The sequence below is a fragment of the Epinephelus fuscoguttatus genome, linkage group LG9 (assembly GCF_011397635.1).
Source record: "Epinephelus fuscoguttatus linkage group LG9, E.fuscoguttatus.final_Chr_v1".
NCBI lineage: Eukaryota > Metazoa > Chordata > Actinopteri > Perciformes > Serranidae > Epinephelus > Epinephelus fuscoguttatus.
In genome coordinates, this window is record NC_064760.1 from 7,509,155 (window position 1) to 7,653,333 (window position 144,179).

Below are 144,179 nucleotides of genomic sequence, written 5' to 3' on the forward strand. Positions count from 1 at the left end.
TGTGGAACGCAGCAGCGCGCCCCACGCCAAGTGACAACAACCAACCAATCACAGATGACAGGTGTCTTTCCCTTCTTCTGTAAATATTCGGTCTGATCAACACAGAGAAGTTGATCATGTTAGTGCAGGGCTACCCAGAGCTTTACATTTGTCCCACAGACGATAAGTCTACACACTTATAAACAACTCCTGGAAGAAGATCAGCTCTGCACTCAGGATTTCAGGTAAATAGGCTGTACGATGCTTGTTAAGGTTGCCTGGCAACCTCAGATGCAACCTACCACCTTGCTCTTGAAAACTGGCTGAAAAAAGGCACAAAAGTAGCGTCCAGCGCCCGACCCCGCGTTTTCCAAATGGTTAAAGATGCGGCATGTGTACGGCCCCGTATGGACCTCACAGCATGGAAGCAGTGTCATTAATCCCTGGATCATTCAGATAATTTTACAAGTGGCAGTTGAACCATTGAATGAGGTCCCATCTCCAACGCTGTAGCCAGGTCACTTTATACATCCATAGTTAGCCAACCCGGTCTCACTCTGATGTCATCGAAATCGGGCGCTTGTCCAGTGACATCGGGAGTCAGACATTGACAAAGCCATGACGGTGTGATACAGGGCCGGTCGCCGTTAACGCTGCCCAGCCGCAAACACCTGTAAATGTGTCCAACAAACATCAGCTTTCACCCAGGAGAGCAGTGTTCGCATCCTGTAAGATTATAAACCTTGTATTTTTATCCTAAACCCAACCATGTGTGTTTGTTGTTGAAAGAAAATAAACATCAATTTGCAGTGTTGCATCGAAGTAGTGCGTTTATTTTGAAAGAAGATGCATGTAACAGGCAGAACTTGACACGATGTCCCAGAACGTCGACAACCAACACACCCAGGGTACCTTGCTCGTCATATGTGCACGTGGAAAGCCCATGACCGAACGACGACATGTGACGAGGTTGGAGTGAGAATGTGTTGCTCATTAAGATCTAATTCTCTTTTTCATGAGAGACCTGTGGACAAAAACAACATATACAATCCAAATATAGACAGACGCACGTTAAACATATTTACACTTAAGAAAAGCGAGCGGTCTGTAAGTGTGATTGTTACTTTTTCAGGTGTACAAGTGGGCTAGACAATGTAACATCACAATTGAAGTTGGGTTTTCTGTGGTCAGTGAAAAGGAACAGCCTCAGTTACAGTCCTGTATTTAAGTGCAACCAAAGTGCAGATGTAACCTGGCAGGTTTTGCAGTGGAGCCTTATAAATGAACAACAAACAAATGTGCTCCCTTCTGTTTGTTACGGAGGTGGAGAAACTCTAAAAGCCCTCTGTACACTACCTGCTCAGCTGCAAAAACAGCAGACAGACACAGAGTCCAGCTGGTGAACATATTGGAGCATTTAGCAGCTAAACAGACATATATTCCCTCCAGGAGCTGGTGGAGACCAAAAACAGAGCTAAAAGAGAGGGAATATTGGAGCTACGTTCATTCGACACAAACAAGATGATAATGTTGCTCTGTAACTGCTGGCTGTGTTAAAATGCAGCTGTTTGCTGCCTAGTTCACCATATCAACCTTAAAAGGTGATGATATGTCAATGTTGTGTTCACAGGTTGTTTGCGCCACTACAAAGTTGCCGAAAAAAAACCAATACTTATCAACACTGGGCTTTAACCAAGTGGTTATCTCCAGGTCTGAAAAGTGAAGTCAATGTGCAAGTGCCTTAAAGCTGCATTCTTTCTAATGGCCAGCAGGGGGCGAACGAAGCAGTCTGTAAGAAAATGACCCTACTTCTCACTTGATTTATTACCTCAGTAAACATTTTCCTAATGAGTGTATAGTGCATATGATGCTTTCCTTTTAGTCCGATGCGGCCACTGACTCATTTTTAAGCTAACGTCATCAATTTAGCGGTGGTTTAGCTTAGCTTCCCTTTCTGTTGGCTTAACTGATCAACAGGCCACTCGCCAAGTTAATGAGACAGTGTTGCTGCAGAGACTTGGGTTCCCAGTCGGATCCACCCTCTTTACCAAATATGGTCTCTTGTGGAGTCAAAAAACAAGATGGCGATGGCCAAAATGCCAACTTCGAGGCTTCAAAACGGGAGTCCACAAAGCGATGGTTGACATCACGGTGGCAACGTCCACTTACAGCCTATGGCTTCCACCCCGTTCTAATGAAGGTGACAATTGGAAAAAATGTTTTGTACACTGGAAGTTTTTAGTCTGTTATTGAGTCCTAAAATCTTTTTTTTTTTAAAGAAAATTGAGGGATTTTTAAAGTTTCCGTCACCCAGTTTCAAGAGAAACTTGTCATTTTTTACTGTAATATCACTGTAATATTATACATTCATTTACTTCAAACATGGAAAACTGCACAGTATTCATAAGGAGGAAAAATATCTGACTTAAACATTTAAACAATCTGACACTGATAGTTTACTCCTGTATAGTTGCAAGCTTGTTAAAATGATGTCATCGGTGCATCAGATCCCTCAAAGAGGAAGTGTAATAAACAAGAAAGTCTGGTGAGACCTCGCTCTAATTTACTTTACGGCCTCCACAAACACAAACTGCAGCCTCAGCTGAGAGTGTGTGTCCCTTAAACAACCAGGATCACGGTCATAAAATCACACAGACGAGCTTCTCCCCAAACACTGGACGAGATGTTGAGTGGAGGTCAACAAACGTTTGTTTCAGACAACAAAATGACAACTTCCATTTGTTTCATTTCACAGAATCCCATTTAATGACACATTCTTTCCACCGAGCATCACAAGCAGGCAATTTTGGTACTTCTGTGTTTTAGGGCAGAGTGGCTCTGTGTCATACAGACTGCTGTCTGTTTGCAATTACACATAAACCAGTCTTCTGATTCTGACTCTCAGTTTCTGGGTTTTATTGTGATAGAAAACATAACAAGGGGAATTTTACAGCAAACCACTGTATTTTGCTTTCATGTTTATTTCAGTTGAATGTATTTATTTAGTCATTTATATTATTTTATATTTTGTGGCATCTGCACGGTGCAAGTATTTGAAAACTCCTCCTATACCAGCGACGTATTCTCAGAGAATGGTTCGTATGACATCCTACGAAAATTGTATGCAAAGCAATTTGGATGATATCCTGCGGATTTGTGCCCCATAAATGACGTTACGTCCTTAACGTACAGTTACGGAGGTTAGGTTTAGGACTCACAAGTTCACTTAGAGTTCGCATGGATCTGAACACGTGACCTCGGGGGAAAGTCCCGGGTGACAGTCAAGCAGTCAGGACTGCTTCCTTCATTAATGCTGTCAGCACATTAGTCATGATTGCAACCTTTCAAAATATGTGAGATATGTATGAATTTGGGTGGAAAACATGAGAAATCTGTGAGAACAGTCCGAATCCAGTGCGGTACATAAATGCAGTGTTTAATCAACTCAAAGAAACATTGTCTTGGAACATAATCCGGGCAGCAATTACTGTGTCGCCACAACCTAATTACGAAAACAATGTGGTAATATAAAAACATAATTTCTAGGAGACAGGGTTGCCTATTTTTGGTTCCCTTCTGTCTTTTATTTTTGGATCATAATTTCTTTTTAGCAAGGCTGAAAAATGGGGGCTTAAAAATTGCTTCCATTCCAAAAGTGTATTCAGCAAGTATGTTGGCAAACAGTTGCCTTTTTACACCTTCAGCAGTTAAATAGCAACATTATCATTTATATAAAGTCTTGTTTGTGTCCACCTGGCGAATGAACATCCAATATTATCTTTTGTTTTAGCTCTGTTTTGGTCTCCACCACTTCCTGAACAAAATATCTGGCTCTGTAGCCTTCATTTTCTATTACATACATTTGAGATCCCTGCTGTAAAAAAACCACCATCAATAAATTAATGACAATACAACATTATTTACACATGTATCTGCTCACTGTGCATCCAAACCTGAATCAAACTTGTACCTGGGCACCATGTGAAGTGAGATTCAGAAGCAAAGAAACATGATGTACTGTACGTGCTAAAAGCTAACCCATGTGGTGTTGTTGCCCCGCACACAAAGAAGCTGCCACTTTCATGTCACTGAGTGCTCAGTGTGTCAAACCTCTGGGCGGCAGAGTAAAAAGCATTTGGAATAAAAACTTCATGATTCAGAAAAGAGGGGAACAAGAATGAAGAATGACGCCTGTAAGTTGTTCTGTGGTGGTTATGTAACAGAAACACAACATGGTGATATTTTTACACTCAGTCCTGTGCCGAGGAACAAACATCACACACCTCGCTCACCTCGATCATCTCCGTCTGCAGATCTGTCATTAATGATGCACAAACTGTACGGACTGTTTTACAGTGCTCACGAGTTGGTTTCCATGTCCTAGATTCCAGGAGATGACATGTCGCTGTAAGATGCCTTTTGTGTTGTTTTAGAATCAATTATTCAGAGAGGTTATGAATTTACAATGAGACGTTTGTGTTGAATCTGAGAACAGAAAGTGTGGCGATGCCATGAGCTCACAGAGGCTCAGGTGCTTGACTCGTGATGAGAAGGAGAATTTATTCAGCTAATTCATTCATTCATTTTTAGATTATTTTATTCAGTAAAATCATTTCTTGTGTTAGCAACATTAGGAATAGAATGTTATGTTGTGCCAATCCAGTGGGTGGATGCTGAGGTCTTTTACTGTGTATGTGGCAGCTTTGACCTGCTGGTTGCACTGTATAAAAAGTCAGAACACCACCAATGTAATTAGGATTCATTCTCCGGGGACTGTGGCAACCTGTGCAGTTATTGTGAACATATTTCAGTCAGTGGTGGACCAACATTATAATTCCTAGATCTGTGCTGCAGGGGGAAAAAAGAGGAGAGGAAACAGGCTCTGTTTTATTGTTGTGATGAAGTAAGACTTTACGACTGTAACAATTAAAGCAATACTTCCAAACCTGTCGCACTCCGAAGTCGTTGAAATCCAGCGCTTGAGCAGTGACTTCTGGCATCAGACACCAATGGAAAAAGCCCTCCTTTAACGTCGGCATGATATACGGCTGGTCGTTGTTATAGCTTAACGGCCGACTCTATTTGAAAAAGACACCATGCATGTAACAAGTGGAAATCGACATGCTGTCCCTGAGCATCCAAAACTGATGCTAGAGGGGGTCATACAGTAGCATGAAGCGTAGGGCCACTGACCAAGCTGCCATATTTGACAAGATGGAGTAACAGACTGTAAAAATAATGGGCATAATTACCAGGACGTCACCTATTGATTTGTGGACTGCTGTTTCGGCTGTCCCAGTCAGAAGTGATCATATTTAGGCAAAAGGGTTAAGCTGTAAAGGAGCGAGGGGTGGATCGATCTCACCCAAATACTGCAACGACGCCTTGTAGACAGCACTGCGTCGACGTCGTAGCCTGACGTGCATCTCCCCAGAGAGGTAACTACAAGTCATGGTGACGCAGACCTCCTGTCTGTCTCTGTAAGCTGAAACCATTTCCCTCAGTGGAAACAAAGCTTTTATTTACTTTAATTTCACAGATAAGAAACAATAAATTGTGAAGACAATAAAGCCTCCACAAAAATAGCATTTTAACTCTTGTGTGTGATTTATCCTGGCTTCATATGAGCAGAGGAAAAGTCCACTAGCCGCTAAGCTAATTTACACTATGTAAAATGCCATAGGCTTGAGCTAATAATGTAAGCATTTGTTTGGCAAACATGTTTAGCATAAGACAGTTGTTTTGTCAGTGAACCTTGTGAATTGAAATGGAGATGAATTTTGTAACGTTACCTTTGTTAAATGTTGCTGTTGTCCCTGGCTTCATATGAGTAGAGGAAAAGTCCACTAGCTGCTAAGCTACTTTATACAATGTAAAATGCCATAGGCTTGTGCTAATAACGTTAGCATGTTGTATTTGTGGGGAAAATGTGTCCAGATAAAGACAAGTGTTTGTGAATGCTGTGAGTTATAGTGAAGCTGATTTGTGTACTTGTGTTTGAAACTGTCTCTATTAAGTCATGTTTAATGTGTGTTTAATGTGTGTTTTGAATCAACTAAACTTCACAGCACCTCACAGAAACCTCCACCGATGAAGTGAAGTGTTTTGGAGGTGTAACTGCCGCCCTTATATGCATAACTTTAAGCCTTAATAAAATGTAATTGGGTGAGTTATATGAAAATTCAACCCCTGTACAGTTGTCATTAATGTTAAAATTAACCATGGAGACCAAAACTGTTTTTTGTACCAGGCTGTAAACATGTTTACTTATGCTCTAAAGTTGGGTATTTGAACATAGGGGTTTATGGGGATTGACTGGAGCCAGTCTCAAGTGGCCTTTAGAGGAACTGTTTTTGCCACTTAGATGTTCTTCACATTTCAGCCTCAGAGGGTGCCGCTTCGTTGAGAGTGAGAACATGTTGACGTACTGTATTTCCAAATCTCAGCCATCACTGGGTGGGTAAACTGTAATCACAACACACAGAAATGTTTGACAACACTATGAAAACCAGAGCTGTAATATCCTGGAATTATCCTTTAAAGTCCAAATCAATCAACTTGACTTCTGACATAAAGCATTACATTTAATTACTGTATCTATTTTCATGGAAACTTTTTAATCAATATAACCTCTGTATACTGCTGTTTGAGAAGTCTGAAATAAATTTCATCTTTCTCAATATCCAGCTCATCGAGATATCATTGACAGTGACAGAGAAAGAAACAGCCTGCAGGCACACGGAGTTGAACCTTTGCTTTAATGCAGTGCACACATTAGCTTGGATGTTATGTTGTGCCACTCTTTTACACACACACACACACACACACACACACACACACACACACTCCAGGGACATAAATATTTCAGAGAGTGGTTGTTAGTTCCAGTCTGCTGGGCTGGACGAGCCCGTAGCGAAGCAGCAAACACCAGTTTCTAGAGTAGAGGGACACGAGTTCATGACCCATATAGAGGAAATAAAGTCAATAGAAGCAATCTGGCTTAATGATTTCATAGTTTGATGCACCTGGAGGAGGTCTTTTGGGGAGAAATTTAAAATTAGAAAATAAATAAAAGTGTTCAAGTTAGCAACACAGGTTGGTTTCTCTCTGTTAAAACTCATTTTAGATTCTATTATTTCTTTAATCTGTAATTTACTGTTGGCTGTCGTCTCAGATCAGCCTCAGTTTGACCTTTGACTCCCATCAAATCAATTAGTCTCATTATCTTCTTGAAGACACCAGATGTTCGATCACTTAGTAGTAGTAATGATTTATTTCATCAACATCAACATGTCGTTTCTTGAAGGTGTATTTATTGACTGCAACATCACATAACAAAAAAATTAAAAGGTTATCAAGGCTTTTTTCACCCTATATAGTTATTTCTCTATCGTATCTCCCCACCCAGTAGTTATATCATAATCATGGGAATCATCTGGACCGTCGTGCAAGAGGGAGCTGACGTGGAAGGCGAAGCTTTCGATTTACTGGTCCATCTACGTCCCAACCCTCACCTATGGTCATGAGCTCTGGGTAGTGACCGAAAGAATAAGGTCGCAGATACAAGTGGCCGAGATAGGGTAAGGAGATCAGACATTCGGAGAGTCGCTGCCCCTTCGCATCGAAAGGGGTCAGTTGAGGTGATTCTTGCATCTGATCAGGATCCTCCTGGGCGCCTCCCGTTGGAGGTGTTCTGGGCACTTCCCACTGGTAGGAGGCCCCAGGGCAGACCCAGAACACACTGGGGGGATTACATATCTCATCTGGCCTGGGAACGCCTTGGGGTCCCCCAGGAGGAGCTGGCAAGTGTTGCTGGGGAGAGGGACGTCGGGGGTGCTCTACTTGGCCTGCTGCCCCTGGATAAGTGCATGAAAATGGATGGATGGATTTTAATTATCCCCATCTGGGGTAATTGGTGTGGAAAATTAATAATCTTTAAGACACACCACTTTACACGGCCCACATTCACCAGGCTGTAAAGGCCCAGGCTTGGGCACACACCCACTGATTCATTGATTTCCACCTGTTGGAGATGACGTGAAAACAGTGAGAAAAAAAAGACTCAAGTTCAACGTTTGTCCCCTTACCTTTGTTTAGGTGGACGGGTCTCTCTCCAGGATAGCTGGACGCCGTTTCTTCTTTTTTCACAATTAAGAGTGAAACAGTCAAGACGGGTGCCATATCCGTGTTTTGCAGCTGTCTGTTTACATATGGTTGAGGCATAGCAGCTCGCTTGAGCCTGACTTAGTCGGGGGCAGTGTGCTGTGTCCCTGTAAAGGTTGGTTGCTGGCTCAAACCTGACTGGGTCAGGTGGCTGTGAGTGGTACAAACAGGAAAACCTGTAGCTGGTTTTCCGGTTTGCACCTGCGGAAGCTTCCGATTTACTGGTCCATCTATGTCCCAACCCTCACTTATGGTCATGAGCTCTGGGTAGTGACTGAATGAATGAAATCGCAGAAACAAGTGGCCAAAATGAGTTTCCTTCGTGGAGTGGCTGGGCTCAGCCTTAGAGATAGGGTGAGGAGCTCGGACATCTGGAGGGAGCTCGGAGTAGAGCTGCTGCTCCTGTGTCGAAAGGGATCAGTTGAGGTGGTTTGGGCATCTGATCAGGATCCTCCAGGGCGCCTCCTGCTGAAGGTGTTCTGGGCACGTCCCACTGGTAGGAGGCCCTGGAGCAGACCGGAAGGGTTACATATCTGGCCTGGGAAAGTCTTGGGGTCCTCCAGGAGGAGCTGGAAAGCATTACTGGGGAGAGGGACGTTTGGAATTCTTTGCTCGGCCTGCTGCCCTCACGGCCCAACTTCAGATCAGGGGTTGAAAATGGATGGATGGATGGATGGATGGATGGAAGCTTCCCACGTCCTCATAAAAATACATCTCCCTCCAGTAGAAGAATCATGGCACATAGAATCAAAACTAATGTATATCCTCCTCATATTTTATCAGTTAAGTGCATATGAATTGGAGTGGAACAGTATGTCAGTGTGTAAAACAAGATTTTAAGAGGCAGCATAAGGTTGTTGAACATATGATGGATGTTTCTGCAGCGCAGTTTGTCAATTAGTCATAAAGTATCATAAGCTAATTGGAAAAGATTCAAACTGTCCTTTAAAAAACATGACATTTTAATTTCAGTCCCTTCCTCCTATCAGACATATCACCTTTTCCCCCCTAAAGTAAGAATCTAAATATGCTTCCAAACTCCCGACATATTTATCATCATATCTCTCTGATCTGAGGAAAGCTACGCCGTGAAACACAACATCATTTTCTGCAGCTCAGTAGCCTTGGAACTGCCAAGTGTGCTCCCTCATTTTCTGAGGGGTCACTCATGTGAATCACACAGTTTGCCTGTCAACTGTTTGTGGAAAGGCCTGAGGATACTGAGCAGAGAAGACTTGTCCAGTCTGACAGGGAAAGGAGAAAATCTCTATTTACTCCAAAGGCCTCTCGGCTCTACAGCAGCCATCATAGAAAGGAAACATAATGTGAAAACTGACATGAGCGAGTAGAGCATACAAAGGAAATGAGATATGTTTCGTGATTGAGCCATCAGAGGAGAAATAGGCTTAATAAACCACCTACATCAGTGCAGAAAAGCAAAGTAACCTTAATCTCAAGTCTTTCAAAAGAAGCTACATTTACTGGACATTATCAGACTCATGCTGATAAAAACACAAACTATGAATTAAATCTACATATTTGACCACATATTTAATGTAAGAAAATTATTTTCTTAAAAACCTAAGAAAACCATTCTACATACCAACAGTATACAGGAACAATTTTCCTGCACAGCAAGGTAAATCAAGTTTGTTTTTGATTTCATTATCTAATAACGCTGCATGTTTTAGCCCTTTGCTAGCAAAATTAAAGTGTCCCTTTTATCCATTTCTCTAAAGTGCTAACAGCTTCAGATGGTACACCCTACCAAACTCAAATTTGAAACATAAGAAAGTTATAAATATTTAACTGTCTTTGTTTGCTAGCTTTGAAGCTAGCTAATATTATTTAGCATCTTAGCAAACAAAGTAGTGTTTGGTCATCTTCAGTAGCTGTGAATGAGGTCTTCCACACTCGTTTACATGATATTAGAGAAAATCGATTATTGTGTTAGTCCAACTAAAACCAGACTTTTACAACACCTGTTAAAATGTTAGTCCAACTGAAATCGTGCTAAATTGAATTTTTTAAAGTCGGACTAACACACAGATAATGCGATTGGGAGTCGAATTTCTCCTGCATGTATACAGTCAATCTGACCCACACTGGCCAAGGCACTCGGCACTAGTGACAGTTCATCAAAAGGATTCGTTCAAAAGATTTGTTCAGAGCTTTGTTAATGCTTGGCAGGAGGAGCTGCATAGTCTGACTCAGTCTCTGTTGCTTGGAGAAAACGGTCCCTTGAAAGTGTATCACTGAGAAGAAATGATTCGAATCACTCAGGGATCAGGGTTATGTCATTCATTGAGTGATTCGTTCACCGAGTGATTCGTCACACGGTAGGCAGTCCCTCCCTGCACCCTGGCTGCCTCGCGACTCACGACTGAGTCATTGTTCGCACGGACCGAATCAGCACTTCCACTCCCGGCCTGCACGCTCACCGCTGAGCTCAACTGAACTGAGAAATGAACGAATCAGTTCCGGAAGTGATTCCGGAAGTTCAGTACGTTCACTCAACAGATTCATTCTTTTGAACGATTCGTTCGCAAACGACACAACACTACTCAGCACATGCTCCAGTTTCTTCCCCGGGCTTTGACCCATAAGTCTATAGCATTAAATGTGTAACAGAAGAAGAAGCTGGTAACAACATCCCACAACAATCTACTTCCAGAGCTGTGCATATTTGGACTGACTAGATGAAACAGAGCTGTAAAGTTGTCCACCATGGTACCAGTTTGCAGCTAGCTAACTGTAAAAAGGTCCAATGCTAACAAGCTGAAAGGGGGCACATCGCCACCTATCATAGTGGAGTCGGATATACTTTGGTCAATAAATCGATTCCCCTCCCGTGCTTGTATACTGGGACAATAGTTCAGTTAAGATGAGCTATAACCATAGCTCGACTAGGCCATTTAACTGAACTACTGTCCTCTGACTGAAACTAGGAAACCCCACTGGAAGCAAGATGTAAGTGAAACATGAGCAGCGCTTCCTGTCATCCAATCCACACTGATTCTGTCTTCCTAAACATCTCAGCTCTTTGTCAGCAGGAGCTCCTGGGGAGCTGAGCCGGCAGCGCTAACCTGCCTTCATTAAGCTGACTGACAGCAGATATTTACTTCACCAAAACAGCTTTCATGTCAATGCAACTGGAAGAAATCAACAGTGTTTGTATGTATTGATTCGTTTATTTCCCACTGTAGTGAGGGAGGGGAAACTGCCTTTAATGAAACAGGTGAGTCCATGCAGACCAGTCCATGCAGACACAGCTAATAAGTTCAGTAAGTTGTTTGTGTGATTTCAACAGTGCATTAGCTTTACGAACGTGGCCTACGCTGTTGTGACCATTTATACTTGTGTGGTGGTGTGTGTGTGTGTGTGTCACTCTGCAGTTACACCTCCAAAACACTGGTCTGCAGCAGGGTTCCTGTGAAATGCGGTAAAGTTTCGTTGATTCAAAACACACATTAAACACACATTAAACATGACTTAATAGTGACACTAAGTACAAAAATCAGCTTCACTATAACTCACAGCATTTACAGACAAACACTTGTCTTTATCTGGACACATTTTCCCCACAAATACAACATGCTAACGTTATTAGCACAAGTCTATGGCATTTTACATTGTATAAATTAGCCTAGCAACAGCGGATATTTCCTCTGCTCATATGAAGCCAGGATAAATCACACACAAGACTTAAAATGTTATTTTGTGGAGGCTTTATTATCTTCACAATTAATTGTTTCTTATCTGTGAAATCAAAGTAAATAAAAGCTTTGTTTCCACTGAGGGAAATGGTTTCAGCTCACAGAAATAGACAGGAGGTCTGTGGCATATCTGTTCTGTAAGACGTGTGAGTGGCATGGATTGGCCGTAAGTCCAACATTCAGTCTCCTTTTAGCTCAGTTTCTGTCTCCACCATCCCCTGACCTAACTTTTTCTGCCTGCTGTTTGCTGCTGAGTCGGGAACATACACTGGATTTTTCGTTTGCATAGTTGGGTGCTAATTTTAAGGACTCAGTTACAGGGTTTGATAATTATATTATTTGACATACCCAGCATTTGCTTGCTGTGTGACGTTCAAAGCATTACATTACAGCAGAGCAGAGCGCTGGATTATGAAGGGGGCGAGTGCCACCACAAATCACCTCAATGAAAAATGATTCTATAAATAAATGGACAAACTAATCAGCTGTGAATGCTACCAAGGCACATGCCAGGTTTAATCTGTGTTCGCACAGTTTATCATTTCCCACAGTAACAGAAATTGATCATGCATCTGAACTATTTCTGCACTTCGTGGCTCATGAGCACACCCACAGATACATTTCCACATATATATGCACACTTGGGACACACACAAAGAAAACTCTTGGAGTGCCAGCATTGGCCCACCCTGTGATTGCAAATTAGCGCTTACAGGCCTGTAGCTTCGGGCTCCATGATTGCCAATTATGTTTTACTCAGCCACCATTCAGAGACTGAGTGAAGTGCTGTTGCATGAGTTATCATGGTCAGCATCCTCATTGTTCATAATTACCACATTATCATTCTGGGTGGTGAAATATTGATTTTGCTCGTCATTGTGCAGAAGTCATTCCCATAATATGACGTCGTATTTGCTCTGAGGGGACCTGTGCGGACATTTTGAGAGGTGGTGGCTGAATTTGAAAAAAAAAAAAAAAAAAAGACGTCCCCCTCCCCCGACTGTATTGTCTACTCACCTCATTCTAGTGTCAGCCATATTATACCAAATGAGATGCCATGTCAGGACACAGACAGGACTCATCCCTCATATGTATGCACCTGCACACACATGTTTACATCTCCTTGTGTGGTTTGTCATTTGCTTGATTCCCACGTATTGGATATTTATATTTGTTGAACAGACCTTGTACACAGCAGACATGTTGTCCCATCACAGCTGGAGAAGCACAGGTGTAATTGATAAGATGAATAACGAGTGCATCTAGCTGAGCTACTCTCTGGGTCCTGAATGCTAGCTCATTGTCATGGTTTACGGGGACACACAATGGAACAGACTTGTTAAGGAAATTTGTTTCACTGATGTTTTTCCTGCTATGAAAGGTCAAAATGTGTGCTGTGAAAAAGGTCTGTTATTTTTCAGTATTGTGATGTACCTGATCATCACTGAAACAGTTACTTATTCTCCATATTGGAGGGAGATTTCCACACTTTTAACATGACTTTTAGGCCAGGAAAGGATCTATTGAAACTTCTACAATGCTGTCATGTAATGCAGTAAATCCCCTGAAAAATAATTTTGACAAATATTTAAATCTAAAATTGTCTATTTGTGCCTTAGAAAATATTAAAATATATTTCATAAGTTAAAAAAAATATCTATCTGCAGATTATTTCACAGTTAATCAATTAATTTCTTCTCACTCCTTTTTGAATATATCCATTTTTTTCTCACTCTCTTTCATTTATTTTTTTCCTGTTCATTTGTTGCTATGCTTCTGTTATACTTGCTTTCCTTGGTTTTATATTATTTGCATATATTTGAAATAAACTTATCAAATCAAATCAATTGTTTAGTCTAAAAAATGTCAAAATTAAAAAAAAAAAAGCTCCAAAGAATGTCTTCAGATTGTTTCTTTTGTCCGACCAACAGTACAGAACCCAAATACTCTTCCTTTACCATCATAAATTACCAGAAAAAAACAGCAAATTCTCACATTTAAGAAGCTGGAACCAGAAAATCTTTGACATTTTTGCTTGAAAAATGACTGAAACAATTCATGGATTATTAAAAAATGTAGTTCCTAGTTTGAACCCCAGGGTGTGGGAGCCCTTCTGTGCAAAGTTTGCATGTTCTCCCTGTGTCAGTGTGGGTTTCCTCCAGGTGCTCCAGCTTCCTCCCACAGTCCAAAGACATGCAGGTTAATTGGTGAATCTAAATTGTCCGTAGGTGTGAATGTGAGTGTGCAAACAGTGCCCACTCATTAGTACTATATGTTAAAAACACAACCAAGTTATTTTCACATTACGTAAGTAAATGTTGACTCACATCTATATAGCTGCTTCCATCTGTAACAAAAGACACAGCAACAAAAGTTTTGGAGGTCATGTATAAGGAGTGTCTGCTGGAAGTTTCAGTCATCATTATTCAGCTGTTGGCTGCTGCTTTGAAACCAGCTTTATAACAAAGCTTCCTTTAGCTGCCTCCCTCAGCCTTTTCTCTCTTTGTGCTTCTGTCGCCTCTATTTATTGGGCACTGCCTCTGTAAACAATGTGCAACACCCAATATGAGCCTTTATTTATAGCTCAACATTAGCCCGAGCTAACCACAGTCAACAATTAGCCTTTTGTGCCGAGCAAATATGAGCACCAAGATGTCTAATACGACATGATGCCAAAGTAATGGCCTGAATACTGTCTGAAGAACATAGGCACAGACATCTTCCCCAAAGCTTACACAAATTTCAGTGACCTTTGCGGTAATTAGCTGATTTAGGGGGAACAAGTATCAGCAAAAAAACCCTTCAGCCCTAGTTTCAGTCAGACATGCAAAACAACCACAATAACTGCCTTCCATAGCTTAGTTGTTACACCACTGTGGAGCGGCAGCCAAGTCAGAGAGAAGAAGAGACACAAAGCAGAGAAGACATGGACCGGTCCAACTCAATTTTCTAAAGCAAACCTTGTGTCCCCGAGCCAAACCCCAATCACCAAATGTGCGTCATCGCGCTGTTAATAACAAGGTGGAGAATATTTCTGAATATTCACAAAAGAGGGAACAATCATGGCGGCTCATGCTGATCCAGCCTCCTGAGGACTATGACTTGGACCAGTTGGTATTTTGTCGGCAAAAGGACAGAAAAATTACTGCAATTATGTGAATTCAGCAGATTGGCGAGCGCAGGGGGAGGGGATATACACGTCGCTCTCGGTGTGAAAAATGGAATAAACAGAAACATGCGGCGTTGCAGTTTTCCTGTGGGGAGGGGGGAGGGGGGGCTTGTAACTTGGCTCCTGCTGATACTGGAATGGCAGTCAGATTGGAGAGTACTCGTGTTTTGCTGAGCACTCTCTAAGAACTGGCCACATAATATGTGTCTGTGTGCAACGTGGTATAAAAATATGCTTGTACTACTGAAGGCCTCTGACTGAAGGGTTCAGTCTTATTTATAGAGGTTCTATGAAACTAAACTGTAATGAACAGAGAAGGTGACGAACCAAAACTAATGCTGTGCCTCAAATTGGATACTTCTGTTAGTACACTTGCATGTAATGTACACACCTTGCACTTACACCCACCGGCCACTTTATTAACCTGTTGAACTGTTCGTAACACAAATAGCTAGTCAGCCAATCACATGGCAGCAACTCAATGCATTTAGGCATGTAGACATGGTGAAGACGAGCTGCTGAAGTTCAAACTGAGCATCAGAATGATGAAGAAAGTGATTTAAGTGACTTTGAACGTGACATGGTTGTTGGTGCCAGACGGGCTGGTCTGAGTATTGACTGGGATTTTCAGCACAACCATCTCTAGGGTTTACAGAGGAAGGTCCCAAAAAGAGAAAATATCCAGTGAGCCAAAATGCCTTATTGATGCCAGAGGTCAGGGGAGAATGGCCAGACTGGTTCAAGATGATAGAAAGGCAACAATAACTCAAATAAGCACTGGTTACAACCAAGGTGTGCAGAAGACCATCTCTGAAGCAACAACACCTTGTCCAACCTTGAAGCAGATGGGCTACAGCAGCAGAAGACCACACCAGGTGCCACTCCTGTCAGCTAACAACAGGAAACTGAGGCTACAATTCACACGGGTTTTCTCACCAAAACTGGACAATAGAAGATTGGAAAAACATTGCCTGGTCTGATGAGTCTGGATTTCTGCTGCCACATTCAGATGGTAGGGTCAGAATTTGGTGTAAACAACATGAAAGCATGGATCCATCCTGCCTTGTATCAATGGTTCAGGCTGCTGGTGGTGGTGTAATGGTGTGGGGGAGATTTTCTTGGCACACTTTGGGCCCCTTAGTACCAACGGAGCATGGTTTGAACACCACAGCCTACCTGAAGGCCAAAACACACCAGCGGTGTCATATGATGGCGGCGTCATTGACGCGAGTCAAGTGCCGCCTCTAACACACACAAAAAGCGTCGCGCTGCGGGGCGTCAACCAGATTTCTATTGCACACTCCAGTGTGCTAGCAACTCTGTGAGGCTGTACTTAGTCACAGCTCTGCTTTGAGCTAAGTGCACATGTAACATGCTAACACTGACAATGCTAACATGTTGATATTTGGCATGTAGGCATGATGTTTACTAAAGCCCCGTTTCCACCAAACACTTTCAGTACAGTACCTTTGGAACCAACAGTAACCCTTCTGACATGGTACCTAGACCCTAGGTCCATTTATCATTTCCATAGCAAACAGTTCTCTTAAATGTGGGCGGGGTTGTTGTCACTCACTGCTCCGTCCAGCACTCGCTGTATTTCCTCATCAGTGGTGACACAGATGGAAGTCTGCACCTTGTTCATCGTCCACAGAACGAGGCTGCACGTCGACATTTTCAGAACTAAATAAAACAGGCTGCAGGGAGAGTCTCTCTCCATGGGATATTTAAAAATAGCAGGTTTGTGCATTTAGTCCTTCTCAGGCAAGCTCAGGGGTTTAGTGTTGCCGGAGCCCACAGGAAGGTTTTTATTTTTCAATTGGGAGTTAGAACAAATGCAGTTCACATAACCCAACCGAAATTACTATTAATATACAGTGTATATATATATATATATTCAAACACAAGCTGAGGCTGATGATAGTGCCATTAGTTCTACAGATAGCTGGTCATAAACCAAAGCACTGGACAATAAGACATTTTGACCAGATGATGACATACACGAGAAGTTGAGGGACCACTAATTTATTAATCGATGGTGAAAACAATCGTTAGCTGCAGCTCTACAAGGTGAAACTCAAAACCCAGGCAGTTCATCTTCCTCCTGTCGTTCTCTTGCTTATTTTAGGAGCAGGCATTAGCAGATGATGTATCATGTAAGATCAATTGGAGTTTGTGATAACTCTGGAGGGCAATTCAATATATGGATTTGTTTCTCCCCTCTCTGCATCCACATGGGGCACCTCTGCGCACCCCACCCTGCATGGTAACACCAACACAACCACTCACACACCCAACACAGAAACTGGACAAAAACATTCAGTGAAGGAAGTTTATATAGCGCTCAATAATGGGAGTCCTTGGTGTAATATTTACTGATTTAAACACTCAGCAGGGAATCAAGCTTGATTTGTTACAGAATTGACAGCGGACAGCTGGTTTTATATAGAGAGTGTTTTGTTTTCCCCAATCAGCAGGCTTCCTACTGCTGTACTGCTGTTTTTCCTTACACTGTTATTATCTCAGTGCGGGGCTTATTTTGCTCTTCGATAAACCGAACAAAAAGATCATTATAATTTTCCTAAAATATTCCAAAAGGGACTTCTAATATGTTTGTGGGACTCAGTAATGAGGGTGTTTATTGGGACTTTATCAAACCTGGGCTTATTACTGCTGAGTTTTAAGACACTAGTATTTGGCTTGCAGTTTCTCTGTGATATTATAACTTAGACAGACACTTACACATTAATGGAATATGAATAACTTATGGGGTAATCAAGGAATGGACACATATTCTGACTTTTCTGGTGCTCATGGTTTCAGTAAAATGAAATCAACCAAGCTGTTGATATGTAGCTTCTCCATACTGGCAAAAGTTTAAACATTTATACTTATATGTGTGATCTAAACAGCTAACTAGAAGCTAGCTAACATTAGCTCAAGTGGGTAGTCAACAATCCAGTTTTATACGAATGAGACTTTGATTGTACTGCATGAGTTGTGTGAATTTGTAATGGATGTTTTGCTGTTGTTTAACGCCTATCCCTTTTACTTCAATTCAACAAGAATTATCTTATCTTTTTCGAGTAAAACAGTTTTCTTCAGGAACACAGTGTAACGCGGGATGAGAAAATGAAATAAAAATGTTCATTTAGGGGTGAAGTTTTCTTTTAAATTGTATTTTCTGGTCCAGTTGGAAGGAGGAGCAGTTTAAAATCTGCTGTTTTAGTGACAACATGCACTGTGCTGTACTGATATATACTCTTGTGCTGTATATCATGGTCAGATTAATCTGTTAGGGGGCCCCCGTCCCTCACATTTAGGAATGTGCACCATGTGAGCTCAATAATAAACTAAAATAACCAGGGGCAAAGTGGGCCCCTGGCTGCCTGGCTGGGATTCCAGTCGTGCTGCATATGTTGGTCATAATAAATAACTTTCACAGGCTTTGAACACTTGGATTCTGTGTTATCATTATTATGCAGTTAGACATGTCACCAGAGCCCTTTCACATCTTTTCCCTCTGCAAACCAGCCCTGATGTGCTAGTTGTATTAAGCTTTCTAAATCACAGTCATGCCTCTCACTGAGTCAATGTACAGTCATTCGTCTTCATCAAACAACGCCATCATTTATCTCAGTTAGACAATTGGCTTACTCTAAAAGTGAGGGCCACTCCTTGTGGTTTTGTAGCGTTTGCTACAAATTTGTTTGCACAATTACATTGTGACTCAAAATCAGAGATAATTATAATCACACCCTGCTGTCCCAGTACTTACACCATTAACGATATCTCTTGTAGTCTGGGTGCTCTATCTACTAACACCAAAAAGAGGCCCATAATCTGGGAGTCATTTTGACTCAGCACTCTGTGTGTTCCAGTCCCCATGTTACCATACTGTATAATATTCCAGTAAAAGATTTAGTACGTCCCAACACATAGTATATCAAATGCAGCATGCCAGAAATTGAGCATAGTGTTAGTTCAGACAGGAAACAATATCACATCCCAGCTACATCAGCTGATCTCAAACAGCCCAATCAACTGATGGAGCAGCTGATTGATGGAAGGGAGTCAGCTGATAGATCACATGATTCCTTTCTGTGCAATCAATTGGCTAATCTCATTCAGGGTGCCCTATTTAAACTGCTCTGGTCTGCCTACTGTTGCTGCTTCCTCTGCAAGCACCAGCTCCACCCCAGCTCCTCCTTTTCATGCTGTGTCTGACTTATCAATGTCATTTCTGTTTGTCACTGATGCTGCTCTGTTCTGTTCCCGGGGTGTCTTTGCTACTGCTCTTCCTGCCTTAGGTTTTCCATGTAGGCGCATGGAAGGGCAGGTAGACGTGCTCTCTCCGCCTTAGGCTCTCTGCACAGGCCCCAGGAAAGGCAGAGGGGCCCCAGAACAGAGCCATACCGCCAAATATAATACTGTAAATGGCAATAAAATTTTCTTTGACTAAAATGTTCCCGACTGAAATACCACTATGTTCTACTGCATCGGTCAGATTTTGCGTTATGCAAGCCAGCATGTTTTTCTGTCTATTCTGACCCACAATCCTCTGCGCAGTGGACGATACATCACATCAACTGAGCTGCAAACTGGTCTGGCATGTATACTACAACACTTTTGTTGTGTGCGCAGCGATTGTTATCAAAACTTTGTCGTCTGAACGCGGAACTTTACCAAAAAACGAAAATGAGACATTTTCAACGAATCGTTCTCGTGTAAACATGGCCTCAGTGACCTCTCTTTAATCTTGTCGTAAAACTCACTTTTATCATTTAGTGTTTTCTTAATGGATGGTATTCATTGTTACTTTTTATACTGTTTTATCCTGTTTTGTATTTTGTGCATGTTTTTTAGACTTATTATTGTTTTTATTGTAAAGCACTTTGTTGCTCTGAACAATGAACACTGAAGAATTCCAACTAAGTGAAGTTTCAGTTGGTTGTGATCTACCATCCTGACTGCTAGATGCCACTACATCCACCTAAATCTTACATACTGGTCCTTTACCCAGAGCCATGATCAATCTCTGACCTTAATCAAAGCGTTGACCTTGAATGCTGTGAGTCCCTGAACCTAACCATAAAAGGTGCAACAATGCCGCAGTCACCACGATCTTGTACTGCACCAGATTATTGGTTTTGTCCTTTGTCAGGTGTTGTGTCACACTCTGTTTCCACATTGATTCGTGTGAGCCTGCACATTAACCTGAACCAAACCTTCGCCCCATTCCCCATTAATCATCTCTGTGGCACCTAACCTTTAATGATAACCTTAATTAAACCCGGACTCCAAACACGGAGGGCAGCACTATTGGAAACACAATTTGAAGTGGAAACTGACTCCAGCACAAGAGTGGGATAGCTTCACCAGAGCTCAGACAGCATCAGCCGGGATCACTGTCAGTTATTAGAACCTACTGCAGCTACACCTCAAAGGAAAAGTCCCTGAAGTCCTACCTGGGGGAGTGATAAATAAGTTGTTAGATCAGCAGCCTCCAGTTCGATCAAAACACATCCCCGTGTGGATCCCTGCCGGAAGGAAGAAAAAAAAATCTCACATTTCTGCTACAACTTGCTCAGTTGCACTATTCCTTTTCTAAAGTGGCTTATGTAACAAATTTAATTTTGTTCTGCAGCTGAGGCTGAAATGCGCAGCAAACCGCAGGTCAGAGTGCTCACATCTCACTGAATTTCACTTGAGTTTAAAAACACAACAAGCTGTTTTGTTTGAGGGTGGGCTGTGATGAAACACAGACACAAAAAATGGACATGACACGACATGGCTGAGTTTCTTTTCTGCTTTTATTTCTCATTTCAGAATAAATCAGCACCACTCAGCCCAGAGGAAAATGTTGGTGTGGTACATCTCTGCAAACCACACATACATTTGTACATTTCATACTTATGTTGTCAACATTTCTAAAGTAACACAGTGCTGATCACATGTATACGAGCCGAGACCAACAAAACACAAAACAGGTCATTTTTTGCAAGACATGAGCGGCATTTTCAGCCATGATTGTGCCACCAGTGTGCCACTATAAAGCCAACCTGTTCCTCATTCCAAAGTCATCTGATACTGCCGCTTGGTCAGTGATTTCCTTGTCTGACACTAATGCAAAAAGGCATCCTTTTGCAGCGGTATGATATGTTGCTGGGCGTCATCAGTGGTAAACACCTCCAGACAGTATCAGTTTGAAATCCCACCAGATAACAATATGATTTAAAGGGAAATTTCGGTTTATTTCAACCTGTCTCCTATCGTCCTAAATTTGTTTCAAGTGACTAGTGACATAAAAATAATAGTTAGCATGTTAGCCGTTAGCCTAGATACAGCCGGGGCGCATAGTAGCTTCAGACCTGTTAAAACGTAAGTGAACGGGCGACCTTCAAGTGCAAAGTTAGTCCACTAAACAAGCTTTTTTTCCACAAAGACCGCCTCATATCGTTAGGATAAATGTCAGAGAACATATAGAAAACGACATGTAAACGTGTTGTCTTACCTCACTGGTGTGCTGCCATGTTTGTTTACCATCTAGCTCTGCTTTCCAAAGTGCGGCCGAAATCTCGCAAGTTCTAGATAAAGCCCAGCTGGATACTACTCCAGGTGGAGGCGTCTCGTCCTCGGTCACATCCAGACCTTGAAAATAAGGCTGCAACTGGTCCCATTCCTCGCAACAGAGGCATTCCTCTTCTGTGGGCACTGGGGCACAGCATTCACAGTCACACCACCAATCTCCAGAGCTACGCAGCCTTGCAGCAGCCATTCCTCCTCTCTCGTCCTCTACCTGTTGCGCCTCTCTCTCTCTCTCCTCCTCCGTTCTTCAATTTCACGAAGCTCTTCGTCAGTGTATTCTGACTCAAATAAATAAAGGCGGCCATCAAACTCTGCAAAATCAAATTCCTCCTCCACAAAGTCGAAGTCTGGCAAAAAGTCAGCCATTATTCTATAAATCTTTCATAAAATAAATGAATTAACATTTCAGGCTACTGTCCGGTCCTGCCTTCCAGCTGTTGCTGCTTGTTCTTGCGATATTTCGGCTGCACTTTGGAAAGCAGAGCTAAATGGTAAACAAACATGGCAGCACACCGGTAAGGTAAGACAACACGTTGTTTTCTATATGTTCTCTGACATTTATCCTAACGATATGAGGCGGTCTTGGTGGATAAAAAGCTTGTTTAGTGGACTAACTTTGCACTTGAAGGTTGCCCGTTCACTTACGTTTTAACAGGTCGGACGCTACTATGCGCCCCGGCTGTATCTAGGCTAATGGCTAACATGCTAACTATTATTTTTTATGTCACTAGTCACTTGAAACAAATTTAGGACGATAGGAGACAGGTTGAAATAAACCGAAATTTCCCTTTAAGGAGCTGGAAAGTCCCTATATCCAGTGGGTAGGTCCAACAAACATTGGACTTTCACCCAGGAGTCCACTGTTTGCTCCCTGTATGATTGTTAAGCCTAAACATGATGGGTTTTTTTCTCAACCTAGCCATGTGCTCTTGTTGCACAAGGAAAATAAACGTGACATCTATTGCACATATGTCTATCCTCATTTGCTCGTACTGAGGTTTCTACCAACTTTTTTTTCTCGTTAAAGGTTTTATTGGGGGAGGGGGGGTGGAGGTTTCCCTTATTCGCTGGGAGGGTCCAAGGACAGAAAGATGACTTATGCTGTGATGCCCTCTGAGGCAAATTGTGAATTGTGATACTGGGCTTTATTGATAAAATTTAATTGAATTAAATTGAATGTAACAGGCATTAATTGACACAGCATCCCAGAACAACCACAACAGACACAGGAGGATACCTAGCCCATCACACGTAGACATGAAAGTCCATTGACTAAATATTGATATTTGGAACCTGGTCTCACTCCAAAGTCATCAAAAACCAGCGCTTGGTCGGTGGAAACGTGGCGGGACAACAGTGAAAGGTAAGGCAGTGAAAGTCTGAGTATGGGAGCGATCACACCGAGATGAAACACTAGAAACGCGACAACAGTAAAACCATTGTTTTCCTATGATACGGCGCGTCTGACCGGCATTCAAGCGTCTTTTGTAGACACTTCTTTTTAGACGCACGTAGACGCTGAAAAGTTAAAATATTTTCAACTTTTTGAGCGTCAGACGCCAGTAGCTAGCGCGCATTGAATAAGCGCTTCCAGCGTTTCAAGCGTCTTTGAAGCATCTGCGTCTCTAGCGTCTCATTTTTGTGTGATCGCCCCCTATGGCAGGCGGCAGGTGTGGTGGATGGGTCCAACAACCACTGACTTTTACCTGGAAGGCTGGTGTTCGCTTCCCATAAGATTGTAAAGCCAAACATCAGACACCAAGAAAAAAACATTCTTTCACGTTGGCATGATAAGCGTCTGGTCGGCGTCTGGCGGTGGCAGGGGGAGACACGGGGGAACAACAGTCAAGGCAGCAGAAGTCTGAGTAGGGTGGATGGGAGCGGTGGTGGATGGGTCCAACAACCATCAACTTTCACCCAGGAAGGTGGTGTTCGCTTCCCATGTGACTGTAAAGCCAAACCCTGTTCTTTTCCCCTAAACCCAACCAGTTTCCTGTGAATTTATTCTGGAGACTGGGTTGAAGGACATTACTCAGAGATTGCTTGATAAAAACCCAGATTATCCTTCTTCACATTCAGGCTGCGAAATAAAGAAAAGCCTCCTCAAATTATTGTTTAAAGTAAAACATAATTCCAAAACACACACATCTGCCTGCTGCTCACTAACAATGACAACATCTGTCGTCTCAGCTGTGAGCTTCGAAACTCATCACAGCCTGGAAACGTTATTATTTCTAATAAATACTTTTTTCATTATTTCCCAGCTGATCTACAAACATACGTAACTAACTATGAATAATTTAATCAGTGTGGTAATGTGGGACAGAGGCTGCTCCAGTGTGTGGCTGATACTACCTGTGGCACTGATACCTTTCCATGAGTCAGGATTCTGTTGAGTTCAAGATATAGTTCATAAAGAGTAGGCTGATGCTTGTGTGTCCACTGCTGTATGAATCTGCACTGCTGTCCGAACCCACTCATCAACAGCCACGGGGTGAATGTTGCAAACACACAGCATCTCCTCCCTGACATGGAAAGCCTTGGTCAGAATGGAAACAGGGAGCTGACAAGTTTTACATCAGGTTTTTAAACATGAAAGATATTGCATCTCGTGTCAACTCCAAAAGCCATATTTCACTGTAGCATCAAAGAAACATCGGCAGCTTTCAACCCAGGAATGTTTGCACATTCTCTCTGTTACCAACCAGCCACCATGATGCATAAACACACGTTCACTAAAAAGTGTTTAGATTTTACCTTTCATCCTCAGATTTCTGGCTTTCTTAAAAATTAGTCGAAGTTGTTTTGATGCTGCTTTTAATAAAATATTTTTATGGCGGGATTTTATATGTTCTGTGAGATTGCGGAGGGACAAGGACGGCGGAAAAAAGAGGAACGTTCAGAGTGTTATGGGACTCATTATACATTTCAGTCAGGTCAATCAATTTATTTCATTTCACTGAGACGTCTACTCAGTATCAATACTGCTCTTCAGGAGGTCATGGGTACCATAAACAAACAAATAATAAAAAGTATTAAAACACATCAGTCAGTGCTGTGGGCAGGGCTGCAGCAAAACATATTTTAGCCACCTGGAAAGACCTAAAAGAATCAATACCAGTTTAATGCTGCTCTCAGACCTAGAGTTGTCTCCTTTGGTCTGAATCAGGGACTCATTTTGCTAAGTTGTATAATTGCCTAGAGTTGGTTCGTGTTCTCACGGCAGCATTTACAAGCGGACCAGATCAAATGCCTTGTGTGAGAAAGCTGCTCTTGATTGGTCAGAATTTCCATGTGGGAAAAATCCAGGAAGTAAAGCAAACGTTGAAGAAGAGTACACTTGCAAGATAAATGTGACACTTTCTAATGTCACAGTGGAGGGACAACTACGCAGGTTGATTTTAGCGCTGCTCATCGTGGACTATATTGCTGTCATTGTTCATTTTAGTCAAACCATACAGTTTGAAAACGAGGTGTTTTGATGCACACCTGAGTACGATTGCTGTGTTCACACCTGCCCAAACGAACCGCACTTAGGCTGGACTTAAACTTCCACATCGAATCAATGCTGTACCCCACACCATAGCCTGACTAACTTTACCTCGTGGTGACACAGACCTCCTGTCTATTTCTGTGAGCTGAAACCATTTCCCTCAGTGGAAACAAAGCTTTTATTTACTTTAATTTCACAGATAAGAAACAATAAATTGTGAAGACAATAAAGCCTCCACAAAAATATCATTTCAAGTCTTGTGTGTGATTTATCCTGGCTTCATATGAGCAGAGGAAATCTCTGCTTATCGCTAGGCTAATTTATACAATGTAAAATGCCATAGGCTGGTGCTAATAACGTTAGCATGTTGTATTTGTTTGGAAAACGTGTTTAGTATAAGACAGTTGTTTTTTCAGTGAACCGTGTGAGCTGTAATGGAGACAAATTTTGTAACATCACCTTTGTTAAATGTTGCTGTTGTCCCTGGCTTCATACGAGTAGAGGAAAAGTATGCTAGCTGCTAGGCTAATTAACATAATGTAAAATGCCATAGGCTTGTGCTAATAATGTTATATTGTTTGGAAAACATGTTTAGTATAAGACAGTTGCTTTGTCAGTGAACCTTGTGAGTTGTAATGGAGATGAATTTTGTAACGTTACCTTTGTTAAATGTTGCTGTTGTCCCTGGCTTCATATGAGTAGAGGAAATCTCTGCTAGCAGCTAGGCTAATTTATACAATGTAAAATGCCATAGGCTTGTGCTAATAACGTTAGCATGTTGTATTTGTGGGGAAGATGTGTCCAGATAAAGACAAGTGTTTGTCTGTGAATGCTTCGAGTTATAGTGAAGCTGATTTGTGTACTTGTGTTTGAAACGGTCATGTTTAATGTGTGTTTAATGTGTGTTTTGAATCAACTAAACTTCACAGCACTTCACAGAAACCCCATTGCAGACCAGTGTTTTTGGAGGTGTAACTGCAGAGTGACACAGACACACCACCACAAGTATAAATGCTGACAATAGTGTAGGCCACAGTGTACTCACGCACCAAACCAATTAAGGCAGTTTTGAAAGCACCCTGACACAGTGGACCTTTAAGGCATGGAAAAAAATTAACATTAGCATCCCATCTTGCTTGTTTTATGGTGTTTAAGTCGGGATTTTTATTATTTTTATTTTATTGATAAACTTTTAAATATATGTACTACCATAAGAGAAGTCAATGGAGATTAAATGTTTATTCTAAGAGAAGATAATAGATCATTTGCACTTATTTAACACTCAGTCAAACATTAGTAACCTCCTTATGGCGACACGTGGTGAAAACTCCAACTCCCAGCAGACGTTGCGCGGCTCATTATGGTGTATGCTCAGTATGCAGGGGAGAGAGATGTAGAGTGTTTGGAGGCGGAGAGTCAGTCGGCTCACTGTGGAGCTGTGTCGGGCAGCAGGAGGAGCCGCCACCGACACTAAACACCGATTCAAAGAAAAGACGCTTCCTAAATGCGATTTTACTCCTTTTAAACCGGAGGACACGGCTTTATACCTGAAGGCTTCTCATAACGTGGACAGAGAAGGAGCTGACTACGGAAACAGCAGCCTCCCCAAAACACACACCAAGAGGGAATCAGCGAGAGGTGAGAGGAAAACGGTTTGAAACTGTGGCCACAAACTGAACCGCTCCACAATTGGCTTAAATGAAGTTTAAGGGACAGTTTGTGTGGGCTGCAGTGACACCACAGGGTGTATTTAACATTTAATATTTGGGGGTTTTTCTCCTGAAAGCATGCAACTGTTCGCTGGGCTGTGTTTGTTAAAGAGGAGCCCCCATAGGTGTAAACTGTATCCCATCTGAAATGGGTGAGGTTTGTCTGGCCGTACAAAGACTTGTGCTGCCGGAGTGGATTCATGTCGTTTGATTGATTATTTGTCGCCTCTCGCCTGGAAACAACTGACTGTTGGTTTATTTCACATGTATGTGCTGAGCTTTGTGTCGGAGGGGCAGGGAGCGCCTTGGAAAAACAGAAAGGTGGCATGGCAGCCCGTGGTAAACCTTGTTATTTGGCAGCGGTACAAAGTAACCAGCAAGACTGTGTGTGTGTGTGTGTGTGTGTGTGTGTGTGTGTGTGTGTGTTTCTCCCTCTTTGAGTGTGTGTGTGTCTGGGCAATATTTGCATTTGCACCAATGTAGCGAGCAGACAGTGATGAAAGGCTGAATGAAAAGGTGGTTAAGCTTTAAAACAAAGCACCAGAAATCAAGAAGAGCTGACATTTTAATGCCATTTCCCCTCTTACACATCCATCATCATGGCACTTGAACACCACCTCCTAATCACACACTATCATATTTTCTGTTATAAAGATCTCTGCCACCTTAAAAACCCATTAACCCCCTTTTTTAGGTGGGGTTACATCGCACTTCCACCCTGTGAGTGCAGGGAAAAAGGGGTCCTCTCCTCTCATCTCCTCTCGTCTCCTCTTGTCTCTCCTCTTCTTTCCTTTCGTTTGGACTTTCCCCTTCTCCACAGTTCAGGACGGATGTGGCCTGTTTGGGATTTAAATCCACATAGGAAGGAAGGGGGGATCAGTGGATAGACTAGAGAAACTGGACGAACCCCTGCCAAGAATTCAGTTGTAGGGCAGGCGGGCGGTGATGTGGGATGTGGAGGATGAAAGCGACAAAACGTACCACCTTTTTGTTGCTGCAGGAACAGAGTTAACCCTTCTCTGTGGGCTGGAGAGTACCCACAACTGTGTGCATCATATAGTATAAAAGTGGCAAACTGTTGCAGCTTGTGTGGGAGATGTTTTGCTGCAGGAATATCTGCAACAGTAATGTGCATCGTAAGCCAATAACTGCACTGATTTACAACTTCCTCCCCTCCAAGACTGCATGTCAACAAACGTCTCCTCCAGTGAGACGGTGCATTAGCGTAAAGCATGAAGTTGCATTTGAAATGTGTCCTAATCTCGCCTTTATTTCTGTCTCCTGTTTTCCAGGGAAAGAGCCAGGCCTCGTGTGTTATTGGAGAGATTGACTCTGTCCTGGCAGTCTCCTCCATGTTAATGTAATGGAAACGCGCTTTGGTCACCCCCGGTAGCATCTGAAATGCATCAGCGGAAATATATCAGCAACTCCCATGGCTAATTGTATCAAGCGGTGGTGGCTTGAGTTTGCCAGTGGATGCACTCAAGAGCCGGGTGCCCTGCCATGCCCAGCGCCATGCTAAGGCGACACACTCATAATAACAAGGAGCACTCAGTTCATCCAGTGGGAAAGCTGTGGAAAAAGTTGGTGGAAAATCTATGGTTTGAGTCTCGATTTTGATTTCCTCCTTTTTTTTTTTTTTATTTTGACCTAGATATTCTGTAACGCACCGTAGCTCGCCTGCTTTTCCTGCCATCTGCAGCAGCTCTGCCTCCTCCTCTCTACTTTCACTCAAGTTGCATTCACTCGGGCTTTTTCTTAACATCAACGCCAAGGACGGTGAGACTGCAAGCTGCTCTCTGAGAGGCACATTTTCACCTGGCGAAATGGATGTTCAGATTTACAGCCGACCTTTGCTGGAGTTGAAAATGTGAGGGTCAGAATGGAGGGACCCCTATGAAGAGGAGGAATAGGTGGAACAGCAGCACGAGATCAAAATGGCCCAAACCAGTTTGCTGCAGGGGAAGCGCTTTTACTGCCGGGAGTGGGTCTTCCATAAGATCCAACATTGCCTCCAGGAGAAAACCAACAACCTCAGCGGAGTGACCAGCACTCCCAGCAAGCAGCCCCCGCTGACGCCCGGCGGGGGTGCGTCCAACCCCGGCACCTTGACAGCAGGATCCACAAAGTCAGGTAGCTCCTGGGGGGTGTTGCTGGTGGGGGGTCCAGGCAGCGGGAAAACAGCACTGTGCACGGAGCTGCTGTGGCCCACGTCAGCCCAGGGAACACACCGGGGTCTGCAGCAGCAGAGCCTGGCCTTCCACTTCTGCCGGGCGGACGACTCGGACACGCTGTGTGTCGGCGGGTTCATCCGAGGTCTGGTGGCTCAGATCTGCCGCAGCGGGCTGGTGCCGGGATATGAGGAGAAGGTGCGCGACCCAGCTGTGCAGAGCACTTTGCAGCCTGGAGAGTGTGAGAGGAACCCCACAGAGGCTTTCAAGAGGTAAGGACGAACATGCTCACACAGTTATCGCAACTTCCTTTCCTCCTACTTACTGTCAACTACAGTTAAACGATTTCACAGATAAGCTCGTCTTGAGACAGACGAGGAGCTGATCCATCAGGTGATGGTAGAGCTGGACAATATATTGATATTAATATCGTTAGGAGTCTAGATAACGTACTAAATTTTGGATATCTTAAGTGTCGTCTTTCTCTAGTTTTAAAGGCTGCATCACGGTAAAGTGATGTAAATGTCTGAGCCTATCAGACTGTTCTAGCTGTTGTATCATCTGCCTTTACCCACATAGTTATTATATCCACATTACTGATTTTTACTTGTTAAAAATATTGTGATATTTGACTTTCTCCTCATCACCTGGCTCTAAGTTATGGTTGTTTAGCTGCTCAATGGAGAATGAATCAATAGATAATTAAACAATTAATTGTCAGTTATCAAGCAAAACTGCCAAATAATTGTTTCCCAGAAATTAATATTTGTTGCTTCTCTCTTTTTTTATGAATATTTACCAGGGATGTGCACGATTAGTCGATAAAACACTGCTACCCTCACTGGACGTCACCAAAAACACCATCAAAATATGATTTGATTATTGAAAAATGCGATTAACTACTTCAGATGGCTCTCATAACATATGCAACATTTTTTTGGACAATATTTATCCTTAAAGGTGAAATTGTGCTCCGAGTGTTTTCTTACTGTTAGACGAGTCATTTAGTCTAATGGTGTGTTTCATTTCTACTGGGATGTCAGAATTCACGAGTTTCCATCTAAAATTTCAACTGGAACACCCCCTGATGTCTGATTTCCAACTCTGAAAGTTGGAGGAACCTCACCAACCCCGACTTCTGAATCCAATATGGCTGCTCTGTGCATCAACAGTAGTGAAAGCTGTAGTATTATAGTGTTTATTAGCACATTAGTCTCATTAAAACACGTAGTCCTGTCCAGCTTCCGTCTGTGAACGTGTTGCTGTAGTGTCGCTACTGGTACCACCACCGACATCTTGGTTCTCCCACATGTTGTATCAGGTGTGATGTTATTCCCAGCTCCAACCTCTGACTTCCAAGGTAAATGGAACGCAGCATAAGTTTAAAATGCATTTAAACGTCAGGGGAAATTAGTCATTAGGAACTGAATATCCTTGAGTTTTGGATAAAACTCAAATCAAGCCTCAAATCACCTGTAGTATAAGTTGTTAGGAACAAAACTCTGCGTATATTATTTGCTGTCCATGTTTATATGGCACATTTCATATGTCAAGCGTAAACTCAATGTGCTGAAGATACATCATACATGACAAACATAAAGTATCACATAAGATTAAAAAGCAATAAATATATAAAAACAAGCAGGACATGATGAAAACAAACAAAACAAGAGAGTACTATATTATCATTATTCTAAAAAAAAGGAAGATAACAATAATAATGCTAATTCCTAAAAGAAATAAAATATACATTAAAGCTTGTGAAAAAAAGATACGTTTTTAGTTTACTTTCAAAAGAAAACACTGTTTCAGCAGAGCATACTTCATGTGGAAAAGATTTCCAGAGAAATGGACCATGATGAGCTGATTGAGAGTTGATTTCAGGCACAATGAGTCGACCTTTATTTGATGATCTAAGGGATCTCTCTGGTGTGTACTCTGTGAGCATGTCAGCAACATAGAAAGCAGCTAAACCATTAAAACATATAAAAACAAAAATAGATTATATAGTAATATAATGAGTACCATCTGAAATAAGAACATTCAGATTTAAGCTCCTCTGGTGCTCCCAGGTAGTGTTTGAAATCTAGGAATCTGCTTTGCCTAGAAATGTAAAATGCAGCCCCTCCCCCTCTGCTCCCTCTCCACCTCCTGACCCTGATGCACCCCTCCCCCTCTTTTTTTTTTGACTGCTCACACTCACCACATAGCTCCGCCTCGGCAGCCTCTCCACTTTATTTGATGTCATGGTTTTGTTGGTTTTCCCCCCTGGTGTGGCATGCTGGGTGGGACTGTCCCCACTTGGCTTCCGATTCAAGAAAGGTCAGATATTTTTAAGTCGCAGCCGAGCTCAGGTGGTCGGAGACTCACGAAGACGCAGCTTTGAACTGCGACTGACTCACCGACTGACTGACTGACCTGAGAGACTGCAGAAAGACGAGGTGCACATGCGAAACTGAATTACAGTAGGCTTGTGGACTTCAGCGCCCTGCCCGGGCATGTAACGCGATCAAGATGGACTGTTATTGTAAGCAGAGGCTTTGAGCGGAGCTGCACGTGAGCTTGTGTGTATGTGGGCTCCACGCATGACTCGTCGACACAGTATAGGTCAGGCAGTGTATGCAACACAGGCAGGAATGCAGCACTGAACACACATGCACGCTTCTTGTCTGGCCATCTGGTGACGCTTATTGCACCATCTCAACATCACACACACACGGGGGGGAAAAGTAGGTCAAACGTTCAGCAAGGTAAATAATTTTTTTAAACGCTCACCAGAGTCAACAGCTCAATCCACGCTTTTTCCCTAGGAAGTGAGTGCTCGTCTTGTCATCTGCTTGTAATCACGCCGCCTCTACCGACGACTCTGACTCCAGTTTGACCCTCTCAGATAAAAGGCAGGTTATCGTGGGGACATAAACAGAGACTGAACCCAGCTGGAGCGGACTTCTCACTTCAGATCTGCTCTGTGTCACGCAGGAAGTCGAGGCCCTTTCGCAGACAGTCACATTTGCTCATCCTCGCCGCATGGAGCAAATACTCCGCTCCGAACCTCAGGCCCTAAATCTGCGGACAACAAAGACACCACGCTTATCGCCGCAGCCTGTTTTGTTTGTGGGCCAAATAAGCACTTTGGTGAATGCCTTATCGCCATCTCAGGTGTAAAACCGTTCCAGGCACTGTTGTACACAAATAATCTGAGCGGCTTCCCTGCTGTTGTAGATGCTATCTGGTTTCAGGAAGCCAAGATTGTCGGCTGTATCTGGCAGTGACATTTAAAAAAAAAAAAAAAAAAAAATATATATATATATATATATATATATATATATATATATATATATATATATATATAAGAGCGAGAAATGGAAGGGTGTAAAACTTTATTATTATTCCAACATTATGACCAGTAATTTACGTCAGGGATAAAAACTCACAGAGGGGTGCGTGCCTCGTTTTGATTGCACCAATTCAGGCCTGCACTTTACTCAATAAAAGTTATACAAGTTTCATTTAGTTAAGGGTCTTGTTTAACACAGATTTTTGGGGAGCTTTTGACCCCCTTCCAGCTGTGATTTTAAATGTTAGTTAGTGAGTGAATGCAAGAGGCCCCTGTCGAATTCTTCAGCCCAGTCAAAGACAAACAATCTGTTTGTTGTTAGTAATCACCAGGGCTGTGTTAAAACATTGAAACTGGTTCAGACACGGGTTTACGTCCAAGCTCGGCGCAACTTGATCACTGCTTTTCCCATCTGTACATCTGCAGCCACAGCCAGCCAGAGTTTGGGCATTTTAAAGAGAAGTTTTGTAATTTCCTATCAATAAATTGCAGGTTCCAGCTTCAAAAATGTGACTGTATGTTGGTTTTCTTAATCTTCACTGATAGTAAAGTGAATGTCGTTGTGTTTGGGGCTGTTGAGTTAGATAAATCATCAGTAGAAGATGTCACCATGACCTATAGGAACCTGTGATGGGACGTTTTTAGTATTTGTTCATTAATTCATTAATTAAATGTAAAGAATATAGATTAAACATAAGGTTGGCAGATCAGTTTTGGCATCATAGCATAGTGAAAGCATATTGTAATTCAACTGGTCTAAGAGAACACTAGACTCCTGCACCTCCTCTTGGCTCTGGTTTCAGGCTTTAGAAAATCTAGCCCGTGACGGGAGGTTTGGCAGACCACAGGTCGTTTCAGAGAGAGAGGGCGTTCCTGTTGGCTGTTCTACAAATGCAGATGTGAGTGCACGTCCCTTTGGTGAGAGCCTGATTCAGTGGTGGAGAATCCAGAAGGAATGCAGAGAAAGTTGCAGCATTGACAACAACTGCCTTCACTGCAAAGACACCCAACAAAGGAAGACAGACTCATCAAAAAGAGAGTCTGACAAAAAACAAAATTCAGTCAGGACCACTTTAGTCAAAGAAAACTTTATTTCCATTTACAGTGTTATATTTGGTGGTATGGCTCCGTTCTGGGGCTCCTCTGCCTTTCCTGGGGCCTATGCAGAAAGCCTGAGGTGGAGAGAGTACACCTCTCTGCCCTTCCATGCGCCTACATGGAAAGCCTAAGGCAGGGAGAGCAGCAGTAAAGACGCCCCAGGAACAGAACAGAGCAGCATCAATGACAAACAGAAATGACATTGATAAGTCAGACACAGCATGAAAAGGAGGAGCTGGGGTGGAGGCAGGTTGCAAAGCAGCTTGCAGAGGAAGCAGCAACAGTAGACAGGCCAGAGCAGTTTAAATAGGGCAATATGGCAATATCGTATTGATACACAAACCAAACTGCCATGTATTGTTTGTTTTTTTATTTTATAAATGTTTAATATTACAAGTACAAATTAAACTTTAGGTAGCCTAATACAATAGTAAGGTCACCTACTTTTTCATTTTACAAGATACGTTTTGCTGCTGCAGTATAAAGAAGTGAAGTGAGATGGACAGACTGAAACCTTTTTATCCAGTTGGATTAAACTGATGTAGATAAAGATTTCCTTTTGGGACACAATTTACAGTTGAAAAAGGGTAATAAATCGCAATGTGTTTTATCGCAATACTACAGTACAATATTGCAATAATATTGTATCTTGGCTTAAGTATCGTGATAGTATCGTAGGGCCTCAGGTGATTCCCACTCCGGGTAGCCAACGTTAGCTAGAGCAGTGGTTCCCAACTCGTGGGTCGTGGTCCAAACGTTTGTAAGAAACACGCTTTTTTTTAAAAAATTTATTTATTATTTTTAAATACAGTGAATTTCCGGCACAGAGCTCTTATTTTGAAGTGCCATTTCTTGCTGTAGATTAGTGACTAACAGACCGCTACTTGACAGAGACAGCAAACTAACTCAACGACACGGCCAAACACAAGTATGACACTAAATGTATTAAACTGTGTGGACCTTGAACTAATGACTAAGGAGAAATCTGGAAACTGTGGCTGGACCAGTTGGGAACCACTGTGCTAGAGGCAGGCATCGACGCTGTGATCCGCGGTGCAAGTATCTTCAGCCCGCTCTCCTCCTGTGAAGTCCACAGCGGCGGGGAGTGAGGCGGATGGACTGTGGGGTGGCTGGCAGCTAATTCTTGTCTCATTTGTAGTCTGATAAACAGAGAGAAAGTGGTGCAAGGAGGGGCTGAGCGAATGAGCTGCTGGCAACTGAACAATGAATTAAGAATAAATAAATCAATGGGTGGCACAGTGGTGCAGTGGTTAGCGTTGTTTCTCCAGGTGCTCCAGCTTCCTCCCTCAGTCCAAAGACATGCAGGTTAATTGGTGACTCTAAATTGTCCATAGGTGTGAATGTGAGTGTGAATGGTTGTCTGTCTCTATGTGTCAGCCCTGTGATAGTCTGGTGACCTGTCCAGGGTGAACCCTGCCTCAGGGTGCACCCTGCGACCCCTAACAGGATAAGCAGTTACAGAAAATGAATGAATGAATGAATGAATAAGTCACTATATGGGAAACACTGAAGCATGTGCATATGCCCGTGGAGGGTGTATTTATTATTACTGGTATTTTCCTTTTCCAGATTTCTGCCTACCCCAGCTTTAGCCCGTAATGACAGTCATCATTAGTTGCAGCCTTGATATTAATATTTAATAGAGAACCATCCCTACTAAATACTGTTACACTGATGTCAGCCGCATCGCTCTGCCGTACTAGAATGCATTTTTATTTTATATACTACTAAAGGTAATGTGATGCATTAGCGGGGCAGATGCCTGCCAGCAAAGGTCATCATGAGCCACAGTCTCCAGATAAGAGACAGTCTCATCTTTCAGTTTGCCTTTTCTTTGCTTCAAGTCCACCAGTACGAGCTGTTGTCTTGTTCAGACAATACACCTGATACTTGTGACTGCGCTTTATTATCTGAAGGGTTTGACACTTTGCGTTGTAGTGCACCATCAAGGATTTTATTTCTCAACAAAGCCAAAGCACATTCCTCTGTATCTTTAACTCTGTCTTAGCTTTATCAGAGGCCACAGCCTGTTTTGACTGCACTCTCCAGTTTGAATGACTCTACAGCCGTCCAACATGCCTCACTTTCTCCCTCCTGGACAAAAGAGCCGGCGTCAAATAGGTGGATTTAACCCAGGCATGTGGGTCAAACTAAAGGCAACAGGTTTTTCTCTTTCTGCTGATGGGACAAAGCTGCCTTTTAGTTTAGGTGTGACCTTATGTGGATCTGTTGTCGGGCTGTTCTCCGTGGAACACAGAGTTAGGCTTGGATTGCAGCTGGACAAGTTTTTTATTTCACTGTAAAGGGCACAGGCTTCAGAATTGATGAATGACCGAGGCTTAAATTTGTGAACGGGATCTGAAGTTTCTTGGCAGTATTTTATTCCCTCGGCATGTTCGCGGAGGAAATTGATGCTACGGTTCTGATATTTTTTCTACACGACGGTTAAAAATGTTGATTTCCTGGCAGCGATATCAAACACTCGTCTGTAAAACTGCGCCTGTTGCTTTGTTCCAAGTAACTGTTGATAAATCAGATAAGTAGTGACGTCAGTCAAAACAGAGACGTGATTAGATCTATTCTTGCTGCCTCCAGTGGACATGAATGTTGTCTGGATTTTTTAGTTGTCATTCAACAAAACAGCATTACAGGCTCACAGCAAACTTGATTCTAGTACATTTTGACAAGTACATTCTAGTTATTGGATCTTGGAAATGTAGGAGATTGTAAGCTGCAGAGAGGAGATATAGATAAATATGTTTGCAGAGAAGTCTTGTTGACTTGTGATCTAAATGTCACCTAAATAGGAGAAATAAATGAATAATCGAAGATTAGTGGAACATGTCCGAGCACAGTTCAAATTGGGGCACATTTCAGTTTTAACTAAAACCAACTCTGACGTTTTTATAGAGTTTTTCGAGGGAGCTTTGTGGGTTTTTTCCTTTTGTGTTGACTTTTTGACTGTTGCTCACGGGCGGCCCAGCTTATTGGGGTTAAGGGACACTAAATGAAAGCGGCCTTGTGCCTTTCATGTGGTGCACGGCTGTGGAAAACTCGCTGCAGATTAGGGCCACGTTTTAGGAACCAAAAAAAAAAAAAAAAAAAAAGGCTCCCAGTGTGACGCATCAACTCCAGTTGAGCAGATGAGGAGAAACAGCAGTACTGGTGCGGCTGCATCGATGACTCAGCACTCTGAGACTAGCCTCTGTCTCCACTCCACCGCGGATGGTGTGTGTGTGTGTGTTTATCTAAGGGTTTGTTTGTGTGTGTGGATGTGCCTACATGCTTGTGTGGGCATACATAACTCATTCATATTATTGTTATCCCACTCAATAAATAAAGCTGTGATGCAGCTCCTGTAATAGCTCACAGAGAAAGAGTTCAGACTCATTCATGAACACAAAGGAGAGCTGTAATCATTTAGTCTGTGACATGTAAGAAAACAGTCCAAAAAATTATAATAATTTAGTTTTTATTAGTAAATATGCAACAATTTTAGTGTTTAAAAAACATCTTTAATTGTTATTTGTGAAAAACACTTTAAACTAAGCTGATGTGCTTCATAAGAGCTGTGTGGGTGTGTTTTGATTGCATCTGATCGGCAGTGGTTTGGCAACATGAGCAAACAACCCCACAACTGTCATCACATTTGAATTCAAACACTGCTAAACTCTGATTGGACCTTCATCCAACTGAGTCTGCCCCCTTCAAAGCAGTGATGAAAGCAGTGAAGAAGAAGAAAATTACTTCTTTGAAATACCCAAACTGTTCTGAACTGATCCAAACTTTGGCACATTTTTTGTGTTTATTTTGGATCCTATGGGTCATAGGAAGAAACTAATTCAGTAGAGGCACAAAACGAGGCCTGAAAGAGGTGTACGCCACTTTCCACAGAAAACTTTGACCCATGCTTACGAACATTTTGGAGACGGGAAATTGGCAGATGTTTAGGTAGAAGCCTGATTGTAGAAATTGTTGATTGTTTTTTTTGGCTTTTGTCTGTCCGTACATTTTTAGTATGGAACCTACGTACTGTTTTATAAATGAAGCCACCAAACTGGTTGATTTTCAGCTTGATTGGCCATGACCAGTGACCAGCTGGTCTGTTTTAGTAATAGCCGATAGTCATTCCCACGCATGCTACACGCTTTGGAAGCTGCTGTGTGAAAGGATCAGTGTGTAGGGTTCAGGGAAATGTATGGGCAGAAATGGTGTATTATATTCATACCTATGTTTTGATTTGTTCATAATCACCTAAAATTAAGAATTATTGTGTTTTTGTTACCTTATATGACGTGGGTCCACTTCCATGGAATCTGCCATGTTGTTCTACAGTAGCCCAGAATGGACAAATCAAACACTGGCTCTTGATAGGGCCATTTAAGTTATTGCGATATCATCGTTCTCCTACACGTCACACACACTGGAGAAATTTCAGTTCTGCGACCTCACCTCTAGATGCCACTAAATCCTGCACACTGGACCTTTCAGCTGATGAGCAGACTGTGGTATTGGCTACCACCCAGATCTGTGTTAATCATGACATTGATAAGTAGCTCAAAAGTGTAGCATAGCAGAGCTAGTGCTAACTGTTTTATGTAAGTGGATGGAAGATGCTAATACACTTCTGTAAAACTTAAATTAGTAGCCTGGGCTATTATTGGGTTAAATCACTGAAATCAACAGGCTTATATTTGGGACAGGCCTTTAATTCCTTTCACACAAAACTGTTGCTCAGCAAATACAATCAAATTGTTTAGTATGAATAATGCATTAAATATCAATTATGAATCTTTAATTTTGATATAGCTCCGACAGACGGCACATCAGGAGGGAGTTACGGCACCGGGCACACTAACACAACACCTCTTTATCCTCTTAAAACAATAGTCGTAACTTGGATCGATTTTTATGAGAAACCTTTTTGATTCTTTTGATCTGAGGACCCTTATGGACTGAAGGAATATGAATAAATTACAGGGTAATCGAGGAATGGACACATAATTTGAGGAAGCCAACAACCCTCTTTTATACATCTGAAGAAGCTGCTTGGCAACCAGACCAGGCCTCTAATTGAGACAGGCCTTTTTTGTCAAAATGTGTAGCCACACGGGGCTAGTAAAGGGGACTGGGCGTTTAATTAAAGTTGTATGGTAGTTTATTTATCCAGGAGTAGAATGGCTCAATAAAAACACAAATATAGGGTGGTCTATCCAAGTAGTCTGCTAATTAGCCGATTGGTCAGTGTAACTAGCAGACCACTGGGGTAGTTGATAATAAGCTCAAAAGTTTCACATCGTAAAGCTAATGCTAACCGTTTTATGTTAGTGACTGGAAAATGCTAAAATGATTAGCACCAAACTCTGGAAAGTAGAGTTAGATAAAAACACAGATTTGGGTGGTCTGTCTTTGTTTGCTAGTAAGTCTCGTTAGCTTTCTTGGTATTTTTATTTTGTGGCAGGAGAACGTGTAAACGCTAGTGACCGAAACGAAAATAAAAAGGTAACGTTACATGAAGTGAAAGGGAGCTGTCAATCAAAGTTGATCTGAAGACGAGTCCACAATCCTGAGAGATGCCAAACAAGCTGTTTTTGAACGAGGGTCTCTAATGCTTACGAACATCTATTGTCACTCAGACTTTGTTGGATGCATAATGAGACACTTTGACATCACATATGTGTTTTTACTATTTTAAGCCAAATTTCCAGCAGCTTTAAAGCAAAGTTTTAAATATGTTTGTGCATGCTGTCAATTAAAGCCTTTATAAAGAAAGAAAGAAAATCAGAATCAGCAGGTTGGACTTTTAAAAAATCCGATTGGCTAAGAAAACTGCAATCGGTGCATCTCTATATGAAATACTTTGTTGATGATGCAGTCCTTGTTTCAGCACTCTGTTATTAGGATTACATTTCATCAGTGCCAGACAGCTCAGACTGCTGCCCTTTGTCACCAGAAATCTGTTGAACTGCGGTAAAGCCGAACACAAAATCCTTCCTTGGCTCACACTGCACACCTTGCAGGTTTACCTGTGTGTGTGTTGAAATCCATGTGAAGTGTGTGTATTCATGTGTTGAGGCTTTCTGCACACAAAGACAGTTGTGTGAGAGGAGCAGAGAGCGGTTCGGAGGCAAACTGAGGCAGGAGTGTCGGCGGGGAGAGGAGGGAGGGAGGGGGGCTGAAAAGGATGAAATTTCAGATTCCTTTGACAGTATTGGATGGCTGGCCAGGAATGCACACCTCGTCTGGGTTGGGAAGAGCTCGGGGGGTTTGGAATAGTTATCCCAGGTATTTGTGGCGGCCAGAAAAGAAGTGTGCACTGTGTTTACACTTTTGGAAATCATTAATAGGCTGCGTCATCGGGGTGAAGAAGTTCGCTGATAATTTAGGAGGCTGGTGTTGATTGTTTTTAATTATGACTTGACTGAAAATGAGTTAAAATGTCAGGTCAGAGGAGAATCAGACTTTTTAACAGCAGCACTCGGGTGTGATGTAATTGAAGGGTGGGGGATGTGTTAGATTTTAGGATGGGCTCCCAAATGCAGCCCTCGCCCTCACAAAAACAAAGTGATTACTGTGTGCGACCAGTCCCATGACAGGGTGTTTGCAATCAAAAACATCATAAGACCTCGTCTCAAAGATCATCAGATTCGACTGAACTTTGAATTTTTAAGGACATTAGTAAGGGTCGATTATAGCGACCCATTTTGGGCTCGTTTTTTTTTTTTTAAGAAACCTTTGTTTTTTTTGTTAAAGTCCCCCACATTTTTGGCTCTCACATGCACCTCACTTCCCCCTGACCAAGCAGTCTCCAGGACATTGTTTCCCAGACAGCTGGAGGCATTTGTCTGCTCGGGATCCAGCACAGAATTGATTGTGCAAATCCATTAAGCCGAGATCAGATTCTCGCATTGTCCAGCATGTTTAAAGAACGGCAGGAACAAGCCGTTTTTAAATACTTACAGGACCATTCAGAAGTGATTGGATTTTTTTTTTTTTTTTTTTTTTTTTTTTGCTGATGTGTTATGTCAGTGTATTAGGTAATGTGCTGCTGACAAGTTTTGGAAAACACCTGCTTTGAGGTCAGTGACTGAGGCGTCGCCTGAAGTGGAACATGCTTGAGTTTTTTCAGTTTTCAGAGAATGGGGCCGGGGAGCTTTAGAAATGTTGTGATGCTGGTGCCAATTAGGCTCGGGTGGTATCTGCTTTTCAATACCATCCTGACATTTCAGAGCGGCGAGTTTGCTGCATTCCACAAAATCTCTTAGCTTTTTTAGTCTAATAAACTCACAAAATGTCAAGAAAGGTAACATTCTCACACCTTATTAAACATAGAAATACAACCATACACCTTCTGAGTTAAAGTTGGTCTCTTTCACCAAACCAAGACCAGCTTCATGGCTTTGTTAACTCATCGTAAAACACACGGGTCAATAATTGCTCCACAATAACCAACTCTGATTGATAGTACCCCAAATTCATCAAGTTAGATGTGAAAATATTTTGGCTGTTATTCTTGCTTTCTCTCTCTGCCGTTGCTGGCTGGCTTTTTACTCGTCTACACTGCCACTTCCACAAGTATAGACAGACCTCTGGTAGCGCATACTATGCACTACATTGCCTCAATACAGCATTTCCGTATCAGTTTATCAGTTTAAAGTGGTAGTTTGGATTGTTTGAAGTGTGGATAAATGAGGTACTTATGCTTAGTCAGTATATTTAATACAGTAGTTTGGAGAAGTAGCCTGAAGTCCAACGTGGAAGCTCAGCAGTGAAGACAGAACTGTACCTGTTAATTGTAGCCAGGCAACCACCCCACCACCCTCTTACCCTGACCTTCCCTTTATCTTATTTATTTCACGGTAATCCGTATCTCATTCCTAGAATGTTGAGGCAGAGGGTACTGTCTGTAGCTCTGGTTGAGGGTGAGAGGCTGTCAGCAGATAAACAGAGATCTGTGTGGGTACATGAGACCCTAAAAAAGAGGCTGGATCATGGGGAGTACCACCAGTTGGTCCAGGAGCTTCTCCTCCATGATGGCTGTTTCCAGGCATATTTTAGGACGACTCAGGGGCAGTTTGACAACCTGCTGTCTATCATCGGGCCATATAACTCTGGGTATCTAACAATCTGCTACCACCAGTTTCTCCTCCGTTGTTTACCAACTGTAAACTTGTTGTCGTGACCACCACAGAAGGCCCGCCTCTAAAATCATCTGATTGGACAATGGGGCAAAAGCAGAGATGACTTGACGTTCTCATTAAAAACAATTAGAGAAAGCCACCTCCAGCTCCTCAAACGCTTTCTGTGTTATTGGGGGCTTAACATAGTACACTGGGACTCTGACTTTGACGCAGTACCTTGAAAGATTTTGACATTTTTTTTTACCATTTTTGATGCCACAAGGAAAAATTGACAATGAGCGCACAACTTTTTTTAATTATTATTATAAAAAAATAAATATAACAAGGCCATAACGCGACAGTAACTTTTCTTGGTAAGTAGCAGAGGCTGTATGACTCTGACTGTACTAAACATTACCAATAAGAAAGCACAGTTGGTACCGGTGTATTGATACTGCAGAAAATAAGTATTAAAGCTTTTTCAAATATTCAGATTCGATATGTATCAATAAATTGATTTGTTTGACAACACTTTATCAGTCTGTTCAGTAGCTGTTCGGATGTTTCAGTCTGGACCGAAGTGGTGGAACGACAGACTGACTGACAGACCGGAGACTGACATCACCAGCAAGTGGGGCTAAAAAAAGAGGAAATAAAATATTCAGTGAGAATTCATCAGAATCGGAGCTTCACAAAATCCAAACTGCAGCCAGCTGTAATAAGCCAACCCTCACCGTGTAGCAAATAACTCAGTGAGATATGAAATGTGGGCAGAGGAGCTTCATGTCAGGGGACAGGTTGATAAATTGTGCACTTAATAAAAAAAATGTTCGCTTGGTTTTAAAGCTCATTTGTGATGCAGTTGTTGGAGCAGCTTAATAAGTATTTTTTAAAACGTTTCTCCACTCAGTCGCTTTGAACAAATGAATATAATGACCATTTCTGTATTTTTGAAAACTAACTCATTCACTGCAGCAAGGTTGACATCCTCAGAGGGTTATCTGTCTAATGAAAGGCTCTCAGCACAAATTAACGTAGATCTGTCTGTCCACAGCTTACATAACTGCTGTGTAACCACTCTGCAACAAACCCCTGATTTATAAAAAGCTTTGGAAAACCAGCTTTTATTCGACACGCAACCATTTTGCAAAAACTGTAATGAAGCCTTAGATTTGGAGTTTATGTCCAATCAGATAAAGCTGGAGTGAGATGATAACAGATTGAGGAGGAAACAGGAGCATATGGCGGATGTAACGGGGGAGACTACAGTTTAAGTGTCTGAGCCTGGCTGTTGGGAACATTTGCTCTCAGCACCGCTCGCATCACTCCTATTGTCCTCATCAGTGTGATTACTTTGAACAAGATGATTGCAGTAACGTTATGCATAATGTAGGAATCGCATAAGGAAGTACGAGGGGAGAATCTGCAAGATAGTTGTCTGCCTCACTTTGGATGAGTCGGTGCATGAGTCAGCTGTTGTCGTTCAACTCCGAGGCACTGAGCTCTCCTGACTTTGCAAAGACGCTGAGCAGGCTTCCTCTAAATTGACTCGATGCTAGATGAAGGGTTGGGGGTTCTTCTAATGAAAAGGCGTCTCTGGTTTTCTACTGATCATGATGAGTGTCACTCTGTGGTGGTGCGTCTGAAGCCGAGAGCTCGACTCACCAGTTGGCCCCTCTTCCATTACAGGGATAATTCAGATCTTTTTTAGTGGGGTTGTATGAAGTACTTATCCATAGTTAGTGTGTTAGCTACAGTCGGTGGCTGTAGGCGTGCTCCCAATTTGGAGAAGCAGGCAAGGAGTGCTGGCATGGAAGCAAAGCAATCTGCTGCTGTGGACGGTGGCAGCAGCAAAATGTATTTTAGCCACCTAAAAAAATCTGTAACAGTTTAAGTGTTTGCTATATTGGTAAAGCTTTACTTTTCCATCAGACAGCCCGTTCTTACAGCCTTGGTTTCCCCTCTATGCTCTCTCCAAAGCCACCAGTGTGACTTTGTGAAACAGTCTGAAACAATTTGATTTTTTAAAGTCTTAGTTGTCATATTTTATCTAATTTCATTTATGCATCTTTTAATTCATGAAATATGAGTTAAGCTTCTGCGAAAAAATCCCCAATTCTGATGTTATAAATCTTTAAACCTGCCCCTAAACCTACTACTTCCCTTTTACTTCATACTTGCACTTAACTGTTGGAAAAATGTAGATTAACCTAACTCATTGTTATACCCATATTCCTGCATAAAACCTATGTTTGGATGGGACTACATAGCAGTGTGAATTTTGAATTTTGACAGCTATTTTTAGATTTAGTCTTCCTCTTGAGATGAAAATTCTTTTTAGTTTTAGTCACATATTTTGCCCTTCATAGTTTTTGTCTGTGTTTTTTTCAAACAAACAAATCCAGTTAGGCTAATTCATGTGTCCCCCACGGGAATCAGCTGTGAAGTCCGGCAACTGGTGGCTGCTTGCTCTGCTGCCACTCGAGCGGTGCTAACTGCTAACAGCCACCGCTGCAACTAACAAACTCCACAAATCCATTCAGCAGCTCCACCACCCACAGTCAGACACACAGGGCTGATTATTTACTGCAGAATTACAGCTCACAACTCGCACTAGTGACTGACACTGCTCTGGTGTGCGTGTTTTCGCTGGCTAGTGAAACATCCGGGTGCAGACTATTTGCTGGAGTTTGCCAGCCTGTTGCACATGCGGCATTTGAAGATGATTACAAGCACGGCCGTTCTAGGCTTTCAATGTCCGATAGTCGACCATTTTCGTCATGCCACTTCTTGTCTTGTCAATAAAAACTAAGATGAAATCCAGGCTTAATCAAGATCTATTTTTTAGCTGTCATTGTTTTCGTTTTTGACATGGAGAACAGGTTGTTGGAGAAAATGTTTCGTCATAGTTTTCATCAACGCAATTAACAATGCTTCATTCTTGACATTACACTCACCTGTAGTGCTTGGATAAGAAAAATATGATTTGTCGGAAACATCAGCCATAAATTTGTCTTTAAAAGGTCCTTAAATGCATTAAATTTGAGTGTGTGAACGTGGTGTTACTCCCGCCTGCTTCTCCAAGATTGTGATGTGCAGACCACCATCTGCTGTGTGTGACACACTGACTATGGAGAAGTATCTCACACAACCCAACTTCAAATGATCCGAACTATCCCTTTAATAGAGACGTGTTGAAGCCATACATGGACTGTATGTTCCACCCTCTGTTTTTTTGAGCTTCTTCTGCGTCCTGATCAGTGTTTATGTGTGCGAGCGTGGCGGTGTTTGGGTATGTGGCATAGATTTCAGGCTCTGCGCCCGCTCCTATAAAATGAGCTGTGTAAATTTGCAAGGCGTTGGCTCGGTGCCCGGTGCTGCCCTGTCGGCCCAGACATCTTCACTAAACGTCACACTGAAAGCTTCACTTTGCACTTAGTGTGGTGGGAGCAACGGTTGCTGCAGTCGCGAACACAACACGACAGATGGTGAGTGCATTAGATGCATTTCACATCCCCCTTCTTCCCCTTTTTTTCTCATCTTAAGTAGCAATTGGCGTCAGCTTTGGCATATGTTGAGGACTTGAGCAGAAACCAAAATAGTTGGTGCAAATGTCCAACAGCACGGTGTGTGGCTGAATCACTTTGAGTTTTCTGGCTCAGGTATGCTGCAGGTTTGTCTGGCAATCTAAATCAGCTTTTCCTGAGCTCATTTTCTCTCCATCTCCAGTATCCCGTGGAGTTTTCTTTGTCTGCAGTCCGTGTCTTTTGACTCTTTGACAGCCTGAAAGAAGCTGAATTGCGAGAGAAGAATGTGTCTTTGTTTTGCTCACTTGCTGTCACTGTGGATTTGATTGTCTCGGTAGGCAGCGTGGCCTCAGACACAGCCATTCACACATGCTCACACACAGTCACCCCTGTGGATGGACATTCCTTTTGGCAAGGCTCCCAGATGGCACTGCAGGTTCTCTGTGGGCCGCAGCCATCAGAAGGAGTGATCGACTGTGTTTCTGAAAGGCTGAGCAACATGACGACAGAGTGTGGAGGTTGGAGACACTTTGCACTGATTTCTTTCCTGCTGAGGGTTCAAACTGCTCGGGAAAGAAAAGTTTTGAATACAAGCTGAAGTTTGTCGAAGCTTTGCAAAAACACATCTAACTGTGCAGAGTTCACCTGAGGCGACGCTGCACTTTAAAGGTTCTGTCTAACTCTGAAATGACAATTAATAGAGGAGCTAATTGACAAAAACAATCAACATTTTAATGATAGCGTCTAAAATGTGAGAATTTCTTTTCTCAATACAAAGTGGACATTTTTGTTTTTTGGGTTTCTGCGGGACAAACAAGCTAATTGAAGGCTTAGCCTCAGGCTGCGGGGACTTGTGATGAAAATTTTTCAACAGTATATTTTTATTTTCAGACCATTTTGCACGCTAACAATAATCAGCTAATACAAACAATATTTACCAGCCGAATAAACAAAAATAATCTTTGGTTGCAGCTCTGATTTTCTCCCAGAATGGCAACCAGTTTGGAAAATGTGTTTCAGATAGTTGATTAAGAGTTTTTATTTGTTGTTGGCATGATGGGAGGTAGGGCTGGTTGGTTATGGCAGAAGTCATACTCACTATTATTTTAGTGAACATTGAAATCACTGTTATTTTACATTACTCATTGAGTTTGGAAACATATTTATTGAACTTGAGCTGAGAGATTTATAACACAAGACAAAACTAGAGCATCATTTTGTAATCGAATGTGGCACGACATTTGCTTTTACTTGATTGTCTTGTTTTAAGGGCTGCTCCCTATTGGTCGTTAGTCGACCAGAGAGGTCATTAGTCGGCAAGATTTCATTGGTCGCTTAGTCGTAGAAAAAACAAAACGTTAAACTCTATCAGGAGCTGCACTTTGTCAAATTAAATCCAAACCTATATGACTGGACCATGAGGGAATTTAATTTGAAAGGACAGACACAGGAAGTGTCCACGCTCAGCAGTCAGACAGGAGTCAGGTTAATTTCCAGGGCTGGTACCTGCGGTTATTCCACAGGCTAGTTAATAACATGTCGGACAGGAAATCCAAAGTGTGGGATCATTTTGAGAAGGTGAAGGACGAACCCAAGGTGATATGTAAACTCATCTTCATTGGTCGACTACAAACATGACGTATCATCTGAAACATGGAAGTAGCTACATGCCCATTAGCCCACAGCGTCATTAACAGGCGGCTCACTCAGTGTGTGACGTGCACTTGTAGATAAAATATAGGCCTATATTAATGAAGGTTCATTAGTACGGTTTTGTATTTCTCTGTAATGTAGCACAGTGTTAACAATGTTACTGATACTATTCTTTCTCACACCTTCAACTCAAACCACCAAAATATATCATTTAATAATGAAGTAATACCGTAAATGCGCGGGCGACTAGTCGACTAATGGGCTTAAATGACGACTTTTGGTCGACTAGGAAAATTCTTAGGCAAGGGCAGCCCTTCTACACAGCATTAAATGTCCTCAGATATTTGACTTCATAGTGGAAAATTTGAACACTGTGTCAGGAATCACGCTCCTCAGTAACTGAGGGGAAGCCATTGTAAAAATGGCCTCTTCTGTACTTTGGACTGAAAGCACACAGACCTTCACCCCAGCCATTCTGCTCCCATGTGCCGGAGGATAATGAGCTACGGGTAAAATGTAAGCCTAAAATGGTAGATGCTTAGAGGGAATGGCTCTGGAGCCACAGGCTTAGTGACAGGCTGTTGAGCATCCAGAGGAAGTCTCATTAAAACAGTATTTTAGTGTTTTATGACGAAGCTTTACAACCAATGTCAGTTCCATTAAAGAAGAGTGGTAGCTGAAGAGTCCCGTCATCTGGAAGGTGACCGATTTTTATCTGCACAACAGCTCCCCGTCAAGAAGCCTCAGATGCCCCGCAGCCATCTGCTCGCTCCTGAATCAGGTTTTCACTTCGATTAATTGATTTGCTTGGCCTCTTTTTAAACGTTTAATTAACCTAGACCCAGATTAAAATGTCACTAATATGAGATCTTTTGATCTTTTATCACGGCCAGTTGAACTGGAAGTAATTTTACGAGTCTTGGGAAGTGATATTTCCCCAAACGGACGTCTTATGGTCGGCTTCAAACTGTTGGTGGCAGTCACAGTGGAACTTTGTTTCCAGCACAAACATCAGCTGGCTCTGCAGCTTCACTGAGCGTTTATATGTGAAGTTGCACATTAGCACTGGAGCAAGTACTTTCCATGTTGAGCTTGCAGTTTGCCATTGATAAAAGACTAATGTAGCATTTAAACTGTTTGATGTTTTTTGTGCTCAGCTGAGTATTGATGTGATGCTTGATACAAAATGTTTTACATCATGTTTGCTTTATCGCCGCAGGCCACAGGGCCGCTTCTTACTACATATATTCAAACATCAATATTTATGCTGCAAGGAGATTTGTCGGGGTTTGACTCGAAAACAAACGGAGGACAAAATCTTGCATGTTTAGTCGTCATGATAGTTGCTGAACACATTTCTCTTTGCGCCTTTGATATAATCTCATAACTGAACATTTAGCTCGCTCTCACACACGCACACACACAAAAAGAAAGCCAGCTGAATTATAAATGACTGTATCTGCTCTGGATGTTTCTGTGAGCTCAAATCATCCGCAGTGGGCCCATTAATGGATGCAATTTGAGTTGGATGGAGACATATTTAAACGCCTACACTCTCTACCAATTGAGACTGATGAACTGAGAATGAAACGCCTCAAGAAAATCACTTTCTCGCTCAGCGTGACTGTGTGTGTGTGTGTGTCGATGTCGTGGCGGAGTTGCGCCTCAGATAGCAAAACATGATCCATGGTGAAATATTAAGGCATGTCGTTAAAACTACATTGAAAGAGTTTGCGTGTTTAATGTTGAATAAATGTCAGACTGTCATAAAGTTATCTAAACGGGTGCCTGGGTAAACATGGGTATTTTGATTTACTGAAATAATGTTACACGAGGGGTGGGTGATATGGCCCTAAAATAATATCACAGTGTTTCAGGATATTTTTGTAGTAACAATGTTCTTGACAGTATGACAAATTAGTAAATAAAAATGTTATTATTAATTTGATAACATAGAATTGCAACAAGATACGTGATATATAGGGCCGTAACGGTACATGTATTTGTGTCGAGCCGTTCAGTACATGACTTTCGGTTCGGCACGACCCTGTACTGAATTATTTGGCGCAGAATGTTATTTTGTTTTATTTTAATTCTGTTTTTGCAAGCCAAACCATTTAACATATCTAGTTCCCCGACGAACATAATTGAGTGACAGACCGAGTCTGACCGTAAATCTGCACTTTCACTCGCATTATGACAACATGGCAAGTAAGCCTGACAAACCTGAAGACCCACCCGCAAACCTTAAGTCCTCCATTTGGGAACACTTTGGTTTCAGGGTACAATACGAAGATGGAAATAAACAAGTTGACAAGACAAAAGCAGTGTGCCGACACTGCAGAACAGCGGTCGGGTATGTACTTGGAAACACGTCTAACATGCTAACGCATCTAAAGCGACACCACCCGAGTTTGAACGTTAACCGGCACGACTAGAAAAAGCAATCTGGTGCAAACTTACGATATTGTCATCGTTTAAAAAGAAAGAGCGTTTCCCTGACCATCGCGCTAAAGAAATAACCAACGCCATTGGAGTTGAGTAAAACTGTTTAAGCTGCACTTTAGATATAAGCATGTTTTGTTTATTGCACTTTAATAAAGTGGGAAAGCTAAGTAAGTTCCTAGTAAAACTGAATCTGAGCAGGCTTTAAAGCTGACCAGCTGCACTATACTTTTTATTTTAATTGAGTAAAACTGTTTAAGCAGAAATTTATATTTATATTTTTCATTCAAAAAATGTGTTAAAAAGACAGAAGGATTTTATTTTTCACTTTTATATTTCTATTTTCATTCAAACAATGTGAAAAAGCAGGATTTTATATATATATTTGTTTCATTCAAAAATTGTGTAAAAAGAGTTAACTGCTGTGGTGGTATGTTTTAATAAGGTTACCAATAAGTAAAAGATATTTAATAGTTGTCTATTTTTTTCATTACTGTACTGAAAAAAACCGAACCGTGACTTGTGTACCGAGGTACGTACCGAACCGAGATTTGTGTGTACCGTTACAGCCCTAGTGATATAGTTTTACAGTTTGCTTCAAATATTCAGTGAAAACTGAACAAAAATGATCTCGTATTTCTTTACGAGGAGCCCCTGACTGAGTTCCCTCTGAGCAGTAAGTCACTAAAGAGCCTGAGAAGTCCAGGGCTGTTCATAAAACATTCATGCCTACTTGCATGAGCCACAAGAAAAATAAACAACACTCCAAAGACGATGCAGAGTAGCTTTCTGGTAGCCTGCAGCTACACTTGCAGCTGGAATGGAAGAGGCACATTCCTGATAGTCGTTAGCGTGGCAACCCCTGACAACAAGCCAAAAAGTTTGTCGTTTGTTGTTTTTCCTTCCAAAATCTTCATCCTCCACTCCGTAAATCCAGCAGCAAACTGCACAGCTCCCAGGCCGTCCTTTCCCTGGAGATGACTGCGGCACACCGGCAGGATTATGAGGGTAACTGCAGTATTCCCAGAGCTTCACTAAGCTTGTGTATTAGTCACGAGGCATCACTTGCTTTATATCGTGATACAAAAGTCCCAATACAATATTATTATTATTGTGATTTTAAATGTTTTACATGGGATGCCCCTTGAAAGTCGGAGTTTTCACTAGTTTTTTGTTGTTTTTTGCTTTATATATTGGTTCCTAGATTTTTCTACGGAGTAAGCGCTCTTGATTTTCATGCTTCTCTTTGGTTGAAGAGAGAGAACAATACATCCAACTGTCTTGGATGCGGGTGCGTCAGAAAGTAGTTCTTTATCTCACGTCAGTTTTATTGCGGCAAATTGCATCTAGCAGAATAGAAAAAGCAATTGATTTAATTATTCTCATAGGCTACCTATTTGTATTTCCAATCTTAGTAATTTTAAGAATAGAAAAATGACACGTGGCGTCTGTTTCGATAGATTATTGCAATGCAAAAGATCGCGATACTATGCTGTGTTGAGAAACCAGACCTTTCACAACATTTTCTTTATTTATACATTTGTACAACATGACATTGTTCTCAACAGGCTAATAAAGTTCAGTCAAACTTTTACTTTCATTTGAAAAACACGAAACAAAACTCAGACACATCTCCAAAAGGTAAATGACAATTTGTATACATGTAATATTTGCAAGCAAAATAATGAAATGTGTCATGGAATATTATTAATATAATGTGAGATTTAATATGACAGCATGTGGTATTGTATCACATCATATACTGGGGCAGCTGTGGCTCAGAGGTCGTCCACTAATCAGAAGATAAGTGGTTCGACTCCCGGCTCCTCCGGTCAGCATGACAGAGTATCCTTGGGCAAGATACTGAACCCCAGATTGCTCCTGCTGGCTGTTCCATCAGTGTGTGAGTGTGTGTGTGAATGGTTACCGAGTAGCAGGTGGCACCTTGTATGGTAGTGTGAATGCGTGTGAATGGGTGAATGTGACATGATGTAAAAAGTGCTTAGAATGGTCAGAAGACTAGAAAGGCGCGACACAAGTGGAAGTCCATGTTCTGCACATTCAACATAAAGTGAAGTCACCTCATGATTTCACACTTGTGGAAGTTATATTTCATTTTAAAGTTGTTCTGTTCTTCCTCGTGTCCTCTTTGTCTCCGCCTCTCTTTCATCCTCTTCCTCTCTAAATCACTGAACGTCAGCTGATACATCTTTTTCTGTTGCAGTGATAAATAATTCAGTATAACAGTTTGAATAATGTTCGTCCTGTAAACAAATCCGACACCAGATGAAACCGTTGTTGTGCTGGACTGAATTTGAATGTACAGTATTTTACAGCCTGTGGACAAAATAACAACTCACAGTGTGATTCAGTCCCATTCAGACACAACAAACACGACCACAGGGCCGATCTTGACAAAATTATTCTGACAAATTAGTGCTTCCACTCCGCGGATCGCCTGAGTGCAGCCAGAACTTGAATAAGGGTAACGTGGAGCCTAATCGTCAACACTTTCTGCAGGTTGTAGGGCAGCATGAGGTGTGTTACTGACCTGAGGATGACTCATCACTGTGAAAACACATTATTGTAATAGCAAAGTTTACATTTTATAGTTCAGATAACTGCAGTAAGTTTTGAAAATGAAGTTTGCTGATAACCTCACAGACATATCTGTCATTACAAATCACTCAGCCTGAAAGAGGCTGTATTGAACCTCACTTCACTCGATGGAAATTTAAGCAGAAGCCTGGTGTTTGCTGGCGCCACAGAGAGTGAAAATGAGATTCTAGTCCAACACCAGGCATGCTAATGCTGAACAGAAGCCGCCTTTTTAACAGGAAATACGATTACACTACAGTAGTTGACTCATTTAAAACATCAGACAGCCTCTTCTTTCATTTGTTAACTACATGGGAAGAAATCATCATCTGCCATGTTTGTTCAGAAATAATACCGAACCAGTGATGTTGCCAGGTGAGCATCTTGACACATAAAAATCTGAAAGGATGTCATGAACACAATTTTGATGTGTCCAGGGGAGGTGACCTCTTATTTTCCCCAATATTACTACATTGGGAACAACAAATCTGTGTGCCGTCATGTGACTTATTTTGAAATGATCTCTCATGTCAAATCTCTCATGTTTTGGATGTTATTATAATACTGTTGGCCCGCCCGCAGGCATCCGCAGTTCTCTGGAGCTCCACACGGATGTCCCCTGGGACCACTGGTAGACAGTAACCTAAAATTTTAGGTTCATAAAATGTACCTGAATTCACAAATATGTAGGATATTACTACAGACATTCCTGTAATCTTACATTGCAAAGTCTGCTGTAACAGCATCTCTCATATTCACTCATGTCGATGACGCCGCTTTGTGACATTTTCGTATTGGCAAAGTGGTAATGATTGTGCTAAGTGGCTAATGGGTATGTAGCTACTGCCACGTTTCAGATGATAGGACCATTTGTCAACTAGTCGCCCGCATGTTTACGATATTAATTTAATATTAAATGATATATTTTGGTGGTTTGAGTTGAAGGTGTGAGAAAGAATAGTATCAGTAACATTGTTAACACTGTGCTACATTACAGAGAAATACAAAACCGTACTAATGACCCTTCATTAATATAGGCCTATATTTTATCTCCAAGTGCACGTCACACACTGAGCGAGCCGCCTGTTAATGACGCTGTGGGCTAATGGGCATGTAGCTACTTCCATGTTTCAGATGATACGTCATGTTTGTAGTCGACCAATGAAGATGAGTTTACATATCACCTTGGGTTCGTCCTTCACCTTCTCAAAATGATCCCACACTTTGGATTTCCTGCCCGACATGTTATTAACTAGCCTGTGGAATAACCGCAGGTACCAGCCCTGGAGATTAACCTGACTCCTGTCTGACAGCTGAGCGTGGACACTTCCTGTGTCTGTCCTTTCAAATTAAACTCCCACATGGTCCAGTCATATAGGTTTGGATTTAATTTGACAAGGAACAGCTCCTAATATAGTTTCACATATGATTTTTCTGCGACTAAGCGGCCAATGAAATCTTGCCAACTAATGACCTTTCTGGTTGACTAACATTTGGTCGACTGTTAAGGAGCAGCCCTAACCCTAACCATCAATAATTTCAGTCTCGTCAAAAACTGTTTTATTGGGGACCCACTCAGATGACCACCTGTGGGTTGTCGGGACTCTCTCCATTAAAAACCTATTAACATTAACATTACTGCTGTCCTTTAATGACAAGCAGTAAACTGCAGTCAGTTTTACACAGAGAAAAAAATTGTAGTCCATATGGGAGTTATCTTAACCCGTGTGATTATACTGCTGTGTCTCAGAAACTAAAATCTCAAACACAACAATAATGACTCTCCCTCTGTTCTTCTTTGTCCTCAGATGTGTCCTGTTGCCTCTCCTGAGTGTTAAGCCTCCTCAGCAGTCTCTCTTCCTGCTGGTGGACTCCATCGACGAAGGCTGCCAGCTGGGTGAGGGGGAGCAGAGGTCCTCCCTCGGCTCCCCCAGGACCATCGCCGAGCTCCTGGCCAGCCATCACGAGTTCCTGCCTCCCTGGCTGCTCCTCATCTGCTCCGCACGCCGACAGAATAAGGCCATCACCAAACTCTTCACAGGTAAACAGTCCAGGGTTTTCTCTTCAGCTAATTACCCCGTCGGTCAATTAAGGTCATTATTCTGTAGGTGATCCCCAAATAATTGATTCAAGGTGTCACGTGGCGTCGATATATCATTGTCAAAATAATTGCGGTGCCATTAATCACGACTCAATTGAGCTGATGTAAAGAGACTATTTGATAGATGAGACAATATTTGCACCTGTCAGTACCGCTGCACGCTTGTTTCCGCTCAGCGGCAGCTGTTTCGTCTGTGTAAATGTGATACATTTCGCCTGAAAACGCGGTTTCAAACAAAGCCCGAGGCGTTGTTCCTTTTCTGTCCGGCTGTTTGAAAAGCACAGATGCAAAAGGCTTTCTAATATCACGACATGCCTAAAGAGATTAGGGTCAGCGCCGCAGACCTCTGTTAGAGCTGCAGTGCTTCCTTGATGTCCTGTGACACTGCACCGTACCAGCTGCTATTATCTCCCTGTCAGGCCAGCAACCTCCTCTGTGGTGATGAGCTGGCATAACATTAATCAAGAACCTGACTGTGTGGGAGGAAGTCTCCTCCGCAGACTCTCACTGCTGTGTGCACCCTCTCTACCTTTCCAAAACCACCGAATGTGGGAGCTTCTCGTGCCCTCGGCTTCTTATAGCATTACGTAATGTCCCAGAAGTCTCAGCGGTCGTTTCTGTGCTGCTCCCCACTCAGGAGATGCATCAGGTCAGGTTCAAGGCTGAGTGAGCTTCGTGTTTTCCTTCCTTTATTGCCTTCACGGTGTCATACAAGGTCCCAGTATTAATAAATAGTAAAGTTCTGGATTGAAATTTGCACATTGTCAGTGTTGTTTCATGTAGTCATGGGGCACTTTGAGACTCTAGCACAGAGGCAGGATGAGGGTTTGTCTTGGTTTTCATTTCTTCTACATGTAACATCTATTTCTAGAAGTGTTGAAGCCGCTGTGTCGTGATAAAGATGTGATCTCGCTTTCGCACTTTATTACAGTTTAAAAATAAAACGTTCACAAATCATCTTAAACGTTAGTGGACTCTGTGACAGGTAAACCCTGCTGATATTAGAGCACAGCCACTAAGTTTGCCCAGCGTTTAGCCTTCAGTGGGCAGCGAGTTCAGTCTCTGGCATATGTTCAGAAGAATGCTGTGATGTTTCGCAGGTATGCTGGAAGTCAGATGGGAAGGTGAGAAGGCATGTTTGAGACCAGCTGGCTGTTAACAAGTGTTAGTTAAAGGAAAACAATGTTGATAATGTGCTGGACACGTTGAAAGCAGCGTCAGTTTACTGTTAATATGGGTTTACATGAGTAGGTGACTCTGTAAGGTTTGTCCGTGGGACTCTCTCAAAATACGTTCGACTCAAGCCTGTGGCCCTTTACTGCATGTCATCCCTCCTTTGCACCTAGACTATCCTATCAAATCCACTAAAGGCAAAAAGCCAAAAAAATAGTCTCAAAGAAAAAAGGATTTGCTGATTTTCTTTGCTTTCTATCAGTGTAAGCTGAATGATGTTTGAGACTGTTGGTTGTAAAAAGAATTTGAAGGCATTTTGGATTCTGGGAACTTATTTCAGGCTTTCTATTGACAAAACAATCAATCAAGACAATTACTGTTGCAGCCTTAAAACATAAAAGGTATGCAAAACAATATACGTTCACTGATTCATACTAGGATGTTAAATACCAAAACCTGTGTCCTTAAATTAGGGCTGTCAAGCCTTTAAAACAATTCATCTAATTAATTACATGCTCTGTGATTAGTTCCTCTAAATTAATCGCATGCAGATGTGTCGTACTATCCTCTACCACCAAAACTGGTCTGCGGTCCATCTTGCAATGCAGTTAGTAAGTTGGTCCCAGGTAGACAGTTTATGTCTGAATGCCTGGTTGAGTGTGACTTGAGCAGGCCGGCTGCTAGCGCTAGCATCAGAGGCTGAGCTAGCTCGGAGTAGAACACTGGTAGGCGTTAATGCTGCCCCACAGGTCCAGAAGAATTGCAGCACTGATACCAATGGTACTGGATAAAAACAAGTTACTTCACGTTTTCAGAATTTATGGCATCGACTTGGTATCGAAGTATCTGCTCTCATGACGTCTCTTGTGGACCTCAGGGCCTTGTCACACTGCTGCTGTTTGCAGCATAGTGTAAATACACGGCACTTTCATTGCGAAGAATTAATACTCTGGAAAAGATGCTTTCATTTTCGTCAAGTTGAGGCGGAACTGTCGCTGTAGCTGCACTTAACACTGTCTTACACATGTTGATGTTTTTCGTCCTTGCCTGTAGGCATTCATCTTCTTCCTTTGGCATTTAACGACAGCCTACAGCTGTCGACAGCGTTTATGCTGCCCCACAGGTCTAGAAGAATTGCATCACTGATACCTATGGTACTGGATAAAAACAAGTTACTTTACGGTATCAAAATTTTTGGCATTGACTTGGTACCAAAGTTTCTGTTCTCGTAACGTCTCTTGTAGACCTCAGGGCCTCGTCACACTGCTGCTGTTTGGCACTTTCATTGCAAAGAATTAAAATAAAACAAGGCTGGCCTCAGATAAATATACTTTCATTTTCGACGAGTCAAGGTGGAGCTGTTGCCACAGCTAACATCGCTATCTTCCACGTGTTGACGATCTTCCATGCTGTTTGACATTCTTCTGGAACATTTCAGACGTTTATGCTGCTTCATCTGGTCAGAAAAAGTTGCATCCCAGCTACCGATGGTACTGGATAAAACCCCGTTACTTTGTTTTCAAAATTTTTGGCATCGACTTACCAAAGCACCATGACATCTCTTGTGGACCTGTTGTTCAACGCTACAGAATGGCAAACAATTATTCCAAAACATGTGTTTTACTGGGTTTAATCTACATTTACTACATCCTGCTTCTGTGTTCAATAGTTAGACACTTAACTTTATGTATTTATAGTTCAGAGAGACTGAACGCAGCTCTACAGAAGGCTGGGTCAGTCAGTTCAAACGGCTTCTGTCCAGAAGTCCAGAGTGTAAAGAGCCACGTGGAGTAAAGAGCAGGGCTTTTCAGACTTAAGTTCTCTTTTAAAGTGGGTGTCATTAGTGTATTGATCGGGTATAATTTGCAGTGTCACCATTATCAGAGCACCTGTCTCTCATTAGATGGATTGTGGTGTGTTTACACTGCAACTCAGCGACGTAGTTTGAAAGTAGGTTGCAAATGATCGGGTGCAGTGTTTGGGATTAAGTGAAATCTTAAGTGTAGGCGTCAGACTGGTGGAAGTGCGGTTTAGATCTGATCGGTGTCGACAGTGGCAACGAGAGGGGGGTGAAGGGGGGTCGAGTTTTAGGACACCAGAACTCTCTCAGAGTTCTTTGTGGGTGTTATGCATCTAATTCAACAAACCAACTGTGATGCAAGCTGCCCACTTGATAATTGCAGAGACATGCCCACCCACGCTTTCCTCTAACATCAAAGCCTCCGTGTAGGTGCCCGTGGTAGATTAGATTCTGGATTAGTATCAGAGTGTAGTATAAAGCATCCTCACAGCATTTTCCAAAACTTTGAGCCCACAGACAACACAGATGGAGGAGAAGTTTTATATTTGATTTCCTTTCAGCAGCAATTTGCATGAAATCGTATTTTCTGCTTTATCCTGTATGTGTGTGTGTGTGTGCTGTCTGCTGCGTCTGGCCCTAGCTGTAGATTTAAATCGTCAGATTTTATTTGCAGTTGCACATAAAGTTGACAGTGGAGTCACCGGGGGAATATATATAGCTGTATATGCCACAGATGTAAATGCTAATGGGAAATTTTTATCTGTAACTTGCTTGGCGGTATCTCAGGGAGTTCTGTGATTGCCTATTTGGCGTTTCTCCTCTTATGTTGCTGGCTGATGAGCTGTCTGTTCTTTCTGTTTTTGATATGGTTTGAAGGGAATTTCATCTTGGAAGAATCTGATAAACAGCAGTTATCTTCTTTCTTTTCTTTCTTTCTTTTTGGACCGGCTCTCATCTCGTTCCCTTTTTACTGCCTCTTTGATGATGGCCAAGCTTTTGTCGAGCTCTGTCTTATTCCAATCGTCCAGCAATCATTTTTTAAAAACGAGTTTGTGTTTGAACAGAAGAACAGAGCCAGACTCGCATATCTGATGCGAAGCCCCCGTTTGAAAGGAGTGAAGGACATATATGGTGTCGCTGTGTTTATGTGAGCACGCCGTTCTAGATGTAATGCTTTTATTGTTGCAGCGTTTTATTGGATCCTGTTGAGTTTGTGCATTGAGATGCTCCGACAGACCTACAATAAGCCTTGGCCTTTGTCCTTGGCTGATGCTTTTAGCGGCGTCTTTGTTTTGTCTACATTCAGTCTTCCGCTTTTAGTTCAACACTGGAAATTCTTCTGCCAGACTGAGTGTTTTTTCCCCTCACACACAGATGAATGTAGACATGCACATTCACCCACATACTGTGTCCTCCATTAGCTTGTGCGCTTTATTATGAATACAGTAATACTCCTTATTCATGCAGCACTGGACCTAAAATAGACCAAAGGACTTCAGAGTATGAAATTGAGGCCAAGTGTCCCCTAAAAATACCCTCCATATTGTTTACAAGTCAGAGATGGCAGTGACCTGCCAAAAGACTCCACTTTCATGCTCAGTGCAAAGCCAACTCCTATTTTATGTGAGCGGCCTACTTTGTCTGGGGTGGAGGTTGTGTGGGTTTCCCAGTATACTCTGGTCTGCGGTGATGGGAACTCTGTGGCTGTGTGAATATAGTGTCGATAAAGCTTGAGGAATGACCTTTAACCAGAAGGTCGCTGTGCAGAAACGTTGCAGGACCAGAAGTCTAAGGGATAGAAGGGATAGTTTGGATTTTTTTTAAGTGGGGTCAGACTCAAGTGAAGGAAACACAAATCAACTGAAACTCTTCAGTTTCTCTTTTCAGGAGAATCCTAAATTCAGTCAGAACCCTTAAAGGGATAGTTCAGAGTTTTTAAAGTTAATGGAGTCTGGTGGCTTTGACGAGAGCGTAGTTGGGAAACTTAAATCGGTAACGGGTTTCCCGTTGAGAAGGGGTGTCTGATGGAAAGGTATTGCAGTAAAAATACTCTTAGTATAGCGTACACTGAAACTTAGGTAGATTTCTTTTTAGGTGGGACTTTTTCTAGGAGACTAAAATATGTTTTGTTGCAGCCTCCATCCTCAGCAGTAGATTGCTTAGCTTGTGTGTCAGACCCCAGCCTGCTTGCTCCAAATTGGAGGCGTGCTGACTGACATCTACTGTATGTACCATGCTGTCAATGAACAAGACCCCGCACAACCCCACTTCAGAAAATCTGAACTATCCCTTTAAGAGTTCTGAAAGAATTTGGGATCCCTTTTGAAGAGAGAAACTGAAGCGCCTCAGTTGATTTGTGTTTAATTCACTCGAGTCTGACACATACTATCTGCATCAGTTGAAAGAGATGCCTTTTTCCCCAGGAGCAAAGCTCTGAATTCTTCTTTCCTTGCTCAACTGTTATTCCTTGTGTCTCAGACTGGAATGTGCTCTGGGAAGTTTTCAACACCTCTGAGACCGAGCAGGAAGAAGGAGGCATTCTGACTTTCTGCAGCAGAATGCCTCGCTCGCATCCGCTCGGCTAAAGCCCCACAAACAAAGACTGTTCTGTTTGTGAGGAGGAGTACAAGAATTTTGCAGAGTATGCTGCTGGCTGACTCACATTATGTGATCACACAGTTTTGATTACGACTCAGTCTTCGAGTGTTGTCTTTGAACTGGACTAAAAAAATCCAGTGTTGAGGTGGAAATAAAAACAGTGTCATGTTAAAAAACTGGAGTCGATGTGTAGCTGCTTCTTTATGTCCCAAGTGACAGCAGACCTATGGAGGGAAGCTTGCTTTTCCTGTGCATACTCCCTCTGTGTGCTATGCTACTGTAAGGCCATGATAGGGGTAGCAGAGTGGAAACACTTAGGCAGCGATTTTGGTTGGGAGCCGGGGTAGAATCTGTGCCAATTTAACAAGGCCTCCGGCAGAAGGGAGAGCGAGGGAAAGGGGAAAGAGAGGGCGGGGTGGAGGTGGGAGACGGGGGGTTGGGCGCTTAAATAGAAACAGTCTCTCAGACATGTATTTTTTTTTTTCTCAACATCTCATACCGCTCATCGTTTTCTTACCAGACTGAAAAAGGTGATGATATTTTAGATTTAGACTCATATTGAGCTGATTTAGAAATGCCTCCTATTCAGTGTATCACAAAGCAGACATTTTATTTGGGGTTTGCTTTTAGTCTTTGCATTGTTTTTCAGAAACTTTGCTCATTAAAATAATTACAGACTAATTTTAATCATAACCCCCTCATGGCATTTGATCCAGCCTTGTGTGTGATCTTTTTATCGTGCGGAGGCATCACTGAACTGTAATGGCTACCATCTGCCCAATATTGTTGATGGTGCATGCTTGTCAAAGTCACTGTTTCTCAAGTAGTTAAGTATGTGTGGGCGCTGTCCTGGGGGAAGTAGGGAGCACTGCGTGGAGGACATGAGAGTATATCTAAAAAAGTGCTGCTGTGTTTTAACATATATTCACAAATAATTCTTTAATAAGAGAGAAAATTAACTTGAGTTGGCGCTCTGACTGAAGCACATCACTGACCAGAAAGTCCTTACCCTCAAATACCTGTCTATTCCCTGTGCTTCAGTGACTTTATTTACATTAACCTTTATATTTCTGTCCTAGAAGCAGCAATAATCTGCTTCCTCCATGTCATGTAAGGTCACAGCCACAGCGCACAGATGACATTACTGTGACAGAAGTGTCAAATTTATCCAGTAATAGATTAAAGGAATAGTGAATTTTTAAAGTAGAGACACAGTAGATATCAGTCGGCATGTTCCCAGTTTGGAGAAGCAGACAGGAGTAACAACACAGAAGCTAAGCAATGTACTGCAGTGAACTAACTGATGGAGGCAGCAGCAGTCTTAAAGCTTCTGCGTTAAGGGATGTTAAATCACTGTTTTTCCATTGGAGTCTGGCTTTAAAAAAACAGACACAACAGCTTCAGTTCATCGTCAGATATTGCTGTCTGACAGTAATGTAAAGCAGTGAAAATATTCTAAATATAGCGTGCACTTAAACTGATATTGATTTTTGAGGTGGTCCCCATCCACAGCAGTAGATTGCTTAGCTTAAAGGGATAGTGCACCCAAAAATGAAAATTCAGCCATTATCTACTCACCCATATGCCGAGGGAGGCTCAGGTGAAGTTTTAGAGTCCTCACATCACTTGCAGAGATCCAAGGGGAGAGGAGGTAGCCTCCCTCGGCATATGGGTGAGTAGATAATGGCTGAATTTTCATTTGTGGGTGCACTATCCCTTTAAGTGTCGATCCTCCTGTCTGCTTCTCTAAACTGGGGCCATGCCGACTGACATCTACTGTATGTAATGCAGTGACTATGGATAACATACAACCCTACTTCAAATAATCTTAATTAATCCTTAATTATCTCTTTTAGAAATTGAGAGGTAGGGTTTGGGATTGACAGCGTTTTATTGAATCTGAATTCAGTATTGAATTTGCTTATCAGATCCCTGGATGAACTCATTAACTTTTAATTAAGTAGAAAAGTTGCAGATTACTTTATATTTAAGAACTAAACCTCAAAGACATTCAAAGAACCAAAACTCTGGCAGAGGATGTCACTCCCCAGCTCTCTCCTCTCATTTCCTGTCATTTCTTCACTGTTGGCTTTCAAATAAAGGCGTGAAATGCCCAGAAAAAAAATAATTAGATATATAGACTACCTAAAGAGGAGATAAAAGACTCGATCAGATTCTTTGTCTCTTATCCAACCTGGCTGTTTTACAGACAATCAGAACGCAGCCCTATGGAGGTAAAAGGCGTGTGTTAGGATCTGAGATAATCAGCGCGAGCAGAGTATTGCCACTCAAATCTCTCCTCCCGCGTGGAAGCATGTCGTGACTAATCCGCGAATACGGGAGGAGGTAGATGACAATGATACAGAGCAGTTTAAGGGAAACACAAAACAAAACCTTGTGCAAGCTGTACTTAGGATTTTGAGAGAAAAGCCAACATGAGCGAGGGATGAGGAAGGATGGAGAAGGCATGGATTTGTCAACTGCAGTGCCAGTAGTTATAATAATATAGTATCAGTGTGTGGAGCCGTGAAAGATAATAGCTCCCCTTAAACAACCACATTCCTGTTACAGCAGCTTCAATTAGATTGATTTCCATTATCATAAAATACATTATTATTTTCATTCTTTTTCAATTTGACTCAAAGGTTCTTCCAGTTGGTCGCAGGGGGCACTTGGCAGGAGTCGGGGGGTGTACCAGCAAGAAACCTGGAAAATAGCCACTCATATACACAGAAAACCACACATAAAAGCTCCTCTTAGTTATGAATCACAGCTGTAATTAAGACGGTTTATTTCTGGCTCCGTCTGAGGAATGTTACAGGAGCATGTGGCCACTTTAGGAAGACATTCATCCTGTGAGGCATTTTGATGCGGGGTTTACTCATTTCCTTCCTCAGATGACACATGAGTTTTTTACCCAAAAGTAATCAGCAGGTCTTCTTCCGTACGCTCTTGGAAATAAAGGTGCTTAAGGGTTTCTTCGAGAGGGTTCTACTTAGAACTCAACATGAAGGGTTATATCTGGAATAGGGATGTCAGTTTCAGTTCATTTTACTTTTGATAGCCCAATATGCATTAACCACTAACTAAGCGGTAAATTTTTTCAAGAAAAAAAGCTAAAAGACATGAAATACAAGAGGCCTTTCCTTAATGCGTTGCTCTGAAAAACATGGTGGCCATCCTCCGGTCTCCATCCAGGCAGCCTGGTGAGTGAACCAAGGTGAACAGGAGTACAATGTTTCCTCAGCAATGCTGGACAGCGTTACTAGCGGTAATTGCAGAATGAGCAGTGCTGCTAGCTGATTCCCACCAGACCCGAGTGGTGTGCAGTGTGGTTAACTTGAAAGCAGCAAAATACACCTATAGATCAACATGTGTAAGCAGTTAAAAATGTATTCATTGACATCCCTAACCCAGAACCATCTATCAAAGGTTCCACCTAGTACCCTTTATTAGAGGTTGTACAGAGAAGGTCTCCCATTCATTGCATGTTGGGCCTTCTATTTCTTTGTCGGAGATGGTGTTGCATTCAAGGTTCCCAAAAAAAAATGGGAGAAAAAAAAAGGCTGAATATTCGATTTTTAAATTTTTTTTTTACAATCGAATCCTGTGCCATCAAGCGAAGCTTCGAAGCTTCGAATTTTTTGGATCAGCCCTAGTGATATCCAGAACCTTTCCACCTTCTGAGGGTGCAAACAAGAACCCACCTAAGCGTTTCTACCAAGAACCCTTTCATACGCCAAGGGTTTCATCTAAAACCCAACCAGCAGGGATTCTACAAATAGTAATTGACTACATTACCCATAGACCTCTCCCACTAATCATGGTCTTAGTTTAACAGGTTTAACAGGGAACCACATCCAGCAGCTTTAAGGCCCGAACATACTCGGGCGGAACGTACAAGGAGCGGACTCCGCGGAGGTCTGCGCGGACTCAAAGTAGGGCTGTCAAAATTGCTCAAAAATGACGTTCGAATATTCCTTCTAAAAATAACTCATAGGTTCGAACCATTCAAATTATTTTTTTTTTTTCGCATTATGTCCACAAAAGGGCAAACTAATACAAGGAAACATACTTGTATATGTATTAATACAAGAAAACATAACAACTTGTAGGTATTTTTATTTCAACATAAATGTCTTTGAAAACATTTACATACCTACACATTAAAACACATAAAACACTTATCTATAACATTACGTTATAAACGACCGCAGACCTCTCGCTCGCCCCCCAGGTTAGTTTTAGGAAAAGAAACATGATGATGACATATCTTAAACTAAGTCAAAGTTCACTTGGTTTCCTAAGAGACCCAAACACCGGTCTCCTGGGGTAAAGTCCTGTGATGGTTTGACCCATCCACCCTCCCAACTTGCCTTCTTATACAAACTTTCACCCTTTGTACTGCTTCCATTTTTACTCCTGTCAGCGCATTGGTCAAGTGAATGTAGCAAGTTATACATGAATTACTAGCCTGTGATTACATTCGTCATGTATGAATTCTTGTGCATTACTTTTTGTAGGTATATATATGAACAGCGCTTGGTACTGCGGTTTCATTACTATTCAGTGGTGCAGTAGGATTGAATGTAAAATGGCAGGTACTAGGTATCTGTAAAAAAAAGACCATATTAACCAATTACAATGAATTCATTACGGGGTTTTCCAATACATCTAAATTTATAATACTATTTGAAACATGGGTCATTATTTTAACATTTGAGAGCCTTTGGTCTTATAAAGAACCCTCAAAGAAGCTAATGGTTCTGGGTACAACCTCAGCCCTTTAGAAAGAACCCTTATTTCTGAGAGTGTACCCCACAGTATGTAGATAAGTCGTTACAAATTCCACATCTATTGTACAATAAAAGCTGCACTTTGAGGACATTATGAGACTGTGGGGTGGGTCTGTGTTTTTGTTTCCTGTATTTGCCTCTCTTTTGGAGGGAGGGTAGCCCACCCCAGCACTTGAACCACATCTTCCACCTCCGCTCTGCCCACCGTGAATGGAGCTTTCTTTACCCAACCCGCCAAGAGACAGACCTGATTTACCACCAATGATCACAAATGAAAAGAGCAGCCCTGTTTAAAGTATGCGCCCTCCTCCACCTCTCTGAGCAGCCCTTTGTCCCAAGGCCTGCGGGTGAATCCGACACAGGGCACAGTCGTTCCTCTGCAAAAAGGTCAACAAAACTCTTAACATCTCCCTGGATGTATGTTTTTTTTTTTTTGTATACTTTTCTTTTTGGTCAGATGTGAGACCTCACTGGAGGGACCACGAGATCATCTGGCTGACTGACAACACAAACACAGTCATAAAGCAGCGAGGACGGTTTATTTCTTCTGGGCTGTGGAATGCTCCCTGAAGAGAGACAAAGATGGCTCTGCTTACCGACTCCCCAGTAAATGACATTTTGTGGCATCATTTAGACGATTGGATATAGAGCTGTACGAACACAGATGAATTCAAAATTAACTATGGCATAAAATTGTAAGTTTTATGAGAGAGGAGATGCCAAGAACAGCTTTTGATCTGAAAGGGGAAAGAGCTCAGGGCTGAAAATTAAAGTCTTTATTTAATGCTCTAAAACCAATTCTAATACGTTCTGGGCTGCGGCCGTCATCAGAGAGACTAAACTGCACAACACTAAACCAAAAGAGCACAATCCTGCCACCAAAACATAATAAAAAGCCCTCTCTGTCCTCTCTTCTTAGAGTTTTCCGTATTGATCGTCTCCGTGCTTCGATGCCTGGGTAACGAGAGCAAGGACAACATATTTAATTAGCTTAACTCCCCCTTTCTTGAAATTGGCTTACACAGACAAGCTGATTTATGTCCATATTCATGTACAAGTTGTCGTCTGTGAGGCTGCATGTCGAGCCTCACTTTGGATGAGCTGAAGACCATAATCCTTGCTGAATACTGTAATTTACCACCGTGCAGTCTGACAGCCGGGCAAATTACAGGTCTACCGTGTCTGTATCTGTAACACCTTGGGTGCTCCACTGCAGTAACACGACTCCAAACATGGCGGACGAACCGGCTGGCCTCTTTCCTCCTGAGGTGATGCCCTTTGGTATGTGGCATGCCCCTGCCACATTTTTATAGGCTTCAGATTTTTTTATTTCTTGGCTGCAGTACAGAGTGAGACATGTCAGATTTTGCTTTAATTGAAGGGTATTTTAATTTAGTCTTAATTTAACTGTAGTTGCAATAAATGCAGTGGAATTCCTGGCTGGTTTTGCTGCAGGGGTAGAAGCCTTTAAAGTTAAGAGTTTTTTTTTTTTTTTTTTTTTTTTTAATACCACACTGCCTCTTGACCGACATGCCAAGGATGACTTTGCAAGTGCCTGATTTTACAGCACACCGCCGCACCTCTCCTTACGCTAAAACTGTTGCCTGGACATTTTGTTGAAATCCTTTAAAATGGTTCCAGACCTTCCTGGCTCCGTACATTGGTAGCAGATAATGGCTTGTTTGACTGACATGCTTGACTTAGTAGTTTCTTGTGCAGGTGAATGGAACCATGTGCTGGTAGGGCTAAACAAGGTCGCTGCGAGGTCAGCCAGTGTAATGATGAACAAAACACGGGCAGGGTTTGAGGAAATGTGATCCTGTGTGGGGCAGGAAACTCCCAGCACTACAAGAACTTACTGCCAACATATAGACTCAGGAGCTGTTTCTGTAGTGACAAATTATTTTAGGTTGTCAAGCAGGAGGTTTTTTAATGCAGGTTTTAAATAAAATAGGCTTTATGGTGCTGAGGATCATGGGATATATTTAGCACACATACTACTTTTTAAACTAACATGAAAAAGGGACTAATGACTGTGCAAGCTCTACTTTTTCTTCAGTTACAGAATTTGGTAAATGTTTGAATGAAGTTCACACAACGGATGGGTTTGAGTACTTGAGTACTTACTTTGGGCATCAGTATTTGTTCAACACATAGACTAATTGCCACCCAACCTACCACATGTGAACATGACATATTTATTTACTATTTTGAATGGGTAAAATCAATGAAGAAGTTGTGCTGCTGTTGCTCTCTTTCTGTTTATCATGTTATTACAACAGCTGGTTTAAGTCCACACACACACACACACACACACACACACAGACACACACAGTGACATGGCTAACCGTTAGCATCACATGGCTAACAATACTGAGGGGTAGTACCTAGGTGTCTGCTGTTAGCTTGTGCTAACCCAGCAGACGTTAAACTGACCTGGAGGAGAGCAGCTCAGAGACAATCCCTCAGTGCTGTATCAAACCTATGTAATGGCAGCAACAGAAAGTTTGCTGAGGTTTCTTATGTTAACTTTAAATGCTGTCATAGGCCACAGCCGTTCAACGCAGCACTGAAGAACCATCTCCAAAAGCCGCTCTCCTTCTCTCTCTGCCTAGTTAGCACAAGCTAATACGGCACAACATGATCTCATCCCTAGTTTTCATATTTTGCCACCTAGGCAGAAGCCCCGCAGCAGCGACACTGAGCTGTTCATCTCACACCAATGGTAAAACGGCTTGGACAAAATTGCAAGGTTGTGCAGAATTCATAGGGACTGCCTGAAGTTGTGTTGATTGTCGCAGCATCCTGGAAGGACAGGCTAACAGGGGTCTGGTTGTTCAGTTAACGAATTACAAATTGTACTTGTTTTCTGCTGTTGTCCAATTTATACTCCTATTCTTAGGTTAGATTTTTGCAGGTACTCGATGATGGAAGTCCCTTAAACTGCCCATCACTAGTGGACGCTGTTTATGTCCTTTGGGCACCATCTGATGGGTGTGTATTTGTGGTTTAACAATCTGTTATTTCACTTCTCTTTTGGAATTTCTTCACATGGATGAAATTTCCAGTCATCTGTGCAGCTGCAAGAAGCTCCATGATATATAGTTACAACTCTCTTAGAGAGACATCCATTATTGGATACAGTGAGTGAAGCCATACACATGTGACCAGGTGTGCAGCCTCATGACTCAGTCTCTTGTCACCATCTTAATGAGCTCCTGTCATTCAAAATCACATAGACGGCAGCTTTTTTCTTAATTTCGGACGTATTTTGCACAGATGATTGATACTGATGTTTTACTTGAGCTGTCGTGGAAAACCCCCTTTTCCCTTTTCTTGTGCACAAAATCAGTTTACTTAACTAGGAAACACTGAAAAAGCCAATTTTCAGGCGTTTCAGAGATCAGTCACCTCATATCTGATCAGTCTGTTAAAAATGTTTTCCTGTCCTGGTGTGACCAGGGAAAAGAGATTAAAAAAACTTTCATATGCATTTGTAATGTTCAGTGAATGAATTAATATCCAGCAAAACTCTTTACTTCTTTGAGAGTCTTAAATTATTGCCCTGTCATTCATGCTTGTGCATAATATTGTAAAACAGGCAGCAGAAATCAGATTTCAGTAGAGTTGGGGGGAAAAGCTGATAGCAATGTGTTTGTTTACTAGGAAGTTCTTCTGTTTTACTCTTCCAGTGTCCGCGCTTAAACTGGTTTGATTTTATGCACAACAGCTGAACTGACATTTCTCATTATGACACATTCTGACAAATTAAAAAGTAGGCAGTGAAAACATGTTTAGTATAAGACAGTTGTTTTGTCAGTGAACCTTGTGACCTGTAATGGAGCCGAATTTTGTAGCATTACCTTTGTTAAATGTTGCTGTTGTCCCTGGTTTCATTTGAGTAGAGGAAAAGTCAGCTAGCTGCTAGGCTAATTTATACAATGTAAATGCCATAGGCATGTGCTAATAACATTAGCATGTTGTATTTGTGGGGAAAATGTGTCCAGATAAAGACAAGTGTTTGTCTGTGAATGCTGTGAGTTATAGTGAAGCTGATTTGTGTACTTGTGTTTGAAACTGTCTCTATTAAGCCATGTTTAATGTGTGTTTAATGTGTGTTTTGAATCAACTAAACCTTACAGCATTTCACACTCTGCCGACCAGTGTTTCGGAGGTGTAACTGCAGAGTGACACAGACACACCACTGCACAAATATAAATGCTCACAACAGTGTAGGCTACAGCGTAGGCTCTGCAAAGAGCTGACGCAGTATATACGTAGAGTATAAATCCACCTTAATCTTCAAGAAAACTAAAAGTCAGACAGTACGACAACACTTTGGATCTGAAGCAGACAAAAGAGGTGTCTCTAGTAATTTCTGTTGCTCACTTTGAATGCCCTGCAGTGGATGAGGAGTGGCTGATTAATGAAGTTAGAATGAGAAATTATCTCGAGGATACCTAATTATTTCACTACAAAAACCAAATAAGGTGGCAGCTGGCTGAAGGGAGAGCCCAATTTTGTGTTTTTTTTACACCGGCCCAACCCAATTAATAACATCATATGATCAAAGTGATGTGAAAATGTTTCGGAAGCTTTACTGTCAGAAGCCATGCCGAGCATCCCTCGTGCTTACATCGGTCATTAAGGCTTCAGTGGCAAAATAAGTTTTAAAATCCATCAGTGATGGAGAGAAAACAGAAAACACTCCTATCATAACTCTTGACTCACCACTGTTCTCCCTTCCTCCCTCTCTGTCTCACTAGGTGACAAATATTACACAAACACGCAGCTCATTCTGTTATTGTCCCGTCATGTCTGAAATAAGCCTTGAGGAACATCAACGTAAAAGTCACCTATGTCTGAATGACAGAACGCTGTCACTTCAACAGACAGATGAAGCCAGCAATGTTGCGTTCTATTCACTGTTTGAAAAAGGCTTCAGTGTGTTAAACGTATTCCTGTTTGCCCCACCCTGCACCCCGGCCGCTCCGTTCAGTTGCACCACAACAGGTTTAACTGGAAACCCTTTTTACATCCTGTTTGAAATTCACCAAGAGGCGTGTTAGGGCAGGAGTGTTTTCATGTGCTCTGCCTCTTGCCTCACATAAATTAATTGTTAAAGTGTAATCATTTCAGCGTCTTACCTGGTGGTCGTTTAGGACGGCAGGAAATATACAGCACACATAAAATGTAGCTGCTAATCTCAAATGATTTTCTCCTGCAACAGTCATCTTTGCACAGTTGAGTTAGGGCCCCGTTAGAGTCAAAGCTTTGTCTTTTCTCACTTGTGAATAAGCCACATTTATCCAAGATAAAATAGAAAGTGTTATCTCCATTTGTCTGTTAGAGTAGAAATTAGAGAGTGTATGTAATCAAACGAGGAGCTGTATTTTTTAAAGATTAACTAGCAGCACTCTTTTCAAAGGCCTGTTGTTTGCAGACCGTTGGAGCCGACTCTCATCCACATACTTGTGTTTAGGAGGTTGGCGCTCTCATGTTTTTTGGAGCCGGGAACGCTGCAGCTGTTGAACAGACGTTTGTCGAGCGCGGGTTTACTGGAGAGCCTGAGGAGAGGGGCAGCGAGGTTTGGGTTTCTGTTTTCTTTATGGATCAGATGACCTAAGATGGTGTCTCGCAAAGAACGTGCCGAATCAGAGACGCTGCCATTCTGAAAATCTTGGCTGATGAGCTCGGACCTCTAATTTCTCAACACGCATGCACACACGCCGCCTCGTTTGTCATCTGAAAAATTAATCTAGAAGGCAAACAGTCCCTCTTTTGTGTGTGGGGCTCTGTCTCTCGTGGCTGGTATCCAGTTCTGTAACGAGCAGCAGCTGGCTCAGAGGCCTGTACTCGGGAGCTGCATCCCTCACCCCGATGAATGTGTCATTTGTTGCTTGTTTAGCAGTCGCTTTTGTTCAGACTCTGAACCATCCTCTCTCAGTCACACACACATAAATAGCCTGAACACACACAATACTCAGCTACAGTTTGCCACTTATAATGGTGCAAAACTGAGACCCTCATGACTGTTTGGTTTTGGAAAGAAAGAAAATGGTTCTTGGAAGGCGTCTGAACGTTTGTAGCCAATGCAAGTTCTTGCATTCTTGTGTAGTACTTAATAGTAGTTCCTGTTACACCACAGTCATCAAATGCAGGTTGGACGTCTTTCCCCCTGTGGTTGTTTTAGTGCTTTATCTGCAGGAGTGGGGCAGTAATAATGCCATGACTTGACATCCAAGCCGTATGAAGTGATGTTTGCTGATGACTAAAGTGGAAATTATAGGTCATCTTCTAGCATGTGTGCAACTGAAAGAAGAGGTCTCTTTGTGCGCTCTGACAGGAGGACACTTCGAGTTCTGTGCTGGAATTTCTGCCTATAGAACAGGGCTGCAGCTAACGATTATCATCAGTGTCAAATCGGTCTTTTCTCGATTAACCGATTAGTTGTTTGGTCTATAAAATGTCAGTGTTTCCCGAAGTCCAAGATGACGTCCTTAAATGTCTTGTTTTGTCCACTAACCCAAAGATATTCAGTTTACTGAGTAAAGAAACTAGAAAATATTCAAAATATTAAAGGTCTGGATTTAGAGAATTATGTTCTCTTAAAAAATGAAGCAAGTTCGACTGTCAAATTAGTTGGTGATTAATTTACTAGTTAACAACTAATCCAGTTATTGTTACAGCTCTACTATGCACAATATTATCCCTCATTACAATATTGGTTGGCATGGTCTTTTTCTCTTGCTTTCAATATGCCGTACCACATTGTTGTAGTGCATCAGAAACAGTTACTTGCTAGCTAATGTCTGACACTGTGCTTAATTAATTACCCATAAAGCCCTAACTCCGGCAGGAAAGATGTCCACTCCAAAGAATGCAAATGCGCCTGTTTGGTCATTCTTTGGTTTTAGACCAAATGAAAAGAATATATTTGGCAGTGCATTTCAGAGCTTTATCCACTTAGAGGTGGTGAAATTCTAACGTTCCCTGATGTAAATGTCTTGCCTTTTATTTTGTGATGGCTTTGCTGACAGAGAGCCGGCTAGCCTCGTTAACATGCAGAATCGTAAATGCTATATCATAGGCATCTGGACTTGCTTGGGTTTCTTGAAGACGTTTCACCTCTCATCCAAGAAGCTTCAGTTCTAACGGACTGGTGCGGAGTCGCAGGCTTTAAACTCTGTGTGGATGTGAACTCTTACAGAGTTATTGAGGTCATGTGTGAGCCGATGACCCACCCAGCCATCATGTGTGTCATTAGGGTTAGATGGGTCCAGGTGTGAATGGGTGTTAAATTGTCTGTGAAGGGATCCGAGGACTGCCTTGTAGGTATACCCGGCATACTGACACAACACCACTTTATGACTTGGATTCATTTTTATCAAAGACACTTTTGATTCTTTTGATCAGTGGACCTTAACAATCCGGTTTTATATATCCAAATAACATCCATAAAATAAACTGCTTGGCAACCAGACCAGGCCTCTAATTGAGACAGGCCTTTATTTGTCAAAATGTGGAGCCACATCAGGCTAGTAAAAGAGACCCGGCGTATAATTAGGAATAGGCTTTTAACTGAAGATTTACGGTAGCTAACATTGGCCTTGTTCTGCACTGTGCACCACCCAGGTCAGGTGGAAGCAAATGTTAGCTAGCAATGCTGGTCATTTGCCAATTACCGCTGGTAACACTGTCCAGATGGCAAGACCTACCAACAGCGCTGCTGTGGAAACATGGTGGCCACATTCCTGACTCCCCATAGGTCACCATGGTGAGTAAGCAGTTTCATTTCAATCCACACAAACCTTTAGCGTTGTTAACTGTGTTAGCACCAATAGCTGTTCTGACACTGCTAACGGTGCTAACAGAGCTAACATAGTTAATGTTAAAGAAGGTTTGCAGCTCAAAATTAAGCCGCTTACTCATCAGGGTGACCTGGTAGGAGACCAGGGCACAGTGTTTCTTCAGCAATGCTGTTGGGTCGTGGAGGTGTTACTGGCGGTAATTGCTGAATGAGCGGAGCCACTAGCTTCCACGAGACCCAGGAGGTGTACAGTGATGTAATCTGAAGAGCAGCCATATTAACCTACAAACTGACATGCATACCTGGTCAAAAATGTAATCTCTGTGGTTAACTGATTACTGGTTAACTGTCGACATTCCTACTATCTATACATTGTGACCACTTACTGGTATTGCAGCACATGCACCTCCAGTCCATAGATATTTATAACTATGGGCATCTCTTAATTTTGTAAGTCGTTGTTTTTCTTTAAGTAAGTAGGGGAATTTTAATCTCGTCCAGCCCCACTGTAGAAATTCATTTTTTATATGTTTTTATCCAGCAAAGGTCTTGTTTTGATGGTGACTGCAGTGAAATGTCTGTTTCCTTCTCCCTCCTCCAGCGTTCCTAGTCACTGTATCTTCATAATTGGTGTGTCAGCGACCCTGGAATGTTGGAGAAACTGTTTATCATAAACTACAGCACAGAAGCCTTTTTTCTTTTGTTCCCCTGAGAAATATTCATGATAGAGCAATATCTCCAGATTTGGGCTGTAATGCACACGCAATGTTTTTCTTAGTCCCTCTGTGAATAGAACAAATCAACATCGAGACAAAATACTAAATGTCACACTTTGCTTCAGTCACTGGCTGGTTATAAAATAGTGTTTCTTTTTTTTTGTCCTTGTTTTCCCCCGTTAATGGCCTCTTCCCCGCTCTCAGCCAGTGGGTTTCCTGTCCCAGCTGGAACAGACCCAGAATATCCAAAGAAGGATTGGGTCCAGATGGAGTAGTAGGACTGGCCAGTGACAGCAAGTCACACACAAGGGCATGGGATCATACCAGGCATTGGATCTTTAAACGTACATTGTAAATGTAAATGTGATACCAGTGTCGACTGAGGCACTTAGGATTGAGCAATAGCCTGAAAAGCATGGGAAGGAAGCATCAGCAGGTTTGGCCTTTAAGCTAAACAAAAGAGCACCAAGAACCCGACATGAAACAAAAGGTTCGAGAAAATGAGAAGAGGAAGAGTGGGAAATCCTCTGATGGTTGCATGATAGGCTGAAATGTGATCTTCAGTGCTTGAAGTCTGAGCCGGAGGAGTACACTAAAAACAGGAATGCACCTTAAGAACATGTGGTGCCTTCAAGTGTTTCTGTATCTTTTGATACAAACCTGAAAGAGTTCATCGCCTGACTCTTAATGACCTGTTACAGTTCGGCTCATGGCGCATATACACAACACTGTTAATGGTTTTTAGGTCTGAAAGGTCCAAGTGCCTGAGTGTTTTTACTTACCTATAGCTGCTCTGCATGCTCACTGTTCATGTGTCTGGTACAGGGGGTCATGGAGCCGGTGAAAAGAGGGTTAAGGGGAGGGAGGATAATACCCTCAGTCACTGAAAACAAAGACAGACTGAAAGTGGGTTAGGACCATTGAGTTTTAGTAATGAGTGAGCAATTATATGGTATAATGCTGGAGAATGATACTTTACAGCTTTATTAATTTAAAAGGTTTGCACAGCTGCCCTCTTGTCATAGATTTAATTACATTTATAGACATGAATATTCCTAACAGGCAGAATACAGATCTTTTTTAATAGGGAGGTTTGTTTTTACACATATCTCAGGTTTGTTTAGATTGCTGAAATCACAGAAACCTAACCCCTGCATGTCTGTGATTGTCAACTCTCTAATCAGCACAAATTACCTACCATAAAAGATTAGTGAATTATTAAAGTGACAGTTCACCCTAGAATAAGAAATACATGTTTCCTCTTACCTGTAGTGCTATTTATCAAGTTGTAAGTTGTCGTCTATTGGAGATATCGACCGTAGCAATATCTGCCTTCTTTCAAATATAATGCAACTAGATGGCACTCAGCTTTATGCTTTGCTGGCACCCCATTGGCGACCCCTGGTGGAAATATTTGGAGGCTGATATTACTGTATTTAAGAGGCTGTAGCGCTAAGGAAGTGGTATCTTGTAAAACTAGACAATCTTGGGCATCCATTGGAACCAACTATGTCAGCATTGGTTGTCAGGAAGCGGGCTAAAATGCGCTCCATATTTAGGCTAAATGTTGTCGAGACAGCAACTGACACGGCCTTTTTCAAAGAGGTCCTTTGAACTCTCACCTCAAGATATCTGAATGATGAATGGTTCTATGAGTACCCATGAGTGTCTCTTAGGGAGCGATCACACCGAGATGAAACGCAAGAAACGGGACGCCAGTAAAACCATTATTTTCCTATGATACGGCGCATCTGACTGGCGTTCAAGCGTCTTTTCAAACAGGCGTTTTTCCGGCGTCTTTTTAGACGCACGTTTTTTTTGTAGACACTTCTTTTTAGACGCATGTTTCTAGACACGTGTAGACGCTGAAAAATGCAACTGGAGCCAGTATCTCACTATCACTATCCTCATTCATATTTTAAGAAGCTACAAATTATATTCAGCCACAAAATAATCCTGAAAAGCTGCAAATCAGAACAGAAGTACAGAGTTGTTGACTAGAGATGATACACCTCATCATGTTGTTGCATTGTTGTGAACCAGCAGGTTTTTAGGATGTTGCAGAATAGCGTGTTGCAAGTAGTTTGTTTCAACTCGTCTCATCGCAAATCTTTGTTCTGAACTGAGCTTTATAGTAACATAGTTTTCAACTAGCTTATATACTACAACAGCATAGGCAAATTCTTGACATTTAGGTACGGCTTTTGGTTTTGATGTGGCACCCCAAGATTTTAAGTGGCCCCATCTAACCACCTCCATGAAAAAATGTTGGGCTTGTGGTGCTCAAAGCAGTTTTATGTAGGAACTATTTTTTTTCCATCAAACTACACTCACTAACTGTGTGGGTATTACCGTGCATAAGGAAGCAATGCTAGCTCACCTGACATCACCGAGCCAATTGACGTTACAGCTCAGCCGAGGAGGACGCCATTTATGTTCGTATCTTGCGCTGTCACAAGCACAACATTCATCCCATGAGTAGATGCACGCTTCCTTCTGCACAGTGATTCGGTTGGCGAGTGTAGTTTAGAAGAAAAGAAAATAGTTCCTACATGAAACTGCTCACAACAATGTCTGTGGATTACCTTGAGTAACCAGGTCATGATTTCTGCAAGGAGACATTGCTGTTGGGTTTTTCAAATGTATTTTAGCGCTTTGAGCACCACAAGCTGAGTGCAGTGTAGTTCCATTACATTGGACAGAAGGCAGACATCTCTACAGCTGATATCTCTGACACTCAGGAGCTCACACCAAAACAATCAAGCTTGATAAATAGCACTACAGGTTAGAGGAAAAATATGTTTTTGATTTTGGGATGAACTGTCCCTTTAAGTCCGACCTAAGAGTGTATTTTTATTAGAATCAAAATCTGTGCTTGTCTGGCTCTTTTTTTTTTTCTGCCATGTGTCACAAGATGTAATTAGTATCTGAGGTGCGAAGGCCGTAATTTCATCCTCTTTATCACAGTTTGAAATATAACGAATGCCTCAAGGACAAAGTAAAAGAAGATTATTGTGAAGCACAGTTAGCGGGGGCGTGCTTATCTTAAACAAACTCAGAAGCAGGTGATAAAGAAAACCCATCACTGCTTGTGTTTACCAGGGTCTGTTGTCCAAACTGTCAGTACCTGCTTGGGAACTCTCGTTAAACTCATCAGGTCTGCTATCTGCCGACCAGGTGCGGTTAGCGTTGGCCCTGCGTGGAGTAAGCTTTCACAGCCTTTTCTACCCACACAATAGCAGTCAGATGAACAGAGCACTGCCTCGGGCTTGGTGACAGCATCTGATTCATATTATGTACAGGGAAAAGTTGTGTTATATAATCAAAGCAATCACAGTTAACTGTTGAAGATAAAAGTGCTGGTGCTGGATTTTATAGTTTCTTTTCAACAAACTCTCTCAGAGTAGTTTCCTGTCAGTGCGTGAAACATTCAGTCAGTAATGAGATGCAATAATAAGGTTTAATTACCTTACTTTGAAAAGGTTAATGAGTCCGTGTTCCGCCTGGCATCTAAGTGCACCTTTGTTTGAGAGAAAAATGCTACTGCTTTTCCCATAGTAGGAGGCCTGTTGTACAGTATGCCAGTAATGGTGAGAGAGCCTCTGGTGACATTTTATTCCTGTCCCAGTAACCCCGAGAACCATGGGAACTGTAAATATAAGTATGCAAAAATGCTCTGGTTGCCCTCTGGCTGATGGCGGCACAGACCATGAACAGATTGTTTTAACATGGAGGGAAGTTCACTTTATGCCCATTAGTCGAGGCCATCATGGGGCCATTTTTCCACGTCTCAGAGAGGAATTCCCATTAAAGATCATTCATTAAGACCCACTGTGATAATTTCGTTTTCTTTTTTTGTCAGAAGGATTTCTAAAGGTCTGTGCTGGGAGCATGTAGTCGGATAATAAGTGAGGCACTGGAGAGATATTTTACAGGGCACGGATGTGCTACAGGCATGGAAACGATGTCTCCCTTGCTCTCCTCCATTTTGATTCTTGTACATCTTCAGCCCCTGCCTCAGATTTGCTCCTGCTGATTAAGCGCTAACAACTTCCACAGTCAGTGGATGTGTTGAATGAGCAATCAGCTAACTTTAGTGTAGAAAGAAATTAAATCATTACTAGGGTATCTGGGTTATTTTAGACATAGTTATGTGTCTTATTGCTTTGAGTCTTTCTGCTAAGACTGGAGTATTAATACATTTGGATGTTGTACTCAAGTATATTTTATTATATGTATTTGTCATTTCAGTCTTGTTTGAACTGAAATTATTGCTGTTCTATTCCAGCTTAAATTGCTTCTGCATCAAACACAATATAGTGCACTAATTGCCATGAATTTGTTTTCCTCAGTTCTTTGTGGCCTAAACTGATTCTGAACTCCCGCTGATCATGTATGCCTCCAGCAGCCAGAAGGGTTATGCACCCAATTCCTGTGAAAGGTTTTCCTTTAACAACATGGCTTTACTGTTAATTATCCTATGCCTGAGGAAATTAAAGGTTGGCTTAACCTAATTATCCAGAGGTACAAGATCAGTGGATAAATACTGGGTGTGATCTCAAGGTCATACATAGGTTAATGACTCCAGGGGCACTACTCAGGGTAATACTACTCGTCATCAACTGATTTCTACAACCACTGCCAAGACATCTTTTCATATGTTTATGCCTCTGCGCTGGTTACAGCCGTGAGTGGAGGCACTATGTTTTCTATATCATTCTCGTGAATGTGATATGTCAAGAACGTCTCGATGTTCACTTGGACTCGATGAAATGATTAAGATTTAGTGGTCAAAGGTCACTGTCTCCAGGTGTCGGTCTCGATTCAAGATCACTGTGACCTCACAAGAAAAATGTCTGTGGCCATAACACAAGAATTCAGATGCTAATTATGACAAGATTTCACACAGATGTCTAACAGGATAAAATGATGAAGTGATGATATTTATATCCCAAAGGTCAACTTCAGTGTGCCATCATAATGTTCTGCAAAAAAAAAAAAAAAAAAAAATTCTGGTAATTACTTTGCGTCATATCTCAGGAGAATAAAGGGACACATTTGGTCGGATACTGATTTGGTGACCTTAATCTTGGGTGTCCATCTTGAGACTGTGCTGATTGTGTAAATCGTCTCTGCTGTCGGGTTGTGTTGTGTGTTAACCATCAACATTTTAGAATTTGTAGATTCTTTGCAGCAACATCCATATTTTAAGCATTGTTTACTGTCATATGTGTCTGGACAGACACGGATGTAAACTATAACTGCAACTTGACTGGTTCAAGGAAGCATACTACCACGAGGCAGTAATTCTAGTTATATACTGCCCAGGTTATTTTGATATGTCTTTTTTTTAATCCTCTAAATGTCCTCCACATATCAGCCATTTGTCATCAGACTCCTCTAATGTCCATTTATTCTCTTTACAGGATTCCGCAAAATCAGCCTTGATGATCTGCGCAAGGCCTACATCGTCAAGGATGTGCAGCAGTACATCCTCCACAGGCTGGACCAGGAAGAGGCCCTGAGGCAGCACCTGACCAAGGAGACTGCCGAGATGCTCAACCAACTCCACATCAAAAGCAGCGGCTGCTTCCTCTACCTAGAGCGTGTGCTGGATGGTGTGGTGGAGAACTTTATCATGCTTCGCGAGATCCGCGACATCCCAGGCACCCTCAATGGCCTCTACCTGTGGCTCTGCCAGAGACTATTTGTCAGAAAACAGTTTGCCAAAGTCCAGCCCATCCTTAATGTAATCCTGGCAACGTGCAGGCCGCTTACAGTCAAGGAACTGTACCACGCAGTCTGGACCAAAAACATGACACTGACAATGGAAGAGTTTCAGAAAAAGATGGACATTCTCTCCAAGTTGTTGGTCGATGGCCTTGGGAGTACTAAAATCCTTTTTCACTACAGTTTTGCTGAGTGGTTACTGGATGTTAAGCATTGCACCCAGAAGTACTTGTGTAATGCAGCAGAGGGACACAGGATGTTGGCGATGAGTTACACTTGTCGGGCAAAGCATCTCAAGCCACTCGAAGTGCAGGAATTTGCACTGCACCTTGTCAACTCCAATCTGCAGATTGAGCCATTTAATCTGGCTCTTTGGATGGTTTGGAATGGAACTCCTGCTAAAGACTCTCTGACCACCTCCATACCCAGAGAACAGGAGGTCCTGCAACTTCTGGTCAAAGCTGGAGCTCATGTAAGCAATGAGGACGACCACGCGTCATGTATTGTACAACAGGCCCTGGAAAGAGAGGACTCAATACGGACATTACTTGACAACGGGGCATCTGTGAACCAGTGTGACTCCAGTGGGAGAACTCTTCTTGCCAACGCTGCATACAGTGGAAACCTTGATGTGGTCAACTTGCTCATATCTAGAGGGGCAAACATGGAGCTAGAAGACAACCATGGACAAACGGCACTTACTCTTGCCGCGAGGCAGGGCCATACCAAAGTGGTCAACTGCTTAATTGGTTGTGAGGCCAACATAAACCACACAGATCATGATGGATGGACAGCCCTGCGCTCAGCAGCTTGGGGTGGACACTCAGAGGTTGTATCTGCTCTGCTCTATGCTGGTGCCAAAGTGGACTGCGCCGATGCTGATGGCAGAACTGCTTTGAGAGCTGCTGCTTGGGGAGGTCATGAAGACATTGTATTGAACCTTCTTCAGCACGGGGCTGAGGTCAACAAGGCAGACAATGAAGGAAGAACAGCTCTCATTGCTGCAGCGTACATGGGACACAGAGAGATTGTTGAGCACCTTTTGGACCACGGGGCAGAAGTTAATCACGAAGACGTGGATGGAAGGACTGCGCTCTCAGTCGCTGCTCTCTGTGTTCCTGCGAGTAAAGGCCATGCTTCCGTTGTTAGCCTTCTGATTGAAAGGGGAGCAGAGGTTGACCACTGTGATAAAGACTGCATGACTCCTCTACTTGTGGCTGGCTATGAAGGACACGTCGATGTAGTTGATCTGCTTTTGGAAGGCGGGGCTGATGTGGATCACACAGACAACAATGGTCGCACGCCTCTTCTTGCTGCTGCATCAATGGGCCACGCCTCTGTTGTCAACACATTACTTTTCTGGGGGGCGGCTGTTGATAGCATCGACAGCGAAGGAAGGACTGTGCTGAGCATTGCATCTGCTCAGGGTAACGTGGAGGTGGTCAGAACTCTGCTGGACAGAGGTCTGGACGAGAATCACAGGGATGACGCAGGCTGGACCCCGCTACACATGGCTGCATTCGAGGGCCACCGCCAAGTGTGTGATGCCCTTATTGAGCAAGGTGCTCGTTGCACAGAGGTTGATAATGATGGTAGAATACCGCTGATACTAGCTGCACAAGAGGGACATTATGACTGTGTGCAAATTCTTCTGGAAAACAAGTCATGCATTGATGAGAGAGGATATGATGGGAGGAATGCTCTCAGGGTGGCTGCACTGGAAGGCCACAGGGACATTGTTGAACTGCTGCTGAGCCACGGTGCTGATATAGATTACAAAGATGCAGACGGACGCCCAACACTCTACATATTGGCACTTGAAAATCAGCTGGCCATGACAGAGTATTTCCTTGAAAATGGAGCAAATGTGGAAGCTTGTGACACTGAGGGCAGAACGGCCCTCCACGTGTCCTGCTGGCAAGGGCATGTTGAAATGGTGAGGCTGCTGATTAACTATCACGCTGATGTGAACGCCTGTGACAATGAGAAGCGATCCGCCCTCCAGTCTGCTGCATGGCAAGGACACACGAAAGTTGTGCAGTTTTTGATAGAGAACAACACACATGTGGATCATACTTGCAACCAGGGAGCAACAGCACTAGGCATCGCTGCACAAGAGGGTCACATCGATGTTGTGCAAATACTTCTCGAAAATGGTGCTGACCCCAACCATGCTGATCAGTTTGGACGCACAGCAATGAGAGTGGCAGCAAAAGGTGGCCATTCAATGATCATAAAACTTCTGGAAAAGTATGGAGGCACAACTCTAAATGGCTGCAATCCCTCGCCAGTGCACACCATGGAAGAAAAAACACCATTGTCTGTGACTGGTAAAATGCAGTCCCTCACCATCAAATCAAGCAGCTCTGGCAGCACGGGGGCAGGAGATATGCAGTCATCTGGACGTGGTCTACCCAACGGACCTGTCCATGCTTTCAGTTCGCCATCAGAGTCTCCTGATTCCACAGTGGATAGACAGAAGTCCTCCCTTTCAAATAATTCCCTCAAGAGTTCAAAGAACTCGTCCTTGAGAACAACATCATCCACAGCCACAGCACAGACAGTGCCGATCGACAGTTTTCACGGACTGACATTCACAGAACAAATTCAACAGCACTCACTGCCCCGCAGCCGCAGCAGACAGTCTATCGTGTCCCCTTCCTCTACCACCAAGTCCATTGGTCAGCAGCCATCATCTCCATCCAACGACTTCGACTGGTCCCAGTTAAAATCTGGTCTCAAGTCAACAAAGGGAAGTAAGACTGGAAATGGGACATCAAACAGTAAAGGAGCTTTGGGAGACAAGAAAAAACACAAGAACAGTGGATCGAGTCAAGGTCAGGTTTTGGAGTACGAGATGACACAGTTCGACAAGAGGATCGCTCTCAACAAATCGGTCGCCAACATTTCAGTGAAGGATCCCCATTGCAAGATCATGATCGGTGGTTCGATACGGCAGGAAAGGGGACAGAGCCAAGATCAATTCTTTATCCAGCAGCAGAGCTGCGCTGAGAAGAAGAGGAACGGCATCATGACCAACCCCAACTATCATCTGCAGGGTAATCAGGTTTTCCTGAGTAGGGTATCAGTTCCTCGAACTGTACAGAACAGAGGCCACCAGGATGTTCTAGAGAACTACCCCATAGGGGAAACCGAGTTAAGCCTTAAACAAGCCCTGAAACTGCAGATTGAAGGATCAGACCCTGGGTTTAACTACAAAAAGGAGACTCCATTATAGCTGGTAAGAGATACTTTTCAAAATAGTCCTCCAGTATGTGCTCTTGACTTTGGCTTGTCTCTTTTCATTTACAGTGGCTAATAATGACGCTCATAACTGACTTTTAGTTGATACTGGATTGCACTCAACACAACCATTATTAGTTGGATTTAATCAAACTTGCATGAAGAATGCCTCAATCTGGATAAACAGACCTCTTTTCCTCCCAAACAAAACATTAACCCAAGTCATTCCTGTACCGTTTCAGATGTCTTGAATGCCATTCGTCATGCAGACATTGGAGGGAATGTGCCAAAGCAACTGTTTTCATCTGCATTAAAAAAAAAAAAACACTAGATTTTTTTTTTCCATCAGTGGGAGACCTCAAAATAAAACCTAGGGACGATTGTTGATTGCTGCCTAAGGCTTATGTGAACTGATACATCGATGTGCCTACATCTGTTACAGCCTTCTTCATGTACTCATGCAAACTATCATTTTAATTTAATGTAATGCTATTTAATAAACAGTGTATGCACTTTTTAAAAGAGTAAAATGACAGACATGCATTTGTTCTATTCACTTTGTATCCCATCCATGTTTTATCAAAGTAACTGTTTGAGAAAAACATACCAATGCTTTTTTTTTATTATTATTATTATTTTATATTATGTTTGTTCTGTCTACTTTTTCACAATGACAGCAACGTACCACTGAGTACGTTGTCACAAGACCAGAGGACATAACAGTAACTGATGCCATGGTATGAATTTAAGCGCATTGATAGTCTGCCTTTCTAGAGACCCCAAATAATCTGTGTTAACCTTGATCAGTGTGCTAAACCTACGTTGTGTGTAATATGTTAATAGCTATGGCAGTTTACTTCACGAGTATATACAAGCATATTTATTTTTGGAAAAAAGCCACTTTTGCTGCATTTTGTGTTGCATTACGCTCTACCATGGTGCTGTGTTCAGAAGTTGCCTGCAGTTATTTTGGACTCCCGATTTTGTTGGTTTCGTGCGTTTGTGTATTATTACAAATATCTAAGAAAGAGGGAGGTTCACTGAAAATGTAAAAAAAAAAAAAAGTTCATTTTGTCCCTATGGGATTTCTCAGTTGCTTGTGTGTTTATTATTTTGTGTGTGCATAAAAACTATTTAAATAACCCATTGTGTACCGTCAGCAACAGTTTGGTGCTAAATGCAGCGATTTCAAGTGAAAGCAGTGATTCAAAAAAAAAAAAAAAAAAAATTAAAAAAATGCATCTGTCCGCAGAGTTACATGTATAACCTACTGCAATGCAAGAAACAAAATCCAAGCTTTGTTTCCTTCTTGTCATGTGGTTAATTTCCAGTATTTCCTGCTGGATTTTTCAGGGGCATGGCTCTAAAGGGTTCAGCCATTTAAGACAACTCATAGCTGTGAATGATTTTGTTTGAAATGCAGAGTTGTAAAGCCAAAGTTTGAAACAACATAACTCTGTCCCACCTCCTCCGTGGGAGAAGCTAAATAGCAGTTCAACGGGGCTTAACCCCGCGGGAGATGGCGATGGAGATGGAGGGGAGGAGGTGCTCGACTGTGACGCTGAGGGAACTGAAACATCTGTTTCTCGTGAACTGAGCGGAGCTGCGTTAGCGTTTACAGGCTGTGTCATATTTTTGCAGGCTTTTCATATTGTCAACAGTGAGCTATTTTTTGCCAAGAACTAGGATCAGGGGGGAGTAGAAACCTATCGCATGCACAAACTCTTATAAGCCCTAGTGAAAGCTCTCAGCTCTTCAGTACTACAGTAGCTCAAACGTATGCCATGAAGGGTCAATAGAAGGATTCAAGGCAGGATCGGGTCTAGAAACAGTGTTGGAAAACATACTGTATAGTCTTATTAAGCAGTTATCTCGTTTGTCTTGACTGTGTTTTGTCTGTCATCTTTGATTTGACTGTCAGTGATTGGATTGTAAATAGCTTAACATGTACATTCAACTTTCATTTAAAAAGAATTCCTGTATTATATGAAGTGGAATTTTCTGATGTATATTAAAGTGCTTAATAAACATATTTGCTTTACTGCTGAAAAAAGACATCTCTTGCTAATTTATTCACGTGCCAGTAAGTCTGAAGATAATCAGACCTGAGGAATGTAATAAATGAATGACAGTCTACTTCCATGTGTCCTTTATGTTGGCATAGATACAGCCAACAGACGGCACTAGAGGGCAGAGTCCAAGGTTTCAGACAACAAACGAGGTGACGATGGAGGAGTTGCAATAATGTAGGCCTACCTTGCAATGGAGGCAGTGTTGTAGATGGCGATGGACTTGCAAGGCCATTGAATACATTGCAACGTGGACGGAGAATTATTTTCACTCTATTACTGATTCGATCCACTCTGCCATTTTTTTTAAATGTCTTGGTCATCTCTTGCAGTCGTTTCTCGCTTGAACTACACTCCGATACCCCCTCGATCTCTGGTCGTACTGCTCTGTTTTGTCTGTATCTGTAAGATGTCAGAAAACATGCGCAAGCGTGGATGAAATGAATGCAGAGTACAGACAGAAGGCTCTGTCCATGTTCGTATACATAACCAACATTAAGCATAAATGAGCCCTAAGATCTTCTGGTTATGGAGGAAAGTGGGTATTTAAATTAATAAGTCTGGTATCTGAAGTTGAAGGCAATTTTTGTATCTTCGTCTTTCCAGTTGAAGTACCAAATATTAATATATATATTAATTTAAGGTTGATTAATTGATATGTCTGGAACAGTAATTTCTTAATGTTAAATATGTATGTGGACGGAGCCTTGTGTCTGCACTCAGCATTTGGATTGTCCAAATTTGTGCACATTTTCTGAAATCTTTCTGATACAAACAAAATTGAGCAGCACCACCAGAGATCGCGGGGGCAGTGAAGGCAGTCCGAGTGAGATTCAACTATAGGGCACAACAAACATTTTAAAATTGGAACGAAACAAATGTGTGTAGTGAAAAGAATTCTCTCTCCAGACCACCGCCATCTACAACACTTTATCTTGTAAAAGGTTACACTAATACAACCTCCTCCCATTGCCATGTGTTGATTTGTTGTCCTTTATGCCCTCCAATATAAAGTAGGCATGGAAGAATGTGGATGTTGGCAGTCACAGCATTTGAAATATACGTAAAGGAAGTATAAATGAGCCTTGAAGAATTCTGCATTTTCTTAAGATTGATAATCAGATAGGAAGGGACCGAGAGGGGGAATGACAACCACCAGAAACTGCCAAAATCTGCAGTGACTGATTCCCAGCTCAGTTACCTCCTGAGTTCTTTGAATGCGAAGGCCCATATTTTATCCACTGAAGTGTTTTCCCCCTGCACTGGGACTGCACAACCACAGGCTGTGCTGTTAATACCTACCTCTCTGTTGGTCATTTGGTGGTGGAGGGCCAAACCAGGACACTGCAGGCATCACAACACATGGATCAAGCTGAAGTGGAACAGACAAGTGTGCCAAGTGCTATCACCCCCCTCCCCCCTTCCGAGTTCACTCAGTTCATCTCAGCCAAACAGGAACTGCAAGAGAGATCAAGTTCAGAGATGTTTGAGGATTTTAGTCTTAACACACATTTCATCAAATCTTACAAAATTACAACTACATAGTCGATACTGTTATGTACTGTATACGTACTTATGTATCACATTAAAGGGGAGACACTGCAAGTGAATAGGGTAAACATTTTTATTGCCAGCTGACTACTTACATTAAGACTATTTGTTTTGTATTACAGGTTTTCTGAGTTTTTTTTAAATGTTCAAATGATGCATAATATCATTAAATTAAATATGCAACAAAACCTGAACTAAAATAAACACCTAAATGTGTATTTTGGATGCTTTTTTCCAGTAGTCTGAAAGAAGACATGTCATGGAAACAAAAAAGCCCAAACAGTTTTTACTTATATTGTCTCCCCTCACATTTAAACTAGCCCAGCAGCATTTTAGGAACTGATCTCAGCTGTGCTTCAAATGCATTTAACTGAGCAGCAGTTTAGCTGTTGGCCCAAATAGTGAGGACTGGGCAAAGTTGTTACAATGACTAATTGGTGTTAATCGCCACAACCCCACATCTCATGAAAAAATGTGCAGAGCAGCTAAAGTGGTATTTGGATTTTTGGACTTTGAGCACAGCCATTTCGTTGTGTTTTCAGAGGGTGGATGTTAATGAGTAAACCATCTGGTGCTGATGTCATGTAGTATGTACTGTCCAAGCTTGGAGGATCTCCTCGAGAACCATCTGCCAATGGCCACATCTGGTTCTTGTCCACCCATGCCCTTGTTTTGGATACAGTGCTAACAAGCTCCCACGCAATATACACAACATGGCGACAGTTGTGGCCGATTGTTCCAGACACAACTTTAAACCCAATGGCCTTCATGTATGTGCCATCAGGGGCCATGTGCGTGCAGGTTTTCATTCCAGAAAAACACTTTAACTAAAGATTTCTCTGATTAGCACTTTTGAGCTGTAGCTAGCAGGAAACTCTGAGTGAAAACAGCTGCCTCGTCGTTTGGTTGTACTGGAAACCGGAGGACATATGGCTCTAAACTCACGGTAATTATCAAATCACAGAAAAAAAATAAAAAAGTTGATTGTTGTGTCCTTGTGTGGAACATTTTCCCAGCTTGCCTGAGGAAGAAGAACCTTTACAAGAATGCAAACATTGAAAAAAAAAAAATATTTGCAGTTTGGCAAGGCTGCATGCCTCCTGTCTGGCTCCCAAGTCTCTCTGTGATCACGTTGTGTGTCAGTATAGCTCATCACAGAGTACAGATCACAAGACAGTGAAACATTGGCCTTGTTGAGGAGCTACACTGCAGCTACAGTGTGTGGTTACTGTAAGAGGTTTTTAGAAGCTGTGTTTTCAGTAATGGAAAATGCAAGTGTAGTCAGCCAAAACTGACTAGATAAAAGGTGCATTTACAACACGAGACTGAAAGAGCACAGAGCTCAGCATTACTGGAAAAAAAGCATATGTGCTCCACATATATTGTTTCTGTAGAGACAATACTGTTTCATGCTCATTTTTATATTTCCAACAAATTCCATGTGATACACGGCAATTGCAGTGGAAACACTACCTAGGCTTAGTGTCATGTATAGTGGTAATATTTAAATGAAATTGGCATGTCATGAACAATGTTATGTAAAAACACAGAGTGGTATGTCGAATACATATGACAGGATAGTAAGTCTTAAAAAAGTATAAAGATAAAAGCTCTTGTATAGTATGCCATTAAAAGCATAAAAAAAAACTTCATCAAACATCATTAAAAATACCACAAAAAAATCATAGTATAGAATGCAGAAATACTCATTGTATAATATGCCCCATTGATTATCCACATATACCATACTATAGTATGCCATCAAAAATAAAAAGTCTTAGTATGGCATCAAAACTTTCACAACAAAGTCATAGTATATTATGATGTTCAAATCATCATAAAAAACGTCATAGTACAGTATGATGTTGAAATTATGATAAAAACGTCATAGTATAATATGCCTTCAAAAATTTGATAAAAAAGTCATAGTACAGTATGATGTTGAAATTATGATAAAAACGTCATAGTATATTGTGCAATCAAAAATTTGATGAAAATGTCATAGTATAGTATGCCATCAAATATTTGATAAAAAAAAACAAATAGTGCAGAATGATGTTGAAATTATCATAATTATCATAAAAACGTCATAGTATTGTATGCAATCAAAAATTTGATGAAAACGTCATGCCATCAAAAATTTCATAAAAACATCATAGTATAGCATGACATTAAATTTACAAGAAAAACTCATAGTATAGTATGACATTTAATTTAGCTTAAAAATATCATAGTATATCCCATCCAAAATTTGATAAAAACATCATAGTATAGTATGATGTTAAATTTATCAAAAAAACGTCATAGTATAGTATGCCATCAAAATTTTCACAAAAAAGTCATAGTATATCATAATGTTCAAGTTATCATAAAAACGTCATAGTATGGTATGACATTAAAAATTTGATAAAAAATGATAGTACACTATGTCGTTGAAATTATCATAAAAACATCATAGTATAGTATGCCATCAAAAATTTGATGAAAACGTCATAGTATAGTATGACTTTTAATTTATCATAAAAACATCATAGTATAGTATGCCATCTGAAATTTGATAAAAATGTCGTAGTATAGTATGATGTTTAATTTATCATAAAAACGTCATAGTATAGTATGCCATCAAATTTTTGATAAAAATGTCATAGTATAGTATGCCATCTGAAATTTGATAAAAACGTCATAGTATAGTATGATGTTTAATTTATCATAAAAAGTCATAGTATAGTATGCCATCTGAAATTTGATAAATATGTCATAGTATAGTATGACGTTTAATTTATCATAAAAACGTCGTAGTATAGTATGCCATCAAAAATTTGATAAAATTGTCATAGTATACTATGAGGTTTAAGTGATCATAAAAACATCATAGTATAGTATGCCATCCGAAATTTGATAAAAATGTCATAGTATAGTATGCCAACAAAAATTTGATAAAAATGTCATAGTATAGTATGACGTTTAATTTATCATAAAAACATCATAGTATAGTATACCATCAAAAATTTGATAAAAATGTCATAGTATAGTATGACGTTTAATTTATCATAAAAACGTCATAGTATAGTATGCCATCAAAAATTTCACAAGAACATCATGATATAGTATGCCATCAAAAATTTCACAAGAACATCATGATATAGTATGCCATAAAAAATTTGATGAAAAGGTCACAGTATAGTATGCCATCTGAAATTTGATAAAAATGTCATAGTATAGTATGCCATCAAAAATTTCACAAAAAAGTCTTAGTATAGTATGATGTTCAAATTATCATAAAAACGTCATAGTATATTATGCCATCAAAAATCTGATAAAATTTTCATAGTATACTATGACGTTTAAGTGATCATAAAAACGTCATAGTATAGTATGCCATCAAAAATTTGATAAAAATGTCATAGTATAGTATGACATTTAATTTATCAAAAAACGGTCATAGTATAGTATGCCATCAAAAATTTGATAAAAATGTCATAGTATAGTATGACATTTAATTTATCAAAAAACGGTCATAGTATAGTATGCCATCTAAAATTTGATTAAAATGTCATAATATAGTATGCCATCAAAAATTTCGCAAAAAAGTCATAGTATAGTATGATGTTGAAATTCTCATAAAAACATGATAGTATTGTATGCCATCTAAAATTTGATTAAAATGTCATAGTATAGTATGCCATCAAAAATTTCACAAAAAAGTCATAGTATAGTATGATGTTGAAATTATCATAAAAACGTCATGGTATAGTATGCCATCAAAAATTTGATAAAATCATAATAGTATAGTATGACATTAAAAATTTGATAAAAATGTCATCGTATAGTATGACTTTTATATATCATAAAAACGTCATAGTGTAGAATGACGTTAAATTCACCAAAAAACGTCATAGTATAGTATAAAATTTCACAAAAAAGTCATAGTATAGTATGCCATCAAACATTTCACAAAAAAGTCATAGTATAGTATGATGTCCAATTTATCATAAAAACATCATAGTATAGTATGTCATCAAAAATTTGATAAAAAATTGATAAAAATGTCATAGTATAGTATGACTTTTAATTTATCCAAAAACGTCATAGTATAGTATGCCATCAAACATTTCATAAAAAAGTCATAGTATAGTATGATGTTCAAATTATCATCAAAACGTCATAGTATTGTGTGCCATCAAAAATTTCACCAAAAAGAAATGGTCTAGAAACAGAATCTCAATTATAAAGGACAGGAAACAACAACAAATATGCAACTGTAATATAACTGTAGCTATGAGTGTATTTCAAGCTTTTCTCCCGCTCAGTGGACCTCCAACTACAACATGAATTTCCATTCAAAGCTCTTATTTGCAGTCGTCTCCTCACTGAATTGTCATGTAATTGCTATAAGTTTAAAAAAAAAAATCACCTTTTTCAGCACCCAGTCTGAACAATGCTCCTACACTGGCAGCTGCAGTCAATCTAATTTGAAACCTGGTATGATGAAGGGCTCTGCATGGCTGCACTTGTGTCATTATAAAAATGGATGGACAGATTTAAATATCCCTTTGTAAAAATTTTCCACGAGTCTGCCACTTGGCTGAAAATCACTGCAGGCATTGATCTGCAGAAGCTGACTATTTATGTGTGTGTCAATGCCAATTTCCCAGAACAGCAATTAACATTTGGAGAAAAAAAATGGTTTGACAAGATGTACTCTTAAACAGTTTCACTCAGGCACTTAACGTATACTGTGAGAGTTGTAGCAGAATGGGTTAGTTTTGCAAACATATACTCTAGCATTTTATCCACAGCTGAAGTCAGAGACTCCTCAGTTTTTTTGCTTGTCAGTGTGCTGTGCAGTGTACTTCCGGGGGGCATTTTGCTCCCCAGTTTTTGCTGCAGAGTGAGCACTCTTGACTTTCATGCTACTCTTCAGTCAGCTGCAGACATGATGCCACAGCACAGAGGACAAACTTTTCACTGTAAGACTCCAAGATAACGTTACCTTATCTTACCTGCCTCTCTTCTGCTTGAAAGTGGTGAACTGACAGCTCACAGGTACTTAATACAACAGTCTCTGGTTTTTGTTTGTAATTTGTGTTGACAAAAAAAGCCCCATTACAACTTTAAAACTTAGTATGAAAAAAAAAATTTCATGTTTCATTTAGGACCACTTTTGCCATTTGCAGTGTTATATTTGGAGGTACGTCTCTATTCTGGGGCCTCTTTGCCTTTCCTTGGAGAGAGAGCACCCCTCTCTGCCCTTCCATGTGCAAATAAGGAAAGCCTAAGGTGGAGAGAGCACACCTGTCTGCCCTTCCATGTGCAAACCAGGAACGCCTAAGATGGAGAGAGCACACCTCTCTGCCCTTCCACGTACAAATGAGGATAGCCTGAGGCAGAGACAACAAACCTCCCTATACAATAGCATGTTTTATGATGTACTATACTATGACTTCATGATATTTTTCTGACATACTAATCCTAATTTATCCAGGACAGACTCTGGCTGACCAAGCAGCTGTTCTTAAGCCCTGTTCAGATCAGAGATTTGCGATCAGACGAAACTGCCTTAGAACATTGTAGAGAAAAGTAGCAGTGGTGTGAACTGGTGGTCTGAGCTCGACTCACGCCAGCTGATGGTGTCACCTGCAACTCAGCTTGTCAAATCACTGACACCTGGTTTTAGAGCATAAGGCTACCCAATGTCAATTCAATACACTCAGCCTATACTTGGTATGACCATAAGCCAGTGATGGCTAATGTGAGCTGATGTTGGCAAACTGAAGTTATACATTGTTGTTTAACTAACATTACTGAGTCTAATCGCTCACTTTATGACTTGTCTCTACAGTATGTTTCAGTCTTTACCTCTATCAATAAACACTTGTGGTCACAGTGGCTCTGTTCAACAACAGTTACAGAAGATCACAGAGGGTAGGCTTGTGTGCCAAAGCAGAGTGGATTCCCAATCCAGATTTTTGAAGTCAAGTAAATCATTACTAACCTTTTTTAATGATGGGGGAATTGCAACACCAAAAGCTCTCTGGCATGGCCTCCGTGACCTCAAATATCATTCGTATTTGCATGCATAGTGCTGGAATAATAAAACTGTGTTGTTATTAGTGTTATGTTTTGAGCCTTCAGGGCTAAAATGTCCTGTGATGCTAATATGAATGTTTAAATCTAATACAGGATTCTGAGTTAGCCATATCAAGTGGGCGTCTTCGTTCTGGCAATCGATGTTGTTTGATTGCCGACATTTTGTCCCAGCAATAAACCTATATGTGACTACCATGACATATCCTCCATTGCAGAGCTCAGGGAGGAAACACACTGCAGAGACATACACGGTTAGAATTTTCTTATTGTTAAAAAAAAAAACATAACCACTTGCTTCGGCTAAGACAGACTGCTTAATAAGCCTATTATATGCCTCCGATGAATTTTATTTTTGCATGGAAGGGGACTGTGGAGAAATGATTACAGCAACATATGATAAATGGGCAACCAACAACCTCTGGGGCTGAAAAATTAAGCCAACAAACTGCAGTTCCTCGAATGGCCACTTGAGGCTGACTCCAAAAGCAAGTCAATTCCCACAGACCCCCTTGTCAAAATGCCCAACTTTACAGCAGGTCTCTATTGCTAATTTCTCTACTCATGACAACTGTACAAGGGTATAATTTTTATATAACTAACCTGTTTAAATGTTATTAAGGCTTAGTTATGCAAAGGGCGTGGCCTCACAGAATATAGGTGTAGCCATACCTGTCACTATTATAGTATGTTTTCAGCTCATGAAAGTTAATTTTAACATTTTGGTTGTGTAAAACAGAGTCAGATATTCAGTTTTTCCGGTAAGAACATTTTTTTTTTAATTTTAATCCTGTTTTTCATTAGAAAAAAGTAGCATTTGCATTATCACAGCCAACCATCGCTGTAAATGCACAGTGCTAACTAAGCTAGCAGCTAAGCTTTGGGTTATCTCCACCATCTCCTCTAAATATGGTCACTTCTGGCTCCTAAAAACCAAGATGGTGATAACCAAAATGCCAAATTCAAGGCTTAAAAATGGGAGCCCACAAACCCATGGGTGACGTCAGAGGGACCACGTTTATTGTTTTATGGTCTATGTCATTAAGGGTGCGTTCACACCTGCCCTGTTTGGTTCAGTTCAATCAAACTCAAGTTCGTTTGCCCCCTAAGTGCAGATGTTGGGCTGGTGTGAACACAGCAATCTCACCTGGGTCATGAAGAGATGGTCTCGGTCTGGTTACAAACGAACTCTGGTGCGGTTGGTTTGTGGTGAGAAGGTGTTCCGACCTGGATGTGAACCAACTGCAGTCACATGACACATTGTTTGGGTTAAACATGAGCATGTTACAGTCCTGGAGGATTATTAATGTGCACCTCCTCCTGTACTGCCTTAATATGCACATTCAGCACATCCAATGCATCAAAACATTGTTTTCTAGTTGGAGCCGCGCCTCGTTTTCAAACTGTATGGTTTGACTAAAATGAACAATGACAGCAATATAGTCCACGATGAGCAGCGCTAAAATCAACCTGCGTAGTTGTCCCTCCATTGTGACATTAGAAAGTGTCACATTTATCTTGCAAGTGTACTCTTCTTCAACGTTTGCTTTACTTCGTGGATTTTTCCCACATGGAAATTCTGACCAATCAAGAGCAGCTTTCTCACACAAAGCATTTGATCTGGTCCTCTTGTAAATGCTGCAGTGAGAACACGAACCAACTCTAGGCAATTATACAACTTTGGCACAACATGAGTCCCTGATTCAGACCAAAGCAAGACAACTCTAGGTTTTGAAATCAATCAATCAATCAATCAATTTTATTTATACCCTAAGACCAAGCACCCTAAGACCTGAAAAGTCCAAACAGATCCATTAATGTGTAGTTGCCGGTGGCCTTGTAACCTCTGGAGCCTCTTTACTCTGTCTAAACCAGTTTTTTTACCCCTCCTTCCTAAACAATCAACGATGTTCTCGGTATCAGCCATAGTTCATAGAACCGCAGTTACATTTATAACCTTTAACTCAGTTCCAACAACCTCCAAAGTCCAGTTTTAAAGCCAGAGATCTCTGAACCTCCTGAAGTAGTCATTGAGTCATTGGTATTGATCAGAAAGCCCATCATCCCCCTGCTGATACATTATGATCACTTTGTGCTATGGGGCAGTGTAAATCTTAGTTATAGCTCCTATAAACTTTTGGACTCCCACAATGCCAACAAGCAGTAATCACAAAGTTGGTTTCAGATGCTGCTGTGACAGCCAGCCTGCCAACTTTTATACTCTTTACTGGCCACAGTTCAAACAAAGAGCATTTGAGTTGAACAAAGCTAGACTCATCTGAATTTGTGTCTGTGTAGTACAGCAGGTGGGTATTCATGAGGGCCTTCACCAACCAAGCATATAAAACATGGCTTAACTGACCTGCTTGTGCTCATCTGCTTTCATAAGCAGCGCTTAGATCCATCAAAAGGCCTGAATGCACTTTTATTTATCCACATTTTGACAAAAGGGAGTTTTTAAAAGAAACTATACTCTCCTATCTGTTGCGGTGCGGCATCAACTCAAAAGTTGGATTCAAAATTAGGGTTAAAAAAGAAAAAAGCCTGTGCTTTAAAAACAGGCAGCTATGAAAGCAGTCTCCGCTCGACAACAATGAAGTAACTCACAGCCAACAAAGCTGGAGAATGAGAGATTAAACATACTGTATTCCTCTTTGTTGCCTGTTTACATAATCCCCACAGTCTCTCATCAAGGAGCATGGATGAAAAGCTTTCATCGCCTCTCTGTGGAAAACCCGTTTTCTTCTTTGAAGCTCAACACAGTGGCCCAACATGCACACAGGTGTTCCACTTTCACTAAACACTCAACAGCATAAGTAAAACACCTGACAGTAAAATCAAAATGTCTGCCTCTGGGGAGACCAAACACTGGAAAAAAACAGGTCTTTTGAGTGTGGGTGACTTGGCTAAAGTGCACCGTCATACTCTGCATCATTAATCATTACGGCTGAAGCCAAGGACAATAAATGGACCAGAGCTCCACACAATGAAACGGCTGTAGCTCCACAGACCGAGATATTCTGGTGTCAGACAAAAGCAGCTGCCTGTAAAACCAGAGGGCTCGGTATTTCATAGCTCCGTGCTTTCTTTCCATCGCAGTCACTTTCAGATGCAAATCTTGTATCTCCAACATGCTAGCTTTTTAGAAACTTTAGAAAAACAGCTTGCGGACAACCCAGTTTTGAAGGCACTCAGTTTGTTTTTGTAAAGGTTTTATAATCCCAAGGGGTCAGGGAATTTTCCCAACCCATGGAGCATATAATCCTCCCATTCACCCCGACTGGAGTTACGACGTTTGCTGTAAGGAGCAGCTGGGAATTGCAAGCTTTAAATACATACAGGGGAGCAGGCTCTCTGTCTAAGGAGTGTCCTGTTTACTAGGTTGTATAAAATAATAATCAAGGTAAAACAAGATGCAGCTACAAGATAAAAACAAACCAAATATTGTAGATGAAGATGAAAAGTTCACATGAAGGAGAAATCTAAAAATAAAGCAACCAAGTGTGCCGACTCCAGCAGTCTACTGGTTGTTGTTCCATCTCTGAAGTATAAAGTGACTAAAGGTTGATTTCCAAGGTTTGTCTTAATCCTACAATGAAATCTGGAGCTGGAAGAATCTGCCAACTTGTGTTTTTCTTTGAAAGTATCATACTGTAAATAAAAAGCAAGACATGTCCATTTTGTATTGTGTGTCTTGTGTACACTGAGTAGCAGCAATGAAAGAAATGGCACCATGATACAGGAGCTGCTTCAAGAGACAGTGAGTGCATCCTTAGCTTCCATAGTGTGACGTATCTCTGAGTGAAACAGAATATGTGGGCGAGAGATTGGTTGATTGTATCATTCAAAAGTAGGCGTAGCTCAGAGAACATGAGTCGCTTAAGACTTACAGCACCACAGAAGCACTACAGAGGTACAGACGAGTGTTCGCCTCCACCCACACCTCCATTCTGAGATCAAGTAGTGAGAGCAGAGAGAAATGAACATACTGTATATCTGGCATACACCAAGAGATAACACCAACTTTAAAATGTTTTTTTTTTTTTAATTTTACTTCTCTGGGTCCTTTAAGAAGTATTCACTGCTGGAACGATGGCCCTACATGTCAAACTATGACGCTGTAGGTTCAGGGACAGCCTGTTAGTTTATTTGTTACATACATTGTGTCTTTTCAAAATACATGTCAGTTTTCATAAGGACTTGTTAAATGCATACAGTCTCTTTTCAAAATAAACTCAAAAAACCTTTGCTTTAAGGGTTATCTTCCTAAAGTTTAGGCAACAAAAGCACAAGGTTAGGTTTCAAGAAAAACATGTCTTGAGTTAAAATAAGTATGTTTCTTACCTACGTAATGTAGCATCATGTCACTACAGTAGCATGCTACACTTACTAAGTGATAATTAAAATAACTTGATTGACTTTTGGTTTCATGCGCAAAACAAACAGTGCTCTCTTATGTGAAATACTGGAGTTTGTTGGACTCATTCACCTCCTGCCCGTATGCGCGACCTACCATAAAACTTCAATTAGTAGCCCGGGCTATTATTTGCTTAGATCACGGAACTCATCAGGCTTAGATATGGGACAGACTTTTGAATCCTTTCAAACAAAACTGTTGCTCAGCAAAGAAAGGAAATACGATCAATTGTTTATCTGAACCAGTATGAAAAATGAGGTTTTGAATAACAAATCCATTATGTGCTATGTTATGACACTTCTTCTACGGCACCCAAGGATAATGGCACCCAGCATAGCAACACAATACCACTGTTAAACAACTGTTAAACAATACTCATATCTTGGATTAATTTTGATGAAAAACACTTTTGATTCTTTTGATCAGTGGAGCCCTACAGAAAAGAGCAATATAAATAACTTACCGGGTAATCGAGGAATGGACACATATTCTGACTTAATGACAGCTACAGAAGAGAAGGGGTCACCACTTGTTTTTACATCATGCTGGCAAATCTGATTGAATTACAGTCTTCTCTGGTGTTTATAGTTTCAGTGAAATCAAATCAACCAAGCTAACGATGTGTAGCATCTCTGTATTAACAAAAGCTTCAACATTTATATTGTTGTGATCTAAACAGCTAACTAACGTAAGCTCAAGTGGGTAGTCAAAATATATATCTAAAGAACCTCTGTAGAAATGAACTGCTTGGTAACCAGACCAATGGTGTGTCTCAAATCACATACTTCCGTAGTACACTGTGTGCGCTATGTACTCATTGGCGTAGTGCACAAATTTTAACAGGGTAGTGTTGTCTCAAACCAAACATGGCCGTTGTGCACTCACCGGAAATGATGACTGCAAATTAGTTAGTTAGCAAACTAGCATTAGCATTTGCGTTATCGTTCGCAGTACCAAATCATTACAGACTGCTAAATTAACCCAATAAACATACTGCTGGCTTATACCAGACAACAGTACAGTGGTGCTTAGTGGAAAAAACACATGTATTTGTACAATGCAGCGACGTTCACGGTTGCACAGTCCTCGCAGTTTGAAAACTGGTCCCTCCCCTTCTGCTACGTAGCCAAGATGGCGACCACTGAGGGCGAGAAGTGTCCATAGTTCCGCACTCAACTTGTTGACCATTTAGAGTGCACCATCCGGGTACTCATAGTGCACTGCATTTTTCCATACTCCTCAGTGTGAACACACTTATGCACTCAAAATATTAAGTGTAAGTACAGAAGTACGTGATTTGAGACACAGCTCAGGTCTCTAATTGAGACAGGCCTTTGTTGGTCAAAATGTGTAGCTGCACCAGGCTCGTCAATGGGACTGGGCGTTTAATTGGGACTATGCTTTTCATTGAAGTTTTACTGTATGTGAACTCTCTCCCTCTTTATGCTATGGCAGTTGCTCAAAGCGTCAAAAAATGCCGCTGCTGTGTGCGTTGGTATCTGACACCAAGGACCACTGACCAAGCGTTGTTTTTTTTGACAAGGTGGGTGTTGGAGTTTTTATATACGGTAACTCCCCTGTTGACATTTACTAAGCTTCAAGTTACTCACGTAAGTGAGGCGTCACCCTATCGTCCAAATATGGTCACGTCTGGCTCCAAAAATCCAAGATGACAATGGTCAAAATACTGAATCTGAGGCTTCAGATTGGGAGTCTATAAACAATTTAGTGATATCACAATAGCTACATCCATTATTCTATACAGTCTGTAGTGACATCTGTACAGGTATACAGATGTTGAGGAGATACCAAAGCCAGTGTCTGTGAAGCATGTCAACACCTTGTGGTATCCCACAGCGTCAGACCCCCAGACAGATCAATAAACACAGCACCAGCATGTTAATTTTTATCTAAGCGGGAATGATCATTGACACCCTCGGACCCCCCCACCCCCCACCCCCCCACAGCTCCTTCCTGCCTTCCTCGCTGAGCATTACGAGTGCAGCACAAACAGAACAATGAGAAGCAGATTCACTTGAAACACAGCGTTTGCTCATCAAGCTGAGAAAAGTGAGCACCACCTGGGTGTTTTATTGGTACTGAGCTGCTAAATCGGCTTATTATGCAGAGCTATTATCGCTGGGAGTTGAGGAAATTTCACAGCGTTGGCAAAGGTCTGCTCTCGCTCTCATTCCCTCTCCACCGCTACCTGGCTCCGTCTCTCCTCTTGGCTCTGTCTCCTTTATTTTTCTTCTTTCACGTCTTTTTTTTTACTTGCTTTCAGTCTATTTGTGTTTCTTCCTGTCACTCTCTTTCTCCCCTTTTGTTTTTGTCTCTCTTCGTCTATATCTATTTGATTTATCTGTCTTTCCTAGTCTCTGGCATTCCCCCTTTTTTCCTTTCCCATGTCCCCGTCCTCTGTGATTCCTCATTTTTTTGCCTTTTCCCGTCCCCATGTATTTTCTTGGCTTTGTTGTCGTCCCCTCTTTGACCCCCTTTTCCCATATTTTGCTCATCTTCCTGTCTGTCTCTTTGTCTGCTTGCTGTTTTCCTGTTGCTCTGCTTCTTCGTGGCTCATCCTCTCACTCACTCATCTGTTTATTCTGTTATTGTGAGATTTTTCTCTCTCTGTCTCTTTCAGACTTTTCTCCTTACTCTTATTTGTCATGTCCGCCTTCTCTGTCGCCCTTTTCTCTCTTTGTCTGTTCTCGCCCTCCCCTGCCTCTCGCTCCCGCTCCCTCTGTTTCTTCCCTCTGTCAGCAGCAAGCAGCCCTCACCACGGCTGTTAGTTCATCTCAGGACAAAACCCCGCACTGCCGTCGCTGCTGCTGCTGCTGCTGCTGTTGTTGTTGCACACACACCGTTTGTCGACTGAATCTAAGTCTTGGGTGTAACGGGGCCCGGGGACAGATGGAGAACCGTGAAGACGAAACAAAGACGTTCTCCGAGTTTCACTGACGCACAGAGCAGGGGAGAAATATTAAAATGACGCGGCAGGCTAAGACTGGGATGCCACATGATATCTCAAATGGATGCTGTTCAACAGTGTTTTGCACATGAGCCCATCAAAAAAAAAAAAAAAACTGGCACAGACTCTGCCCTCTTGGCTTCAATTTTGCGATCTCTTTGCTCCGTCTTTCCTGCCAGTATTTAAATTTGTTTTGTCAAGAGTGCTTAACAGATTTGACCTGATTTAACTTTTGCAGCAGATGTTAATCAGCAGTATCAAGACCTTACAGGATATTAGTTTTCACATTGATACAACACAACAGAGTTGAAAATGGAGGGATCAGTCTCTCGGTGGCAGCTTTGGGACAAATATATCAGTTTTATTTATCTAACACTGAAATGATGCAATAAGATAAAAGAAGGATCACACTGTGAAGAAAAGTCTTGAGCGTTTAGCTGCCAGACAGACTGCTGTTCTTTGGCTCTGAATGTTGAAACTGAACTTAACCAGTGAGATTAGCCACGCTAGCAGAGTTTCTCTGGGGAAGGTAGTGCCGGCCAGCCCGTCATCTTTCCAAACCTTAAGTGTGAAATATCTCAACACATATTGAATATATTTACATGAAATATGGTACCGATATTATGGTACCCAAAGGATGATCCCTGGTGCTCACTGTGGGGATGTCATGAGAAGTGCTGTGCCAATGCCAAAATTCTGATAACGTGACGGTACTTGTTTTTCTCCAACACATTCTCACTCCGACCTCGTCACATATCGATGTTTGGTCATGGACTTTCCACGTTGAGATATGACATGCAAGGTGCCCTGGGTGCGTTGGTTGTTAAAGTTCTTGGACACCGTGTCAAGTTCTGCCTGTTACATGCATCATCAGTTTTCAAAATACACTTCTGTTTTTAAAGGAAATATGTCCGTTTGCATACAGTCTCTTTCAAAATAAAAGCACTACAACAGGACAACACCGCAAGCTGATGTTTGTTTTCCTTCAACAACAAATGCACATGGTTACATTTAGGCACAAAGAAGTGGGTTTGGCTTTAGAATCTTACAGGAACAAATCAGCAGCCTCCCACGTGAAAGTCAGTGGTTGTTGGACCCATCCACCACCCTCCCACCTGCCCTGCCCAGACTTCCGCAAATCATGCCAACATGAAAGGACAGCTTTTCTTGTTGGTGTCTGATGCTGGAAGTCACCCACCAAGTATTCGATGACCTTGCAGTGAGACAGGGTTGGTTTCTCCAGTACCATGGTAGGCTACATTCAGTTCTTCTAGACCTGATGGGGCAGCATACACGTCTAGTCCAGGGCTCGACAGTGTGAGCGTTTCACTCGCATTTGCGACTAAAAATAGGTGTGTGCGAACTGTAAAAAATATTTAGGGGCACATGTGCGCATAAAAAAAATCAGCCGAAGCAGCCTATATTTTTGTCAATAAAAAAAATATGATAATCTAACCGCAAATGCTGGAGGAACTCCAGCCGCCTTCCCTCTTCCCCGTGTGACACGGTTAAGAGCCACACCGCCCGCGGAAGCGCCACAAATAGCCTTGAAGCGCCGAGAAGTGAAGCCAGTTTCTTTTCGGTGCCAATGTTAACCAATTGTGTCATCCACACCGGCCGTGCTGCGTAGCTCCGTCACCAGCCCTGCAGCGATCATTTTGGCGTCTGGTCTATTTTCTGCACGAGCCACAAGCGAATGTGTCAAGCTGGGTAGTTACCCATGATGGAAAAACAGCCCCAAATGTGACGGAGACAACAGCTGGGAGCAGAACCGTTTGTCGGAAGCCAGGATAAATCACACACAAGACTTAAAATGCTATTTTTGTGGAGGCTTCATTGTCTTCACAATTTATTGTTTCTTATCTGTGAAATTAAAGTGAATCAAAGTTTTGTTTCAGCTTACGAAAACAGACAGGAGGGCTGCCTTGCCGTGACGTGTAGTTACATTTCTGGGGAGGTGCACGTCAGGCTACGGCGTAGGGTACAGCGTCAATTCAATGCACAAGTTTAAATCCTGTTTTAGACTAACAAAAAGTGGATTCTGATAACATTTTGCAGTCATCAGATTATGAATCCTACTGACTTCTAGCAATTGCTATTAAATTTGGTACACTTATCAATATGCTCTCAGGATTGATTGTAGCAAATCTGATAATCTCTAATTCATCATCTTCATCTTCATCATCATCCTCGCCATCATCAGGTCAAATTTTTAATTTGTCTATTACTTTATGACTACATCCCTATCAGCCTCAGCTGTATTTTCTGTTTACTGCTAATTAGAATGCTAACACGCTACCACAACATGGCAAACAGTACACCTGCTATACATCAGCATGTTAGCATTGCCACAGTGACCATGTCAGTATTTTTTTCTCTATTTTCCATGGTTTTATTCTCTGGTGTGTAATGAGCATCACAGCTTTGCTAACATGGTTACAGACTTTGGGTCTTGTGTTTACCTCAGAGACACATTTGCATAACTGAAACTCTAAGTTGCTACACAGTTGCTACAGTGTTAGTAATGGCTGCTGGCCGGGGTGTCTGCTCTCGCTGTAGACATTCACTTAGCACACCACTATTCAAGTCACCGGCCTTTATGTGTGACACCAAACCCTGAAAGTGGCTGCTATTCAGCACAACCAGTGCATGACTTTTCAAATCTGGACTCCCCTCAGTGTGAATTAGGTCTGACCTGGCAACCTCACACTTTCCCTCACATCTCTCTGTCACCCTCTCGCCTTCTCCTCATTAGCACTAACCCTATTCCAGGTCAATACCTATGGCACACACATACACACACACACGCACACACTCATACACATTTTCGTTATCCCCTCCTCTCCCTTAGAGTCACACATTCACTCTGTCTTTCTGCAGGTCTCTCTTTGTCCTGCTTGCTTTGCTCCAGTCTCTTTCACTCTCTCTCTCTCTCACACACACACACACACACACACACACACACACACACACACACACTGACACACATATTGCTGATCAGGGCAGCCGAGCAGGCAGGAGTCTGACCTCATTAGGAGCCATGGCAATCAGCCGGGGGGGTCTGCTGTCGATGAATGACCAAGACGAAGTGTTGAGGGAGCAGGATGGGCTGATCTGCAGAGCACCAGGAGGAGACCTAACAGCCCCCCCCCAGTTGGATGCTTTCATACACAGGATAGATTTTATAAATAGTACTAAATGTGTGGCCGTGAACAGTATGAATTAATTTATCAAATTATATTTGGTCCTTAGGCATTTAATTTCCTTTTAGCCATGCTAGCAGCATTGCTCTGGGGATGGCGACGTCGCTCTGTCAGTCAGTCCACCACTTTGGTCATAACCAGTATATCTCAGCAACTACAACATGGATTGCCATGAAATTTGATTCTCACATTTCTTTCTGCACCATCATCAGGTTGAAATCTTATTTATTCTGATACTTTGGTTTATGACCCATAACCAGGCAGTTAAATGTTCTGAATGCAACTTTCAGAAAACAGCTCTCTTTGTGGCCGTTAAGTGAACTGCAGTAGCATCGTGCTCCTCGTGCTTTGGTGCTGGCATTGTGGATGTATGCAGCAAACTGGATACAGCGTTGAACGTGGGGCCCTGGATGATGGGCACTACTTCCGCACTGTGCAGCCTGTAGAGCAAGTGCACTCGAAACTTATGCTGTGTTCACACCAAGCACGGATAAAACAATTAGCAGCGGTGAAGTACATGTAAAGTCAATGCAAAGACGTGATTATATCAGGGTTCCTACACATTTGGAATTTCAAAATTCCCTAAACCCTAATTTCCAGACTTCTCAGCGTTTTTTTTTCTTTTTTTTCCTAGAGAATATGCGACATCTGAGTAAATATATCAGTGTATCATATTTCACATCATATTTGATTATTCTTAATAGGCGACTGTAGCCAAGTACCATAATGGCATGCACATAAAAACTCAGGTAAGTTCAGTGTCTGGGCTGAGGCAAAAAGGTTGGGACTCTGGGTGCTACTGATGCAGTAACGAGACGTCAGTGTTTGTTCCTTTCATGTGGCTCAGAATCGCCTTCTCCCCCATGTTGGCAATGTCAAACGATTTCACACAAAGCTCTGTGTGTGAATTGGGAATCCTTGGCCAACCAGTATTTATATACGATATTGTCAAGCCATCCATCCAAAAACTTGCATCTACCCATTGTGACCCACGTGAAACTCGTCTTCTTGTTGAAGGTGCAGTGTTGGAGTGAAACTTGATACCTGGGGGGCTGGAGGAGGGTCATGGGGCAGCGGACTGGACATACCACTTGTCAATCAGGTAAAAGGGGCGGTATGTTTTCTGAGACGTTTGCTCTCACACAAACTGTGCTTGGCCCGGCATAAAACGCGATCCGGATTGATTAAATTATTTTTGGAAATACCTAATTTTCTATTTTAGAAAACAATATTTCAGAACAGTGGTAATAGTCTGGAAACATAAATATTTTCCATACTTTATATTTCATTTTCCATACTTTTTAATACCTGGAAATTGATCAAATTTATTTCCATACTTTTCCATACTTTCCATAGTTGCGTAGGAACCCTGTTAGATGCAAATTCCCACAGGGTGGCGCGATAGAAGCAACATGGAATACGTGAATCGAGTGGTGTGAATGAAGCGATAGCGTGATTTCACATCATAGTTGAAAATCTGAACTTCAGCGACCACCTTGCGCTGTGATAGCCAATCAGCGTTTAGATCCTCCGGCGATGTATGACGCAGACGATATAACGGCAGAAGTTCATTAATCAATTCAACGATTTCATGTACGTATGATATGAGTCAACACAAACTATTCTAGTAGTGATAAAACTGTGAAAATTCCCCTGTGTTTGGTGTAAACACAACATCAGAGCGGCTAACTTCTGGTTTAACACTCCGTTACCTTGAACGTGGATAAAATTATTTAATTTTGTGGCCCTTATAAACTTTCAAAATGTTTTTGAACCAATTGTATCAAATCCTCTTAAATAAGTCATTTCACAATGGGACACTCAAAAAAATGTATCCACTGATTTACAGGTGTCTTTTTCAGTATTTAAGTCAATGGGAAAAAGTCTTTTTGGGTCACAGGGCATCACGTGATGGTGTAATTACACTGTCTGGCCACTGGTGCACGTCCTTGGGGCCTGGCTTGCACTCTGAGCTGTAAGCTAGCACCTGAGCATCGACAAACAAACAACAAACACAAGGCTGACCTGACTGACTGTCATCGTGTTGATAGAGTGCTGGGAAATAAATTACAATCATATTTTTAATAATGTTACTATCTGCAGTGTTCCGACATTTTATTGGGACCATTGACTCCATGACACTAACTAGCTTGCCATTTGCAAATTACATCATCAGCTGATGTTATGAGCAGCCATGAAAAATGAAAAACCAACATGAAAAATACAGATAAAGCAATAAAAAAGGAATAAAAGCTATAAAGAGTGAGAAAAAGCTAATGCAAACTATAACTCTGAAATGACTCATATAAATGTACCGACATCATGACACATAAAGTGCTGACATTAAACAGACATTAAGGAGTATGGTCTATACCTTAATCGCCAGACACATAATTTTATTTAAATGGAAAGACGCACACCCACCACCTCACTGGATTTAAGACAAACTGTGCTATATGAAGTTAGAGACAATAAAACACTCATGAAGGGGCTCCTCACAGACCTTTTATGGAATCCCATTTACGTTAAAGAAAAAATCTAATTATCTGCTGTTCCTTAAAAAAGAAAAGTCAGAATTAGCCATGCTCATTTAACCCTTTGAAACCCGGAGCGACATCACTTTAAAAACATGGGGCAAAAGCAACTTGGTAAGAAATGCCCCACAAATTACAAAAATATAACAGATTTAGAATTTTTTAATTATGGATAAAAAGGAAAAAGCTAGGGAAAACAACATTTATGATAATTATTGTTTTTTATTACATTTTAAAATTATGTTACAGAATTATTATAATTTTTTTGCACTCTTTCCAGCTCATCACTTTAAAAAAAAAAATCTTGTTTTTAATTTTCTCTTTGATGTCTTGCTAAGTGTGGGGGTCATTTTTTCTTTCAGTGCTCATTGCCAACTTTCCATAACCTGGAAATCCAAATGCCCCGTCCCTAGCAAATTCTAATTTGCACTGCACAGGGATCTGGCCCCGACAAGCAGAATGCTGCTGAATTGCCAATCGGACCAATCAGATCAGTCTATCTGACAGAGGCGGGCTCTAGGCGGGCGTAACATGATGAAGACAGCGCTGCGCCGTAGGAGTTAGCAAGTAAACAGCCAAGATGGCAGCTGCCGAAGGAACGCGTCCATTCAATTTAGCTTTGGAAGAAACGCTAAGCCAACTACACTGATCTTTTTCCTTGAGAGAGGAGCAGAAGACTGCCGTAGAAGCCTTCGTTTCCAGGAAGGACGTTTTTGCTGTTTTACTGACGGGATACGGCAAAAGCATAATATATCAGTTAGCCCCACTGTTTGGCAAACAAGTGGGGCTTAGTGCAATGAATACGTCACCTTGTTTTTTTGCTCTGATTGGCCATCGTGCTATCCAGTTGTGTTCGGCGGCATTTGAAATGCCTCAGTTAGTGCCGCCCCTTGGGTAGGAAGGATGTATCGGTGAGGGCCAGACTCAAAATCTGTCTAGATTTGAGTCTGGATTTCCAGGCTAGTCTTTCCATGTTTTTAAAAGAAACTAAGTCATTTTGCTCAGGTATTTCAAGGGTTAATGAAACTCCCCCTCAATTTAATTTTTAAAATTTTTAATCCAAATATATGTCCTTTTTTTTAAAAAAAAAAAAAAAAAATCTTGTCTTGTTATTTTTTTATTTTGGATTATTGGAAGCTTGTTTTTTCATCACTGTAGGTTTTTTTTTTAAATTCTTATTTATACATTTATTATCAGTATGTTTCATAGTTTTTCTTGTCTATTTTGTATACACGATATGTCACTGAATATATCATACAGTATTGTTCCCGTTATCAAAAGTCACAAAAAACATAGTAAAAAAAAAAAAAAGACAGAATATGGTCTACACCAGTGGTTTCCAACTGGTCCAGCAACGGGGTCCAGATTTCTCCTTAGTCATTAGTTCAAGGTCAAGGTAATACATTCAGCGTCATACTTGCATTGGGCCATGTCGTCGAGTTTGTTTGCTGTCTCTGTCAAGTAGCTGTTGGTTATTCACTCACTATATAGCAAGATACAGCACTTCAAAATATAAACTCTGTGCCCGAAATCCAATGTACTTGAAAATAAAGTGCGCTATTTACAAACTTGACACGTTTGAGTCACTTGCGGTGCATTCAGAATGGACCTGAGACCCACCAGTTGGGAACCACTCGTCTAAAGAGTGTCATGAAAAAACCTTGTGATCTGGTGTTCTATAAATACAATTCACTTGACTTGACAGGTAAGTGTTAAATGCTCGATTATTAAACTGTATGTGTTTTCTAAAAAGGGTGGATGATTATTTTAAAAAAGCCTCTGTCGCTGTTTAACCTTGAAACCTTTTTAAAATATGCTAAATTTTCACAGCAGCACAAACCGAAGCATTAATTCTCCTTCCCTGTCCGACAGTCGCTTCCATCCATCACGCCACTCTCTCCGTGGCTCTCAACAGACATGCGTTCGCATTAGCGGCCTGTGAAAAATCTCTTGTTTCCTCTTTTCTTCCCGCATTTGCCACTTACAATTTGGAAGCACAGCACAGTCACTCATACACAGGCAAATTCCTACTTTGTCTCCTGGATTTATGGCAGAAGTTCACCTCAGCTGCGCGGCCGGCTGCTCTATATTCAACAGATATTTTACAGGTAGTCTTCGATATAAATGGAACAGTTATGGAGTCTGGAGGGCCGACATGCTGCCAAACCCAGCAAGTGATAGATTGCTTCCACGCTACAAGGATGTATAGGCTTTCCACTGCCGTCAGAATATGTCCGGCTGAATGCATTACCAAACCTTATGCTGGAATCACTCAAATCCTAACCAAGGACCGCAGATAGATTAACATATAAATGAAAGTACAGGCAAGATCCTGCCCTTCATTTCCTATCTGTTTATGCCAATGATGTGCAGTCAGAGAGGTTTGGAGGAGAAGACAGCGAGGTGTCTCGTGGAATGGGTGTCAAGTCTCGGCCTCCCTAAAACTGAAGTATGCTCCAAATGAAAAGTCTGAGAATGTTTCTACCTGTATTTTAAACTGCGATGCAAATCAGAAACAGGAATGAATGTGTTTCTTACTTCTTTCCCCAAGTCAGGAGTATATTTAGTTGATATTACCAAGTTACTAAAAATACCTCTGAGCTTTTAGTGAGGGAAAAACAAACCTATAATTAATACGCCACATGGCTTTATCAAATAGCTTGAGGATTCATTTCTCAATAAACTTTGCAAGCTGAAGTTGTTGGCTGGGTTCATTTTATTAAACTGAGTTTTGGCGTTGGAGATATTATGCAAGTGAGGAAGACATATGCACACTGTCTCCAAAAAAGTCTCCTGTGTATAAAGTAATTTAATCAGTTGTTAAATATTAAAATCTATATCTCTTCTTTATGGAAAAAACAGTCTGCTTTCCAAATGGATTTTCTTTGGGCAAAGAGAAATGACTTCACCTTATGGCTGCATATTATTGTAATGGAGTATTAATGTAACACAGATTTTATAAACATGAGATGGACACTTTTTATAGTGCAAATTAACCCTAATTAGTTTGCCTCAACAGCAGTTTCTAAACTCACAAACTTTAACTCCTCAACCAAAGTCGACTCTGTCACTGGTGCTCAGCAAAGCCTTTCTAAACCCTGTGTTTGTTGTAGCCTTCAAACATGCAGCGCAGTAAACAACCAGCGTATCCAACAAAATCACTGTATAATTGCACGTTACACTGAAAGAGCCGTTGCTATTTTCATCAGCACACTTGTGTAAGTAAACAATGTTTATCTGGAACAACAGTTATGTTGTGTGTTTAGTAAAATAGAGGGTGTTTGACTGATTGTAACTTAATTCAAAATGAGGAACACCTTATTTTCCAACTCTCAAATATATAAATATGCATCTGTCTGTCCTGGTTGCTGAGCTGCAGACACACCAGCATGTAATGTAGGAGCCAAATAAGCACCTGACAGAGCTGAAGGAAATGTGAGCATCCAAAGACTCTGTCAAGTGAAACACACATGACAAACAATGGACTTTATGAAACCAGAAAAGGCTTCATTTCCTAAAGAAACTTGAAGCGTGCTGAAAATTGCAGGTGTGAACACTGTAAACAGTTAAAATGTTAAATGTTTGTGTGAGAGATGTTGGAAGTCTGAGCTGACACTGGAACACTGAAAGGGTTTTAAGTGTCTCTAAATGTGTCCAAGGAGAAAGCAGATAATCACTGAAAATATTTGAAATGTTCAGTAAAGTAAAGTTGAAGCCTTGCAGACAGTTGTCAGTTTGTGTGCAAGTTCTGGAAGTAGCTGAACTGACAGTTAACTGTGAAATCTTATTTGATGTCTGAGCCATGAAAGCAGTTGAAATGTCAGTTGATAAGTAAACACTTCAGCAGCAATTAATTTTTACTGGTTTATTTATCATAGGAGGGGTGGCTGGGGCGTGACTTAATTTTGACTTTGACTTCCTCTTTTTGAACCTCCTGGAAGCTACAAAAATTGTGACTGGTGGGAAATGCACAACCCTCCCACCACCATGAATTAGTTATTAGATTTTTAAAACTTAATCTCAGGTTTGGTTAAGCCAACCTCAGAGTCAGGTTAATTTCCAGGGCTGGTACCTGCGGTTATTCCACAGGCTAGTTAATAACATGTCGGGCAGGAAATCCAAAGTGTGGGATCATTTTGAGAAGGGGAAGGACGAACCCAAGGTGATATGTAAACTCATCTTCATTGGTCGACTACAAACATGACGTATCATCTGAAACATGGAAGTAGCTACATGCCCATTAGCCCACAGCGTCATTAACAGGCGGCTCGCTCAGTGTGTGACGTGCACTTGGAGATAAAATATAGGCCTATATTAATGAAGGTTCATTAGTACGGTTTTGTATTTCTCTGTAATGTAGCACAGTGTTAACAATGTTACTGATACTATTCTTTCTCACACCTTCAACTCAAACCACCAAAATATATCTTTTAATATTAAATTAATATCATCAACATGCAGGTGGCTACTCGACTAATGGCCCTAAATGACGACTATTGGTCGACTGGGAAAACTCTTGGTCAGGAGCAGCCCTGGATGCGAATTACTTATTTTTGGCCAAATTTGACATGAAATGTAGGAGGGGTAATTTTGATGAAATATCACTATTTTTGGCCCAGATTTTTTTCCCATTATAATGGAGCATTCATCTCATATGACATGTCCAAGACGGTTGGAAATTTTAAAATCCAACAGTATAATCTGTTTTCATAGTTTCTAACTATGATAATTGGTGTATTTTTGCAGACTGGGAGATTTTGGAAGGCATTTTTTTTAAAAATTGGCTGTTCAAAAATACAAATTACAGTCACGTAAATGCGTATGCCCCTCCCCTAAGCCACAATAAAAAACAGAAGTTCCTCCCCAGTGCTTAAGAAATGATTTGATATGCCTCCCCTTTTTTTGCACCACCCCTCCCCCCCTTGTAACTGACAAACAGTTCCTTATGTTCACGTTTCCTGACGAAAAAAAGTCCTAAGGAGTTTCAGATAGATGAATGGACCTACAAAGTGTGTCACTTTGACACTGAGGACCGCAGTTTATGCCCCATCAACTTGGATTTTTGTCTAACCACAAAGGTTTCCCCTAACACTTAACATGACCTCTTTGCTTCACTAACCTTATCGAGTCGTTTTAAGAGGGTGATTCGGCATATTTTTCTTGAAGGTATCCTACTAACAAATATTTTCTGTTAATTGAAGTCCAAAATATTTTCTCCCTCTGTGCCAGACATCTGTTATTAAAAACAAAACAAATAAAAGCTGTAAAGTATTCCTCATAAAGACAATTATGCATTGCCTTAGCCCTTTTTTTTTTTTTTTTTTAAAAAGTAAAGTTATATATTTATGACCCATTTTTAAAGATTTCAGTCTGAAGGAAGTGACTTGGCACAGACAGAGTAGGGAAAGTATGAAGAGATGGAACAGCACATTGTTGGTTTTGGTCTTTTTATGATCTCTTGACAATGAGAAACACAGAATAAGGCCACACTTATCCTTTAACCACAGGTGCTCGTACTGTGAGAGTTGTTTTTGGAACAGCCATATGGGTCATCTCGGAAGACACCAAAAAAAAAAAACCTTGTCCCGACATAAACAATAGGCAATGTCGGTCAAAACCCTAGTTTATCTTGCACATGATCCTATGTAGGAGATATACTTTTAGGTTTAAGGGTTTTTTCAGAGTGAGAAAGCCACGCAGAATGAAGCCCTTAGTACACAATACAAAGGGCATTAAAATTTCTTGAAAGTTCAAATGTTAGGTGCCAAATGTGGCATAAACAAAAGGTTTTACCTTCTCAGTCATCTATAATACTAAATACTTTTTGAACTTATGAATGATTCTCCATTAAAATCAGCAGTTTGCAGCTTGCAGCTTTTTGTCTATATCCTCTTTATCCTCCTTGCCTACTATGAACAGAAAACAGCTAAGCACCGGCCTGTTGGATGGTGTTTGAAATGTGTGCAGTAGGCTAATCATTGTTTTATGGTGCTGTTGCATTGATAGTGTTTGTGCAAATACAAAATCAATCTCTGCTTCTCTTGCTCAATCATGCACTTGCTGAGTAGAATGCGTATACGCACATGGAAACTGAGATGTTACAGGTGGACAGTTTTTGTGCATATGAAAACAAATCCAACCAAGCGACAAAGCCAAAGGATGAGTTGAAAACAGGAAGAAATAACTGAAGGCATGGCGAGACAAGATGAAAAGTCTCATGGCCCCTTCAGAGAGAAGGGCCCCTGGTTTCAGACTGCACCAGCTCTCAGATTAAAGGCCAATGACCATAAAGAAAATCATATCTGTCCTCTTCACAAATCAGCTGTAATTTTACCAAAAGGCTACAAGAACATTACCGGACAGATGTTATTTTGTGGCTGATAGTTATTAATGACTTTTCAGCTCAGATAAAAGGCACCAAACAGAGACTAAAAGCCTATTTTGCCAATTTTGCAACATGTTTCAACACCATGCAAAGGCCTGAAAAGAGCAGGGTGACTAAGCTGAACTGAATGAGTCATTACAGCAAGGTAAGGGGCTGCGGAAGGCCCTCAGAGAGCAGACCACCCACTCACGTCCCCCATTAAGATGGCCGGCTCTTCTTGCACATCAACGCCCCTGCAGCAATTTACTGTTCAGCCTGCATGGAGGGCGAATGAATGCTGAAAGACGGGGAATTCTTAATGAGACATGGGTCAATGAAATGTCAAAACTAGACAATGAATAGAGAAAAAAATGCCCTGAATTTCAGATGCAATTCCACTCTTTACACCTTTAGAGGGAACATGTGAACAAAATGAATCTGACATATTCTCAGCTCTGTTCAGCTCTTGTTTAAAACTGCATTTATCTGTGGCTCTAAAGAGATCTGCTCGTATTGAGGTGTGTATTTTATTTTTTGAGGACATTTTGATTAACATTTTGTCTTTTTTTCTGCAAAAATATCCACTTTATTGGGTTTTTTATTACAATACTGAGTAACTTATGGATAGAGAGAGAGCCATTCGCTCATCCATGCCTATAGTGTCTGTTTGGAGTGACCGTGCTGTGCATAGAAAACCCACTGGACCACGATCGCTCACTCACTTTACTCAACTCAATGACCTGTGCAGGAGCTTCATGTCTGTAACTCAGTGTGTCCTTGTTTGATTCATTGCACCTTTGCCATTGTGTTTCCTGGCATGAGGGAACTTGGCAGTAGCGGGTGCAGGAGAATGTAGGTCACACGGTACAACGAGATGAGTAGGTTACGTGCTGCATCCTTTGAGATAACAATGACATCCAACTGGCCTTGTACTACCACAGGAAGTCATTAAAGGACACAACTGTCTATTAACAATGCTGTGCCTGCATCCTCTTCCTGTTGTGTGATAATACTGAATACAGTTAAGGTCCATTGGAGGGTCGTTGACCTGTATTTTGCAGTTTCCAAAAATAATGTTTCCCTGTGAAGAGGGGCGGGACTTTTATTGGCATGTTGACAGAGGTGGAGAAAGTATTCAGAAGGTGTAAAAGTTGCAATACCACAGTGTCGAAATTATGTGTTACAAGTACAAGTCAAACGTTCAAAGTACCAAAAGTCAAAGTACTCATGAAGCAGAGTGGCCCCATTTCAGAATCATATATATTATATTGCCAGGGTTGTCAGTGATTCTGTATGTGATATTCATGGACACGATCTCAAGGTGCAGCCCGGGGGAGGAAGGGGTCTTGTACGAGGACCTTAGTATTGCATCTCAGCTTTTTGCAGATGATGTGGTTCTGTTGGCTTTATCATGCTGTGACCTCCAGCAGGCACTGGAGCGGTTTGCGCCCAGGTGTGAAGCCGTCGGGGTGAGAGTCAGCACCTCAAAGTCTGAGGCCATGGTTCTCTGCTGGAAAATGGTGGGTTGGCCCTTCTGGTTTGGGAGAGAGTTATTACCTCAAGTGAAGGAGTTCAAGCATTTCGGCGTCTTGTTCACTAGTGAGGGCAAAATGGAGCGTGAGATGGATTGGTGGTTTGACGTGGTGTCTGCAGTAATGGGGGTACTGTGCCAGACCATCGTGGTGAAGAGGGAGCTGAGCCAGAGGGCGAAGCTTTCGATTTACTGGTCCATCTACGTCCCAACCCTCACTTCATGGGTAGTGATCGAAAGAATGAGATCGCAGATACAAGCGGCCGATATGAGTTTCCTCCGTGGGGTGGCTGGGCTCAGCCTCGGAGATAGGGTGAGGAGCTCAGACATCCAGACAGTAGATCAGTTGCTCCTTCAGACCGAAAGAGGTCAGTTCAGTGTGCCTCTTTGCCTCCCGTCAGAGGTGTTCGGGGCATGTCTCACTGGTAGGAGGCCCCCGGCAGACCCACATACTGGAGGGATTATATATCTCATCTGGCCTGGGAACGCCTCAGGATCCCCCGAGAGGAGCTGAAGAGCATTGCTGGGGAGAGGGACATTTGGGGTACTTTGCTTAGCTTGCTGGCCTCGCAACCGGCCCCGGATAAGTGGACGAAAATGGATGAATGGATTGATGGATGGATATCATATTACTGGATTATAATTATTCATGCATTAATGTGTGTATCACTGTAACTTACACTGCATATACTTCTGTCAGTCACCGGCTTTTGATTTCCCCATGTGGGCCCTGATGATGCAGGATGACAAATGCCAAAACTGTTCAATCAACGAGTTGCTTGTCAGTCTGCAGAACTTCATGTTCACTACTCTTAGTTTGCTTGCAAAGTCAGTGTATATTTTTTTATCCTCAGTGCGGACTAAATGAACTGAACCACAGGTGTGAAAGCATCCTTAGACTAAACTTCAGTTACAAAATGAGGATTTAACTAAATCACAGTTGTTGTTTTTGCCACCGATCCAAAGTTAGACCACATTCTGCCTCCAGCTTCAGTTTCAAGTTGTGTTGCTATGAGCAACTCCTTCTGGCACATTTCCACAGCTGTTTCACTGACATTGTTCCGTCCTCCATCTCAGAGGGAATCTTTGATAAATACAACAAAACACAAGCAAATATAGACAAACATCTTTGACCTTCTCTGTCTGAGCCTACACTCCTGAGTTCCAGTACAAACTCCTTACCCACTGCTTCAGTATATTTGGTCTCCCTATTCTTTATTCTAGGCTACTACATCTCTGTGTGATCTCTAACCACCTTTGACTTGGGACTTGACTCGCCCCAGAAGGTTAAAAATAGCTCTGTCACTTACTAACAATCCACTCTGCTGCCGTACGTCATTTGTCACAGTTGTATTGTGCCACTAATCCCAAGTTAAACCACATTCTGCCACCAGCAGTTAGTTCCAGTTTCATGTTCTGTTGCTATTGGCAACCCCACAGCTCCATCACTGCTCAAGTGTTACATCCACCATCTTGTCAGAATGACATTGAGCAAATATCCACAAACATCTTACATCCAGTTTTTAAATGCTCTCATTGGAGCTCTTGTTGGGGCTTCAAACAGCTTGTGGAGATGTTGGAAGCTCTTTCAGCACTGGGGGTCACTTCACAATGCTTTTTCTTCAGGGCAATGTTTTACTGTATGTTCTTTAATTCTCTTGTCTACTTATTATTAGAGAAGTCGCTAGAAGAAAATGTTGTCAACGTATGTTTCTGCAAAACATACGTTACATCTATACATTTCATATGAATCATATTAACATTTCTAAAGTGAATCTGAGCTGACTTTTCCCTACTCTCACAGTGCTAATGCTTTAGTCGTCTCCTGTCTTAAACCTTTCTTGGAAATGCATATAACTTGCTGCATAGCTGAGCAGCTACACACATAACGAGAACAGAAGAGGGACCTTTGAAAACAATGAGTTAAAAGGTATTTTCATTGAGATCGTGGAAATTATGTTACGTAATATTATGCTACATTTACCAGTGGGTGAAACTTTCTTGAGGTGAACCAATCTCTGATAACTTCTCAACATTTGTCATGAAACAATCACAATTTGTATGCAGGCATCATACTTTAAATACGTTTTATTTCATGGCTGAGGAATTGAAGTGGGAGGAACGGATGCACTCGGTGATGGCCTTTAATCTCCAGAATACTAATAAACAAAAAGAGAGCAATCTGAAGCCTGTAATCAGTTTGCAATCAGACGGGACGACTACGAAGTGTGCAACAAAATCTGAAAGCCTCAGTCAGAAAATCAGAGGATCACTTTGCTCACTATACGACCAACTGCTAACAGCGTTACAGAGCAGACGGTTCAACGTGGAGTTGGAGCTAGAACTGAGACTAACGTATTGATTGATGCTGTGATTGATTGATCGGATAGGAAATCGGCAGCTGAGTCACAAATTGTCTGACAATCATAGCTGGCATTGTCATGTGAGAGCGGTGTGGAGCCCAGCAGGTATCACACGTAACTCACATGCACAAATTATATATTTATACCTTCCGATGAGTTAAACTAATAATTCCTTCACACAATTCAGCAGACCAGAAACAATGTAGTCATGTACAAAGCAGCATGAGTGCACTTCCAATCTTTTCTCATTCCCAGGTCGTCTAATGGCGAAGCTTTGTCATGTCCCCTCAGGGTCTCATACTGACACACAGGGCATCCTGTAGCATCTGTTCATGATGCACAGCGGTCTCCTGGGTTTAACATGTGATTAACACCGATGTAATCGTAACTATGTGACAGCAGTCATAGATGGATTACTGAACTGGTCTACCGGAAACAGGCACAGGGGCCCAAAGTATCAGGGGCCCTGCTGGCCTTCACCTGCAAAATGTTGCTTGAATTAACACGTACAGACCAGGAAGAGACTCAAAATAACCACAAAGAGACGCAAGGGAACAGCAAGAGACACAAATTTACTACAACTAGTCCATACCCATTGGTAGCTTTGTCACCTTCTACCTATGCCAGTCCTCAACGCCTATGTGCAGTTTCACATAGATTGACCACATCAGTGAGTAGGAAAACGTGGGACAGACAGAATGACTGACTGACAGAATGACACATTGACAGTTTCCGTGATTATGTACAGCATACCATACCATGACTTAGTCATATCAAAAATTAGAAGGAAAAAACAACAACATTGGTCCACAGGGGGAGCCACAGCGATCGGTCACATTTTAGCCATTTTAAGCATTTTTCTGTTGTTATAGCGCCACCCAGTTGCCAATTAGAGTTAAATTTCTCCAGTCACCTTGAGGCGTCCTGTTCTACATATCTACCAAGTTCAGTAAAAATCCATATGGTGGTTAGGCCTAGATAAGAAATGAGCTCTCTAGCGCCCCCATTTTGTTTGATGGGCTCAATAATGGAGGGGTCCCCTCAGATTATGTGTGGTCATATGCCTACAAAGTTGCGTGGTGATGGGTGAAACCCTTGAGATGTTATACACCTTTATGTGATGAGCCACGCCCTCCGCAATATTCATTGCCTTATAGAAGCTCAGTTTTAGTAAGTTTTCCAACTTTTGCCAAGAGGGAACTTTAGATATTGGTCCCTAGATTATGTTCACCCAGTTTCATGCAGATCGCTCAAACTTCCTTGGAAGAGATCCAATTGAAGTGTTTTTCAAGAAATTCAAAATGGCGGAAAATCTATATAAGCGGAAGGTATGGATTCTTGAGGCAAATGTGTTCCTCATGAGGAGAGGCATCTCTGTGCAAAGTTTCATGTCTCTACGGCATACGGGGCATGAGATATGCCCATTCAAAGTTTGCAATTTCAATCAGTTGCTATAGCGCCCCCCTTTGGCCAATTCATGTAATATTGCTTCATTTGCATCCTCCCATGACCCTCTACCACTGTGCCAAATTTCACATGGATTGACCAAGTCAGTGAGGAGAAAAACATGGAACAGACACACAGACAGAGTTTTTGTCATTATATAGTAAGAAAAGGGGCAAAACAACCACATGAAGACACAGCGGTCTACTGGGTGAAAGTCCTGTGTTTGTTTGACCCCTCCATCACCCATCCTGTCCGCCCGCCCTATGTAGACTTTCTCTGTCTTTATTGGCTATTATGTCAGTAGTTGTCATGGGTGTGGTCTAAACCCAATAGCACCAAAGACAGAACAGTTTTTTGGTTTTTTTAAAGATATTTTTTGGGCTTTTTCGCCCTTAATGGATAGGACAGACAAGTGTGAAAGGGGGAGAGAGAGAGAGAGGGAGTGACACGCAGCAAAGGGCCACAGGCCGAAGTCGAACCTGGGCTGCCGCGGCAACAGCCCCGCACATGGGGCGCCCGCTCCACCACCAAGCCACCGATGCCCCAAAGACAGAACAGTTTAAAAGTCGTCACATCAACATCAACAACAGCATCAAAACTACATGAAAAGCAAAATACACAAATAATAGAGACAAATATATGAATTAAAATATTAATTTGAGGGAATGAATTTAGGAATTGTTAACCCCTCTGTACTGGCACATGGCTGCTAGCCTACCACTAGTCTGAGTGGGCCAAAGTTCGTTCAGCCTCTCATTGGGCAGAACGAGCCACCCGCTGAAGTCCCGCCCTACCACCTCCGGTTGTGTAGCAGTTTTCAACCGTTTTCAACACGTCCTTTACTAACTTTTGCGGTGTTTGAGCTTGCGGGGATGTAGCGTTTTTTCTGCCATGGTTCGTGTCCTGTAGGCGATATTTTTGTGGGCGTGTTACACCAAAACCTGTTTCCCCCCGGCAATATTTTTGCAAGCGCACCGTTGCTGTGGCACCGCCCAGAACGATTGTGATTGGTTGAAAGAAATAAAAAAAGCCAGGGCATTTTTTTCTCCAATCTTTAAGTGAGAGTCGGCCCAGCCAGACCTTTCTTTTCTTGAGAAAGGTCTGGTGAGCGAGACTAGCCTACCGTTAACACTTTGGGTGGTCCAAAGTTGCTATGATGATTACTGCTACAATAACTGAACACTTATTATTATTATTTAGTGCACAAATATGATCAGATGAAAGGTAGAAATGACTAAAATACATGTGTGGACAAACGATTGAAATCATAACATTGGTTATTCACTAATTTACGGTTGTTGGCAGGTATAAGAATAAGGACGGCCTCTTCCTGCACAGCTATCTAGCTACATTCGTCAAAAAATGGAGACTGATGCAAAGTTGTCAGTCAACTGACATTAGGGAAATACCAACCCTCAACAGTATCACTCTTACATTTTTTTCCCTCACTGTTTGTTGTGTTAATAAATGAAAACAGGTGCTTTGGTGAGTTTGTTACACTACTGTTAAATAAATGTGTACCAGCCCTTTGTGCGCCATGCAATTTTTAATAATTGTGACACACTAATGTTTGTTGTGACTTCACTGATTATAAATGGATGAAGTTTAAAGTGAGTCCTGCAGCACAGCAACAGCCTCTTTGGACTCCTGGGGGTTTAATAATTTCCAAGCCAATCAATAACCTCTCAGCAGCTGTCCAAACGTGTTGCACAGGTTTCCTTAGTTACCATCCCCCACTAGTCCTGCAAAGCCACACACACTAACAGCTGATTTGACAGGCTATAGATGGATGATACACACTGGACAGACACAAGGCGTCACTAAACTGAAGTGAATGAGGATAATTCATTGCTTGTGTTCAGCGTCCGGTGCGGACCGTCAACAGTCTTCATGAAGGGAAGATTTGGGATTTATCTGAAACTGACTCTACTGAGTGACGCACCAAAACACGCTGTTAAAGGACAGTTTCAGTGTGATTTTTTTACACTCCCTCTTTAAAACTGAAATCCAATACTCACAGCATCATAACATCCGACTGCACACAGCACCTTGTTTTCCCATTGATACTGAAGGTAAAGGGAACGCAGTGCATGTGAGACTAGTGAGTGCAGCCTCTTCTTAAGGGCTCGTGAGTGCTTTGTTTTGATCTTATTTTTGGATTTTGAAATAATAAATCAAGCTCACCAATTTGGATGAATCAACAGCACTCTTGGGTAAAAAAGAGTCGGAGAAGCTTTTTAAATCCCTGACTTGTCTTATGAGGGACCGATTTGGTGGTGATTGGAAGAATGGACATTTTATATGTTCATCAGTTCTAAAGGTAAAACTCTGTGTTGTTTAAAGAGTCTTGATAACTGACGATATGTCATATTTTCATCATTGCTAGCAAACCCAAGACCAAAACCAACAGTGGGTTTATTATACTAACAGGTACTGGAGGTGTAAAAGCATCCTGATACCCTACGCGTGTGTGTGTGATGGCACCTCACTGCCAAAAATCCCATCAATCAGGGGTGTAAATACAGACAGTGCCAGCACATTCTCACTCCGACCTTGTCACATATCCACGTTTGGTCATGGACTTTCCACGTCCAGATACGATGTGAAAGGTACTCTGGGTGCGCTGGTTGTTGATGTTCCGTTGATGTGTCAACTTCGGCCTGTTACATGCATTGTCTCCTTCTAAAATACACTTTCGTTTTCACAGGAAAGTTACCGTTTACATACTGTCTCTTTCAAAATAAATGCACTGAATCTGTACAACAACGCGGATTGAAGTTTGTTTTATTTCAACAACTAATGCACGTGGTTGGGTTTAGGAAAAAAGAACTGGCTTTATAATCTTACAGGACGTGAACACCACTCTCCCCAGTGAAAGTCACTGGTTGTCGGACCCATTCACCACCGCTCCCGCCCACCCTACCCGGACTTTCGCCACTTTAACTTTCGTTCTTCTCCCCCTGCATTTCCCCCTGATGCCACCAATCACCGTTAAACTATAACAGTGACCGACCGCATATCATGCCAACATTAAAGGACGGCTTTTTGCATCAGTGTCTGATGGCGCAGGTCACTGCCCAAGCGTCAGATTTCAACGACTTCGGTGTGAGACTGGGTTGACAGTGCAGGCGGTGTGGTTGCACTGCCCTTAAAGAAAGGCAAACCCGTCTCCGTCATGTTTCTACTTTTTTTTTTTTGTAAAATTGTCAATAGCATCCCTAACCAAATTATATGCTTGACGTTAGCTTGTCTTTAAAGTTAACAAACCTGTTTGAAAGAGAGAATTCAGGGTCTCTGCTCAAAGGGATTACTTTTATATACATTTACCTCATTATTTAAAACTTTGACCATGCTTAATTATGACCATCCAGCACCAAAATATACATAACACAGGAAATAGGGAAAAGCGTAATAGGTCCTCTAAGATTTACATCCTTAGTAGGAATGAATGAATTGGGGCTGAGTGCCAAAGACTGGATAATGAGAGTGAGAAAGTAAAAACTGACAAACTCATAGTAATTTTTGGTCTTTTAGACAATAAGAAAAACAGTATAAAGTCAGCCTCACATCAAACTGAGATATGAAATTAAAGACAGACATCTAAGTACAAGCAGCAACTTCCAGCTCTTGAGCTGTAAACTACATCAGGAGCTCCTCTGATAGCACAACCTGTGTCTGTAAAATAAAGGCCGACAGTAACTTTACATTTGGAGTGAAACTCTCATGTGTCAGATTAGTGCAGCGTCATTGGGGCTGCTGATGAAGATGCTGCACACTCTACATCACTGGCAATGCAGTGACAGCAGTAATACTCCAACCCTGAACACTGTTAATGGGGAAGTGTATTTGTTGTCCAGTGTAGTCCACTGTTGTGCTTGATGGGAACCATTTTCTCTACTGGCCTTGCAAATTGAATTTCCCTCAGGACAATAACTGGTATTGCATCTTGCATCTGATGAGGCGACTCTGAAAGGAGGAACTGATCTGTGCGCTCCACTGATCATTGATTTCTGTTTTGCTGAGTCTTTTCTGAGAAGAGCAGGACTTCTGTGTTTTGTGCTGGAGGACTGTCGCCAGTGAAATAATCTGTAACGTAACATTAAAATGTCAATATTGTATGTCATTACATCAAAATGTGGATGAATCACTTACAGAGACACATTTTGGGCTCTTTATAGGATTTTACAGCTTTTATTGCTTTTTACTGCTTCATCTGTAGCCTAGTTTTATGATGCTGCAAAGACTCTGTTTTTATCTGTTAATTTCTGTTTTAGTTAATTTTGTTTTTGACAGCCCATCACCCATTAACTGGTAACTAACTGGTTATTTTTTTTAAGAATAAAATGCAAAATGAGGTGAAATACAAGAGGCCTTTCCTTTTAGTCTGGCACTCCACTGACTCAATGAGCTTTAGCGCTGCATTTCAAAATGCCATCCATTTAGAGGTTGTTAAATTTGAATGTTTTGTGATGTAAATGTGTCGCCTTTTATCTTATTTTCTGTTGGCTTTGATGGCAAACAACCAGCAAGCCTCATTAATATGCAGAAACATAATGCACGTTGCCCACACTCTGGTCTCCACTGGTTAGCTAAAGCTCTTTAATGCACATCATCCAGGTTGGGTGGAAGACTAGCTAGCAGTAGGGTTGCCACCCATCTCGTGTAACACAGGATCATCCATCCATTTTCATCCACTTATCCGAAGCCAGGGTGCAGCAGCAGCAGGCCAACCGAAGTATTCCAGATGTCCCTCTCCCCAGCAACACTTTCCAGCCCCTCATGGGGGACCCCACCCAGGCCAGCTGAGATGTGAAATCCTTCCAGTGTGTTCTGGGGCCTCCTACCAGAGGGACATGCCTGGAACACCTCTAACTTGTAGGCGCCCAGGAGGATCCTGATCAGATGCCCGAACCGCCTCAACTGACCCTTTCTCTAAGGCTGAACCCAGCCACCCCACGGAGGAAACTCATTCCGGCCACTTGTATCCAAGATCACATTCTTTTGGTCACTACCCAGAGCTCATGACCATAGGTGAGGGTTGGGACGTAGATGGACCAGTAAATCGAAAGCTTTGACTTCTGGCTCAGCTCCCTCTTCATCACGACGGTCCGGCAGAGTGCGAGCATCTCTGCAGACGTGCCTCCAAACCCCTGATCCATCTCACGCTCCATTCTACCCTCACTCGTGAACATGAGCCTGAGCTTCTCTCCCTCGCTTGAGGCAGTAACTTGTACTGTCCCTTACTGATTCAGTACGGGACTATGTTTTTACACATTTGGAATGACATGAGAAATATTAAACCAAAAGAGTCTCACGAGACATAGTAACGAAATTTTTAATCAGAATTTGAGGAGGAGAATGTCACAGAATGACAGGTCTGTCACTCAGCGTCATTGTTGCCATGGTTACGGAGACTCCAACACTCAGGACCGCCGCTAGTGCGTCAGACACTGACTGAAAAACCCCAAAACTTTCACGTCAGCATTTCCCGGTCATCATTAATGTTTTACAGGGAAACGCGGCTGAACAACAAAGAAAGCTGAGGCAGCAAGTATGGTGAAGGAGAGAGGTGGGAGATGGGTCCAACAACTACTGACTTTCACCAGGGAGGCCGGTGTTCACTTGTAAGATTGTAAAGCCAAACTCTGTTCTTTTTTCCCCAAACCCAACCACATGTGTGCGTTGGCAAAATGTATCCACGTGCATTTGTTGTTGAAGAAAAATAAAAAAGTCAATTCTCAGTGTTGTACCAACATAGTATGTTTATTTTGAAAGAGACTATATGCAATCTGTACATGTCCTGTGAAAACTGAAGTGCATTTTGAAAACAGGCAATGCATGTAACAGGCTGAACTTGACACGACGTCTCAGAGCTTCAACAACCAACACACCCAGGGTACCTTGCTTGTCATATCTGGACATGGAAAGTCCATGATCAAATGTCGATATGTGACGAGGTGGGAGTGAGAATGTGTTGGGTTAGCACCACTGGCCGTGCTGACACTGCTATCGGTGTTAATAGAGCTTACAGTAATAACATGTACTGAAGGGGAGGCAGCTAGCTCCAACCAGACCCAGCTGGTTCACAGTGCAGTAAACTGAAATGTGTGACCGGTCAAAAACTCAGCAGTTAACCGATTAACAGTGTTCACATCCCTACTTTGTTTAATTCTCCTATTCTCTTTTATAAACCGTGTCTCTGACCATCCCTCCAGCCTCAAAACAGGCAACATGTCCCTAAATATCAACATAACCTGACGAAGAGGCTCTTAGCAAAACACACTGAGGCACCACTATGTCTCTGTTTGTACAGTAAGTGGCTCCGGGGTGACTAATGTCAGCTAATCGCCTGGATGTAAATAAAATGTTCCACATGGCTCTTTTCCAGTGTCACTTCCTCACAGAGTGTGACTGAGGTTACTGATCACAGGTCAGCTGAAAAGGTGCTTGAACTGCAATCCATCCAGAGAGAAAAAGTGCGGCTGCAGAGGCAGACTGACAGTTTCATTTTTGCAATATTGATTGTGTTGTCATAAACATGATAGTGTACTTAATATTTACTCTCCTGCAAATATTTGCTGAAGTCGAGCTTGACTGCGTGAAAGCAGTCCAACATTATGCAAATGACAGAATGCTAACGTTGACAGAAAATGATTGCTTTGGCTGTGACTGAGCTGCTGGGCGTGCCTCGTTCATTAATCTCCCCTCGTTGCCTCTCTGTCTGTCTGATCGTCATAGCTGGTTAAAAACGGGGGTGGGGACGGCGGATCAGGGTGGGGGTAGGGTTCACAGGTGCAGCCAAACGGGGCTGTGCCGTGGTTAATGGCGTCCTCTGATCAATTATGGCCCAACTGAGGCACAGTGTCTATACATATTTCATGACTGTCAGCGGATGCGAGCCCGGCTCCCTAAACCTCTCACCTTCCACCCACACACACACACACACACACACACACACACACACACACACACACACACACACACACGCCCTCTCCCCCAAATCCACCAGCACTCAGCCGCCCCCCAAAGGCCCAGATGAAAAGGAGGCTTGACTTGTTAGCACCCTGCGTCAGTTTGCTCCGGACAGGAAGGTGGGGTGCCACAGCGGGGGAGCGTGGCCAGCTTCACCCTGAGCTGCGGGAAGCTCCTGGTTCCTATTTGTCTTTGTCTGCCGGCAGGAGCACAGTCTGCAGTGGGTGTGCATACGTTAGGACGACACAGGCACATGTTACGGTTTACATTAGTCTGATACCTCTGTGGAAAGGCGAGATTATATGATAGAACTGCAGAGAAAATAATTAACCATTATTTTGGTGCTTTTTCTAACAACTTTTTATGTTTTTTTCACCCATCCATCCCAACATTCTCTCTCAAAACTCTTCAAATACCAACGCTTAGCCAAAATGTCAAACTATAGTCTGAAAGGATTTCACAAAAGGTGAGGAGACAATAGAACATATTTCCACCACGATGTGCTTTAACATTTAATTAAAGAAAGAAACCATCAACTGAACTTATAAAACTGAGATTGCACCTGATTTTCAACAAACACCCCCCACGAGACAGCTCTAATGAAAAAACACGTTGAGTAGAAGTCACATGAAATGTAGCAGCGTGTGCGTGAAAGCCATCGAGCATGAGTGCTTGGTATTCTATAGATATTTATCAAAAAACAGGAGGCGGGGGTCGTGTTGAGGGGTTTGGGGAGTGTAAATAGAGGGCTCTAGCATTGGACGTTTAGGGATGCCATAACAATATAAGTTTGTTAAATGTATAGTCTCTTTTCAAAATAAACTTCCATTTCACAGGAAATGTACAGTTTCTGCTCTTTAAATGCATGCAGTCTTGTCAAAATAAACTTCAAATACTGGCCAAGTACTTCATACTTTGTATTTTCTTAGATTTAGGCAACAAAGTATGTGGTTAGGTTTAGAAAAAAACATCATGGTTTTGCTTAAAATAAAGTTTGTTACTAACATAACGTAACATACATCACTAGCATAGCATACAACACATACTAGAACACTACGCTGTTATTAAAGTGACCCAATTTACTTTTGGTGTCACACAGGAAATGAACAGCTGTCTCCCAGGTGAAAGTCTTGAGTTTGTTTTACCCATCCACCTCACCTCTAAAGGCTAAAACACACCAGCAGCAAATGCTGTACATCAAAAAGTATGCCCCTTTTATTTTCAATGTACAATGCCACACTGGTGGCTGGATACGCGGTGGCACTACTATTTCCTGCCTTGCCGCCCCTAGTCTCACCACCAGACAATCAGAGATCTCCACCTTCTGATAGTCTGGGGACACTCCTTTCTAAAGTGCGTTTAACACATCGGAGAAAATGGCCGGCAACAAAGCAACGTCTCTTGCATTTTTGAAAAGGACACGCCCTCCCGGAAATGTGCACTCCCCCTTTTCTCGTCTGCAAGGAAACAAACACACAGAGAGCTTGAAAATGGATGCCGAGAGATTTAACTCTGTTTTATCAAACGTGTGCTCAGTCCACAAGATCATGGAAATGAAGGACTTACAACGACTTGAGCCATTTTGTACCGCTGCACGTGTTTCTAGTCGGACTATGTTTACGAGCACAAGAGTTCAGCGAACCACTGAAGGACCGCCCTGCGGATTTACTATTGGCTCTGCAATGTAGGGAGATTTTTTAAACTCTGAAATTGTATGCACCCATCTAAACACAAAATCAGGGAGAAAGTCATCAGTCTTTAGTTAAGCAAAGCGTCTAAAGACTGACTTGTGAGTCTATGCTGCCCCCAGTATTCAATACATTTTTACCCCACTTGCGCTCTGCTTGTACAAACCAGCTCTTCTTCTCTGCTCCTATGGCAGCTCGACTCCTCTCCTCACCATGGATGCACAAAGAGAGCTTTGTAGCTGTTGCTGTCTCCTGATGAAGATGAAGTGTGACGATGATGAAAAGTGGATGAGGAGAGACTCGTTGAGAAATATCCCGAGCTAAACGACGCTCAATCCCGTCATTATAAAGACAATGGCCAAAAAGATTTTTCTGGCAGGTCATAGCTCTAGAGATCGGCATTTCAGGTGAGAAATCAAGTTTAATTAGTGCGCGTCCACACATGGTTTTAAGATGATGTGTAAGTACAGATCTTTCAGGCTGTCGGTTGATGAGCTGCAGCCTGATGCTTCCAGTGTGTGCTCAGGGTGACACAATGCTTTTAAAACATGATGGAGACAAAATCAGCCATTTAAAAAAGTGGCAGGAACATGTCCCCAGCATCCACCATTTTTTATAGTCATCCAACCAACCACCTATCCATCTGTTTTATATCCATCAATTGATATATTTTTTCTATCCATACAACCATTCATCATTATATCCATCCATTTTTCCATCCCTCCATAGATTGATTTATTTTGTCATCCATTTATCATTCAACCATCCATGTATCAACTTTTCTATCCATCTATCCTGTTTTTTAGAAATCAGATTCTTCAATCCATTTCAGTGTTAAAGGAGAATATGTTGCCCCCTTTGTCCTCCTCTTGTTCCTGATTACTTCCATGATTACACAACTGAACCCTTTCATGTAATCAAACAACATCACTGTGGATGGAAGCCATTTTGGTTGAAGGGTGCAAGGGCCCTGCAATTATGGCGGTGGGGGTTGGGAGAGAGAGAGAGTGGGTGCTGGAGGCTGTTGGCCAGTAGCCGGGTGGTAATGCTTTGTAGTCTGTTTCCACACAGCAGCCCACTGCTGATGTTTTGGAGTAAAAGACGGACACGGCAGAACATATTCCATGTGAAATAAACCATTTTAAGTTGCTTAGTGTTTTAAACCTGGAGTTTTAAAATTAATTATGACTGTTTCCCACGCAGATACGATGTTCCCAGATATTTCTTGACATTTTCAAAATGACAGTGGTAATCTACACCACTCATGAAAATTTCCATTTTATTAATGGAAACTGCTGAAACAGTTTGAGCTGCACTTCAGTTATCAAACCGAAAGGCCAGATGTTTTTTTCTGATTTTGCAGTACCGCACAGAAGAATGAAATAAAATCACACATGGCAGTGGCAGACACAAGCACACACTGGAGTTTTCATTATCACAGAAGAAAACAGTGCTGATTTTATTTGAAGAGACTTAAAGCATGCAGTTGCAGCGCTGGTCTTTATCTTGTAGCAGATTTTAAACTGGTGCGCTCACAAAAGAATCTCTTGCCTTAATGTGTTCAGCTCAGAGTGTGTCCTGATCAAACAGATCAAAGTCTCCTCTCACTCTGTAAGGAGGCTGTATTAGAGCCCTCCCTAAATCCTCTTTCTGGTTGATGAGAAAGTTTGATGCAAGAATTCATTAATTCTTAAACTTGAAATGTCATGCTTTGAGGGAAGGGAGGACGGACTGATGACTGGCTCCGCTCTCAGCTCACTGAAAAGGAGAGCTATACTTGATGAAAATAGTTTTCTTTTCATTGAAATGAAAATCATTGGAAGAGGTATCTTGGTGTTTTTCTTTTTCTTTTGAGATGTGTAACCTAACTACCAGCCGCATATTGGATTGTCCAGTGCAAAACGAAACTGCAATGGTACATTTTTCAGACAGCTCAAAGTATATTCTGCTCACCCTAGTGCCAGATTTTGCATCAAAACAGCTACTGTATATTTCAAAGTATCATCAGACGATCAAATACAGACTTGACTTTGTACATCAACATACATATTACCAATAATCACTGCAAATCTGTATATGACAAAAATACCAAATAATAATGCAGTTTTCCATCATCTGATCCCATTGGGCTCAAAAATACGTTTTTCCTGTAGACTGACATTGGGAAAGAGTCGTCTGTACATCAGTAGATACGTTATGAAGCAACCAACGCCAGATCGACTGCAGTGCAGTGTAGCTCAAGCCTAGTTCACATTACACGATTTTCACCCTGATTTTGCGTCGCAGAGACTATTGTAATCTTTTGAGTGTTCATACCTGGTGATGTGTGCAACGGGTCCATGTCACTGGTTCGACATCCCATTAGTCCGACTGTCCGCGGTGCTGAACGGCTTGCAGCGGGTGTATGGTGCGCCGCGACTGACTTGAGGTGGAGCAGGCTCACGGCTTATGTGTTAGTCACTTTCTTTTTCATTTTAACCCACACCATGATCTTTTCCTGACCCTAACCAAGTGGTTTTTGTGCCTAAACCTAACCAGACCTTAACCACAGGGCATCATGATGATTTCGGAATGGACTTAGGAACAATGGGTTTAATATGGTCGGAACAATGGGATGTCGAACCAATGGGCAGTTCCCGTGTGCAACTGCGTTACGACCTGTGTGTGCACACCACAAGATTTCGCCGACAGAGCACCAGATAATGCAGTGACACATCGTAAAGGCATGGATATTCTTCCCAGTGTTGAATCAGATCTGCCTTCAGGGCCTGGGTCCAAACACAATGCGCTCCCCGTGATCCTGTGGACGCCGCCATTGTTGTTGTTGCTTGCCGGCTTGTCAGTGTTGCCAGATCGTGCAACCAGGGCTATGGAAACAAGGCCAAAAGAAGCAACTATCATGCGTTTAAATAACTTATTAGACAGATATATATAGAGAAAAGTGAAACAAGCCCAAAGTCGCGGCTAATAAGCAGACCTGGCAAGTGGCAACCTTGCGGCTTGCGTGCTGACGTGGGACGTATCCTGCCTCTCATTGGCTGATGCTCTTTGTCAGTCGTGTCAGACTTCTCCAGTTTTCTAGCATGCCAGATATCCAGTCCCAGTCACAGAAGAGGGCGACTTGCTCATAGACTTGTTCACACATGAGGACTCATCGTGGCAGACTATCTGCCGACTCACCTCCGACCCAAGGTGGCTCTCAAGATACTCTTGAGAGCCTCTTGCAACGTCAAAATTGCGGTGAAAATCGTGTAATGTGAACTAGGCTTTACTTACAGCTAGCCAGCCGCCAATGCTGTATCCAGTTGTCTTAATACCTCCATGGATGCCATCCAATTGGTTTTGTGACCGTTCTGAAGCTTTGATTTCAGCATTTTGGCTCTTGCCATCTTGGATTTTTGGAGCCAGAAGTGACTGTATTTGGATGAGAGGGTGGAGTTAACCCAAACGCGAGCTGCTAGTTTGCATCCATGAGCGGAACCACTTTGAGCGAGTCAAAAAAGTTATATTCTGATTAATCGCTTTAGGGCATGTTAACACACATCCTATCGGACCGCTTGTTTACGTCCGTATAAACAGTCAAGTTGGAATCTTCAATTGGATTTGTCAGCGTAACCACAGCTAATGTGCAGAAAGATGCTAAACGACATTGTAGAGCAGAAAGGAACTGCAGAGTTTAATGATAATTTTGGGTCTGTCATTACAAATAACACCTTTCATTTTATACATAGTCATTGGATCCATTACTAAGGTAGAAATATTGATTAGTTTAGCCTTATCTATACCTGAACCATTAACACATCACATCAAAAACCTTCAGATGGACTTTTAAATGCATAAACAACCAAATTTGCCTTCTCAGGTCTGAGGACTTGTTGGATTCAGGCGACAGAGGTGGTCAAAAAAGCCTATTTCACCCCTCGTTAATTTGCATGATAATGAACTTTTTTAATTAGCATTTTGATAAGCTATTAATTTCATACCCCATGATGCACATTTAAGCCAGTAGACAGAGTGTTTTGGGTCCAGCCATGAAGCACTGCTCTATGTTCAAACAGCAGAGCGCTGGATCCACCGTGGCCTGTTTACAGGGTGTTTACTGGTGGTTACAAGGGAGAGGCCACCATGCCGGAGGAATGACAACAGAGTTTACAACGTGATCAGCTCCTTCCTTAGAGAAAGCTTTCCTTTTTTTGTAACTCCTCCAAAAATGGTGTCATGTCCCTTGTAACCTCTGATAACTGCTCCCCAGTTAGTGGGTGCTCTCATCATTGCTCTCGATGGACTCAGTGTGTCTGATTGTAATGCAAAACAACTGATTGCTATGGTATTAGTCACTATGAAACACTGACCACAGCATTCCATATTGCAAATGTCGAACATTTTTCAAATAGCTTTCTTTTGAATAGTCAATATGAAATTGAACAGCAGAAAATTACACAGTGCTCCATTCAAGATTTTGAAATGGCAGCACATTGAGATGGATGTGTCGACATGTTTAAACCTTGCTTACTCTGAATGAACATGCTGAAGTTTTTTGTATGCTGCCCCAAACTTTGCTTAAAACGACGATTTTGACTGCAATGAGCATTTGAAGATTGATCGTATTTCTTTACACTGTCCATTCTATCAAAATCTGAGGGCTAACTTTAGCTAACGTTAGCCAACTTTATACGATAGATACATTCTGATTGTCACCAAATAAGAATAAAATATCATTTAAAAATAAATTTTCTTGAGCTGTCTGGACACAGTTCTCAGCATGGAGGTGGCTGAGCCAGCAGCTAGCACCTAAAGATGCTTACTCCATAAACTGTGCTAAACAACAGTAACAGCGCTGACAAACTCGAATGTCAGAGCTGGGAATGACATCGCACCCAAGCTGACTTCATTTCAGTTCAAGTCAGACAACCAAGATGTTGGCATCAATACCAGTTCTAGCCAGGTTAGCCATTCTTAGCAGTACCAGTTGATAACAACACATTTTGCATGTTCACAGATAGAAGATGGACACTAGTGTGTGACTGTGAGACATAAATAAGACAAAAGTGCTAATACACAGTATATTACTACAGTTTTCACTACTGTTGATGTGCAGAGCAGCCATCTTGAATTTTTAGGGTCAGGGTTGGTGGGGTTCATCTGACTTTCTGAGTCGGAAATCTGACTTCAAGGAGCCTTACAGTTACAATTTCATGTCCCAGTGCCTATAAAATACACCATCAACCATGGAGGAACTGGAAGGTGGTGTGCTAGGCGTCCGTGCTGATGCCATCCTGATATCAGTGGTTATTGCCATTTGAGTGCAGTGAGAAGCGGAGCCAATGAGCTAGCCAGTTAGATACACACATGCACTAACATGAACGCACAGCCGGACTGGCTTACCACAGCTAAGAGGCAACCTCTGGCGCTGAAAAATAAAGCCAACGTGGAAGTGGCAAAAACAGCAGTTCCTTGAATGGCCACTTGAGGCTGGCTCCAGGAGTGAGTCAATCCCCACTGACCCCCATGTTAAAATGCCAAAATTTACAGCAGAAGCATTGTTTACAGCCTGGTGAAAAAAATACGGTTTTGGGCTCTATGGCTGATTTTTTTTTTTTTTTTTTTGTAATTCATGACAACTGTACAGAGTGTGAATTTAAATTTATTAAGGCTTGCATAATTGAGAGTGTGGTTGCTTTGAGTAACAGGTGGGTGCCATCTGTTAACAAGTTGCTACCATGGCGGCAACATTGATTGGGTAGCGTAACCATGGTGTAACCCCAAATTAACAGAGTTTAGGCATTACTATAGTTAACCATAGCTGTAAATGCACCATGCTAACCAAGCTAGCAGCTAGCATTAGGGTTAGCTCAACCCTTTTTTTCCCAAATATGTTCACTTCCTGCTCCAAAAATCTATTATGACGAAGGCTAAAATGCCACACAGAGGCTGAGAGACGTCACGTTGGCTACGCCCATTATTTTATACAATCCATGCCCATGATGCCATTACTCCACTATATCTCTACAGAAGAAGTATAGGTTTGCTGTTATGTTAGTGCTCTGAATTTTGCACACAGAACCTTTAACATGTAGTTAAAAATGACAAACTACATGTAAATGCCACCCACGCCCTGAGATTTACTTTTCAATCCAGCACTTCATCGAAAACATTCCACACCCACTTGTCAGATGTGACGCCTGTGTCATATTTCGAAGGCTGCGACTAACAGAGTGCATGACTTCTCAGTGATGTCCGCCTGTGCTCAGCCCAAAGCTTATGGAGGTCAGAAGTTCACTCTGTCAGTGACAAACCATTTCACAAAGACACTCCACAGACATTTCTGGTTTGATCTGTGTTTATACCACAAATGAAAGGCTTTGTGCAGAACTGAATCTTTCATGTAGGCGGAGGATTGTTTTTTCCTATCCTGCATCCCGTATGGATGGAGATAAAACTGAAACGGCACCTTAGTGAGCATTCAGATCAATTCAAACATTTACTTGTTCTTGTTAAATAAGCAGTTCTTTGGATTTATAAAAGTAGCACACCCTTATATACAGTTTTCTTTATGCAACTGACAGTATAGCTCATTTCACAGCTTAACAAGGCTTAAACAGGGCTAACAAATAAAACAAAAAGAGTCCAGTTGTATATAGTGGTAAGATTAAAGACTATACGCATTGGGACATGTGACATTTAACACCCAGTGCTGTTAAGCTTGAGATGTTCTGTTTGTCTCTGTGCATTATCTTCCCACGGGGGATTTAATCTAACGACATATCCAATCTAAAGATAACTGCTAAGCGAGAACGTATGTGGACATATGTACAGCTGTTGACATACCACTCGTGTCTGTGTGTGTGAGAAACAAGAGTGATATGCGTGGGGGTGTAGCTGTGTGCTGGCAGGGCCTTGAAAATGCTTCATGGGAAAAGACTGTTTATCCAGATTTGGACAAAAAATAAACTTGCCAACAGCTGTCACATTGGGCATTCTCCACGGACTGGCTAGCACAGATGTAGTGTACAGCAGTACGAGTGTGTGTGTGTGCATATATTTTAAAACCAACTTCTGTCACAGCCATTTGCGGTTAGGCTTCAACAGAGGCCGATGATAAATCCACTAAATTGCATTTGACTAATCAAATTATTCAGCAGGTAAATGAAGAAACATTCACTGACAGTGCAAGGAGACCTGTTAAATCGCAGGGAACAAAAAGCAATTTAGATTGGTTGCAGCAAATCCCGTTAGCATTGATTCACGGGGAGAAGAAAACCATAACATAATTCTTGAAATCTCTCCATCTTTACCCCATTAGCATCGGTCTCACATCTTTCAGAATCTACCTCCTTAACCGTATGAACTCACCAGGTATATCTGAAAAACAAATCTCATCTTATTAATTTCAGGAGCTGACAAGTTGCATGCTGGCACCGAGATGACAGTGCTTTACATCAGGGTCTCAGTCTCAGGAGGAGGGGCAGAGCAAAATGATAGTAAAAAGGGACACACTTGTGCTTTTCAACTTTATCTCCATATCGTATAATAGGGCTTATACTCCATTAGCAGTCATAACAATCCTCTGCCTGTCTCTTATATTCAAAGGTGTTTCTGAAATGTGTCCATCAGTGGAGTCACAGTAAGACAATCTTTAAATTAACCATGGCACTCACTTCCTGGTTTCTGGTGAATGTCCATTTAACCTCCTTGGAATCATTCCTATGTTCCCAGGGTCCCCAGATTTCTATGGCACATTATGGGAACACAGGAAAAGGGTATGATGTTCCCAAGGTTCCAGGTTCCCTGAATCTTATGTTCTCCAGCTCTATATGTGTTTAATCTGACATGGGTAGGGTTAGGCTTTGGGACTACAATCATAAAATAACACTGCACTCAGCCTTAATGGTAAAAGGCTCTACCCAGCAGTGAGCTACCGAAGCACCCTGATAGTTGCTCTTTTGTATGGAGAAAAACTTATTTCAGCCCTAAATCTGAAATACTAGGAATTAGTCAACCACTTATTAACTAATTAAAAGAGAGAACGAAAAACAAGAGATGAAATATGGAGCATTATAGGGCTAGGGAAACAACTCTAGTTGATTATTGCCATTTCTAAACAGGTTAGGATTAGGAAGGAGGTTTATGGTCAGGTTAGTTTATTTGTGAAATATTTCAACTTGGAATGAGTCAAAGTTGACTTGAAATCATTTGGACGGTTAATTTGTGTGAACAGAATGTTGAACTTTGGAACTTAGAGCTTGAAAACATAGGATCTTAGGAATGTAGGACCCTGGGAACACAGAACCCTGGAAACATAGGACCCTGGGCACATAGGGCCCTGGAAACATAGGATCCCGGGAAGGTAGGAGCCTGAGAAAATTAGATCCTGGAAACATAGGATCCCAAAAAGGTAGGACCCTGAAAAAATTGGACCCTGGAAACATAGGACCCTGGGAGCATAGGACCCTAGGCACATAGGGCCCTGGAAACATAGGATCGCGGGAAGGTAGGACCCTGAGAAAATTGGACCCTGGAAACATAGGACCCTGGGAATTTAGGCACCTGGAAACATAGGACCCTGGACACATAAGGCCCTGGAAACATAGGATCCTGGGAAGGCAGGACCCTGAGAAAATTGGACCCTGGAAATATAGGACCCCGGGAATTTAGGACCCTGGGATGGTAGGACCCTGGAAACATAGTACCCAGGGAATCTAGGGCCCTGGGAGCATAGGACCTTGGGCACATACGACGCTGGAAAGCTAGGACCCTGGGAAGAAAGGATGCTAGGGAGGTAGGACCCTAGAAACATAGGACCTTAGGCACATGGGACCCTGAGAACATAGGACCCAGGAATCATTGAACTGTGGGAACATAGGATCCTGAAGACATAGGACCCTGGGGAGGTAGGACCCTAGAAACATAGGACCCTTGAAAAAATGGGACCGTGGGCACATAGGACCCTGGAAACATAGAACTACATAGAACGACCGCAGCTGCATAGATATAGCTGCGGTCTGACAGTAAGCCATTCTGCACTTTTAGCCCGGAGGTTGATTTCAGGTTGCCAAAAGCCATGATGATGAAGAAGATCCGGTTCGGAGGAAAGAAGGTGCCGGAGGAGAAGAAGAAGACGGCACTAATGTGCTAACTAGCTTGCTAACTACCAAGTTGTTGTTTTTTAATCTTTTAGTCCTTAAAAACTCTCCAGCTAATTCAGAATGCAGCAGCACGTGTACTAACAGGAACTAAGAAACGAGATCATATTTCTCCTGTTTTAGCTTCGCTGCACTGGCTCCCTGTAAAATCCAGAATTGAATTTAAAATCCTAATGTTAACTTATAAAGCTCTAAATGGTCAAGCTTCGTCATATCTTAGAGAGCTCACAGTGCCATATTATCCCACCAGAACACTGCGCTCTGAGAACGCAGGGTTACTCGTGGTCCCTAAAGTCTCCAAAAGTAGATCAGGAGCCAGAGCCTTCAGCTATCAGGCTCCTCTCCTGTGGAATCATCTTCCTGTTACGGTCCGGGAGGCAGACACCGTCTCCACATTTAAGACTAGACTTAAGACTTTCCTCTTTGATAAAGCTTATAGTTAGGGCTGGCTCAGGCTTGCCCTGTACCAGCCCCTAGTTAGGCTGACTTAGGCCTAGTCTGCCGGAGGACCCCTCTATAATACACCGGGCACCTTTTCTCCTTCTCTCTCTCTCTCTCTCTCTCTCTTTCTCTCTCGTATCCCATTACTGCATCTTGCTAACTCGGCCATTCTGGATGTCACTAACTCGGCTTCTACTCCGGAGCCTTTGTGCTCCACTGTGTCTCAGATTAACTCATATCGCAGCGGTGCCTGGACAGCGTGACGTGTGTGGTTGTGCTGCTGCCGTGGTCCTGCCAGATGCCTCCTGCTGCTGCTGCTGCCATCATTAGTCATTAGTCATACTTCTACTGTTATTGTACACATATGACTATTGTCACACATGTATACTGCCAGATATTAATACATACTTTCAACATATTGTACCACAGTAGCCAGAACTATAACTATAATGCTACTGTCATTACCTGCATCTCTCTCTCTCTCTCTCTCTCTCTCTCTCTCTCTCTTTCTGTCTCATTGTGTCATATGGATTACTGTTAATTTATTATGCTGATCTGTTCTGTACGACATCTATTGCACGTCTGTCCGTCCTGGAAGAGGGATCCCTCCTCAGTTGCTCTTCCTGAGGTTTCTACCGTTTTTTTCCCCGTTAAAGGGTTTTTTTGGGGGAGTTTTTCCTTATCCGCTGTGAGGGTCCAAAGGACAGAGGGATGTTATATGCTGTAAAGCCCTGTGAAGCAAATTGTGATTTGTGATATTGGGCTTTATAAATAAAATTGATTGATTGATTGATTGATTTATTGATTGACTTAATGTGCAAATGTTATTTTCATTTTATGGTTCATGACATCTGAAAAATGTAAGTAGCTAGCCTGGTCTTACATCACAGTATGGTCGATAAAACCAGTCACTGTAAGGTTACTGTCAACAGGCATCTTTTTCTAACATTTGTAGCTGTGCTGTTAGCGCACCATGGAAAAAATGTCTTTATCAACATCTGCCATTTAACTGAAGTACACAATCTTTCACAAGGAGTCTCGATAATTAATTTCTCTAAATATGCTCTGTGGCTTGGTGGCCACACAGCTACAGTCAGGAAACCCAAAAACCTTATTTAGCCTGAGTGAAACATGCACCGGCTAAATGAGGAGGGTTGTGTTCTGTTTCGTTGTTGTTGTTTTGCTTGTCTGAAGAATTGAGTTTCTAAATGACAGATTGGACTGGGAGTTTCCAAACACTTGAAACAATCAGGTTAAATCTGGAAGGGGACCAGATGTGATTCCTCACCCATTTAGATGCCAATTTATCTCCCAAAAACTAACACGAGTGTTTTTAGGAAAAGAAAATACCTCTTTGTATCAGCTGTGTTCTGATCTATAAAATTTTTACAGCTAATGAGTTCATAATCACGGAGGGTTTCAGGAAGGTTGTGAGGTCTCCTGGGTGGCAGAATATGGTGTTTCCATTAAGCCCGCTCTCATGGCCTCTTCTCTTTGTTTCCTCACTCTCCGTCTCTCAGGGGAGCCACTCCAGAAGTCCCCAAGTGGCTTATTTACTTGTAAGGCAGCATGATGTCCCCTCAGCGGCCCTCCAGCCAGAGCTGACAGTGGATTGGCTTGTGGCGTTGCATTCAAGTGCTCTTATCGTACTTAAGTAGAGCTGCTTGCTAAGACCTCAGATAGACTCCCAGTGAGCCGGCGACAGACGTGGAGGTGAAAGTGGGGGCAAATCAGAGAAATTAAATTCTCTGAAGTGAGATGAAGACAGTGGACAAAAACAGGAAAATGGATGGAGAGAGACAAAAAAGAGCAGGGCACATTTTTAATCGAGGCGGAAGAGAAGTGTTTGTGCATGCAGGAGTGTTCTCACCAGTGTGTGCTTTGTGTTTGATGGATTAAGAAAGAGAGGAGCTTTGCTTTTTACAGACCATATCATTAAGTCAAAACGTCAAGTCAGATAATAACTATTTTATCAGATGTCTTGAAAATCTAATAAAGAAATCTAAAAAATAAAAAAATAAGAGGGAGTCAATAACACAGCGGCACTACAGAAAATCAAGGTGACAATTAAACATATGTGCTTCTTTTAAAATATCTTGGTATTTTTTTAATTTAAAAAATCAGCAAAACTCAAGTCAGAGACTTAAAGGGAACCTATTATGCCTCTCTGTGTTTTGTGTTTTATTTATAGTGTTACAATGTCGGATGTTCATATAAAATGTGGGTAAAGTATAAAATAATGAGGTAAATGTATGTACATAGAAGTAATCAGCAAAAACCTTCAGACTGCTCTGTTTAGTTTAGTTTATTGGTTTAGTTGACAGGGACCATGTACAGAACAGGTTCTATACCAGAGTTAGCTAAATAGCTAATTTGCATCTGTGGTCCCTGGGCAGGAAGTTAAAAAGACAATAAAACTAATTCTAAACACTACAGACAATATCAAAAACAAAACAACAGTATCAACAACATTACAGAGGAAACATCATACAAAATACATTCTATATACAAAGATCAATGATCGCATGATTGATTCTCTTTTAGCCATGTCTTCAGAGACTGTTTAAAACTGTTAAGACTTGCACAGTTTCTAATATGGAGTGGGATTGAGTTCCATTTTCCAGTTGCTTGGAATGAGAATGCTGATTGCCCAAAAGTGGTCTTCCTAAATTTGGTGAAACAATCGCCTCTCATTGAGGCCCTGGATACCCTTACATTGTCCCTGCAGAATGACACACATTGCTTGAGTGGTGGTGGTGCAATCTATCTGAATACTCTGTTTCCAACAGTTTCTTTCTACTCTGGCTACAGTATGACATCAAAGTGTCCTGTCATTTATGAGATTCTCCAACATTTATGACAGAACGCTTCCCCGCCATTGACGAGATATATCGGCAATGCGTGTTTTCACTTTTATAAGATAGGGGGCGTTGTTACACATCTTGTAAAAAAGAACAACAGTGCTGCGTCCAAAAACAAACAAAGCAGAAGATATACTGAAAACCAGAAGAAGAGGATGTTTACAGAGGAGATGTAGCTGCTCGTAAACCGCACAAAAATTTCGGCGCTGATAGAAAAGTTTACGGTTGCGCAACAATGCATCCAGGAGTCTCATTTATAACAGTGCATAGGATCCATACAAAAATGAACATACGAACAAAGGCCAAAAATGTGGGGCACCAAAAAATATTCCACAGTTTGTACAATCAGGCTTCCACCTCACCATCTGCGTCACCAATTTCCCATGTCCAATATGTTCATAAGCAGCGGTCGAAGTTTCTCCTATCTGTGTTTTCACAGATCACAACTTCTGCATGGGAAGTGGCGTACGCCTCTTTCAGGCCTCGTTTTCTGTGTACGCAATGTTTATAAATGAGACCCTACTTCTCTTTTAACATCCATAAAAGAGACAGGGGCTAAACTAGTGCCCACAGGAAGTGCACTGGGCTTTAGAGCCAATTTCCCTAGTGGCAAAACAGTGGTACTGCAATTTCCAGGGTCTGTCATGTGATGCCCCGCGGCCTAAAAAGACTATTTCCTATTGACTTACATTAAGATAGAGATGTCTGTATATCAATGGATCATTTTTTTAAGTGTCACAATCAGGGGCGTAAATATAGACAGTCCAGGCAGTGTGATTGCACTGGGGCCCCTGGGGTAAAGGTTCAGATTGCCACCTTTGAAATATACCTGTATTCAAAGCTCAAAGTGTGTTCAAGTTCAAATGATAAAAAAAGAACATTATTCATTTAAAAACGGTACCATTTGCTATATATGTCCTCAAAAAGGCAAACCCCTCTGCGTCATGGTTTTTGTTTTTAAATTGTCAACAGCTAGTTAAAATAAAGTTATATGCTTTTTCTATATCAGCTGTAATATCTGTAAATTTACTATAAACTATTCAACTGAATTATTAATTCTTTGATATTTCTGTCAGAGATGCAGTGAAGCTTGCTGGGTAATATGTTTGTTTACGTTGCCCAATGTCAAGTTTCTATTTGTTTTAATACACGCATTATATTGTGCACTGGGGCCCACTGTTACCTCCTTACGTCACGGGCCACAATCCACGCAAAATGACTTGTTTCACTATCAGGATTTGATCCATTCAGTCCGATAACATTTGTAAAGTCTAAAAGAGCCTAAGATTAAATCATTCTTTCCCCTTTTAAGTTAGCAGATTGTTAAACTAGAAGTTAGCCGTTTGGCTGGCAGAGATTTCTAGTGCACCTGCTATTTGAGCAGCATGGTGCGGAAGTAGTGCCAGTAATATCCAGATCATATGGGTAGTTTTTTTTACATGGCATCTGTACCGTTTAACCACTTTGGCTTTATGTGCCACTGAGCAGCTCTCATAGAAATGAACAGGGTCACGTGTTCATCACTGTATCCAGGTCTCTTAATACATCTATCGGCTAAATGGAGCATCTCAGACAGAACGTGAGTACAGGTGCTCCAGCACAGACAGTACGAGGAAAATAAAACGTTTCTGACCATTAAATTATGTAAACATGATACTGGAAACTTTAAATACGAGTATGAAACTGAAAATGAACAGAACAGGCTCTTTTTAAATATGTATTGTTTATCTGTATGAATGCACATGTGCTTTATTTTGTGAGACGTATTTTGTATTTTCTGCAGCCTCCCTACAGAAGATGATTTACAGGCTGCCATCACAGACATGTCATGGAGGGAGATTAGAGTCCTCTCCGGCCCCACCATCAATACTGTGAATGGGGACCGAAGTGCCCTGCCTGCAGATAAATAGGGGGACACCAGCCTGGAATTGATTGCCAAAGTGCCACATCTGTCATAAAGCTAAGCAGAAGGTGATTGTACAGGACACTGGGGGAGGATGAGATTTTGTTTTGCTTTGGCTCACAGTCAAAACATCCATGCAGATCTCAATCTGTCCATCGATTCATGCATCTTTTAGATGCCCACATGCCGGTTTAAGCAGCACCCTGCCTCTCATTCAGCCGGTTGCATATATTCACACCCAGAAGCTTTGCAGTACAATTAGTTTGTCTTCTGTTGGCTACTGAGCAGCTGCACTGGAGCAGGTGGTGGGTAAGTGCTTCTCTAAAGCACACTCTCAGGGTCCTTTTTTCAGAGAAGTAATAAATATTTCTCTCTCTAACCTGATTCTCCCACCATTTAAAGATCCACATTCTTAACTTTATTTAACAATACAAAGGTAGCAGTTCTTACTGTTTCAGAAATTAACTGAAAATGAAAAAATCAGTTCCTTTGCTGGGTGCAGGCTGGTGATAAAGTGTCTGCAGTGCCACATTATGAGGAAACACCATCTGTAAAGCTGTTTATAAGTTGCCATTGATGTGTTATTGACCTCACTCCTTGCCTGGGGAGCCTCTGCATTGTGTCATTTTGTAATCTTGCTTCTGATTATCTTGCTTAGCATCGCCATCTTTATTGTACTTTACTTACCAAAAAGCTGTTTCTAAGCTTAAAAAAACTCTTATAAGTTTTAATATCTTTGCAGGGGAGAGAGGTAACCATTTAGATTACTATTATCTAATAAGTTTATCCGAATAATGCATATTTAGAATTTTGCACTAGCATTTTTTGAGCTGTGAGGAGCTGCTGTGAGAGCAGCCGGATGCTGGTGGTGTAACAACACGTTTTTGTGAATGATTTAAGACTTCAGTGGAAGAACAAGTGCTTCGGTTTGAGCATTGCTGTGGCCTGCAGTGACAACTATAAAATTCAACTCTCTGGTGCAGACCCCTGTCTACTCCTTCTGGCAGTGAAAATAAAGCACAAAAACACTGTCAACACACCGACCAGCCGGCACACAGCCAGCAGCTTCTCACAGCAGCACTGTGCATGTCATGCATAATGTGACTGCAGATGGTTCGGATCGAGGTCGGAACAAGTTCTCACCACAAACAAACCTCACCAGAGTTAGTTTGTAACCGCACCAAGACCGCCTTGGTGCGCAGGGGTGAAAGCATTGTTAGATTTTGGGTTCCACACTAATGGAATAAGTTACAACACACTTTAAATATTGATTCCCTGACAAAATTGGGACATTTTTCTTGTTTTTGATTGTAAGTAATTTGTGTTTTATGTTGCCTAACTCCATCACTGGAAATGAGGGTCCCCTCAGTGTAATCCCGAAGAGTAAATAAAATTTGCATAAATGAATAATTCATCAGGTAGCTCCCTCCATTAGACCATTTGACCTCTGACCTTCTGAGAAAAAGCTGCCAAAACATCTGGACCAAAATAATTTGAGAACAAATTAATGCTGTTTGCAGTTTTAATTAACATTTGGATTATTACACAAATATTTTGTTAATGACTTAATTGCTTATTAACAAGCAAGAAACTTTTGACTCTTCATTAATAATGTCTCAGATGTTTTTTCACAAGATGGCACCCACAAAAACTGTCCTTAAAAACAAATGTATTATTAAGAATTATTAAAGCTGTTAGGTAAGCCCAGTTGCCAGAGGAAAATGGTGGCACTATACAGTACGTTTCTGCAAACCACAAATACATTTGTACATTTTATATGTAACGTATCAAAGTGTCATAAGTGACGTAATCTTAAGTGCGACTGGATTTGACTTGAAGATGTTTCACCTCTCATCCAAGAGGCTTCTTCAGTACTAACAGACTGGTGCAGAGTCACATGTAAACCCTCTGTTGCTTTTCAGAATCGTCACCATCAGTCTAAGTGACGTAGTGGCCATATGAGCTGACCTCGTCATCTGGAGGTGGAGGGAATGATGGATGATGTGTTACCTTGGCGTGACACCAGCTGTGATTTAGGAAGTTTTTCCAGCAGCTTTTAGGCACCAAACGAGGGTGTTTTGTAGCAACCATTTGCTTTTTTTGGCCAGGATAGTGGCATGAAAAGCAGATGTGTTTTACAGAGACACTGCTGATTTTCCAGCAGAGATTGCGCCCACAAAACCGGGGATTTTAAGACAAAACATGATCTTTTCCGAACTGTAATCAAATGGTTTTTGGGCCCAAATCTAACCACTCATTAACCACAGCATTGCTGAAGTTTCAACGTATCTGCTATGTAATAATGTGCAAACGTATCGTATCTGTGGTTTGCAGAATTGTACAATACTAACATTTTTTCTGGTGATTGGGTTCATTAGATCCAACTTATAAATCCTTTGTAAAGGCTGACTGATCGTACCCTGTGTCCTTGTTTGAATTGTTGGCTGACTCATGCCTCCTTGCTTCTAACCAGAAAGACAGAAATCCATCACAAAGACAGGACATGTGTCAACGAGTGCCACCTGTACATTTTTCAGTCTATACGATCTTATGTTATTGTGACTGATTGATCAGACTGCCGACTTAACGGCCTATTGTTCAACCAAGTAACGTCAAATCGACAATGTGATGCATGCACTTTCATACTGGCCCAGTTAAGTACTGTACCTGCAAGGAAATATCGACTGAAAAGTAAGAACGTAAAAACAGGACACCCTATTCTGAATCTTGAAACAAACGACATCACTAAAGAACACCAATATAGGTGACGAATGGTGCCATTGTGCTGCTTTCCCTGGGCTCTACAATGGCACTTTATTGTAAAGATTTTCTAACAGTGGAAGCACAGACAGGAGCACAGCGAGCATCAATAAAACTAAAGTCAGTGTGAGCAGAGAAACAATAACACCCATGAGACGTTCAGCTTATAGAGAGGAGCTTATGGTAACTGAACAGGTAAGAGTTTGATGTCTTGCTCCGGGACCCTGGATGTTTGGGATTCAAACCGCTAACCTTTTCACCCTGTTTTCAAGCAGTACTTTAGATTTATTTCCCAGGAGTCATTGGATTGACATTCATATCAGACATCCAGCAGGTAGTCAGTGATGTCAACAGCGTTCAAATGGCGGGCAGGATGAAGAACTAAAGGATCAATGCACTTAATGCTTTTAAATATCTTTGTATATTTCTCTTTTTTTAAAATAAAGTGCAGTCAGGACAAATGCATATAACCAGGCTGTTCTCAGGAACTTTCCAACAAAAAGTAATGCACCAAAATTCATACATATCCCACGTAATAATGAGCCACTAATTTGTGTATAACCCACGAATCTGGGAAGACTGCGATCACGTGACCAATGCGCTGACAAGAGTAAAGAAGAAGGCGGTTCCATAAGGAGGGAGGTTTGGGTACTGGATGGGTCACAAAGCACAGGACTTTAACCAGGAGACTGGAACCGCATGAACTCTGAGTCATTTTGTGGTATGTTGTCGCAATCAGTGCCGTGCACAAACATTTTGCAGGGAAGGTGCTCAAGTGGGGAAAAGGGCATCCCTTCCTAAATAATTTTTGCGTGTGCCAAAAAAATGTGCACAAAGTTCACCCTGCTGGGAGGTTTCTATCTGCCAGCACCAGAGGGTTTCTTGAGCTTGAGGCCTAAGTACATACAATTAGGGGTGTCCCCGACTAAGAATTTTCATAGTCGAATCTGATTTGACAGATTTTTCCTTTAGCCGACTAATCGTCGAATCATGTTGTTTTCCTCCTCATTGATTAATGAGCTCATTTGCGTCAGTTTCCGCTCCAGAGAAAAGAGCTAAAACACCCAAATAAACAAATTTAATTCTTCAGATGGCATAATAAGATAATAAAAGTAAAAGTAAAAATAAAACAGTTTTCCTTCTTTCTGACTTCAAGTTACTTCATTAATCAACTCAGGTTCATACAAGCTCATCCACACGGACCGTGCGTCACCGCTCTCAATCGTCGGACAAAAAGTAGCCAAATAAAAAATCAGAGTCTATCAAGAAAACAATCAGCGGTGAAATTCGTTTCAAGACACGAATGGTAGGTAAACGAATAATCCTTCAAAAAAGTTTGATTTGAGAGCACATACCTCCTCCAAAGTGTTTATGCGCTCCGCCACTGTAAATCATCACCACATGATTCCTAAGCGCGACACTGCTGCTGCTCGCCGCTCCCTCGGGGGATGGGTCAAATGCGGAGAATAAATTTCACACACTCAGGTGTGTGACAATCAGTGTGACTTTAACTTTAACTTTAAATCACCGTAGGACTCGATGCTGCTCTGATGGTCCTGCAGCGCACTCACTCACCTCAGCGCATTTGGATCAAGCAACTGGGTGATTTATTCATGCTTAGTAATGATTATGCCTGCTGATTAAACGCACGCGTCATTTTCAATTTTTTATTAACAGAAATTAGGCTGATGTTTCTATCAAAATAGGCTATATGTCATGAATTACTAGAAAACAAATACATTCTATGTCAAATCAAGATGTTCAGCAGCAGTGAGCACCCCCATATAGTCAGAATGGTACAGTCTTGTTTCATAACCACTGGCAGTCGAATCAGACTTCTCCGAATCGAATCACCGAATCATCGAGTATTCGGGGTCACCCCTACATACAATACTATTATGCACAGTAATGAGCTCAGCAAATGTCTGTCTAGCTCACTTATGAGGTGTTTAAATATCTATAATATATACAACCAGCAGCTGCTAGATATACACATTCACTTTCTACAATTATCGCTTACTTATAACAGGCAACAACAAAGAAAACAATGCCACAGTGTGCACACCTTAGGGCTCTACAAAGTAAATAACCATCACAATCAACAAATCTTTACACAGAACTCA

The 144,179-nt window shown here is 41.7% G+C and overlaps 1 protein-coding gene across 2 annotated transcripts; it reads left to right on the plus strand.

The window, feature by feature from the left end:
- The first annotated feature begins 26,522 nt into the window (after window positions 1-26,522).
- Window positions 26,523-83,810, plus strand: ankrd50 (ankyrin repeat domain 50). Of its 2 annotated transcripts, XM_049585419.1 has the most exons (5): window positions 26,523-26,746; window positions 28,110-29,260; window positions 53,596-53,828; window positions 78,209-81,753; window positions 81,998-83,810. In XM_049585419.1, the coding sequence occupies exons 2-4, from the start codon at window positions 28,755-28,757 to the stop codon at window positions 81,748-81,750; spliced, it is 4,281 nt and encodes a 1,426-aa protein (XP_049441376.1). In that variant the 5' UTR covers window positions 26,523-26,746; window positions 28,110-28,754; the 3' UTR covers window positions 81,751-81,753; window positions 81,998-83,810. The 2 variants fall into 2 exon arrangements, with proteins under 2 accessions (XP_049441376.1, XP_049441375.1); XM_049585418.1 differs by having other exon boundaries at window positions 78,209-83,810.
- Window positions 83,811-144,179: the final 60,369 nt, after the last annotated feature.

Bases quoted from the DNA above. Each gene is read 5' to 3' on its own strand.
- ankrd50 (XM_049585418.1), top strand. From the start codon at position 28,755: ATGGCCCAAACCAGTTTGCTGCAGGGGAAGCGCTTTTACTGCCGGGAG. The intron at 29,261-53,595 runs GTAAGGACGAAC...CTTTGTCCTCAG, and splicing joins CCCACAGAGGCTTTCAAGAG to ATGTGTCCTGTTGCCTCTCC. The intron at 53,829-78,208 runs GTAAACAGTCCA...TTCTCTTTACAG, and splicing joins CATCACCAAACTCTTCACAG to GATTCCGCAAAATCAGCCTT.